This window comes from Crocodylus siamensis, chromosome 8, assembly GCF_052110815.1.
Source record: "Crocodylus siamensis isolate JL-2025a chromosome 8, ASM5211081v1, whole genome shotgun sequence".
Taxonomy (NCBI): Eukaryota; Metazoa; Chordata; order Crocodylia; family Crocodylidae; genus Crocodylus; species Crocodylus siamensis.
Genome location: NC_143402.1, coordinates 47,060,150 through 47,202,267, shown reverse-complemented (window position 1 = coordinate 47,202,267; position 142,118 = coordinate 47,060,150). Strand labels below are relative to the sequence as shown.

At 47.5% G+C, this 142,118-nt stretch overlaps 1 protein-coding gene and 2 long non-coding RNA genes across 3 annotated transcripts; 2 read left to right on the top strand and 1 right to left on the bottom strand.

Moving 5' to 3' along the window:
- Window positions 1–29,148: 29,148 nt before the first annotated feature.
- LOC149858423 (uncharacterized) lies at window positions 29,149–100,247 on the bottom strand. Its single transcript, XR_016443971.1, has 3 exons — window positions 99,883–100,247; window positions 98,604–98,726; window positions 29,149–29,489 (listed from the first exon to the last, which is right to left on the bottom strand). It is a non-coding gene; the product is annotated as an uncharacterized LOC149858423 (long non-coding RNA).
- On the top strand, window positions 45,305–57,997 carry LOC149858425 (uncharacterized). The gene is made up of 4 exons (XR_016443890.1): window positions 45,305–45,773; window positions 54,946–55,284; window positions 55,985–56,107; window positions 56,515–57,997. It is a non-coding gene; the product is annotated as an uncharacterized LOC149858425 (long non-coding RNA).
- LOC149858424 (fibrous sheath-interacting protein 2-like) lies at window positions 74,648–98,749 on the top strand. Its single transcript, XM_090061109.1, has 5 exons — window positions 74,648–75,538; window positions 78,168–78,475; window positions 80,205–80,254; window positions 81,691–81,749; window positions 98,639–98,749. The coding sequence occupies exons 1-5, from the start codon at window positions 74,648–74,650 to the stop codon at window positions 98,747–98,749; spliced, it is 1,419 nt and encodes a 472-aa protein (XP_089917235.1).
- Window positions 100,248–142,118: the final 41,871 nt, after the last annotated feature.

The following is a 142,118-nucleotide window of genomic DNA, read 5'->3' as shown; positions in this document are numbered from 1 at the left end:
AAAACTGCTATCAAACCCCCCTCTCAGTCTCATAGATATAGATATTTTATTGTTTCCCCATTATACCCTATGGCTGAATCTCCAAGGCGGCTCTGAAGTGGCTCTGAAGCACTTCGGAAGCTCCGAACCACTTTGGGAAGCCTAGGAAGGCCAACATTTCGATCTGGACATGCTGCTTCAGACCCCGAAGTGTCCGAAGCTTCTCTGGATCTGAAGCTCTGTCCAAAGCCCCTCACAGCCGTACTATTCAGTGACCCTCACAAAACGTTAGCAGGCACAGTGCCTGTAACATCAAAAGTACTTTATAATATTCACGGTTAAAACAGAGGTCACTACCAAGACAGGAGTTAGTTTGTTAAAATATGCTCAAGAGATCCAAAGAAGAGGGGTCATGCCTCCCACTACAAAGGAAGGCAGAAACCCCACAGTCCACGCCAGTCTTACTGCAGGGTGATTGGTTTGACTCCGAGTGAAAAAACAAGACCCTCTAATCAGGGACCTCTGGGTTTTTTAAGTCCCAGCACATCCCAGTCAAAGTCCTTAGCCTTAGCTGTGGCAAAGTCCCAATGTTTCTGATAGAGATGAAAAAGCTCCCCAACACTTAGCAGCAGGAGAGGTATGACAGGCTCAGGCAATCTGCCTGGTATCTGATGCTCCTAAATGGTCAGACCTGCCTGTCCAGGATTCCTGGCCTTCCCTTATCTCAGGGGCAGGCAATTATTTCAGGTGCAGGGCTGCTTACCAAGTTGTGGAGGGCTGCATGGGTAGCCCCACCCGACTGGTGCCCCATTCTCTGGTCCCCACCTTGTGACCAGTAGTCCTGACCCCTGACCTTTGCCACCTGATGTTCCTCCCCTTGCCCCTGGAAGTACTCCTTTCAGCAAGGGGCTTTGCCATCTTGGAACCAGAAAAATACCAAATTATATTCTAAAAAACAAACATCTACAGCATTCATTAATTTTATTTAAAAAATATTTTTGTCCTGATTTACATGTAGTGTACATAGAGGTGATTGCACAATAGCTTAAAATGAAATCTTACTCTTGTATATCATGGGGGGTGCATGTAGGTTTCATAGTTTGTAGGGTCGGAAGGGACCTGAGCAGATCATCTAGTCTGACCCCCTGCCATGGCAGGAAAGAGTACTGGGGTCAAATGACCTCAGCTAGATGTTCATCTAACCTCCTCTTAAACACCCCCAGGGTAGGAGCCTGTGCCACTTCTCTTGGAAGCTGGTTCCAGACCCTAGCCGCCCTGACTGTGAAGTAGCACCTTCTGATATCTAACCTAAACCTACCCTCTGCCAGCTTGTGACCGTTATTCCTGGTCACTCCTGGCGGTGCTCGGGGAAACAGTGACTTCCCCAATGCCTGCTGATCCTCCCTGACTAGTTTATAACAGGCCACAAGATCCCCCCTCAGTCTTCTCTTGTGGAGGCTGAACAGGTTCAGGTCCCGCAGCCTGTCCTCATAGGGCCTGCCCTGTTGTCCCCTGATCATACAAGTGGCCCTCCTCTGGACCCTCTCCATATTATCCACATCCCTCTTGAAGTGCGGCGCCCAGAACTGGACGCGGTACTCCAGCTGCGGCCTGACCAATGCCGCATAGAGGGGAAGGATCACCTCCTTGGATCTGCTCGAGATGCATCTGTGGATGCATGCCAAGGTGTGGTTGGCCTTCCTGACTGCATCCCCACACTGCCGGCCCATGTTCATCTTGGAGTCAATGATGACCCCCAGATCCCTTTCCGCCTCCGTGCTGACAAGAGGGGAGTTCCCCAACCTGTAGGTATGGTGCCGGTTGTTCCTCCCGAGGTGCATCACCTTGCACTTGTCTGTGTTGAAACCCATCCTATTCTCGTCCGCCCACCCTTGTAACCTGTCGAGGTCAGATTATAGCCTGTTGCATCCTTCCAATGTGCCCACGTCCCCCCACATCTTAGTGTCAATAGCAAATTTGAACAGGGTGCTTTCTACCCCCTCATCCAAGTCACTGATGAAGATGTTGAACAGTGCAGGCCCGAGGACCGAGCCCTGGGGGACCCCACTGCCCACGTCCTTCCAGGTTGAGAAGGACCCATCTACTACCACCCTCTGGGTGCGGCCCTCCAGCCAGTTGGCGACCCATTTGACTGTGTGGGTGTCTACACCACAGCCCCCCAGTTTTTTAATGAGAACATTAAGGTTTGTGGGGGGCTGTGGGTATGTGGGGTGTGGGTGGATGCTCTGCCCCTGCGTGCACACACAGACACACTGCTCCTGCTTGCACACTCGGACACTCTGCCCCTGCCTACACACAGACACATACCTACCAGCATGGCCCCATACTCCCCGGTCCAGCAGTGCAGCACATGGTGCAGGAGCAGGGCTAGGGCAGAAAGAGAGTTAAAGGCTGGGGGTGGGTGGGGCTGGGCTGCTCATGGCTCCCTCTGGGTACTACTGCCTCTGGTTCCTCTCAGCTTTGACAGGCAGCCAGGAACAAATAAATGTTAATTTAATTAATAAATATTAATATATATAAATCAATTTAATACTAATTCTTTAGCGGCCCTGTGGGCCAGATAGAATGTCCTGGTCGGCCACATCCAGCCCATGGGCCGTATTTTGCCCTCCCCTACCTTATCTCCTATCTCTTGTCTGCCATGACTTAATCTTAACGTCTTTTAACTGGGGAGACTGCCTCCAAAGGCTGGGGTAGCCTTTTTCTGGGTGCCTTTCCTTTGTGTACAGTCCTTGGGGCTTCTGTGCCCCAAACCTCAGGACTCCTTTGCCACAAAATGCTTCTACTGCCTGGGGCCTGCAGTGAGCTCCCAGGGGCTGGAAGGGAGCACCAGGCCAGGAGACAGCTGTCTTCTGGCTGGGACTGGAACATTGCAGCCTGCCCCTAGGGGGGCTGCCTGCTGCCAAATTGGGGCTCCTGGCCCTGGCTCCCTGATTGGGGGCAAGGGACTTGGAAAGAGCTGCAGAGGAGGGGCACATCCCAGCCCCTTGTCCTGATCTGGCAGTGGGCAGCTAGCAGCTAGCTAGCCCATGACCATGACAGTTCCTAGCCCTGGTTCTGTGATTACGGACTGGGAGCTGGAGAGCCTGTTTCCCATTCAGCTCCATGATTGTGGAGCTGGGCAGGGAACAGGCTCCCTAGCCCCCACTAGCAGGGATATTCCAGCACCAGCTCTGTGGACACGGTGCCAGTGTGGGGAGATCCTTATCTCCCAGCGCTAGCTCTGCCCATTGCAGGGCTCAGGCTGGGAGATAAAGATCTTCCAGCATTGGCCCTGCAACCACAGAGCTCAGGTTGGGAGATAAGGATCTCCCAACAAGAGGCCTATGATCGCAGAGCTTGGGCTTGGAGATAAGGCAGAGAACTGACAGGGGCCATGGTCCTGAACTCACTAACTATGAGGAAGCGGGGTGGGAACCAGGCAGACAGAGAGGCCCACTTGTTCCAAACCTGAGAATTCCTGTGGGTGGCTCCAATAAGGAATGGGGAACAGGGATAAATTAGAAGTGTCCCTGACTTAACAAGCGGCTCAAGATTCTCTCTCACCTTCCAAAAACCATCTTTCACACAGGGTGACTAACCAGCACAAAGGTCTGATCACAGATTCATATATTGTAAGGCTGGAAGGGACCTCAGAAGATCACCAGGTCCAGCTTCCCTGCACTAAGCAGGAAAGGCAACTGGGGGTCAGGTGACCCCAGCAAGGTGATCATACAGTCTCCACTTGATGATTTCCAGGGTAGGTGATTGCACCACCCCTGGAGGGAGCTTATTTCACAGTCTGGACACCCTAACTGTTAACAAGTTTTTCCTAATGTTGAGCCAGAAATGGTCTTTCAGGAGCTTGTGGCTATTACTCCTGGGTTTCCCCAAGGATGCTCTTGTGAACAGTTGTTTGCCGGGCCCCGATGTAGTGGTAAGCTGCTACCAAGTCCCCTCTCAGCCTTCTCCTTTTCAGGCTGAAGAGTCCCAGGTCCCTCAGCCTTTCCTTGTATGGCTTGCTGTGCAAGTCCCTGATCATATGGGTGGCTCTTCTCTGGACTCTCTCAAGCTTTTCCATGTCCTTGTTAAAGTAAGGTGCCCAGAACTGGATGCAGTACTCCAGCTGCAGTCTCACCAATGCTGAATAAATTGGAAGAATCACTTCCTTGGTTTTGCTGGAGATGCATCGATTGATGGACGCTGGAGTATTATTTGTCCTGCTGGCTATAGTGTCACACTGATGGCTCATATTCATACTGGGGTCTATCTTCAAGTGTGACCACGCTTCCCCACAGCTCGGTGTCATTCATAAACTTGGCCATAAGCTTTTCACCCCCACATCCAAATCATTGATGAAGATGTTAAAAAGCACTGGACCTAGCTGAGGGACATCACTGGCCACTTTTCTGCAGGATGACATAGATCTGTTCATTAGGACTCTCTGGGTCCTACCCTGCTGCCAGCTTCCTACCCACCAAAATGTCTCATGGTTAAGCCCACAATCCTCCAATTTTCTCATGAGAACATTATGGGATACCAGATCAAAGACTTTTTGGAAGTTGAGGTATTCAATGTCAACCTCCTCTCTCTTATACAGGTGGTGAGTTACCTGATCGTAAAAGGAGATGAGGTTGGTAAGACAAGACCTGCCCACGATAAAGCCATGTTGGATGTCATTCAGAATCCTACCTTCTGCAAGCCTATCTCACATAGACTCCTTAATTAATTTTTACAGGATTTTCGCCGGGATAGAAGTTAAACCAATTGGCCTATAGTTACCCGGGTCCTCCTTCGTCCCCTTCTTGAAGATGGGCAGAACACTGGCCCTCTCCCAGTCCTCAGGGACCTCTTTGGAGTACCACAAGATTTGGAAGAGTTTTGTCAAGGTTTCCACGATGACTTTGACCTGCTCGTTCAGCACTCGGATGAAGTTCAGCCAGGCCTGCTAACTTTATATGTCTTATTTTTTTAATGGATCATGACTGAGCCTTGGGGGACACCACTGCCCTCATCTTTCCAGGTTGAGACCGACTTGTCCACCACTACTCTCTGGGTGCATCCCAGGAGCCAATTCACCACCCACCTGACCGTGTAATCATCTAAGTCACAGCCACTTAGATTTTTTATGACAATGGGATGCGACAGTGTATCAAAGGCTTTTTAAAAATCTAAGTATATGACATCCACCTCAACTCCTGCATCTAGACATTTTGTGACCTGGTCATAAAAAGAAATAAGGTTTGTCAGGCAGGATCCACCTGCTATAAATCCCTGCTGGTTGCACTTCAGCATTATTTTTCCTGCTGGACTCCCACAAATGTATGGTAGAGGTGAGACTAACTGGTCTATAGTTACCCGGATCCTTCTTCCTCCTCTTTTTGAAAATAGGAACCACATTGGCCCTTTTCCACTCCTCTGGGACCTGTTCTGAGCACCATGAGTGCTCAAACAGTCTTGCCAGTGATTCTGCTATGACACTGGCTCATTCTCTCAGCACCCTTGGATAAAGAACATCTGGGCCTGCTAACTTGAACACATCAAGCCCCTCCAAGTATCCCTTCACTAGATCTCACCCACAGACTCAATTTACATCTTCACTGACTACCTATCTTGTATGCATACTAGCCCAGCCTGTGGCTTCTTGACTTTTCATTCCATCCAGAGAGAGCACACACCAACTGCAGAAACTTCCTCAGCCTGATGAAGCGTTTTTAAACCTGAAAGCTTGCTTAAAATTTTTTCCAACTATTTAAGTTGGTCTAATAAAAGATATCAGATTCACCCAAAGAATCTTGCCTGCCTACGTCCTTAGACCAACACAGCTACAACCTATACCCCTTCACTAGATCGGCTGTAACTGTTGGTGGGCCGGTGTCCTTCTTGTGCCTATCTATAGCCCAATTTGGAGATATGTCTTTGTCCGCATTCAAGAATAGTGATGCAAAAAAAATCACTGACGAGCTCAGCTTTGTCCCTCCTATCTGACACTAATTGCCCTAGCCTGTCCTGTAGGGGTCCTATGTTACCATGCACCTTCTTTTTGCTCCCTATATATCTGAAAAAGAACTTTTCATTGTCCTTAATTCTTGTTGCTAGCCTGAGTTCCATTGCTGTCTTAGCCCTTCTGATTCCCTGCAAGTGCAAGCAAAGTAGGTATATTCCTCCTTGGTGGCTACCCCCTGCTTCCACAGTCTGTATGCCTCTTTTTTCTTCCCTAGACTTTCCTGGAATTCCCTGTTCTTGGTGAGAGGACAGCAAGATGGGCCCTATGAGGCCAGACTGAGGGACCTGAACCTGTTCTCAGCAAGAGGAGGCTGAGGGGGGGACCTGGTGGCTGCCTACAAACTCATCAGGGGTGATCATCAGCAAATAGGTAGAGCCCTTTTCTCCCCAGCACCACTTGGGGTGACAAGAAACAATGGTAATAAACTGATGGAAAATAGGTTTAGGTTAGAGATCAGAAGCCAGTATTTTACAGTTACGGTTGCCAAAATCTGGAACCAATTTCCAAGGGAAGTGGTCCTCACCCCTACCTTGGGCAAACTCAAGAGGAAGTTGGATGATCACCTATCTGGGGGTCTTGTGAACCCAGCATTCATTCCTGCCTGTGCCAGGGGGTCAGGCTAGATGATCTGTTCAGGTCCCTCCTGATCCTAGCTACTATGAAACTATGAAAGGAAACCAGCATGGGTTCATCACAGGTAGATCCTGCCTGACAAACCTTATAGCCTTTTATGACCAGGTCACACACTGCCTTGACACAGGAGCTGAAGCTGATGTCATCTACCTGGACTTTAAGAAGGCCTTTGACACAGTTTCAAACCCTATTCTCATAAGGAAGCTAGCAGACTGTGGAGCGGATGCTTACAGTCAGGTGGGTGGCCAACTGGCTTAGGGAGTGCACCCAGAGAGGGGTGGTGGATGGGTTGTTCTCGGCCTGGAAGGAGGTGGGAAGTGGGGTCCCGCAGGTTTCGGTCCTTGGACCGGTGTTATTTAATATCTTCACCAGCAATTTGGACAAGGGTGTGGAGAGCACCATCTCCAAGTTCGCAGATGATACCAAGTTATGGGGCAAAGTTACCACACCAGAGGGCAGGCAGCAGATACAGGCCAACCTGGACACATTGGACCAATGGGCAGATTGAAATAGGATGCAGTTCAACAAAGATAAATGCAAGGTACTCCACCTAGGGAGGCGGAATCCCCAGCATACCTATAGGTTGGGGGATGACCTTCTCATCAGCTCAGTGGCTCAGAGGGATCTTGGAGTCATAGCTGACTCCAAGATGAACGTGAGCTGGCAATGTAATGAAGCCATCAACAAGGCCAATCACACCATGTCATGCATTAGCAGATGCATGACCAACAGATCAAGGGAGGTGCTGCTCTCTGTAGACGGACACTAAGGTGCCTGCTACTCTCAGGGCAGAGGTAGGAACCCAGATGCTGGTTGCTGGGACAACTGGTTAGGGAGGGAATTGGCCACACCTGAACCTGGTCAGCTGACCGGAAGGGGCAGGGCCTGGTTCCCACATAAATCCCAGGCCTGAGGCCAGGAGGGCAGTTCCCTGCTGGCAGCCAAGGGGGAAGGGAGCTCTACCAGAGCAAGCAAAGGGGAAAGGCCTGACTGCACGAGCAGCTCTTGATGCTGTTATGGGACGGAGTATTCCCTGGTAGGGATTGAATGATGTTTTAGCTGGGTGGCTTGGATTTATGTTATAGCCCAGTGGCTTGTGTTTTGCGTTTGCTGTTTTAACTGGCGATTTCAGTGAGGCTATTAGGGGATGGAGGAGGCCTCATAAGGGACCTGCAGCAGTGTGGGAACCCCAGCCCCAGAGAAAGGGGGCAGCAAGAACCCCAGAGAGAAGGGGCAGTGAGAAGCCCAGAGAGAGGGGGCAGCGGGAAGCCCAGAGAGAGGAGGCAGCGAGCACTAGTGAGGCAGTGTGAGACACGGCCATGGAGAGCCCGAGCGCCAGTGAAGGCGCAGTGCCAGATGGGGCTGCAGAGAGCCCGAGTGCAAGTAAAGGCACAGAATGAGATAGAGCGAGATAGGGCTGTGGAAAGCCCAAGGAGGACATTGGGAGGGCCAAATTCCAACAAGGCCCAGATCAAACCATGTCAGTATCATCTGCAAGGCTTGGGCTGCGGTGTAGGGGAGGAAAAGGAGCCTCAGATAGTGTCCCTGGCATCAGGGCAATAAATGGGCAGCTTCCTGCTAATTACCATCTACAAAAGAATATAAGAACAGTGTGGCAGGTGAGAAGGCAGGCAGTTGGCCCGTAACAGGAGGACGGGGACATAGAATCATATAATCATAGCAGTAGGGTTGAAGGGACCTTGTAGATCTTCAAGTCCAACCACCTGCCTCGGCAGGAGAAAAAACTGGGCTCAAATGATCCCAGCTAGGTAGGCATCAAGCCTCCTCTTAAAGACCCCCAGGGTAGAAGCCAGCACCACCTCCCTTGGAAGTTGGTTCCAGATCCTAGCCACCCTAACTGTGAAGTAGTTCTTATGGATGTCTAATCTAAACGTACTCTCCAACAACTTGTGGCCGTTATTCCTTGTTATGCCAGGGAGTGCTAGGGGAAACAAGGTTTCTCCCAAACTCTCCTGGTCCCCCCTAGTGAGTTTATAGACGGTCACCAGGTCCCCCCTCAGCCTTCTCTTGTGAAGGCTGAACAGGTTCAAGTCCTGCAGTCTGACATTGTAGGGTCTGCCCTGTTGTCCCCAGATCATGCGGGTAGCCCTCCTCTGGACCTTCTCAATGTTGTCCACATCCCTCCTGAAATGGGGCGCACAGAACTGGACACAGTACTCCAGCTGTGGCCTGACCAGTGTTGCATAGAGGGGAAGGATCACCTTCTTGGCCCTACTTGAGATGCACCTGTGGATGCACGACAAGGTCTGGTTAGCCCTGCCAACTGTGACCTCGCCTTGTCGGCCCATGTTCATCTTGGAGTCAATAATGACTCCAAGATCCCTTTCTGCCTCTGTGCTCTCAGGAAGGAAGTTTCCCATCTTATAAGTGTGCTGCTGGTTACTACTGCCCAAGTTCTGCACCCTGCACTTGTCAGTATTGAAACGCATCCTGTTTTTGTTAGCCTACCCCTGTAACCTATCCAGGTCTTGCTGCAATCTTTCCCTCCCTTACTAGCATGCTCATCTCACCCCAAATTTTAGTATCATCAGCAAATTTAAACAGGTTGCTTTTCACCCCATCGTCCAAATCGCTGATAAAGAAATTGAACAGCGCGGGCCCAAGGACCGAGCCCTGGGGACTCCACTGCCCACTTCCCCCCAGGTCGAATATGACCTGTCCACCACCACCCTCTGAGTATGACCCTTCAGCCAATCTGCAATCCATCTGACTGTGTGGGCATCAATGCCACAGTCGCCTAGTTTTTTAATGAGGATGGGGTAGGAGACAGTGTCAAAGGCCTTGCTGAAGTCCAGAAAGACTACGTCCATGGCAATACCTGTATCCAGTGCTTTTGTGACCTGATCATAAAAGACAATCAGGTTGGTCTGACATGACCTCCCCCTAATGAAACCATGCTGGTTGCCCTTAAGCATCATTCCTGAAGCCGGCCCATCGCAGATTTGCTCCTTGATGATCTTCTCAAAGAGTTTCCCTAGGATTGAGGTAAGACTGACAGGCCTATAGTTGCCCGGGTCCTCCCTCCTCCCTTTTTTAAAGATGGGGACCACGCTGGCTATCTTCCAATCATCTGGCACCTGACCCAACCACCATGAGCGCTCGTAAAGCTGTGCCAAGGGCCCTGCTAGCTCCCTCAACACCCTGGGTGGAGAGCATCTGGACCCGCTGATTTGAACATGTCCAGCCCCTCCAGAAGCTCTCTAACCCGGTCCTCCCCAACCTGAGGTCTGGAGGCATTCCCCTTGAGTCTGGACAAGAAGGGAGTTCCCCAACTGGTAGGTATGGTGCCGGTTGTTCCTTCTGAGGTGCATCACCTTGCACTTGTCAGTGTTGAATCCCATCCTATTCTCATCCGCCCACCCTTATAACCTGTCTAGGTCCGATTGTAACCTATTACTCCCTTCTAGCGTGCCCGCATCCCCCCACATCTTAGTGTCATCAGCAAATTTGAACAGGGTGCTTTTTACCCCCTCGTCCAAGTCACTGATGAAGATGTTGAACAGTGCGGGCCCGAGGACTGCCCACATCCCTCCAGGCTGAAAATGACCCATCCTCTACCACTCTCTGGGTGCGGCCCTCCAGCCAGTTGGCGACCCAATTGACTGTGTGGGTGTCTACACCACAGCCCCCTAGTTTCTTAATGAGAACAGGGTGAGAAGCAGTGTCGAAGGCCTTCCAAAAGTCCAGGAAGACTATGTCTACTGCTACCCCTGCATCTAAGGATTTGGTGATCTGATCGTAAAAGGCCACCAGGTTGGTCTGACAGAACCTGGCACTGATGAACCCGTGTTGGTTCCCCCTAAGCATGAAATCCCCTGCTGGCCCCTCATGGATGTGTGCCAGCATAATTTTCTCGAACAGCTTGCCTAGGATCGAAGTTAGACTAACTGGTCTATAGTTTCCCGGGTCCTCCTTCTTCCCCTTTTTGAAGATGGGAACCATGTTGGCCCTCTTCTAGTCCTGTGGCACCACACCAGAGCACCACGAGTGCTCATAAAGCCGTGCCAGGGGTCCTGCAATGACCTCAGCTAATTCCTTTAGTACTCTAGGGTGGAGATCGTCCGGACCGGCTGACTTGAATACCTCCAGTCCCTCCAGAAGCTCCCTAACTAGTTCCTCACTGACCCTTAGCCTAGGTGTGCCTCCCCTGGGGCCTGAGGGGGGGCTAGTGCAGGGGTGGCTGTTCTGGTCCCTGCTTAGGAATATAGAGGCAAAGAAATAGTTAAATATGTTGGATTTGTCATCTTGTGTGATGACCAAATTTCCTAGCATGTCCTGCAGGGGCCCCACATTACCTGGAACCTTCTTTTTACCCGCTATGTATTTAAAGAAGGACTTCTTATTGTCCTTAATCCGGGAAGCTAGTCCCAGTTCCATCTCCGCCTTGGCCTTCCTGACTGCCCCCCTGCATCCCCGAGCAACCGCAGTACAGGCATACCTCGGAGATATTGCGGGTTCGGTTCCAGACCACCGCAATGAAGCGAATATCGCAGTAAAGCGAGTCACAGGAATGTTTTGGTTTCCCAGGGCATATAAAAGTTATGTTTACACTATACTGTAGTCTATTAAGTGTGCAATAGCATTATGTCTAAAAAAACAATGTACATACCTTAATTAAAAAATACTTTATTGCTAAAAAATGCGAACTGAGCAAATGCTGTTGGAAAAATGGCACTGATAGGCTTGCTCGACGCAGGGTTGCCACAAACCTTCAATTTGTAAAAAACGCAATATCTGCGAAGCACAATAAAGTGAAGCACAATAAAACAAGGTATGCCTGTATAGTCATCCCTGGTGATGTCCCCTCCTTTCCATTGGGTGTACACCTCCCTTTTAGCTAGGAGACATTCCTGGATGCTTTTGGTGAGCCATGGGGGCTTGTGTGCCCTCCTGCTTCCTTTGATCCTCGTTGGGATTACCTCCCTTTGGGCTTGGAGGACCGTCTCCTTGAGGAGTGACCACTCTCCTTGGACACCTGACTCCCCTCCCCTCCGGGACCTCAGTGCTTCCACGACTATTCTTCTTAGCTCATTGAAGTTTGCCCTCCTGAAATCTAGGGCTGCTGCCTTGCTGCAGGCCTTTGCCACCTTGCGCTGGATGGTGAATTCCAGCAGGCGATGATCGCTGTCACCCAGGTAGTCGAGCACCCGCAGCCCCCTCACCAGGTCATCTCCTGTGGCCAGCACCAGGTCCAACAAGGCATCTCCTTTGGTGGGGCTCTGCACCTCCTGGGTTAGATGGAGGTCCTGCACTCTGGCTAGGAACCTACATGAGTGTTCAGACCTGGCTGACTGCTCTTCCCAGCAGATGTCCGGGAAGTTCAGGTCCCCTATGACTACCACATCCTTAGCCTTCACTACCGCCCTGAGCTGACCTAAGAATTCCTGGTCGAGCTCTTTCCCTTGGTTGGGAGGTCTGTAGTAGACCCCCACTGTTAAGTCTCTTTCCCCTCAACTGCCTTGTAATCTAACCCAAAGCCCTTCAGAGTGCCCCTCCTCTGATTCTTTGTTAATTGATGAGGATGGATATTCCTCTTTAATGTAGAGTGCCACGCCCCCACCTTTCCTCCCTGTCCTATCCCTCATGTACAGCCTATAGCCCTTGACATTCACTGCCCAGTCATGCGTTGAGTCCCACCACGTTTCAGTGATCCCCACTATGTCTGGGTTGGTGTCAGCCAGCAGGAGGGTGAGTTCCTCCTGCTTGTTTCCCATACTACGGGCATTTGTGTAGAGGCATTTGAGGCCTCCTGTGGATGTGTGTACTGGCCCCCTAATCACAGCATTGCCCTGGCCCTTGTCGCTTACCTGTGTATACGTTTCACTCGTTGGTCTAGGCTGGGCTGTACTTGTGGGCGTTGCTTGGTCTGGCAGTCTGATGATTCCTCCTCCCTCGTCTTCCCCTTCCCCAAACGAGCCTAGTTTAAAGCCCGCCGGAGGAGATCCGGCCAAAAATTGAACATGTGGAAATGAGACATGAGTGGGTCAGGTATCCTGAACAAGGGATACTAGCAAGAAATTAAAAAAAATAAAAACTCACAAGGTCGAAAACCCCTGGCCTAGACCCACAGTACTAGACCTGGCTTCTAGGCTCCCACCTCCCTAACTGCAGGTTCCAGACCCTATTGGTCTCTGGCAGAGGCCCCTCCTAGATCCTCAGCCCTCCCTGGGCCCTGGCCCTGCTCCTGGGTCAGTCATGGACCTAGCAGTCCCCAGGTGCAATCCCTCCTGGACCTTTAGCTCCTCCTGGGCTCTGGCCCTACCTGCAAGCCAGTTGAGATCTCTAGGCTCCTTTGCCAACTTACCCACCTTCAGCTCAGTCTTCTGCCTTGTCCCTCCTGGGCCCTGGTCCTGCTCCCAGGGCAGTTGGGCTCTGCAGGCTCCCCAGCTCTGGCAGTCTGTGGCTGTGGTCTCTCCTTGACCATGGCCCCTCCTGGGCCCTGGCCCCACCCTCAGGTCAGTTGAGACCTCTGGGCTCCCCAGCTCTACTTGCCTCCTTGGGATTACAAATTACAGACCTCACTTCTAGCCCCCTTCTGGGCTACTGGCTCTCTCTGTATGCCTTGAACCTGCCCTCAGCAGGTCTCACAGGCTGTGGAACAAGGTGGGCCACTCCAGCCATGGCCTGACCAACTTTTAGCACATTAAATTAGCCAGCAATGCAGTTAAAAAAATAGCTATATAATTTTAACTAGAATGACAATTGTGCATTTGTGGGTTATATAAATTAACGTGCTAAAAAGTTGGTTGGGCCATGGCCCAGTTAGCCCACCTTGTTCCATGGCCTATGAATGGCTAAACCACCACGACAACATAAACAGCATCTCAGCCCTCTGGCAGACACTCAAACCCTTTCTGGGTTTAACACAAAATAGAGGCCTGCATAAACAAGCCTCTCTCTTCCCCAGGGAACTGCCCCTGTTCCCAGGTCTGCACAATTGCTCCCCCAGTTCTGGTGTTAGTTCAGGAGCCCTGCTGCTCTGCTGCCAGGAGCACCAACCTTCATGGCTTCCAGGGCTGGACTGCATGACTGGCTCAAGCTCTGGGCTTATACAGCTTCAGCCACTCCTTTCTGGTCAGGTGAGTCCTTAATCAGCCCCCTCTACAAGCTGTCTTTCAGGCAGCTTCTCCTCTTAAAGGGACAGGCACATTAAGTACCCTGTCATAACCTTCTACACCATCATTTTTTATACACAAAAGTTTTGTTCATTTAAGCATTTCCTCACCCTACAGATTGTAGGGCACACACTTAGGACCAGAGTCGTGCCTTGGGTAGGGTGAATCAGGGTGACTGCCCTGGGCCCTGCACTTTGGGGGGGTCCATGGAGCCGGGCAGAGGGGCTGCGGCCCCTCCCGTGGGGCCCACGTGGAGCTAGCAGCTCAGCCCCACACTGCGGAAGAAGCATCCAGCAGCTCGCCATTCCTTTATCCCCCCACCATGCACTGCCAGCTTGGCATCTGCTGAAGAGTGAGTCGCCCCGGGCATTCAGGATCTGCTTGGCCCTGGCACCAAATTTCTTTGCTACAGTACTGCCATGCCCTGCCTTTGCAGGGGTCCCATGGCCCTGCATGGTGTTAAAGGGGCCCCGCACAGGCTGATTTGCCCCAGGCCCCACACCCCCTAGGGTGGGCTCTGCTTAGGACCACTTTGTGATTAACATTTACATTATATTATTTGCTCATTGCTATACAAAGTGTGCTTGGAATGGGGATGGAACTTTGCAAAGGTTAATGCTTTACTTTCCTCAAAATCTTCCCCCCCAAATAAAGTAAACACTTATTAGTCTATGTGGTTTATTATGCCACTTGTTAATCACTTTATAGTTCGTCTTATAAACACTGGTCACCCATACTGGGTGATGAGGCTCAGGCTGGCAGCTCACTCACTCCAGCTCACAACTTACGTAAGGAAATACTTGGACTTTTGGGCTCAAAGGGTCTCTCTATTTCTTAGGCTGAGACAAGAGACACTAGCTTCCTTTCTGTTTATGCACCTGTACTAGCAATTTAATCTGGGGTGGAATCTCTCTTTCTAGCAAACAAAGCAACAAACATCTCCCAGAGGGGGCAGGCCTTGTGCCTTGTTTTCATAGATGGCAACACACTTCTTCCCTGTCTTTCAATACCTCACATGTTCTGTTCAGTCAGATACATGTGTCTGCATGATGGTGCATGGGGTCTGCCCACACAGAACTCTTTGCAGTTGGAATGACATATGTCCTTTTTATCACAAGATGCTTAAAACTGCCTCTTATTACAGCAGGCTCTGATTTCTGACTGGGTCTCCTAGGCACTACAGCAGTATTGATAGCTAAGACAACATACTCATTTTACTGTTTAATTTGAAACCTTAAGTTCCAGAAATGCTTTCTGCCAAAAATTGAACGTGTTGAAATGAGACATGAGTGGGTCAGGCATCCTGAACAAGGGATACTAGCAAGAAACAAAAAAAAAAAACCTCACAAGGTTGCCTTATAACAATGTTCTTACTTCTTCTCTGGCAAAGAATCCAATTATTCTGCTTAATGTCCATCAGAAGGCACAGCATACGCAGTCTTGGAACTTCCCATGAACGCAGGCAACCATCAATCCTCTGGATCATGGTGTACAGTACACATAAGAGGTCTAGTCAGATGCCTGATGAACCTATCTACCTATCTGTTGGGCTGAAAAAGCCCAATTCAAGAGTGACACAGCTTGTTACAAGTTCCATAGATCCATATGTTGTCTGATATAGAATCCAAATTTATAACATGCTACTTTTCTTTCTTCTCGCTTTCCTTCCATCCTCTGGATCAAAGCCACTTCATTTTGAGCTGCACCTAGTGTCAGATTTTTCCTTCGAACCAGATGGGATTCTGTGTGCTCCTCCCAGCTTTCTATATTGATGTTGAACTATTTCATATATTTTTTGCCCACATTGTGGTACCACCATAAGGTTCATAGATTCATAGATTCATAGACATTAGGGCTGGAAGGGACCTCGGAAGATCATCGAGTCCAGCCCCCTGCCCCAGAAGCATTCATAGGATCCAAGCAAGATAGACATCCAATTTTTTCTTGAAGGTGTTCAGTGTAGGTGCTTGAACCACCTCCAATGGGAGGCTATTCCAGACCTTGGAGACCCGGACAGTAAAGAAATTCTTCCTTATGTCCAGCCTGAAACGGTTTTGCAGTAGCTTATGACCATTCGACCTCGTCATCCTTTGGGGCGCTCTGGTGAACAAATGTTCCCCCAGAACCTGGTGGTCACTCCTGATAAACTTATAGGCGACCATCAGATCATCCCCAAGCCTGCGCTTTTCCAGGCTGAAGAACCCCATAGCTCTCAGCTTGTCAACATAAGGTCTGTTTTTCTGATGTCTGATCATGCACTTGGCTCTTCTCTGGACTCTCTCAAGCTTCTCCACATCCTTTTTGAATTGTGTGGTCCAAAACTGGATACATACTCCAGCTGCAGCCTCACCAAGGCTGAGTACAAGGGGAGAATGGCATCTCGGGATTTGCTTGAGAAGCATCTATGGATGCAAACCAGTGTTTTGGTCGCTTTACTAGCTGCAGCATCGTATTGCAGGCTCATGCTCATCTTGTGGTCAATGATGACCCCCAAGTCTCTTTCTTCCATAGTGCTAGCAAGCGTAGCACTGCCGAGCCTAAAAGAATGCTGCAGGTTTTTCCTCCCAAGGTGGAAAACCTTGCATTTTTTGGTGTTAAGCACCATCAGGTTCTCGTCCACCCATTTGCTGATCCTGTCCAGGTCAGCCTGGATCACCCGCCTGCCCCCAGGTGTGGATGCTTTGCCCCAGAGTTTGGTATCATTAGCGAACTCAGCCAGTCCGCTTCTGACTCCAGTGTCCACATCATTAATGAAGATATTGAACAATATGTGTCCAGCGACAGGGCCTTGGGGGACGCCACTGGTCACAGGGCACCATGACGATTGACTTCCATCAATTACCACCCTCTGGGTCAGACAATGGAGCCAATTTCCCAGCCAGCAAATCATGGTGGACCCAAGGCCACAACTGGCCAGTTTAGCCAAGAGGTGATCATGGGATACAAGATCAAATGCTTTTCTGAAGTCAAGATATATGACATCAATCTCTTCTTCCTTGTCCAGGTGATAGGTCACCTGCACATACAAGGAAATGAGATTGGTCAAGCAAGGCCTACCGGCAACAAAACCGTGCTGGCTATCTCTCAGGATGTTGGCGTTGGCCAGTCCATTAAGGATGGCTGCTTTAATAAACTTTTCTAAGACCTTCCCCAGGATAGAGGTCAGGCTGATGAGCCTATAGTTTGCCAGATCCACTTTCCTCACTTTGTTGAAGATAGGTACCACATTAGGCTTCTTCCAGTCTTTGGGCACTTCACCAGAGCTCCAGAAGTTCTCAAAGATCCATGCCAGAGGCTGGGCTATGATGCTCGCCAGCTCCTTGAGTACCCTGGGGTGTAGATTGTCAGGGCCAGGAGACTTTAAGGTATCCAGCCTCTCAAGGTGTTCCTTCATGAGGTCAGCATTGATGGAGGGCAGGGGATCTCCCTCACCCAGACCTCCTTGGCCTGTAGTGGGCATGGGTGTCCCATGGGACTGATGGAAGACCGACGCGAAATACCCATTTAATAGGTTGGCTTTTTCCTGAACGTCTCTTGTCAGTTGTCCCATCTGGTTTAGCAGGGGTGCAATATTACCCTTGCTTTTCCTTCGTCTCCCCACGCATCTGAAAAGGGACTTTTTATTGTCCTTGATATTCAAAGCTAGTTGGAGTTCAGTTGCAGCCTTGGCTTTCCTGGTTTGCTCCCTGCAGGACCGGACCAGTGCAGAATATTTCTCCTTGGAGGTGAATCCCATCCTCCATCCTTTGTAGGCTTTCCTTTTTAGCCTCAGGAGGTCTGCTAGATCTCTGGAGAGCCAGGGGGGCTGCTGTGCCCTCTTGCTGCCTTTCCTCCGTGTTGGAATAGAATTAGCTTGTGCATTGAGGATCACTCCCTTGAGGAGCAACCACTCTTCCTGAACTCCCCTCCCCCTGGGGTCATGATCCCTTAGGGCCTCACTGACAAGCCTCCTGAGCTTGTCAAAGTCGGCTTTCCTGAAGTCAAGGACTTCAGTGTTGCTGACTGACTTGCCGGCTTTATGGCGGATGGTGAAGGTGATCAGCTTGTGGTCACTGTCACCCAGCTTCCCATCGATCACAAGGTCGCTGATTAGGTCATCCCCAGTAGCCAGTACCAGGTCAAGCAGTGCTTTACCACTCATTGGGGTGTAGAATTCTTGAGTCAGGCAGAGGTCATCCATGCACGATAGGAAGCTTTGCAACCACTTGGATTTTGCTGAGTGTCCTCCCACAAGATGTCTTGGTAGTTGAAGTTACCCATGACAACCATGGTCCTGGTGCATGCAGCCTCAGCGAGTTCGCAGGTGAACTCCTAGTCAAGCTCTTGCCTTTGGGTGGGAGGTCTGTAGTAGACTCTCACTGTTGTATCCCCTATGCCGTGTTCCCCATGGATTTTAACCTGAGGGCCTATAGTCATCCACTCTGGTCACTAACATCAGCTTGCAGGGATGCGTAGCTTTCCTTAACATAGAGAGCTACACCCCCGCCCCTTTTATCTACTCAGTCTCTCCTCTACAGGGTATAGCCATCTATACCCATGGTCCAGTCATGGGTGGAGTCCCACCAGGTCTCCGTTATCCCTATGACATCATAACTATTTGTGTTAAGCAGGAGGATGAGTTCCTCCTGCTTATTCCCCAAGCTCCTGACATTTGTGTACAGGCAGGCAAGTGTCCCCTTGGGGGCTCTTGCCTTGCCCACAGATTGTACCAGGACTGCGGCAGGGGTGGGCTCCCTTAAGTGCCTTGGCTTGCTGGCTTTGCAAGGGTTGCTCAGCAGGCCAACAGTGGTGGTAGTCCCCCTGTTCCCCAGTGGGTGTAATTTAAAGCCCGGCGGAGCAGATCAGCCAGTCTGGCTGAGAAGAGCCTCCTCCCCAGGGGAGAGAGGTGGAGGCCATCTCTTCCCAGCAGCTCACTGCCTCTCTCTCCAAAGAACGGGCTGTGGTTATGGAAGCCAAAGCCTTCCCGATGACACCAGCGCTGCAGTCTTTAGTTTACTACCTGGATCCTCCTCTCCCTCCTCAACCCATAGCCTGAGACTGGGAGGATCGAAGATCCACTTGTGCCTCCAGACCCTTTAACCCTGCTCCCAAATCCATGTAGTGCCTCATGACACAGCTGGGAGCACTCCGAGCTGTGTCATTGGTGCCCACATAAATAAGGAGCACAGGATAGTGGTCCACGAGTTGGAGGAGCTTAGGGATCTTCTCCTGGGAGCTTAGGGATCTGGCTCCTGGGGGAGAAAGGCCTGGCAGTAGGAGTCTATCTCCTGCTTACAGTCCCTGATGGCACACAGTCTCTGGACTGTGGCCTGGAGCTCCTCCAGCTGGCATGCCAGAGACCCCAAAGGGGAGCAGACCCCACAAGGGGAGGTAGCCATGCTCCCAGGCCCCAGAGTCTGAAAAAGGGACAGAGAGCCCCCACAGCCAAGAGCCAGGGGCTCCATCTGTCAGCGTGGAGCCCGGAACCATGGCTCCATCTGGATAGCTGTCTTTGAGGTGCTAGGGGGGGCCGCAGACCCCAAGGGGACCCTTGGGGTGCAGCAAGTGCCCATCCGTGGCATGGCGCTGGGAGGTAGGCTGGATCTGAGTCTACCTACCCTAGGGGGCTCACAGGCAGGGCCTCGGGTCCTCCTGCGCACCCTCCTGTGCAAACTCTGTGCTAACTCATGCGCCGGCAGACAAGCGCGCCTGTTTGCTCAGCCTGTTCACGTGGCTCCGGTTGTATGGCTCCCTGCAGGGCTGGTTCAAGTTGGGGCCTGGGCGGGGCGAGACCTGACCCGGCTCCCACTTAACTGCCTCCTCCCACTCTTTAGGGGTTAAACCACTCCAACCATGGGCCCCACTTACCTCCAGCTGTGCTGGGGGTTGGCAGGGGGCTCTGCAGCTGCTGGGGGGTGTCTGGGGGGCTTCAGAGGAGCGGAGGCACAGCAGGCTTTCACCTGTACATCTCTCACCACTCCCAGAGCCTAACTGGAACCCACTTTCTACAGCCACCTCAAATTTCACTATACAAAATATTCTTGATGATCCCATCTCCTCCCTTTCTACTGACATGGCCAACCCATCATGACCATCTTCATAGTGGTTTCTAAGGGTATCAGTCCTGCATGCTTCAGTATTTCTGTGTTTGGTATTCTGTCTTCCCACTTTATTTTCAGACTCTTACTCAAACATCTCATGTGAAAGCTGTTCAGTTTTCTGATGTGCCTAACATATGTAATCCATGTTTCTGAACTATAAAGCAGTGATGATAGCACACAAGTCTTGCAGCTTTGCATTTTCACCTTTGTTGATTGTTTGCGGTTATTCCATGCACATTTCTGTGATAGCCTGAAATTCTTAGCTGCTTTTCCAACTCTATTAAGGGGTTTTCAACCTTTTTTAACAAGTGTACCCCTTCTGTCTCAAAGTTTCAGCTCTGGTACTCCTTTATATTGTTTCCTTGTTTCTAATGTTGCCAATTATAAGGCAGGATACACTAATTAAGATTAAATGCATTATTAATATATGCATTAAATGTTATAGTCCAGCTGGTAAGTCTCTTTTGAGGGAAGGGGCATGGTGGAGGCAGATCAAGGCCCCCATGGTGGGGTGGCAGGGAGGTGAATGGGGCCCCAGGGTGGGTCATGGGATGCTTGGAGCCTGCGCAGCTGGTACAGGAGCGTGAGGGACTCCTGCAAATGCCCCCCTGATCTGTGTGAAGAGCAGAGGCAGCTGCCACTGCAGGCTGTGCTCCACACCCCACTCCTGGTGCCCCAAGAGCAGCGTGACATCATGTTCTTCACACCACTCCTGAGGCACCAGTAGTGGGGAGCAGAGTGCAGCCTGAAGCCACAGCCACCTCTCATACAGACTGGGGGGTATGTGCCTGCTGTGCCTGTCCTGGGGGTGCACACAGGGGCAGGAGCTCCCCACACCCCTGGACCAGTGATCTGAGTTCCAAGCATCCCACGACCCTGTACACAAATGCCAGGAGCATGGGGAACAAACAGAAAGAACTGGCCCTTCTGCTAAGCAAAAATGAATACTATCTCATAGGGATAACAGAGACCTGGTGGGACCCCACCTATGACTGGACCACAGGTATTGATGACTGTACCTTATACAGGAGAGATTGTGTTGCAAGGAAGGGTGTTGATGTAGCTTTCTATGTGAAGAAGCAGTACACTTCCCTACAAGCAGAGATTAGCACCCAAGTGGGACTAATTGAGACCCTCTAGGTTAGAATATGGGGAGTACATAGTGAAGGTGATATAACTGTAGGAGCCTATTACAGATCTCCTAACCAGGAGGAAGAGCTTAACCACAAATTCACTAGGGAACTGGCAGAGGCTGCACACTCTCAGTGCATGGTCATTATGGGCAACTTCAACCACCCTGACATCTCACAGGAAGAGCATTCAACCAGATCTGATTGGTCACCAAGCTTCATTGTTTGCACTGACAACCTCTACAGGCATACCTTGGAGATATTGCGGGTTCAGTTCCAGACCACCGCAATAAAGCGAATATCGCAATAAAGCGAGTCGCACGAATTTTTTGGTTTCCCAGTGCATATACAAGTTATGTTTACACTATACTGTAGTCTATTAAGTGTGCAATAGCATTATGTCTAAAATACAATGTACATACCTTAATTAAAAAATACTTTATTGCTAAAAAATGCGAAGTGAGCAAATGCTGTTGGAAAAATGGCGCCGATAGACTTGCTCGACGCAGGGTTGCCACAAACCTTCAATTTGTAAAAAATGCAATATCTGCAAAGCGCAATAAAGTGAAGCGCAATAAAATGAGGTATGCCTGTATTTAACTCAAGAAGTCTATGGACCAACAAGCGGTAAGGTACTGCTGGATCTGATACTAGTCAAACAGGATGATTTAGTGAGCAACCTGAGGATCAAAGGGAAGCTCGGTGACAGTGATAATGAGTTGATCACTTTCTCTATCCATTGCAAAGCTGGCAAATCAGTCAGCAATGCAGAAATTCTTGACTTTAGGAAAGCTGGCTTTCACAAGCTCAGGAGATTGGTTGTTGAGGCCCTGAGACCATGATCTAGCAGGGAGGGGAGTTCGCAATCAGTCACACTCCTTAAAGATGTGATCCTAAAAACACAAGAGAAGTCCATTCTGGCCTGTGGGAAATGTAGCAAAAGAGCTGGGACCCCCTCCCCCACTCCCCTTGGCTCAATAGGGAACTCATGGATCTCCTGAATCTGAAGAGATTGCTTATAAGGGATGGAAGTCAGGAAATACCACTAAGGAGGATGATGCAATACTGGCCTGCACCTGAAGGGAGTGGACCAGAAAAGCCAAGGATGAAACCAGACTCAGTCTGGCTACGGGAATCAAGAACAATAAAAATTCCTTCTTCAAATACGTGGGAAGCCAGAAAAAATAAGGGCAACATTGGACCCTTGCCAAACCAAATGGGACAGCTGACAACCAACACCCAGGAAAAAGCTAATCTCCCCAATGACTACTTTGTGTTGATTTTTCACCAGCCCAAGGGCTCACCCTACCTGACATAACACAGGACTTCCAGGGTAGGGTCTATCATATACCTAAAACTGGCAAAGATCTTGTGAGGGAACACCTTGAGAGGCTGGACATCCACAAGTCAGCTGGCCCGGATGGAATGCACCCAAGAGTGCTAAACGAGTTGGCTGACATCACAGCATGAGCAATGGCAAGGATATTTGAGAACTCATGGCACTAGGGAGAGGTTCCTGAAGATTGGAAGAGGAACAATGTGGTGCCTATCTTCAAGAAAGGAAGGAAGGAAGATCCAGGGAACTACAGGCCAACCAGTTTTACCTCAGTCCCTGGAAAGATCTTGGAAAAAATCATCAAATAAATCATCAACAACAGGCTAAGAGAAGGCAACATTCTGAGACAGAGCCAACATGGCTTCATAATGGGCAGGTCTTGCCTGACCAACCTCATTTCCTTCTATGACCTGGTGACCCATCACCTGGTCAATAGAAAAGAGGTTGATGTCATATATTTAGATTTCAAACAAGCCTTTGACTTGGTCTCCCATGATATCCTCATGGTAAAATTGGGGAATTGTGGCCTCAACAACCTTACAGTCCAATGGCTGTGGAACTGGCTCCATGGTCAAACCCAGAGAGTGATAATCATTGGAACTGAGTGGATAATCATTGGAACATTGCGCATGGTGACCAGTGTCATCCCCCATGGCTCAGTACTCAGACCAGTGCTCTTTAATATATTCATAAATGATCTGGATTTGGGTGTCAAAAGCAGATTGGCTAAGTTTGCAGACAACACCAAATTATGGGGAAGTGCAGTCATGCTAGAGGATAGGGTGGCAATTCAGGACAACCTGGACAAGGCTTGCAAGGTGGGTGGGTCATAACCTGCTGACATTCAACACAGAGAAACGCAAGGTGCTCCACCTTGGGAGAAAAAACCCACATCATACTTACAGGCTCGGCAGTGCTACACTCACTAGCACCATGACCGAAAGAGACTTGGGGGGTCATGACTGATCAGAAGATGAACATGAGCCACCAATGCAATGCCACAGCAAGCAAAGAAAATAAAACTTTGGCTTGCATCTACCAATATTTATCTTTGAACCAGAGTAGCTGGAGGCTTGTTCAACACCACAAGCTTTAGAGTGAAAACCAAGGTGAAAGAATTGGTTCTGAGAGATTTTGAAATCTAAATATATGACATCAACCTCTTCTCTTTTGTCCAGGTGATGGGTCACCTGATCATAGAAGGAAATGAGGTTGGTCAGGCAAGACCTACCCACAGTGAAGCTAGACATTGGCTTGAGGGCAAACTGCCCCATCTCAGTGTGAGACAGTAATAGCTGTGAGGCATAGGCATGACTGCAGGGGTGGTTCAGAAGCTCTGATTAGCCTATAGGGCAAAAGGTGTCCTGGGAGGGCCAACTAAATGCAAGGACTAAAGTGAGTCCAAAAGGGTCTGAGGGGATCCACTGCTAGGAAACCAGTGTGGAGCTCGCTCTAGGGTCTGCAGGTAACCTCTCTTCCAAACTTCATTAAGAACATTAAGGTACAGCAGCTGAGTGTGAAGGGAGGGTACCCAGAGCTGGAGCAGGACAGTAGCTGAGTGAAAACCAGGGGCAGTCATGGCCACCCCAGGAACAGAGGTTCTGTTCCAGTGACACTTAAAAAACAACCATGATACATAATGAACTCTTACAGAAAAATGATGAAGGACAGAAACACCCAGGCACCAGTGGGAAAACACTTCACAGAACAAACATGACCTCATCATCTTTGTCCTCAAGGAAAATCTACACAATAAACTTCAGAAGACTGAGCTGGGAAAAGTTAACAAATTTACTAGACACTAAGACATATCGACTTAACTCAGACCATGATTTTATGGTTCATTCAATTGACATGCTGCCTCTGATAACCTTTCTGTATTCTGCAAAGAATAACAACTCTCTTGTCTTTTGAATGGTCTAATTTTACATAATTAGGGTTACCTATTTCAGCAGCAATTTCTGTAGTCTGTAACTGTTTTTGACATCTTCTCTTTGCTCCATAAGTTTACTGTCCTCCCCCCACATACATTTTTAAGTAGTCACATTCAGTTACATAAAGGAAATAAACAAAAGTAGTTGTTCTACTTGTTATGTAGCTTAGGCTGTACCTGCTTTGTAAAATGTCTAAAAGCTGCACTAATAACTGGATCGCATCTCTTACTGGGTGATTCACTGCCTCTGGCTTCAAGGCCAACAGAGCGGAGGTACACTCTGTGGGCACTCATCCTCCCACAAGTGTCTGTATAGAGATAAACCAAAAGTTGAGCTCTGGGAAGATCAGAGGAAGGAGATTGATAGAGAGGAGGAGACTGATGATAAGCCTGGTGCTGAACTACCCCTGTATATCTCTGCCCAGTGGGAGGAACCTTCCCCACTCCAAGGGAGAAACTCAGCCAAGTTTTTCCTATGTTGATAACTCATTCAGGGCTGCAAGGAGAGAATCCCCAAACAGAGATGCATTTCTTTACCCATGCGGAGATTAAAAATATACAAAAGCAGCATTAGTTCAAGCCAGAAGAGCCAGTAATAGACTGGCTAGTTCAAATGTATAGTGAAGGGGCATTTGCAATTTCAGTAAATACAGCCTAAGCCACAAAAATCATTCTGCGCTCTGAGCTCCAGTTAAATCAGCTTGCAGGAGGTGATGAAAATGTTACTTTGTTTTCTGCTTTGCTCCAAGCCACTGCAGCCAGTTATAGTAATATAGAAAAAGGGGCTTAACCCTGCCCCTCGGGCATGGGCCAATTTAGAAGCTGTCTGCTGCTTGTATCAGTTAGCACTAACTGAAATCATTCATGCAGCAGTTTGGACTCACACGCCAGATGCAGAAGTCATGACAGCACCATTGTGAAGGAAGTCTAATGTCTGTCTCAACTATATATTTGTCCCAAGAAGAGATGGTACCAAATAAGTTCTGTTTATCACTGTATTAGTGAATCTTAACCAGGGTGCTGCAAGTTCCTTTTAAGGGTATTTTGAGATGGCACTCAATATTAACACTGTTGAGTGTATAAATACTTAATACACATGACTCGCAAGAAAAACCCTGACATTTCAAACAGGAATCCATACTGTCAAAAACACTCTGACTTGTTCTGGTCTTTCTGAGTTCTTGGTAAGAGAAGAATTCCTTTACTATTTTTCCAGACAAAAAAAAATGAGTGAACTCTGAGAGCTTTCATTTTCTGAGGGGTACTTTGAGTTGATGAGGTCGAAGACCACTGCACTATATACTCAAAATTTGGTATGCAGCTTTAGCCTTCCTAGGCATGGCCTGAAAGCCTCTTATGACCTCTGAGTACAAATCAGCACCATGGAGAGTACAAAGGTCTTGGACCACTGCCAGGACAACTGCCTTTTCCAATAAAGCAGGCTTCCCCACCCATCTGAAAGCAGAGCCCTCTTTCCCCTTCCATGCTGTTTAAGAAGAGGAAATGCTGGTACCTTCTTCAGCTGCTGCCACATGTTAAAGACTTCAAAAACTTAATTTATTCATCTGTATTCATCTTTATTTATTCATCTTCCCCCATCAGGGGAAAACATTGATGTACACATCTGATAACAGACTTCCTCTCCTTTCTTACAAGCATTTCTGAGAAACCAACTAGGCAACAATGTTGACATTTAAAATGAAGCTAGTTCCAATGAGATAAGCAGAGCAGTTTCACCCCTGACAGCTACTGTTTCAGATTGGTGTCTCTGAACTACTTGCACTCAGATCACATTTTGATATCCTATGTTTTGGCAATAACAAAGACTTTAAAAAACAACATCTGTAGTGAATACCGAAACTAGAAAACAATTGACAATAGTGCCTGCAGCTCCTCTGTTAGTCCACAATCACCCACTAAGGAACAAATTCTAATTTGGGGAAATGCCAAGATATAAATAGTATTTCATGCTTACATTCCAGCACCTTTTGGGTAACATGCCCTTTTGTTCTGGAAAAACCAGTCTGTTGTCACAGAGAAGAATATTCATCCTCACAGTTACACCTTCACCAATAATACAGATTTGGGTTTTATTAATAACAGTCTTTTAATGTTGTTGCAAGTCCCCCAAAATTCAGTGGCATTACACAGGATATGAGTCATCAAAATGTTTCATTGTATCAGAATTATTTAATATGTTATGTTAGGCAATTACTGGCAATGTTATAGGTGCATACAAATCCTGTACACCTAAAAAAACTGGAAAAATTCACACTACACAATGCAGAAATAAACAAATGAATTAAAATGTAGATTTAAGAGTGATATTACAAGTCTTAATTATCAATGAAATAGAAAATAGGAGTTCCTAGTAATATCATATTGCCCAGTAGAAGTGACTTCATGATTACACCTTTCAAAAAAAAACCTTCTTTACACTGATACCACCAAGCTAGTGCTGGTTATTACTCTGGTTGTGCACTTCATAATTTATTCCTTTTATGTGTCTAAATGTAACACAACAGCTTTTTCCAACTTAGATACCCAGTCAGACTCCCAGAGAAGAAGCTCTCTGAACCACTGGTGTGGTTATGAATACCTGTCAAAATGTCAGTGTCATGTAAGTTTGAAAATACTGGTCTCTGGCTTCAAGAAAAGATTGGATATAACATCACAAACAACAGAATGACACAGAGATCAAGCAATCAGTGGGTGTTTGGGTGCTATAAAGTATAGTATCATAAATACTACAATTGCTAAACCACTATCAATTGTATAGAAAATATGGATAAAATGTACATTGTGTTGCATTAACATCTTTTATTATAAGCCACACTGAGCCCTTCTAGTTAAGTTGGGATTTGAATCTAAATAAAGAAGTATGTAAATAAATAAATAGTCTGTGGTGGGAAACTGATCCATGTCTTTACTTAGCTATATGCTTAACCATGAGATTGTCTTCTACCCCAACAATGCTTTGTGCATCTGCTGAAGTGAGCTGCAGACCACAGTAGCTTGTGCTGTACGTAATAAATGCATGTGTGTGTGTGTGTGTATAATAATAGATAGATAGATAGATAGATAGATAGATAGACAGATAGATAGAATAGTTTATAAGGTGCAAAATCTACCCTGCCTTCTACTTGACTTCAGACTAACATGGTAACTATATTTCAGCCGTTCTTATTAGACCAATATATCCCCAAAATGCAAAATTCTTGCAAGTCCTGTTAGAAGAATATGTCAAAGAAATCTCCTTTATGGCCGTGACAAACTGTTCATTATTTATTGTCTCTAATGAGAGTTAATCACTAAGGAGGAATGCAGAGACTAAACTGATAGAGTGCAATTAGTGTACTTATCAGGACTACAAAGACAATAATCAATCAGCAAGTAATACACAAATTTGGTTTGTACATTTTTACCAAAGATCCACAGATATGTTATTTCCTGTCGTGTTCTTCCTAGTAGTCCTAGAGGAAGCCTGGCAGTTCTGTACTGAGAAGTTATATCTGCTTACAGGACATTGCATGAGAATGACACAATTGACATTGTATTTAATGCTCATTGGATAAACAGCATTGGAGAGGCAGAGCTGCTGCATCATTGGAGGAAAATGCTGGAATTTAGGGTCCTCTCCATTCCATGGTAGCATACCTCTCAATGAGCCACTGATACCTTCTGGCTTTTATTCTTCCTCCTATTCCCATGTGACCCTCTCTTAGCTACCCAGTGGTTAGCTTCAAAAGAAGTGCTGAAGAGGGGTGTCAGCATCCAGCTGTTAAACCATTTTGCTGGGAAACAGGGAGTGTATGTTCAAGGCCCTCTGGATGGGGTGAGGCTTAACATCTTGGTCTCCTACTCCCCAGGCAACTATCCTAACCACTAAGCTACTAAGTTAACAGGTAAGAGAGCCCTCTGCCTCCATTTTTGTCCAACTAAAATTTTGGAACTTATGTGCATACCTGAGTAATTCTATTTTGTTGTGCAACTGCCTGGTCAGAGAACAATCCTCTTGGGCATGCTCAATAGATTTAGGAAGGCAAGTCTGAATGGCAAACTGGGTGTAAGTACCAAAAACTGCAGTTCCACTGCTACATATGTGTCATTAAGGCATGTAAAATGAAACAGGATTTAATTTGTTGTGACCTGCAAACTGATTGGTTAAACTGATCTTACTGCTATGGTTAAATCACTTTGTCATTTTGGTTGTAAGCAGGGTTGCCAACCAAATAAATTATTTTTTGCTGACCATCTGTACAGTTCTGACTGCCAGATAAACTTTTATTGACATGTTTTACTCAGTCAAAAAATATACTTGGATTGCCCCCCCCAGGTGACTACAGCAGTGATTTTACACCCTGTTGCACCCACCACAGCAGTCCTCTACTCCCCAACACCCTGACACCCCTGAGTGCACCCTGCATAATGCTGCACCCACCCACCAGCTATACCCCTGCTAGACTTGCTCCCCTGTTCTTGGCTTTGACCCCACCCACTACCTCTCTGCTCTAAGTCCTGACCCCACCACCTCCCTACCTGTACCTTCAGCTGCTAGATGCAGAGGATGGGCAAAGGGAGCCAGAGCCAGCCCACAACAACAGAGGAGAGAGGGGTTTAGCAGGCTCCCAGAAGCCCCCAAATCTTCCCAGGAGCTCCATGTGTGCAGAGTTCTGTGCTCCCACTCAGACAGCAGGTGGTGCTCATGGGCTTCCTCTGTCTTTCCATGCTGCTCCAGCTATTGAGCAAAGCTTAAAGCTGTGGCAGCTCCATTTTTTCACAAAAGGGAAAATGTTTTTTACACATCTTTATGGACAGAGGCATTTAGGGTGCTTTTTTACACTCTCTGTAAATTTACAAACAATTGGTCACCCTGCTGTCAAGATAGATACGGAGCTGTCTCTGGGGCTGAATCTTTATTATGTGTCACTTTTATTCTGTCCTAGGGGCTTAAAGGGTTCTTAAAGTGGTACAAAAGACAATTAAGCTTGTGCGAAGTCTCCTTTATGCTGCTAAAAAGTTGTAAGGGAGCCTTTGTGTCAGAAGAGTCAAGCTCTTACACTGTGCAGCTCTCCAAACCTTGAAACTTCAGTGAAACAAGGAAGTAGTATCACTTGATTTTTGTGACTTTACATAGAAAATTTAAAACAAAAGCTTTTGCTACAAACTGCAATATATTATAACAGAAAGCCTCTTACCTGTTTCTCTATACATTGTTGTGGTGCTCTGCAGCAGATGAGCTCCTCCCAGGAGTGCTAAAATAAAAGTAATAAAAAAATAAACATGGAACTTGACATGAAAATAAGCTGTCACTCCAAATCAGGCAGGCCACTAGGCATATGCTTAACTTCAAATCCTACCAACTTTAATAAGTTTTCAGCCCATGTGGGAAACCAAGTCCAAGCCCTTCTTAAAGCTAAGTATTTTGTCTAGTGCTTTACTTGATTCTGGGCCTGGGAACTCAATGTCCCACCCACCTGCCAATTTTTGGAACATTAGCTGTACCTTATTAAGGGCGAAAAACGTTTACAAATGCCTTTTGTGATAGATTGTAAGGGAGTTTCTCTATATTATAGTAGCACCTAATATATGAGAAATCCAGACAGCTGTGCTGCTATACAAACAAGAAACAGTAGCAATATTTTATAATATTAGAAAAATGATGCTTTCCGATTCAAGATATTTGTTTCCTTCTGGGATTTGTTTATACAGCTTGTGTGCTGCTTCACTTCTGCTGGTCTGAAACTCAAAAAAATTGCACAGCCCCTTATGTTATGTATACACAGGAAACTGATGATGTGCTTGCGGCATAGATAGCCATTAGCCATGTTCATAGATTTCATAGATTTCATAGACATTAGGGCTGGAAGGGACCTCGGGAGATCATCGAGTCCAGCCCCCTGCCCAAAGGGCAGGAAGTCAGCTGGGGTCATAGGATCCCAGCAAGATAAGCATCCAATTTACTCTTGAAGGTGTTCAATGTAGGCGCTTGAACCACCTCCGCTGGCAGACTGTTCCAGACCTTGGGGGCTCGGACAGTAAAGAAATTCTTCCTTATGTCCAGCCTGAAACGGTCTTGCAGGAGTTTGTGACCGTTCGACCTCGTCATCCCATGGGGCGCTCTGGTGAACAGATGTTCCCCCAGATCCTGGTGGTCACCCCTGATAAACTTGTAGGTGGCCATCAGATCACCTCTGAGCCTGCGCTTTTCCAGGCTAAAGAGTCCCATGGCTCTCAGCCTGTCATCGTAAGATCTGTTTTCCTGACCTCTGATCATGCGCGTGGCTCTCCTCTGGACTCTCTCAAGCTTCTCCACATCCTTTTTGAATTGTGGAGCCCAAAACTGGATGCAGTACTCCAGCTGCAGCCTCACTAAGGCCGAGTACAAGGGGAGAATGACGTCCCGGGATTTGCTCGAGAAGCATCTATGGATGCACGCCAGCATTTTGGTCGCTTTACTAGCCGCAGCATCGCATTGCAGGCTCATGTTCATCTTGTGGTCAATGATGACCCCCAAGTCTTTTTCTTCTGTAGTGCTAACCAACGTAGCACTGCCAAGCCTATAAGGGTGCTGCAGGTTTTTCCTCCCAAGGTGGAGAACCTTGCATTTTTCGCTGTTAAACACCATGAGGTTCTCGTCTGCCCATTTGCTGAGCTTGTCCAGGTCAGCCTGGATCACCCGCCTATCTTCTGGCGTGGATGCTTTGCCCCAAAGTTTGGTGTCATCGACGAACTTGGCCAGTCCACTCCTGACTCCAATGTCCACATCGTTAATGAATATGTTGAACAGGATGGGTCCCAGGACAGAGGCTTGAGGGACCCCACTGGTCACAGGGCACCACGATGAGTGACTGCCATCAATCACAACCCTCTGGGTCTGACCACGAAGCCAATTTCCCAGCCAGCGGATCGTGGTGGAGCCAAAGCCACAACTGGGCAGTTTGGCCTAGAGGTGATCATGGGATACCAGATCAAAAGCTTTTTTGAAGTCAAGATATATGACATCAATCTCTTCTCCCTTGTCCAGGTGATAGGTCACCTGGTCATAGAAGGAAATGAGATTGGTCAAACAAGACCAACCCGCAACAAGCCCGTGCTGGCTGTCCCTTAGAATGTTAGCCTGGGCCAGTCCCTCAAGGATGGCCTCCTTAATAAACTTTTCTAAGATCTTCCTCAGGATAGAAGTCAGGCTAATGGGCCTGTAGTTAGCCGGATCCAGTCTCCTCCCTTTCTTGAAGATCGGCACCACATTGGCCTTCTTCCAGTCTTCGGGCACTACACCAGAGCGCCAGGAGTTTTCAAAGATCCGTGCCAGGGGCTGGGCTATGACGCTCGCCAGCTCCTTGAGTACCCTGGGGTGCAGGTTGTCAGGGCCAGCTGACTTGAAGGTATCCAGCTTCTCAAGGTGTTCCTTCACGAGGTCAGCATTGATGGAGGGTAGGGGATCCCCCTCACCCAGATTTCCCTGTCCCATAGCAGGCATGGGCATCCCGTGTGACTGATGAAAGACTGACGCAAAGTACCTATTTAATAGGTTGGCTTTTTCCTGGACGTCAGTTGTCAGTTGCCCCATCTGGTTTAGCAGGTGTCCAACATTGCCCTTGCTTTTCCTCCGGCTCCCCACGTATCTGAAAAAGGACTTTTTGTTGTCCTTGATGCCTGAAGCTAGTTGGAGTTCAGTTGCAGCCTTGGCTTTCCTGGTTTGCTCCCTGCAGGACCGGACCAGCGCGGAGTAATCCTCCTTGGAGGTGAATCCCGTCCTCCATCCTTTGTAGGCTTTCCTTTTTAGCCACAGTAGGTCCCCTAGGTCTCTGGAGAGCCAGGGGGGCTACTGTGCCTTCTTGCTGCCTTTCCTCCGTGTTGGAATAGATTTAGCTTGTGCACTGAGGATCGCTTCCTTGAGAAGCAACCACTCTTCTTGAACTCCCAATTCCCTGTGGTCGTGGTCCCTGAGGGCCTGACTGACAAGCCTCTTGAGCTTATCAAAGTTGGGTTTTCTGAAGTCAAGGACTTCTGTGTTGCTGACTGACTTGCCAGCTTTACGGTGGATGGTGAAGGTGATCAGCTCGTGATCGCTGTCACCCAACTTCCCATCAGTCACTAGGTCGCCAATTAGGTCGTCCCCCGTAGCCAGTACCAGGTCAAGCAGCGCTTTGCCTCTCATTGGCCCATAGACTTCTTGAGTCAGGTAGAGGTCATCCACGCACAAGAGAAAGCTTTGCGCCCGCTCAGATTTAGCTGAGTGATCTTCCCACGAGATGTCCGGGTAATTGAAGTCACCCATGACAACCAAGGTTCTGGAGCAAGCGGCCTCAGTCAGTTCCCGGGCGAACTCCTGGTCAAGCTCGGGACTTTGAGTGGGAGGTCTGTAGTAGACTCCCACCGTTGTGTCCCCTGTGCCGAATTCCCCACGAATTTTTACCCAGAGGGTCTCTAGCTGTCCATGCCGGTCGCCAACATCAGCTTGCAGGGACATGTAGCTTTCCTTCACATAGAGAGCTACACCCCCGCCCCTTTTGTCAACACGATCCCTCCTGTACAGAGTATAGCCCTCTATACCCGTGGTCCAGTCATGGGTGGAGTCCCACCAGGTCTCCGTTATCCCAATGACATCATATTTCTTTGCACTGAGCAGGAGGACGAGCTCGTCCTGCTTGTTGCCCAGGCTCCTGGCATTAGTGTACAGGCAGGCAAGTGTGCCCTTGGGGGCTCTTGCCTTGCCCACAGATTGTGCCAGGGCTGGGGCAGGGGTGGGCTCCCTTAAGTGCCCCTTTAAGTGCCTTGGTCCGCTGGCTTTGCAAGGGCCGTTCAGCGGGCCAGCAGGGGCAGTAGTGCCCCCATCCTCCAGCAGGCTTAGTTTAAAGCCCGGTGGAGCAGGTCAGCCAGCCTGGCTGAGAAGAGCCTCCTCCCCAGGGGAGAGAGGTGGAGGCCATCTCTTCCCAGCAGCTCGCTGCCTCTCTCTCCAAAGAGCAGGCTGTGGTCATGGAAGCCAAAGCCTTCCCGATAACACCAGCGCCGCAGTCTTTGGTTCACCGCATGGATCCTCCTCTCCCTCCTCAGCCCATAGCCCGAGACTGGGAGGATCGATGAAAACACCACCTGAGCTCCCAGACCCCTAAGCCCCGCTCCCAACTCCCTGTAGCGCCTCAAGACCTGGCTGGGGGTGCTCCGAGCCGTGTCATTGGTGCCCACATGAATCAGGAGCATGGGGTAGTGGTCTGTAGGCCGGAGGAGCTGCGGGATCCTCTCCGCAATGTCTCGGATGCGGGCCCCCAGGAAGCAGCAGACTTCCTGGGCTAAGGGTTCGGGGCGGCAGATTGCCCCCTCAGTGCCTCGCAGGATGGAGTCTCCCACAACAAACATCTTATGCTTTGTCTTGGGGAGAGCAGGGCCAGTAGCTGCGGTCGAGCCTGGGTTGCCTGCGGGAGCCAGCAACTGCGTGGGCTCTGCTGGGGCTGCAAGAGGTGCGAACCTGTTGCTAAGCTCCGGCGGGGCAGGGGCCTTGGTGTGGCGGGCCTTGGGGCCCTTGACCACCTTGGTCCATGTCCCTGACTGGGCAGAGAGGGAGGTCCCAGAGTCCTCCTTAGTCGTGGAGGGAGACGCAGCTCTCCCCTGCGGCTCCCGGGGGAGAAGGGCCTGGCAGTAGGAGTCTATCTCCTGCTCACAGTCCCTGATGGCACGCAGTCTCTGGACTGTGGCCTGGAGCTCCTCCAGCTGGCGCGCCAGAGACCCAAGCAGGGAGCAGACCCCGCAAGAGGAGGGGGCCGTGCTCCCGGGCCCCAGAGCCTGAAAAAGGGACAGGCAGCCCCCGCAGCCAAGAGCCAGGGGCTCCGTCTGTGTGGAGCCCGGAACCATGGGCTCCGTCTGGGTGGCCGTCTCCGAGGTGCCCAGTGGAGGGGCCGCAGAGCCCGAGGGGACCCGAGGGGTGTGCCGCATGCCCATCCATGTCATGCCTCTGGTAGGCTGGCTACAGCTGGGGCTGGCTATGACTGGGGGGTCGCAGGCAGGGTCTCGTGCCCTCCCACGCCCTCTCCTGCACGAACTCCGCGCTAACTCAAGCGCCTGTTTACGCAGCCTGTTCGCCCGGCTCCGGTCGAGGGGCTCCCTGGGGGGCTGGGCCAAGTAGGGGCCTGGGCAGGGGCTTGACCCGGCCCGGCACCAGGCAGCGGCCTCCTCCCAGCAAGCAAGGAGTTAACCCCTTCCCACCACGAGCCCACTTACCTCCGGCTGTGCTGGGGGTTGGCAGGGGGCTCGGCGGCTGCTGAGGGGGTGTCTGGGGGCTTCAGGGGAGTGGGGGCGCAGCGGGCTTCACCCGCGCGTCTCTCACCGCTCCAGAGCCTACCATGTTAGCTTTAATCTAGCTAGCACACATAGCAATAGCCATGAAGATTCACAGACTAGCCATATGGAATATAAGGTTGCCTGAAAAGCAGACAGCTGGGACTGAATTTCTGGAGCTTGTTCAGTTGCTGCAGATGTTAGTTACCAAGCTCAATTGCAGCTGTATAACCCAAAACTGAATGATAGGGTATGGGTATGTATACCTGCATCCCCAATCACCACCAGCTCATTTTCATAGACTCATAGATTCATAGACACTAGGGCTGGAAGGGACCCCAGAAGATCATTGAGGCCAGCCCCCTGTCCCAGGGGCAGGAAGTCAGCAGGGATCAAAGGATCCCAGCAAGATAAACATCCAAATGTCTCTTGAAAGTGTTCAAAGTAGGTGCTTGAACCACCTCCAGCGGCAGTCTATTCCAAACCCTGGGGGCTCAGACAGTAAAAAAGTTCTTCCTTATGTCCAGCCTGAAACAGTCATGGAGGACTTTGTGGTCAATCGACCTTGTCATCCCTTGGGGTGCTCTGGTGAACAGACAATCCCCCAGATCCTGGTGAACAACCCTGATAAATTTATAGGTGGCCACCAGATCACCCCTGAGCCTGCACTTTTCCAGGCTGAAGACTCCCATGGCTCTCAGCCTCTCATCATAAGGTCTGGTTTCCTGATCTTTGATCATGCGTGTGGCTCTCCTCTGGACTCTCTCAAGCTTTTCCACATCCTCACATCCTTTTTGAATTGTGGGGCCCAAAACTGGATGCAGTACTCCAGCTGCGACCTCACCAAGGCCAAGTACAATGGGAGATTGACATCCCAGGATTTGCTTGAGAAGCATCTATGGATGCAAGCCAGCATTTTGCTCGCTTTACTAGCCGCAGCATCACATTGAAGACTCATGTTCTATTGTGGTCAACCATGACCCCCAAGTCCCTTTTGTCCATAGTGCTAGCTAGTGTAGCACTGCTGAGCCTATAAGGATGCTGCAGGTTTTTCCTCCCAAGGTGGAGAACTTTGCATTCATCAGTGTTAAACACCATAAGGTTCTCATCCACCCATTTCATGAGCCTGTCAAGGTATGCCTGGATCACCCTCCTGTCCTCAGGTGTGGATGCTTTACCCCAGAATTTGTTGTCATTGGCAAACTTGGCCAGTCTGCTTCTAACTCCAATGTCCACATCATTAATGAAGATGTTAAATAGTATAGGCCCAACGACAGAGTCTTGAGAGATCCCACTGGTCACAGCGCACCACAACGATTGACTTCCATCAACCACCACCCTTTCGGTCCAACCACACAGCCAATTCCCCAGCCAGTGGATCGTGGTGAGGCCAAGGCCTCAGTTAGCCAATTTTGCTAAAAGGTGATCATGGGATACCATATCAAAGACTTTTTTAAAGTAAAGATATATGACATCAATCTCTTCTCCCCTGTCCAGGCGATACGTCACCTGGCCATAAAAGGAAATAAGATCGGTCAAACAAGACCTACCTGCAACAAACCCATGCTGGCTATCCCTCAGGATGTTGCCATCAGCCAGTCTGTTAGAAATGGCCTCTCTGATAATCTTTTCTAAGACTTTCCCCAGGATAGAAATCAGGCTGATGGGCTTGTAGCTTGCTGGATCCATTTTCCTCCCTTTCTTGAAGATAGGCACCACATTGGCCTTCTTCCAATTTTTGGGCACTTCACCAGAGCACCAGGAGTTCTCGAATATCCATGCCAGGGGCTGAGCTATGATGTTTGCTAACTCCTTGAGTACCCTGGGGTGTAAACTGTCAGGGCCGGCTGACTTAAAGGTATTCTGTCTCTCAAGATGTTCCTTCACGAGGTCAGCATTGATGGAGGGTAAGGAATCTCCCTCACACGGGCCTCCCTGTCCTGTAATCGGCATGGGCATCCCATGGGACTGGTGAAAAACCGATGCAAAGTACCCATTTAGCAAATTGGCTTTTTCCTGGGTGTCAGTTGTCAGTTGTCCCATCTGGTTAAGCAAGGATCCAATGTTGCCCTTGGTTTTCCTTCAGCTCCCCACGTATCTAAAAAAGGACTTTTTATTGTCCTTGATACTTGCGGCTAGTTGGAGTTCCATTGCAGCCTTGGCTTTCCTGGTTCACTCCTTGCAGGTCTCGACCAGTGCAGAGTATTCCTCCTTGGAGGTGGATCCAGTCTTCCATCCTTTGTGGGTCTTTCTTTTTAGATGCAGGAGGTCCACTAGTTTCCTGGAGAGCCAAGGGGACTGCTGTGACCTTTTGCTGCCTTTCCTTCTAGACGGAATAACCTTAGCTTGTGCATCCAGGATTACTCCTTTGAGAAGCAACCACTCATCCTGAACTCCCCTCCCCTTTGAGTTATGGTCCTTTAGGGCTTCACTGACAAGCCTCCTGAGCTTGTCAAAGTCAGCTTTCCTGAAGTGGAGAACTTCTGTATTGCTGACTGACTTGCCAGCTTTACAGTGGATGGTGAAGGTGGTCAGCTTGTGGTCACTGTCACCCAGCTTCCCTTCAATCATTAGGTCACTGATTAGCTCATCCCTCATTGCCAGTACCAGGTCAAGCAGCACTTTACCTCTCAGCGGCCCATCAACTTCTTGCATCAGATAGAGCTCATCCACACACAAGAGAAAGCTTTGCGACCACTCGGATTTGGCTAAGGGCTGTTCCCATGAGATGACTGGGTAGTTGAAGTCTCCCATGACAACCATGCACTGGGAGCATGCAGCCTCATCCAATTCCCTGGCAAACTCCTGGTCAAGCTCTTGATCCATGGTAGGAGCTCTGTAGTAGACTCCCACCATTGTCTCCCCTGTGCCATGTTCCCCATGGATTTTAACCCAGAGGGTCTCCAGTCATCCACCCTGGGCACCAATGGCAGCTTTCAGAGATGTATAGCTTTCCTTGACATAAAGAGCTCCACCCCCACCCCTTTTGTCCACTCAATCTCTCCTGTATAGGGTATAGCCATCTATACCTGTGGCCCAGTCATGGGTGGAGTCTCACCAGGTCTCCGTTATCCCTATGACATCATAATTATTTGTGTTAGGCAGGAAATCAAGTTCTTCCTGTTTCTTCCCCAAGCTCCTGGCATTTGTGTACAGGCAAGCAAGTGTCCCTTTCGGGGCCCTTGCTGTGCCTACAGATCATTCCAGGGCTGAGGGAGCAGTGGGCTCCCTGTAACTTGGCCTGCTGGCTTGGCAAGGGTTGCTCATGGGCCAGCAGTGGCAGTAGTCCCTCCATCCCCCAGCGGGCTTAGTTTAAAGCTTAAATTTTGCTGTGCATGTGATTGTATTGCTATAAACACACTTATCCCAACATAGCTCATTCTCCCCATATGAGCCACTCTGACACCATTATAAAAATGACCAAATTAGGGGCTTTAACTGATTTAACTATTTTGGTTAAAAAGGCATCTCTAACTGAAATATTTTTTTTAAAGTTCCTGTGTGCAGACCATGGATGCAGGCTTTTACCATGTTGGTCTACAGGCAAGAAATAAGAACTCTTGGCAGAGGTGGTATCTTTTATTAGACCAACTAAACAGTTGCAAAAAAAAATTCTTTATTTTCAAGCTTTTGGGCTCACGTGCCCTTCTTCAGGCAAAGGAGAATGCACAGATTGTAACATTTCTCCCAGGTGGAAATGAAACTTCCTACTGCACAAGAGAATAAATAGATGTTATATGTTCCCCTGGGTGGAAATGGTTATTTTATGCAAATTAGACTCAAAAAAAAGTTCAAGCATTCTGTTTACTTCCAAGTTGTCTGATGGCAAGCTAAGGGTTACATTTTTTCTTCCTTCTTGGTAAGATGTTTTCTATTGCACAGGAGAGAGGTTGATGGAATTAATCTCCTGGCTGATGCAGTTCTGTAGTAGGCAGCTTGTTTTCCAGGTATCCAAAGTCAGCTCATATTGCTCCATGCTACACAACTGCCTTTACTATGGTTTGTATCTGGGTGGCAATGATATCTTTCACAATATGCAAGAGGGTCCCCTGTTCCTTCAGACATTGACTTTATCAGTTATTATCACTTCCTCTGCAATCTGTGAGCGCATCAAGCAATTGTTTGTTTAACTTTGCAGAGCCTCTTGTTTCTCTTACATCGTTCTTCCCGTGACGTACTAAAGGCACTTCATGAAGCTGGACACACCCCTGTCATTTCCCCTCCACTAACATATAGTTTGTGAACTACCTACTTCAGCCAAATGACACAGAAGACAAGTGGACTTGAGCAGGAGGAGAAAGGAAGGTTGGTGTTTGTAAAGGTTTATTTCTTCTTCACTCAGACAATAGTCACAGAGCGAGGAAAAGCTTTGTAACTGCTGGCCACTGCTTTCAGCACTCTGCTGCTGGACAATGATTGTAGATCAGTGCCTTGGAACACACTTACTTTCTTTTATTACAGGACCAGACATTTGGGAGATTTGTAAGCCGTAGCAGGGCTGTATCAATCATATGTGGATCACTGATTGGTCTCAATGGAAGTTCTGCTTGCAGCGCAATAGACAGACTAGGGCTCTGCACTATGTTCCAGTTCAGTTTTATCTTTTATCATGTGCCTAGTTTCCTTTTAGTTCTTTCAATACTTACGGATGTTAACCTCTCTCTGGGCACACCTATGCATATATACAAATGCACAGCAATAAATTCCAGCACATATTGCGCCTGAGTATATTGCTCATGAGCACCAGATTTACACATTTACCTGGGTCTGCAGCATATTGAGATGAGTTGGAGCAGCCCCAGCTGGCAAGGGCTTAGGAGGTCAGCCTGCCAGTGCAGGGCCACTTCCACCTGGCTCAACATACTGCAGAAGGGCTGACTGGGGCATAAGAGTTTATCATCTTGAGAAATCGTTATTCTAATCACTTTCTTCTTAATTAAGATGTTCACAGGTACAAAAAAAGGCATACAACCATGCCAACAAAGTCTGCATCTCTACCAAGGCTATTAGTCATTCTCTACCGATCCTTTTTTTTTAACACACTTCTCCACATTAAACAACAAGTCTCCAAGTGGGAGACTTTATTTACTAATGATTATTTTATTAATATTATTATTATTTTATTATTATACAAATGAGAGGAGGCTCAGGTGAGGTTGTCCAACCCTGAAAAGCCTGAGCTCACTACACTTTGCTTTCCTTTCTAATCTGTAAATGCATTATAATGGCGGGATCCTGTCGAAGTGAGGGCTGAAGGACTGACCCTAAGAGAAAGTGCAGTGTGCTGCTTTATGTCTGCACTCAACATATCTGCCAGGGCACAGTGAACTTGGGGACTTAGGTTTCCTCAACCACATCTTGGGTCTTTTTGTTTCCTAATTAAAGAACTTAAAGAAAGAAGTGCATGATCAAAATAATCATAAATTATTTGCCATCTTATTGTGACCCAAATGTGATGTAATAATGTAAACTTTTAAAGCAGAATTATTCTTCTTCATTGTCTCTGCAAAGAACCATCAAGGAATGCCAAGTCACAGCTCTATTCTGAAGTTCACAGCAAAACTCCCACGATTTCATAAAAACATAAGAACTGCCATTTACCGGATCAAACTGTAGATCCATCTTCCCAGTCTCCTGTGTCACATAATGGCAGAGCTTGGATGCCCAAAGTGAAAGGGGACAGCATATGACCAGGTATTTTTCCACTGTTCCTCTGCCACTTGCAACCTGCAGGATTTAGGGTCTATGAAGCTCAAATTCAAAGGCTGTACCCCTAACTCCCATACTCAATAGTTACTGATGCCCCTTTCCTCCAAAAATCTTCTCCAATTCCTTTTTCAAACTTGGTTAAACTGTCAGCTTCCACTACATCTTGTTTCAATGAGTTCCACACTTCAATTATATGCAGTTAGGAAAATAACTTTCTTTTGTTAATTTTAAATTTTAAACTTACTGCAAGTTTCATATTGTGACCCCTAGTTCTTATATTGAGAGAGAGAGAGAGTGAATAATAAATCCCTTTTTACTTGCTCTTTGCCATTTAGTATGTAGTAAGCCCTTACTATAATCCCCAGCCAGTGTCTCTTTTCTAAACTGAATAGGCCTAGCCTCTGTAGCCTTTCCTCATATGGAAGCCTCTTCATGCCACTAATTATGCTTGTTGCTCTTCTCCATACCTTCTTGAGTTCTTTTATATCCTTTTGGAAGTGTGGGGATCAATATTCAAGGTATGGACACACCAGGAATTTTTAAAGGGGCATAATGATATGTTCAGTTTTATTAACAATTCCCTTCTCAGTAATTCCTAACATTTTGTTTGCCTTTCTGATGGTGGCTTAACACTGAGGTGATATTTTTAGAAAACTGTCCAGAATGACTCACAAATCTGTTTCCTGTGCAGTAACAGCTAAAGTAGAGTCTGTCATAGTAAAAGTATCTTTTGGGTTATTTTTACCCATGTGCACCACTTTACACTTACCTACATTTGAATTTTATCTTCTATTTAGTTGCCTATTCACTCAATAGAGGTCAGATCCTTCTGTAGTTCTTTACAGTCTACCTTGGTCTTTACCACTTTCAATAATTTTATGGGATCCTCCAGTTTGGATGCCTCTCTACTAACCCCCTTTTCCAAATCTTTTAAGACTGTGTCAAACATCCATAGTCCCAACACAGGTTTACTTTTTTCCATCCTGAAAAGTAACCATTTATACTCGCTCTTTGTTTTATATCTTTAAAGCAATTTCTAGTTCAAAACTGGACCTTCCCTGTAATCCTATGATAGGTCCTAGCTTCATTAACAGCCTCTAATACAGGACCTTTTCAAAGGCTTTTTGCAACTCCAGATATACTAGGAAAACTGGATCACACTGATCCACCTGCTTCTTGATACTCTCAAGAATTTTAGCAGGCTGATGAGCATGTTTTTTCCCTTTGAGAAACCTTGTTGATTCCTCCCCAGTAAGTCATGGTCATCCATATGCTGAAAAAAAATTTTTTTTGGTTATTATTGTTTGTACCAGTTTTCCACGAACAGAAGTCAGATTCACCAGCCCTCAATTTCCTGGGTCCCCTCTAGAACCTTTTTAAAATATGGCAGTCACATTGGCAATTGTCCATGCGTCTGGTACCAGCTGTTTTGAGTCATAGGTTGCAAACAACAGTTAGGAGTTTGGCAATATGCAGTCCAAGTGATGGATCATTTGGGAGTCAACATTGTGAGATGAAATTTGGGAGGGTTTCCTTAAGAAAAAAAAGCAACTTATAAAAATTATATTCCCAAGCTGTGATAAGATAATGTTGAGGTTATCAATCAATCAACAGTTAGGAAATTTCAAGATTTTGGACACCTGTAATCTTCACTGGCCCCAACTCCCTTGTGCATTCCAACATGGTCTTTCATTTCAAGACCCCATCCTATTTTTCTGTGGGACTTTGGGCCCCCTCTACATATGAAGACATGATGGGATCTCATTCACAATTCACACTACTATGCCTCCTGCCATGCCACACTCTGCATATATTCCACGTGGCTGCAATGATCCCTTGATATGGCTTGAGTGTAGGAAACCCCCAGGCCCCAGTAACCCAAGATACCTAGGGTTCAGGGTTTTTATGCTAGGCCTGGTGCATGCCTGCAGCTGTGAGGCCCACTAGTTGACAGGGCTCCCAACCACAGGGGAGACCCTGCTAGACATGCAATTTAAAGCTCAAGAGCAACAGCTATAAAGTTGGTACACATTTTAAGATCTAACTTTATAGCTGACTGGAACTTTTTGTTATGTGATAGCTCCTTTGTACATGTAGCTGGTTTTCAGGTAATTGCATAATTAACCAGCTACTTAATTTATTGACTAGTTACTAGCAAGGCATAGAGGGGACCTTAGTCTCCTCCTAACATAAAGGGGGACTTATTCTCATTCAAAGTACACGAGAAGGACAAATCAAGGTTGTTAAGGGAAGAGGCTGTTGTTTACAGAGCCCACTCCTTCATTTGTTGTAGAAGTTGGAAAGCATGCAACAAACAATGCAGGGAATTATAACGGCAGGAAGAATGGTCTCCTGGGAAGTGTAGATGAATGACACCTGGGAGCCTTGGCTCCCATTCATGCTTCTGCCACTAAGCACTTATCTGACACAGGGTGCATCACATAAACCAAAATTGTCACAAGCAATTCCTCTGCATTCCTCATGTTCTGCTCATCCACTCTAGAGCTACCACTGAGGACAATGGGAAGTGAACCTATGACATATTTCATTCCAAGAATGCTTTGGGGGGCTGCAGGGGAAGGGGAAATTAGTCTCCATACTTCTTAATTCAGACACTAAATTTTAAAAAAAGAATTGATGGTTTGACACCTCGCTATATAAAATATTCTCGGTGTGACACTCCTTAGACATAGAAAAGCGATAAGTACAAAGGAGGTGGGGGAGAGCATGTTTCTTTGCCAAAATAAGACATAACAAGGAAGTATCATAGAAAACAAGGGAAAAACTATTCAGTGCAAGGTGTGAATGGTAAGCAATAAATAATGCACAGGGATGAACACTGAATATGAAGGACACAAAAGAAATGTTCAAGAGTTGCCCCGCTCTTCATTTGCTCTGACTGAACCCCTTAAACAAAATCATCCTGCACTATAGAGCTTGGGTTTAAATCCTAATGTTCTTAGTTGGAGAATCCTTAGAGAAAATTTTAAAGCAATCTCAGAGCAGGATCAGCTATGTAAAGTGTCAGATATTATGGGACTTTGTATGAGAATTTACAATAAATCTATTTATGGCATAAGTAGGTCTACATGTAGACAGGTAGTACCACCCTAAGGAGATCCAACAGTGACTAGGTCACCTTGCATGGTGCACGGCAAATAAACAGAAGAAAAAGATCACCTTTGCCACAAAGAACCTACGATCTAAGTAGACAAGACAAATAGAATGTAAAATGTTAAAACCCAGAGGAAGTCAGCAACTTACACAAGGTCAAAAGGGGAATTTGTGCTAGAACTATCAGTTGCACACGGATGCTGTGGCAGATTTACTGTGAAACAAACCTTGCGCTGGCATGGGGCCCCCCAACAACAGGGGGCCACAAAATGCAGCAAAATTTGAAAAATGACAACTTAATAAGCGTTGCAAGTTGCAGTCCAGGCTTTCTGCATTCTGCAAACTTCGTCTGCAAACGATGCTCTAAACGTGGTTTTTGCAAGTAGTCTAGCAAAGAATTTGCTTTGCCATTTTTCCTCTGTCTGGGCAATAACATAACAGCAACTAAGGGAAATCATCATTTGCCAATCAAAGTCTGTCTGCTTGACCAATTATCCAACTGAACAAAAGCACCCTCCCCTGCACTTTGCAACAATGCCCATGATTTTTCACTAGTATGCAATAGTTCAAAATTCCGTTTTTACAGAGCCTGATAAAAACCTGGGATTAACTGCATTAAATGTAATTGGGTGGTGCACGGCCCACCCAGGCCTCTGCTCCTTCAGACATTTTTAATCTGCCTAAAATCAAGGTTAGTTTTTTTAGCAATAATGAAGCAACGCTATGAGTCTGGCAGTCAAAAACACAAAAAAAAGAAGGCGAGGCAAGAAGACACAGCTAAGCAAAAAGACAGTTTGTTATCCTATTTTAAAAAGCTTGAAATACTAAATAGTGGACATTCACCAAAAATATGGGGAGGTGTCGCAGAGCACTCAGGTGCCCTGCGCCTGAGAGGAGAAAACAGCTCAGAGAGACCCCTAGGGGCAAGAAGGTGGAGGCCCAGCTGCCACTTACCAGCGCAGCCAGAGTAACAGGCGCTGGTTGCCAGGACAACCGCTGGGGAGCCAGCTGACAGGAAGGGGCAGGGCCTGGCCCTTATAAGCCCAGTCAGGAGGCCAGGAGGGCAGTTCCCCTCTGGCGGCCAACGGAGGAGGAGCTCAGCCAGGGCAGACAGAGGGGAGAAACCAGACTGCGCGAGCAGCCCCTGGTGACAAAATAATAGTGCAATTGCAGAGTAGAGGTAAATCTCTAAAGAAAACTGGTCATTTAATTTTGTGGGTTTTTTGACAAACATATAGACAAAAATGCTAAAAGCCACTACAGTAAGAAATTAAGTGAATTCTACCGAGAGGACATAGACACAAATCTTTTTGAAGATGAAGTGAAACATTTCATTCATTTTATTGAAAATGATGAGGTCCTCTGCTTTGAGATCACCAGTTGATTTTTATAGACTTGTACATGACGGTTTGCAGGAACCTTTCCAAATGTAGAAACCGTTCTGAAAATATTTTTAACAATAGCAGTCACAAATGCTGCTGGTGAATGTTCTTTTTCTGTATTTAAACAAGTTAAAAATTATTTGCAAAATACAATGAGTCAGGAATATTTGACAAGTTCAGCAATATTGACAATTGAAAGTGCCTGTTTACAAAATATTACTTACAATGACTCAACTGACAATTTTGTAAAGGAAAAAGTGTAGAAAAAAGCTATCTGAATAAATATATATTTTTTCAAATCCAATAAGTTTCTTCAGAGGAAGTTAACTTTTATTTTTCCTCTTATGCATCATCTATACTTTTTATTTTTACACACTTTTCACGTTAGCGTAATGCAAATACAAGCTTTCGTCTAGACCAGAAGTTCTCAAACTGTGGTCCAAGAACTCCATTCAGGTGGACCAAGGAAAGGTTATTAAGTTTTTTTATAAAGCGCTGTTATCCAAAGCACTTTACAATAGTTATCTAATGGTACAAACAACATTTGGAAAGATCATTAAGTGGTCCCCCAAGACCCTCGACAATTTTCAAGTGGTCAGTGAAAAAAAAAGTTAGACTACAAAAACAATCAAGGTACCTCACTTTATTTTCATTTACTTCCTATTACTTATAATATAGGAGGAGGATAAAGAAAAAAAGAATGAAAAATGGGGGAGAGATAAGAGAAAATGTTCTTTTTCTTGGCTGGGTCCCGAGGAGGGTGGGGGGGTGCAAAAATGAAGCTGCCCCACTAACTCTAAATCCACTACTCTAAATCCACTACTGCATGGATGCCCTGAATCTTTTAACTACAAAGCTAACCTTCCTATTTGATATAAATTTGATATATGACTTGTTCCAAGAAAACAAATGTAAAATACTTATTGAAAATATTCCTCTCACTCCTTTCTGTTGTCTTCCCCAGATTTCTGTAACATTCACCCAACAATATTTCCTGGGGAATCATGCAGGGAAAACTGTTTGCTCTTCTGTTCTCTCTTGCTTGCCTTTGGCCTGGTAAGTTATGCAACAACCTTTGCTAATGTTAAAACAACTTTTCTGATGGTTATCATCCTCTACCAAAAATCTTTTTATCAAACTGGGCATATTTACAAGCTTAACCTACTGTGTGTATATGTGTTTATCAAGTTTCAGAGACCAAACTGCTCTGGGGTTTTATCATGGGGAATATACCTTTATGTTGTTAATGTGCAAGAAATTCTTGTTTTCCTATATCTCACAAGGCCTCGAAAATGTGGTGTTAGGACCTTCTTTGCAATGAAAAATAGGTGATGTAAATCTATGGACACAAGAGCATTCTGTTGGCTATATTACTAATTTCCCCTGATATGTGAAAGCCAAGCTATATTCATTCTGCATCATATATCCTTACTACCTAAAGAAATTCAGAAACAAATCTGGGTGAAGTTAGAACAAAGCAAAATAAGTATTTTCACTATAAATATTGCTGACCTATGTGGTTATTATTCAGCAACACTTTTAACGTCTTGGTACCTGGTCCTGACATCAGATCCACTGGATGGCTGCTCATGCATACATACAGCCCCGGTGACATCAATGCGTCTACAGATTGGGAAAAATCAAGTAGATGGGAATCTGCCTGCTGAATTGGGCCCTAGTTATGAAAATGTGAGTGAGCAAGCAGTTTTTGGATGTGAATGTTAACAGAAAGCCGAGGTAATCCAAACTTCAATTACTATTTGCTGGAGTAATCTGTACGTCTAATCTTATTTGTCACATACATCACTGCAGGGAGGTGGATCACATGCTTCTCACTCTGCTTTAGTGTATTATTGTCATTGCGATAGTTTCCATACATATTTCTAAGACTCCCGAGCCCAAGAGTATCTGAGCACAAAAATATCATCCATTTAAAATCACAACGTGCAGGGATCAACCAAAAGGGAGAGAATTTTTTTTTACCTGTCACCAAGGATGTAAATGCTTTATTCCAAACTCTAGTGAAGTCAATGAATTTCCCCTACTGGCTTCAATGGTCTTTGGATCCAATCCTAATTGTGCTGATCTAAAGTGCAGAGTGTGTCTGACGTGTGTGATTCCTTCATCACATGGTAGCTGAAATGAGGCCACTTCTCCTCTTCCCCTTCCCCAGCATTCCTCTCCCCAGCTCTATGGCTTTTCACAGAGAAGAAGAGCTAGGGAGGCTGGAAAAATGGAAACCACCCAAAAAGTGCTTGGAATGGGAGAAACAGAGAGAGTTTCACCCATTCTCTCTGAAACTAATGATTTTCTCACATCCTTCTGTGATACCTATCACATCAAAAAAATATAGACCCAGCCCTGAGCAAAGAGTGGTGTGAAGGCCACACCAAACCAGAAACTCAGTTTCTCAGGGACACCGTTCTAACCCACACTTCCTCTTTCAGTTCTTTGTGGGTTTCAGGGAAGAAGATGGAGTTCAGCAAGTCATAAGCTGCTGCCACACACTTAGCATAGGCCAATTTAGCTGCTCTAGCTAGTAAGAGGATGAAATCAGGTCTCGAGCTAAGGCTTCCCAGCTAGCCCAAGGTCCAGTTAGCAACTGTATTGCCATAACCAAGGTCTTCTACATGAACTCACCATTCAAGTCTGTCTTCCCTTTAACTCAAGGGACACTGCCCACATGCCCTTCCTCCCACCCTCAACCCCCCAAAAAAGCCTGAGAACTAAGGGTTTTTTAAAGAGTGATTGAAGTCAATTTAGTCCATAAAACCTACCGCAATAGTCTCAGGATGAAGCCCCTAGTGCAGTCACTGACACTTGAGTTTCACTGTAGTACTTTATCAATATAGTTGAACTGTCTATAAACAGCAAATTTACTAATCCCATGTTCATGAAAATCCTGGGCTAAATGCCCCAGAATGTGAGTGGTTCCTTTCTTTTTTAAAATGAGTATTTTTATTTCTTTCTTTTTACTTCTTTGTATTTTCTTTTATTTAGAGCATTTGAAGACATATTTTCCAGCTTTTTGCTGAATCCACAAGGGCTGAGATCATAGTTTTATGAAAAATGGAGGCTGAGATTCACATGCAAACACAGGACTCTAGAAGCAGAGACTTTAAGATCATCTTCTAATCTCATGATACACTATATTTCTCACCAGATCTGTCAGCTTTGTCTATGGACCTAATTGGAGTCTACCCCTGTAAACTATGGGCATGTCTGCACATGCATTCATCCACTTTTCCTAATGTGCATTAAATTTAGTATCTCCAATGTGAGGTACTACATAAAAGCATATTAGACTGTCCTAATGCAAAAGTGCACACTTTTTTAGTAATGCTTCATGTGCAGTAGTCTATTTTACTGCACATTAGTGCGTTTGCACAGTTTTTACATGACGCTTTAATGTGCAGTAAAATAGGGTACTGTGCACTAAAGCATGCGTGTAGATGTGTGCACTGAATGCCATGGGTACTCTGATCCTAGGATCTACAAGTGTATCTGTATCTTTTCTACATCTTATTTTACCATCTGGAACCATTGTTCTGAACATTTTTAAATTCAGTGCACCCCTTGGAAAATGCCAGCTCTTAGCTTTATTATTTATTCATTATTTATTCATTATTTTTTGAATATGGAAAAAAAATAGAACATATGATTCATCAGGTCTCTGTACATCTGATAATGTATGGTTCCCCATGGCAACCTTAGAAGAATCTCATGGCATCCTGGAGTGCCACAGTACCCTGGCTGAAAATCAGACTAATGATCTCTTAGGCCATGTCCAGATGCTGTGGACATGCAATGTGTTGCACTGCAGACCCATCTGCAGTACAACACACTGCACATGCAGGTGTTCCCCACCCTGTTACCTTGCAGTACACAGGGATCTCCCAGGGTTAAGAAACCCCATGCCAAAAAAAAAGTGGTGTGGCGTGGCGCACATGGCAGCTGCAAAAAATGGGACTCTGGCTGACCAGAACCATGCTCTGGCTGCCAGCCAGGCTTTCTGCCATAGCTGGAGCCCCAGAAAGCTCCCAGGACCCCAACGTAAGGCTGTTGCTGGTCCCAGCTTCCCCTACACCAGAGCACATATGGTGCAGGCATTCACCAGGGACAACCAGAAGCAGCACACCTTGTGCTGCTGCTACTTGTCACCTGGGAAACAAATGTCCATGCTCATCTGGATGCAGCCTTCAAATCCCTTCCAGCCCTATTTACCTAATATAATTGCATTAAAATTGTGTCAGTAAAGGTTCTGGAAAATAAAATGTGCTTTTTCTTGTTCTAAGCTTAATTCACCTATTTAAATCAGGGCTTCCCTCGAGCCAATCAGGGGTTTTCAGTGTGAAAACTGTGTTTCAGTTTAAATTCCCTACTGGGACAGTGGCCAACCACTGTTATCATGCAGCCTGGCACCTTCCAAACTCACTCGTTCCAAAAGGCAAGACATTTTGTAGGCCACAGCCTACTATTCACAGCAGAAGCAGTAGGCTGTAGCTTTTGAAAGCTTCTTCCTCTCTGAACAGGTTAATCTAGAAGGTGCTGCACTGCCCTTCCTTCTGCCTAACTTCAAACTAACATGACTAACTACCGCTCTCTATTGTTCTCCTGTGTCCGACCTTCTCAGAGACCATAGAAATCCCAAAGGCGCAGTGATAGTTCTCTCCCTTCTCATGGCTTTCCCCGCACTACGCAAATTCCATTCTACAGTGATACACCAAATGCCTGATTTCCAGTTCTCTGCTTTAAGAATATTCTTTCAGAATCTGGAAATGTCATTTATTCTGAAAAACAGGAAGAAGAATCACTTCTAAGAAAGCATGGGCTCTGGAGTGTGTATGGTTGTGGGCTAGCAAAAGTGGGTAAAGAGCAAAGAGCAAAGGCAAGAAACAGAAGGTGAAAGGCTGCAAAACCACCAACAGGAACTGCACAGATTCACAAAGGGCCAAGTCAAAGTGCTTACAGGCATGAAGATGAACTGAAAAGCCTCATTTATGAGTGACCCCTAAGCAGAGGCAGAGTAGGATGGAAATAACACACACTCAGGTTGATTGAGAAGTAGATTTTTTGTTAAATTAAGTATTCCAAAACCCTAGAGCTCTCTCAACCAAAGGACCCGAGTCCTGTCAGAGCTCAAACCCATTGACACAACTACTCTGCCCTCCCCGTGTCTCTCCCCTCCTCAGCAGTCCTTTTTTTCCTCAGAAGGACAGCATTTAGATAAATATCACCTTTGCCTTCCCTTATGAGTTCCATGAAACCTGACTTTATAGTTTCATAGTTTCTAGGGTTGGAAGGGACCTGGACAGATTATCAAGTCTAACCCCCAGCCCTGGGCAGGAATGAGTGCTGGGATCATAATACCCCAGTCAGATATGTATCCAACCTCGTCTTGAAGACCCCCAAGGTAAGGGAGAGCATCACCTCCCTTGGGAGCCCATTCCAGAGCCTGGCAGCCCTAACCATAAAGTAATGCCTCCTGATATCAAGCCTGAATCTGCTCTCACTCAATTTGTGGCTGTTATTCCTTGTTATCCCAGGTGGTGCCCAGGGGAACAGAGCACCACCTATTTTCCGCTTGTCTCCCCTGGTGAGTTTATAGATGGCCACCAGATCCCCCCTCAGTCTTGTCTTGTGGAGGCTGAATAGATTCAGGCCCTTTAGTCTATCTTCATAGGGCCTGGCCTGCTTCCCCCTGACCATGTGACTGGCCTTCCTCTGGACCCTCTCAAGGTTAGCCACATCCCTCTTGAAGTGCGGTGCCTAGAACTGGATGCAGTACTCCAACTGCAGCCTGACCAGTGCCACATAGAGGGGAAGGATCACCTCCCTGGACCTGCTTGTGATGCATCTGTAGATGCACAACAAGGTGCGGTTAGTTTTACCAACCACTTCCTCGCATTGACGGCTCATGTTCATCCTGGAATCAACAATGACTCCAAGATCCCTTTCAGCCACTGTGTTGTTGAGAAGGGTGTTCCCCACCCTATAGGTGTGTTTCTGGTTCCTTCTCCCTTGATGCAGCACCTTGCACTTGTCTCCATTGAATTCCATCCTATTCTCATCCGCCCACCCTTGTAACCTGTCTAGGTCTAGTTGGATTCTGTCCCTCCCCTCCAGTGTGCCCACCTTGCCACACATCTTTGTGTCATCAGCAAATTTGGACAGCATGATTTCCACGCCCACCTCCAAGTCATTGATAAAGATGTTGAATAGCACAGGCCCGAGGACTGAGCCCTGGGGAGCTCCACTGCCCACATCCCTCCAGGTCAAAAACAACCTGTCCACCACCACTCTCTGGGTGCGACCATTGAGCCAATTTACCACTCATCCAACTGCATAGGCATCAATGCTGCAGTCGCCTAGTTTTTTTATGAGAATGGGGTGAGAAACGGTGTCAAAGGCCTTCTTGAAGTCCAGGTAGACAACATCCACCTCAACGCCTGCATCCAAGGACTTTGTGACTTAGTCGTAAAAGGAGACAAGGTTAGTCAGGCAGGATCTGCCTGCAATGAACCCATGTTGGTTGCCCTGAGCATTACCTCCCATGCTGGGCCCCCGCGGATGTGCTTCTTGATAATTTTCTCAAAGGTCTTCCCAAGGTCTGAGGTGAGACTAACTGTCCTATACTTACCCAGGTCCTCCTTTCTCTCCTTCTTGTAAATGGGGACCATACTGGCCCTTTTCCAGTCCTCTGGTACCTGGCCAGAGCACCATAAGTGCTCATACAGCCATGCCAGGGGCCTTGCTATGACCTCCACCAAGTCCCACAGTACCCTCGGATGAAGAGCATCCAGACCTGCTGATTTATACACGTTCAGCCCCTCCAGTAGTTCCCTAACTTGGTTGTCCATGACCTTAGGTATGACATCGTGTCCCCTGAGCCTGTCCATAATCCTAGTGGGGGAGTTGTCCCGGTCCCTGCTCAGAAATATGAAGGCAAAGAACTCACTGAAGAGATCAGCTTTTTCCTTTGAGGCAAGCACCAGATTGCCAAGCCTGTTCTGTAGGGGCCCCACATTACTCAGTGCCTTCTTCTTACTCCCTATGTATTTGAAAAAGGACTTTTGGTTAGCCTTAATTCTGGTCACCCGCCCTAGTTCTGTCTCTGCCTTGGGCCTTCCTAACAGCCTCCCTACAATCACGAGCAGCAGAGGTGTAATCCTCCTTGGTGATAGCCCCTTGCCTCCACTGACATGTTTTGCCCTCAGGCCCTACTGGATGCCTTTACTGAGCCAAGGGGGCTTTTTAGCACTCTCACCCCCTTTGGTTTGTTTTGGGACTGACTCCCTCTAAGCTCAGAGGATCATCGCTGGCTTGCATCCATAGATGCTTCTCAAGCAAATCCCGGGACATCATTCTCCCCTTGTACTCAACCTTGGTGAAGCCGCAGCTGGAATACTGCATCCAGTTTTGGGCTCCACAATTCAAAAAGGATGTAGAGAAGCTTGAGAGAGTCCAGAGAAGAGCCGCGCACATGACCAGAGGTCAGGAAAACAGACCTTACGATGACAGGTGAGAGCCATGGGGCTCTTTAGCGTGGAAAACCGTAGGCTCAGGGGTGATCTGATGGCCACCTATAAGTTTATCAGGGGTGACCACCAGGATCTGGGGGAAAGTTTGTTCACCAGAGTGCCCCAAGGGATGACGAGGTCAAATGGTCATAAACTACAGCGAGACCATTTCAGGCTGGACATAAGGAAGAATTTCTTTACTGTCTGAGCCCCCAGGGTCTGAAACAGTCTGCCATCGGAGGTGGTTCAAGCACCTACTCTGAACACCTTCAAGAGCAAATTGGTGCTGGACTCAATGATCTTCCAAGGTCTTATTGGTGTTATTGTCTGCATCTCTACTGAAAACCACTTTGTGTCCTACCTCTTTTCACTAAGACACAACCAACAACTTTTTAACAACAGTGGAGCTGGGGAATTATTTTGTGTAGAATCCTATTCAAGGGTAGAATCCTAGCAGTGGCATAAACACAACCAGAGCTCAGTAAACACTAGGTCAGACAACAATCAGGAACAAGTGCTTGTGTTGTAGATCAGAAGTTGGTGGAGTGCCTACAGTATAATTACATTCAGGTTAGTTCAGTGGAGTTACTTGGTAGTCAGTACTCTTAAGTCCCAACACAAACAAAAGTTCTAGCTAGAGTGTCCTGGGTGTACCTACACGTGAATTTATGCATGCCTAAACTTAATGCACTTTAGCCTGTGGTGCATTAAGGCAATTTAGGCATGCATCTACACGTGCATGCCTTAAGGTGCCTTAACGCGGCTTGCTGGGCAAACATGTTTGCAGTCTGCCCTGAGCAGCATCTTGGACAGCCCAAGGAATCCAAGGCAGAATAGCTGGGAGGTGCAGCCAAGTGCCAGCAGAGGAGGTGTAACAGAGAAAGCCATGCTGGGCACTAGGAGCAGATGTAGTCCCCCTGGATGCAATTGGCCTGGCCCAGGCCCTGGCTTTAACCCCCTCCCCATGTTCCTACCTCACCAACGTGAGACAAGAGCGGGGAGGAGCTGAGCCTGTGGGACTCTGCACTACCACCAGATGACAAGAAGAAGAAGAGGCAGCAGGTGCTTTTCGGCAAAGCACAGACGCTAGAGCTGGAGACATGGTTCCAGCAGTAGTGTTACCTGTTGGTGTGCCACCAGTTTGGGATTAAGTTGACAGATGGGGCAGGAGGTGCAAGGGCTCCTATCAAAGCATAATGGAAAGCTGACCCCTCCCCGCCTCCCCCCCATGACTCCATGCAGGGGAAGGGGGCAGGTCAGTGTGAACAGAACTTTTACTAGCAGCTCTCCTTCACCTTTGCTCAGCTCGGCCTGGAAAGGCAAAGTGCATTGTGGGTGGAGGTTCGGCCTCGGATCAGATGGCCCAAGGAGAGGGCCGGGCCCACGCCCATGTTGCAGCCAGCCTGCCTGGGATGAACTAAGAGCCCCCAGGAATTCATGCCACCCCTCCCATGGGCAGTGTCTGGCAGGGAAGCTGGACACTTTCCAGGATGGAGGTGGGTAGAGCAGGAAAAGTCATGCCAGGCACTCAGAGCAGATGCAGTCCCAGCCCACCTGCTGTCCTGGGAGGGAGCCCCAGCACAGGCTTGGGTGAGGCAGCGAGGCATCCCACCCCTGCAGGGCTGCATTGCCTGGCCACCAAATTCACCCCAAGGGAGAGGCATAGGAGAGCCACTAGTAAAGGCCCTGCCCATGCTGTGATGCACCTTTTCCCTGCAGGGAATTGTGAAGGGGGCCTTTTCCTTGTGCTTTGACAAGAGCCCTCATGCCTCCTGTCCCATCTGCTGACTTAGTCCCAAGTCAGTTGGCGCACCAACAGGTAACTCTGTTGCCAGAAACACCATTCCAGCTCCAGCATCTGCACTTTGCAGAACAGCACCCTACGCATGTTCTTCTTGGTGGCACCCAGTGGCAGCACAGGGCCCTGCAGGCTCAGCTCTGGCCCACTCAGTTGACATAGGTGCTTTAAGGTGTCTACATGTACGTTAAGGCATTTTAATTAATGGTGCCTAAATTTGATACCTGCTTTATGCTCAATCACTTCTAAAGCACTGATGATTACAGTTTGGCTCTTAAGGCTAGTCACACATTCAGGCCTATGCTCAATGAAACAAAAAAGACCCCAGAAAACCCACAAAATTCCAGCCAGGACAAGATGATAATTAAACAGGGCTGTGTATCTGATGCCCAAATGCTGGACTCTGACTCCAGATAGGTGGAGTGACTTACAAAACTTGACTATGGTCAGCCTGTACTTAGAGCAGACATTAGAACTGTAATGCTAAGTAAACCACCTGATGAAGAAAAGTGTAATGGCAGGCTTTCAGAGGCCTCCTTTTAAAACCCCCAGAATTTTCTTGTGGACCAAACAGGTTACTATTGCTCTCCAAATCTGAGTCACTGCCTTACTTCCCATGTAGCTCAGAACACACACTTTGCTGTTTGCCTTTTTAAGGGTCCCAACCTTCCCACCTTAGCTATGTGAGAGTTGTACACACACTAATGATGAGGTGACTAGGCTGTGGAATATTGATATTGTTCCCCTGTTTATGAAGAAGGCCCATATCTCAGTAGACCCTTCCAACAAACCCCATAGTACCATTATCGTTTCTTCTTCGCACAGTTTCAGACCCCTTTGACCAAAAAGGAGTTAGCTTCTGGCCATGCTTCCAGCACTAATAATTCTATTTTAATTGACTTCTCCACAGGGGTAATGATGGATCAAGGGAGTAGGGAAACCTACCCAGACTTCAGTACCACAGTGCTGCTGACTGGAACTAATCTGAGCCTCTCTTTGGTCTTTAATGTGGAGTGGAGTTTCCTACTCAATGGGTCAGAAGAGAGTGGCATCACCATCTTAACATTCTCACCCTCATCCCACCGAAAAATTATAGCTGATGGGTACAAGGAAAGAGTTGTCTTTTCTGAAACAGACTTTTCTCTTCGGATCAATCACTTTACTTCTAGCGATGAAGGAGTCTACGTGCTGAACATCCAGGTGCATGAAGGAGATCCACAAATCTCCAGGACAAGAATCAAAGTGATCAGTAAGTGGCCATAGGCAAAATCCATAAAAGCTCACATTGTATTAGCCACCTCTTCTGATTGGACTGTGACAGCATTCCTCAGCACAGCCTTAATGTACTAAGCAAGAAAAGGCTGAAGTAGGCAAAGTAGATTACACATTGGCCTCTGCCAAAACATCTGTTTCAGGAGGAACAAAACTAGTTTAGAAATTCTGAGGCACAGTATCAAGTGCTTAGCTTAAATCAAGGTATCTTAAAATTATGCTGTATTTTATCCCCTTTTCCACTTGCCTCAGTGTGGGGAGGAGATGGGACTGAGGACAGAGGCTGCCTCAGAGCCCAGGATTTAATGAAAACATGACAAAGATGTAATAAGATCAAAAGATTTTCTTGAGGCTTGAACTCTTAATCAGAGAGAATCTGTCTGTGGAAACATGTCACAATAAAACAAAATTTGATAAAGATCCCAAATTTATCTCTTTAGGAAGAGTATCAATCATCTGGTGTTCTGCTGCTTTTTGAAGGCAGACCAAGCTTGAGTGAGTCTAAGAGGAATCTAAGTCCCAATTCCCCACTTCCTTGATAGGGAAACTTGTACAGTCATGTATGCCTGTTCACTGTGAGTACAAAAGTGATTCAAAGGTTTAAAGTTTAGAAACATTTTTATGGGGCTACAGATACATCAGCTGTTTTGTCTTGCTTCTCTCTCACATCTAATCAGGTGTTTCCCCCTGGACAAGTTATGGCTTTTTTGGCTACCCTGGTTACCTGGGCTATATTGTCATCAGCTTCTATATCTTCCTGCTAATAAAAAGGATCTGGAAATCACGCAAAACACAACCAGGTACGAGTATACCAAGTATCTAGCTAAATTTACTTTCCACTACATCCCACCAAGCTTTGCAGGGCTTATACAGAAACATCTATACAAAGACAAGTAACATGCCTGATTTCCTAACACCATCCCCCTCTGACCAGCTATAGATATAATAATATAAGGGTATTGCTTATTCTCCAAGTCCTGCCACAACCTTTGCTTGAGTAAACAAGGAGTTGATCATATGATTCCTCCTAGTATTAGATGAGCATCTTGGTACTTTCTTCAAGTTTTAACCACACCCTACCAAACACAATAACAGGACCACATTTTCACATTCTATTGCTGGAGATGAGCTACACATGAGTCACACATGAAGCTGCCAAGTCTATCAGGAATCATTTTATGTTACTTAAACCTTTTTTTTTAAACAGAATGCATTTATGAAAATACAGAAGTTGAAAACACCTCCAGAAACAGGAAGCAACTCAACCCCATCTACATCAGTCACAGTCATCATGCCCAGTAGTCTCCAACAGAAAGACAAAAATGGAACCTTATTAAAGGTGACCTTGTTTTTCTTATTTATTCAGAATACACAGATTCTGTAGCTAGGGTTTATATCCCGGTGTTCATGGAAGAAGTGACTGTAGGGCAAAATTAAGAGCTCTGCAACTGGAAAAAAACTGCCTTTTTGTATACCAGCTATACGCGCCTCTTTATTCACCTTAGGTCTCTGCTGATATGGTCTCCATTTCCACATATATGGTACTATACACTTATCTTTCCCAACACAAAACTTTTGGCCTCCTTTGTTTACTCTTTTTCCATTCCTGGTAGATTTTCCTTGACTAAATGGGGCCAAGTGCCTGGTGTGCCAAACTTTTTTATTGTCTGTTACTCTTCCTCCTTTTCTCTTAGCATATCAACACTCATATTTTGTTTAGATCCCAGCCTATTCCACCCAACAAAGTTCGCACTTTTATCTCTCTCTTACCCTTTGCTTTAAATGTCTTCATGTATTATAACATGATCTCTGCAACAATACCTTTATGCTGGACCCTTCAACTATAAATACCTTGGAGCTGGATTCTGCCCTGCCTCAGGACAGCTATCACTGCTTTGCTGGCACAAAGCAACCCCATGGCCCACATACCTGGTCACTAAGAGCACTGCTATCCAGATGTGCCGTAGTGATGATGTTTTGCTAAAAAAATTCTGAAGCATTTGGAGGGAAACTTGAAAGCCTCATTGTCCGCAGGCTGTGGCGAATCTGGGTAACAGATGTACAGATTTTGAGACTGCACCACAGATAATGAGAAATCAGGTCTGTGAGAAGATTAAAGGACAATGTGCCTGGATGCATGTACTGAAGTTGAGAAGTGGTTCTGTTCCTGAATCCTGCAGCTGAAACATATTATGAGGAACAAGATGAAAAATCTGTGTGAAGAAAATTGAAGAAGATTTACTGCCTACCTGTTCTGTCTAAGCTATTTTAAAGCATTCAAAATACTGTTTGCAAGCCTGTGTGCGCATGTGTATTAAATGTGTATTTGCTAAAAAATCTTGATTTTGTGTAACAGAGGCTGGCTGGCAGCTATTTGACACCCATGGATAGTTGGGGTTCACAAGTCTTGGCCAACAAGCCCAACATGGCATATTTAAAAGGGCAGCAGTGCCACCAGACCCACATGGAACTAGTACCATCTTGTCCACGACTGCTTACCGGACAGGGTTCCCTGCTCACATGCTGGCTGGCTTCCCTGAGCTCAATCCTAGACTCGTGGATGTGTTTAAAGCCAGATGACACTGCCCACTAGAAGATCACCCACAATAAGAGCATTTTAGTGCCATGATTTCTTTTTAGGGGTGAACAGGTTGTTTTCCAAGCTCTGGGTGGGATTTGTTAGGAGGCAATTAACTAAACAGAAACACAAAGGAAAGGGGAGAAGAGGGTGAGAGAGCAGGGGAGCCAAAAAAAGGGGGCAGAGGGTGGAAATAAGGGATGCACAGAGGACATGTATAGTGCACCGGATGTAGATTGAGGGAAGGACTGCAAGGTATTGGAGCAAAGCAGTCAGTACACAGGAGACAATGTTCAGACTGAGCAGTGATGAGCAGCCTTAGAGAGCTCCTACTGCTGGACAGAAACCCCTGGAAATGTAGGGGTTTTTTCTGATGCCTTGCGTTTCCTGGGCCCTTCGTTTCGCTCCTCCATGAAATTCCTTTCGTTTCAAAGTCCATATAACTCAGGGAGGAAAACATGGTGGGTTGAGCGGGAGTGGGGGGGAGGGGACAGGGCAGGGGGAAGCCAATGAGGTATGAGAGCTGTGGAGTGAGGGGCAGGCATCTGTTGTGGCTTGGGCTCCAGCCCCTACCTAGGGTCAGGGCCATACCTGCAGGTACTGCCTGCTCCTACAGCCCGCCACTGCCTTTGCACCCACACAGCTTCTGCTCCACCTGCCCCACTTCTTCCTGCCCACCCCTCCCCCTCCCCACCACCTTAACCTTGCCCCATGCTGGCAGGCTCCATGGATGTTGCAGCCCTGGGCGCTGAACACAGCCCAGTCTGGCCCTGTAGTGGTGGTGAGCAACCTACATGGCTGCTACAGGGGTTGAGCTGGGGCTGTGCTCCATGCCCCAAGCTAGGACAGAGCCTGCCAGTGCTGGGGGGAAGAGAGAGAGCGGGGGAAAAGGGGAGGGGGAAGGGGAGGCATCAGGGGGGCTGGCACAAGCAGGGGGCAAGCTGTTTGGCCTCCCCACACCACCTGCCTCTCCACTGGCTACCTCCCTGAAGCAATAAGAGGGATGGATTGATAATAATCCTCCAAATAATTAGATTGTATACCTGGAAAATTATAACAAATGTATACATTTTCCATGTCTAGAATCTAATTATTGAGGAGGTGGGGCAGTCATCTCAAATTCAGGATCATCCCAGATTTCACTATATGCAGTATTTCCCTACCCTAAATTTTTTTTTTTTGGGCACAGTGCCTTGAACTGCCTGACAAATTGCCCTCTCAGTCCCTCTAGTGAAGCACTGTGAATGTATCATGTTAATGTACAGAGAAGACTATGATTTCTTTTCTAAAGAACACTTTGGAAATACAAACTTCACAGATTTTTTTTAGACTCTCACTTCATATGCTCCTAAAAAGAATCTGTTTATCCTAGCATTAGCCAGGTCGTCTGCCTACATATCCTCATGCTGGTTAACTCAAAGACTTCCTCCAGATTAACTTCAATTTGACTTTTTCAACAGCAAACCTGCAGCTTTCTGTGAAGGGCCCAAATGAATCCACCTGTGATCTTGGCAGAAGAGGAAAAAGTCAGTCAGGGTCACAGACTGTGGCCATGTAGAGATGCCCTGATTTTTCAGAGCCTGGTTGTCTTGTGGTGAATGCTGAACTCACTCCAACATACTTATGCTATTAAGCAATCTGTAAGCAATCTGTAACACTATAGTAATTTCATAGATGTCATAGACATCAGGGCTGGAAGGGACCTCGGGAGATCATCGAGTCCAGCCCCCTGCCCAAAGGGCAGGAAGTCAGCTGGGGTCATAGGATCCCAAAATGGTAATAAGATGGTAGGATTAGAAAAATGACCCCGCTCTATAGTGCCTTCTAGCTAAGGGAAGTCAAAGCACTTACAAACACCAAGTGAGCTGCAAAATGAATCTGTGAGGTAAGTATGCCCGAACACCTCGGTACATTGGCATCCTGACACTTGATTAAGGTTCATTGCTAGGTTAGAAAGGAAGTTTATAAGTAGAACAAAACCAGTAATTAATATTCCCTAACTAGCAAATAATTGAAGCTACTACTGGAATCAATATGCACCAACTGAGCTGGTGTTAGTTAAAGCTCTGTTCTGGGGAGCATTTCTTTGGCAAGGTATAGGTGTGAGTCATAGACAAATAAAGTTGTTACCCCTTAGATCTGTTTAGACAGGAAGACCCTGCAGGACAAGGGCTTTTAAAGTGCAGCTGAATAGCTACACAGATCTCCCTCAGGCAGCCCTTCAAAGGTACCACAAATACCACAAAACCAGCATGCTAATAAAATACTTCTGCCTTCCATCAAAGTTAGCTCTGTGAGTAGGTGCTTCCTCTTGCAGTGTGTATATGGAGCACCTAGAACACCTTTGTCCCAAGCTTGACTTGGGTCATTAGGTGCCACAGTAATGCAAAACATTAGTAATAAGCAGACATGGGAATTAACTAGTTAATTAACCAGTTAAAAAGTTAAAGAAATGGCTAACTTTTAACTTTAACTAGTTACATTTTTCAGCTGTCAACTTTTAACTTTTCACTAATTAAAAAAGGGGTAAACTTTAACTTTATTTAAAAGATAAGTTAAAAGTTTTAAAAAATTGAAATCCAGATTTCCCAGTTTTTCCTGACACAGCCACTCTCTAGGACTTACATGAAATGATATTTCTTTATTGAAACTCTAAGACTTCTTGTTTGAGAGACAGAGAGTAGTGTGCCTTCCTATGAGATATGGTCTCTTAAGAACTACAAGTCCCAGCGGTCCTTAATTCATGCTGGCATTTTCTATACATTTGCAGAAGTTAACAGGGCAGCCAGCTGGCTGCAGGAGAGGGAACACACACAAGCGAGCAGAGACTTTGATCCCAGTAAGAGTGGGAGCAAGTAGTGAGGGTGAAGCAGACGATAACTTTTTTAATTTTAATGAAGATCTGAACCAGCAACCCAGGGCCCAAGAAGTTGAGAATTACTTCTCATCTGTGAGAAACTTATCTGAGATGTCACCTACTGTGAAAAACCTACTCATCCATTATAACACAAGCATTCCCTCATCTGCCCATGTAGAGTGATTGTTCAGTAGTGGGTGCTTAGTTTTGCAAGACGGAAGAGGAAAATTGTCAGATGTAAATTTTGAAATGCAGCTTTTGCTGAAGTTCAATAAGCATGTTTAAACAGTTTCTGCTCTGCAACTGAGCATTCTTTTTCTCATTTAAACTGATTTTCTCATTTCAGTCTAATTTTGATTTTCAGACACTTCCATTATTTCTAATTCAGATGTATTTCATACCCTTTTGTTACCTTTTGAGCAATAAATATTGTAGTAACAGAGGTTTTCTGTGGAAACAGCTTTCATTTGTCGCCTGGCTATGAATATATCCTTTCTGTGATTCTGGTATACCTATATGATTCATTGACTTTTACAAAGTACTTCACATGAAGAGAGTGAGAAGGATCTAACATTACATAGGTATTTGTAAATTGTTATCCTGAAAACTGTATGACAAGTATAACACTGTTTTCAGAGAAAGCAGGGTGAGTTCTTAGTAAATGAGTGTGCTTCTGTGGGCTTATGGAAAAGACACCCAACTCATTACATTTGAAAATGAAAAATGATGCTAAGAGGCAATTCACCCTGTGTCACGCATTTCTCATGAATCAACTTAACTTTTAACTAGTTACTCTCTTTTTAACTTACCTTTTAACTCATTGAAAGTGGAAATATTTAACATTAATTCAAGTTAATTTTAAAGGCTGCTAACTTTTAACTTTAACTACTTACATTTTTCATAAATTTTCCCCATAACTGATAATAAGAACAGTTAAATACAGTAAAATACAGCAAGCCAGCAATGAGACAGTTCTGTGGGATTCCTCTTAGACGTGTTATAACTGTAATGTGAATTAACACTTAAGTCAGATAGGAGAAAAAATTACAACAGCATGTTGTATTTGTTCTTATGGGTAAAAGACATCAGAGACAATCTCATTGCAGCCACAGTCAGAGACAGGCTGTGCTATCATCTATGTACCAGACAGACCTCCATATCATGTTATCCAAGGTGGAGGCCCTGCCAGAATGTCCCAGTGCCCCTATTCCCCTGCTGCTACACATCCTGAGCAAACTACTAGCATGTTGTTCATGGGTGCCTCATTGGAGCACAGCAGGTTCAGAGTTATTGCAAGATCCAACAAGTCCACAAACATAGTTCATAGAGGAGAGACTAACAGTCCTGGGGTCTCTTCCCAGACCTTGAAAAGATGCTGCCAATTTTATGCTGCTCCCCCAGTGCCACCTTGCAGTCTTCCTTATCTCTCTTATGAGCTCCCCCTCCTGGTCTCAGGGCTGCTGCTTGCTACAGCCTTGCAGTCCTGGGTCTTTTGCAGACCCTGGAAGAGTCCCTGGCTTGGAATTGTAGTCATAAGACAAGCACCCTCACCTCTCTCTCTCTCTCTCTCTATCTGACCCAAACTCCCTTCCCTAGGAGCCTCTAGCTTCCTGTGGCCAGCTACTAATCTGTGTGGACTGCTTAGTCCTCCAAGGCAGCTTGCAATCAGACATTACTGCCCATGGCTGGGCTGTAGTCCCTGCCAACCTGCAGGCTCCTATAACTAGGAGTGTACAGGCTGCTGCAAGCTTCTGCCAGCCATCCTGCTCCGTGGAGTAATGTATAATGGGTTGTTTGTAGGTGTGGTTCTGTGCACCAGTTGGTGGTAGAACAGAAGGAGTGTGGTGATATGAGGTCTTGGCTGTGACATGAGCATACAACATGCACGAGCATGTTTTATTTCTTCTTATGGGTACAATCTCACTGCAGTCACAGTCAGAGACAGGCTGTGCTATCATCATCTTATGTACCAGACAGGCCTCAATATCGTGTTATCCAAGGTGAAAGTCCTGCCAGAATGTCCCAACGCCCCTATTCCTCTGCAGGCCTCAGCCTCAAAAGTGAGGGGTTCAGGTGATTAAGGGGATTTTCACTAGCCCTTAACTTTTAACTGGGGGACAGGTAACTGTCCACTTACCTTCCAAGAAAAGGACAACCTTAAATTTCCATAATAGTCCTTGCTAATCACAAGATCTTGTGAGCTGGACTTGTGAGGACAATATAGAAGTGTTAACTGTGAAATGATGGCAGGATTTTTTGTTATTACTACATACTCCACCATGTGATACACTTATGGTCAGTGAGACATGCTGCTGTACACCCCAAGTACACTGTTAGCATGTTGTGCATGGGTGTCTCATTGGAGTGTAGCAGGTTCAGAGTTACAGTGATCTCAAACAAACCCATAAACACAGTTCATAGCAGGGCAACTCACAGTCCTGGGGTCTCTTCCCAGACCCTGAGAAGGTGCTGCCAGCTTCATGCTACTTCCCCAGTGCCAAAGTGCAGTCTGCCTTCTCTCTCTCATATGAATTCCCTCTCCTGGTCTCAGGGCTGTTGCCTGCTGCACCCTTGCAGACCCTGAGAAAGTCCTTAGCCTGGTGTTACAGCTACCAGCTAAGCACCCTCACCACTCTCTCTATCTATCCTTCTCTCGATATAGACATTGGATTTATGACACACTACAACCTGCCAGACACCTGACTCCCCAGGTACCTCTCCACTTTTACCTGTGCTGCTACATCCCCTCTCCCCCTCCCCCTCTGCCCCCAGCCTGTCCCTCACCCCCAATGCCTCCATATTCATTTTCACTGACTAGCATCCTTGCCTGCATTGCATGCCAGCCTCTGGCTTCTTTACTATTCCTTCCAGAAACAGCACACACTATATTTACTATTCCTTCCAGAAACAGCACACACAGATACCAACTGCAGGTACTTCCTCAGCCTGACGAAGGGTTTTTCAAGCCAAATGCTTACTAAGATATATTTCTGTAACTATTCACTTGGTCTGCTAAACCATACCAGATTAGACTGACCCAAAGGAAGGGACCTTGTCTGCCAGTGCCATGTCCTTAGACCAACACCCCTAGCACCTGACCGGAAGGATGCAAGGCCCTGGGCACATCTAAGCCCCAGGGCTGGGCTGGCAGGGAGAGTTCTCTGGCAGCTGCTGGAGAAGAAGCTCCTGCAGGAAAGGAAATAAAGGCTCTGTCACAGTTTGGCTGCCTGAGATGCTAGTGCTACCGTGCTGCTTACTAAATTTTTACCTATTATCACCTAAGTGGTGGACCAGACTGAGGCTGCACGGGAGGAGGAGACCTCATTGGGGCACACCACCATGCTGTCTAGAGGCCCCAACACCAGTGAGGGTGCACCTTAACACACACACAGTGTCACCTATATCATGAGTTTTGCTTGTCATCAGCCTGAGGTATAGTTTCCCAGACTCCCCTGCACCTATCTCCTTGAAAGCTAGCAGGCTCCATGGTCTTAGCAGGGTCCAGCATGCCTTCAGTTTTCACCTTGCTGTGCCTTAACACACACATGTGACACAAGTTTTGCTTGTCAGCAGCTTGAGGTGCAGTTTCCCTGCACCTATCTCCTTGAAACTTGGCAGGCTTTCTGGCCATCACAGGGGTTACTGTTCCTGCAGTTTTTACCCTGCTGCACCTTGACACACACGTGACATGAGTTTTGCTTTCAGAAATTTGAGATGCAGTTTCCCAGAAACCCCTGCACCTATCTCCTTAAACCTTGGCAGGATTTATGGCCTCAGAAGGGGCTACCATTCCTGCAAGTTTCATCCAAATCAAGCAAGAAATAACATAGTTATAGGCAGTTTCATGCTTCCCCATTACAGCCTATGGGCAAAACATTGAAACAGCGAAAGTTTCCATGAAAAGAAATGGAACAGTGGTTCTGAAACAAAACAAAACTCAAAACGAAACACTGTCCCATCGAAATGTCAAAATGGAAGTCAAAACTGAATGGTGCTGTTTCGCACAGCCCTAAAATTCCTACCAGAGTGATCCCTGTTGCAACAGAGTGGCTTAAGGCTTTACATCCTAGCTTAATTGCTTAAGGGTCTAGCCAGGGTGTGAATTAAAGGGAAATCACAAGGACCTCTGGCCTCAAGATAGAATCTGGGGTTTCTGCATGCAGTTTCTGTGGTTGCATGACCTGTAAAGCCAAACACCAGAGAGGAGGATAGTTTGGACAAATGGAGTCTCTGCTTTGTTGAGAATAGGAAAAGCACCCAGTCTGTGCACCCCTCCCTTTGTATATGACTTACAGGTGAGACTAGCACTGCAGCTCCCAGCAAAGTCTTTACAGGAGCAGTTAAAACTGTGAAGTGTTATAAGAAATGTCTTCTGAAGTCTGAAATTTTAGTTTCACTAACCAGGAGCTTGCTGTTCCTCTAGATGCATTTATTTAAGCAGTGACCTAACTGTATACCATTTGTGTGGATTCTTAATTTTTTAGTATGTTTGAAAAAGGTGAATGAGTTATTTCTAATTTACTGTGAGGTAATTGTGTTATTCTGGCTTTGTGTCAAGTTGCTTTTGGATGGAAACTGGAAATCAATTACAAATGAACAAACATGACATTTTAAAGTGATGACAAAGATAACAATGATGCCCCAGGCATTTGCTGATAAATGTACAGAACATGGTGGGCCATAGGACCAGGAGCAAGCTATAGCAGAGGAAATTTAGGCTGGAGATTAGGGGGTGGTCATTTTTGACTAGGAGGGTGATCAAGCACTGGAACAGGCTGCCTAGAGAAATGGTGGAATCTCCATCCTTGGAAGTTTTCAAGAGCAGGTTGGACAGACACTTGGCTGGCATGGATTAGTTAGAGATGACCCTGTCTTGACCCTGTCTAGATGACTTTGAGAGGTCCTTTCCAGCCCTACTTTCCTATGATTCCTATTTTCCTAAGGAGGAGATCGCACCAATGCAGCCTCTTCTGATAGATGATCTCCAGATGCACTTTCAAGTGTGACACCCCTTTAATGCCCTGCTATGTTTTCCTACTGAGATGGACCAGAAATGGAGAAAGAGCATAGGAAGAGATCAGCTGAGGCTTGAAAATTTTGCCCTACTCTCTTGGTTTTTCTTAGGGTTTGCTCTTAATATTATCAGTTTCCTATTCTTCTTTGTGGGAACCTTCTCCATGATGTCTTGTTCCGTTTCTGTTCTGTTCTATTCTGTTCTGTTCTCTGTATGTTCCTTCTCTGTATACTTTCATTAATATGCACTTTTGGAAGTTTGGGAGGTACTTGGCCTGTTTTACTGATTGTGGATAAAGTGTGTATGGGTCAAATCTTTGTGTTCACTGTCCCCATGGAGTTTAAAGGCACCCAAATGTTGTGAAAGAGACAGCTGTGTAACACTAAACAGGGGTCAGCCCTCACTGTGATAACAGGTCTGAAAGGGTCCTTGGAATTGGAGTGAAGAGTATGTTAGGAGAGTTTGGGCATGTCTACATGTGTTGCTATGGTGATGTTGTTACTGTGCCATGATTTACTACTTCCTTTTGAAATACTAAATCACGGTGCGGTAACATCCCATACAGTGCCAGACACACAGTGCACAGTTTTTTTTAGCAGCTACTTCGGCATAGTGGTACACTATAACAAGGGAGTGCATTGCTACAGCAAAGTAGCTGCTGATCATGTGTAGATGACCATGTATGCTACGTCACTGTAGCATGTTACTACAGCAATGTAGCATCATGTGTAGACATGCCCTAAGAGATTCCACATAGGAGTTATTCTGCATACGGTGGGGCAGAGCTGTATTTCTACCCAGAATATCCAAAGGTGGTGGATAGTAGGGGTGTGCGAAATGGGCCATATTCACTTCAGATTCAATTTGACCTTAATCAGGGACAGTGATTTGATTTGTTGATTCCGATCATTGTCCCCAATTGGATTTGGCCAAATCCGAATCTGAAGATTCAATGCTGATTCAGAGAATCAGCACTTCAGTCACAGACACAGCTTAAATTTTTTTTCTACATACCTCAAGGTACCAGGTGCGGCTCATGAATGCTGTGATGCTGGGGCAGATGAAGCTTCCCACAGGAACGGGGGGGGCAAGTGCTCAGCAGCGTACCCAGAAGTAGAACAGAAGTACTTCCGGTCCACTTCCAGGTCTGCTGGGGAGCATGCGGGGGGGAGAAGGGGGGTGTCCCAGTGCCCCCCCGCAGCTCAGTGATTGGCCATTTGGGGACCATGAGTACTCCCCCAGACCCAGGAGGCACCAGTTGCCAAGCCAAAGGGGTGCAGGGGGGGGCCCCAGCATGCTCCCCAGCAGACCCGAAAGTGGACCGGAAGTGCTTCTGGTCCACTTTTGCATCTGCTGCCGAGCATGCTAAGAAGCCCACCATGCTTCTGTGGGACGCTCCATCCACCCCAGCATCTCAGCATTCACAAACCGTCTGGTACCTTGTGGTATGTAGAAGAAACATTTAAAGCTGTGTCTGTGTCAGATTGCCAAATACTTCCAAATCTCTCCAAATCGATTCAGAGGATTTCAATTTTGATTTGGAGAAATTAAAGTGTCTTCTGATTCAATTCGGATTCAGAGATTCATCCACCGAATAGGGATGAATCTCCGCCAAATTGAATCAGGGACCAAAGCTTTGCACAGCCCTAGTGGATAGTGGAAGGACCTTTAGGGAAGGTTAGCTGTGAAATAAGCAGGGGTAACTCTGACAAATTAGTAATCTCAGACCAAGCAGCGGCAGCACCATCAGGATATGGTGAGGACAGCAAGTGGCAATGGTTTTCCTCCTGAAAAGCCCCATATATCATTTAATGGTGCTGTGACGTGTATCAGTTGCCACTAGAATAAGCCTGTCCAGCTCCCAGCCCCCAGCTATGGGGTCTACAAGTCCTCAGTGGCAGACCAGGCAAACATTAGAATGTCAGTGGGTGCAAAGGTAGATGAATGCTGCAGAAGAACAAGATCCCCAGTTGTCTTGATCTCCTTACCATTGGATCAAAGTCCCATTCTGTCAAGAGCCGTGTGTAAGCTGATGTGCAACAGCTTCTCTACAATAAAAGAAGTCATGCATAGGTGTATTCCATGCCAGAACATTCCTCACGCCTTTTGACAACAACCTAATGGTGACAGGAGCAGGACTGTGAGGTCTGGAAGCTCCTAGTCATAACCTGGCATGAAGGTGGCAGTTACAAGAAGGTCACCTAGCACTTGGATGAGACAGGAGTGCAATACATTAGCTGTAACTGTGACTGGGCAGAACTCTTCAGGATCTGCTTTGCTCACCCCACATGGGGAGGAGGCAAGAAAAAGTGCCCTAAATATACCCAGTCTAATACAGTATTCTGTAGGCCTGTGCAAAGCAGCTAGTATTCACTTTCGATTAGGCCGATTTGGGGGACAGTGATTCAATTCGGTGACTTGATTCGGCCGAATCTGATTTGGAGATTCGGCTGCTGCTGAATCTCTGAATCACCCGGGCCCATCCCTCACCCACTCTCCCAGCCCAGGAACAGCTGCCCCACTCACCTCAGCTCCTGGCAATTTCAGAAAAAAAACCCAGACTCACTCACTGGGTGCTGCCCCGTGCCATGTGGGGGGTTCTTCCATGAGCCCCCGCAAAGGCCCAAGGCTGCTGCAGGCACCAGTGAGTTGGGGGGGTTCATTTTTTTTTCTTAAAGAGCCAGAGCTGGGGCAGGCGGAGGAGCCATGGTGGGGCTGGGGGAGCAGGGGGAGGTTGGGGGCTAGTTGCAGAGCAGGCAAGGGATGCAGCCTAGTGGGGATCCCCACATGGCCCTCTCCCCCCTCTCCTGCCCCCTACTTACCAGCATGACTCCAGCTCCCTGCTGCAGCGGGTGGGGACTGACCAAATCATCAAAGCTCTCCAAATCTTTTCCAAAGATTCAAAGAGCTTCAAATCAATTCAGTCCTTTTTATTGGTCCCCTGATTCGATTTGGATTTGGAGATTCAGCCACCAAATCAGGCCGAATCTCCTCTGAATCGAAACAGCACCTGAAGCTTTGCACAGCCCTAGTATTCTGTATTTCCTCCTGACTGAATAACTGCGTCCAATGGGATCACCTTTACTATAGTCGAAAAGAGCAGCAAAGATACACCATTATTTTTAGGGCCTAAAACATCAGGACCCTTGTGGACAACCTGGATAGTGAATGGCCAGAACGTTGCACTGCAATTGTGGCCTGAGAACTCAGAGGACACAATATCGATGTAGCTGCATTGAGCAAGACTTGGTGAGCAGGAAATGGGCAGATCAGATAACAGAAAGGCAGCTATATTTTTTCTGAAACTGTAAACAGGAAGGAGAACACTGACTTCATAGAGTTGGTTTTGCCATTAAGAATGAATTCTTAAACCAAATTAATGAGTTCCCTATCAGAACAAATGAGCACCTCATGACTCCATCTTAAACTGGCAGGGAGCCAATATGCCAGTGCCATTGGTGTGTATGCCCTGACTCTTGATACCACCAATGAAACCAAGGAGAAATTCTAAGTCAACCTTGACCAAGTCCTTTCTGACATTCTAGAGGGAGACAGGCTTATTCTTCTCAGTGATTTCAATGCCAGAGTCAAAAGGGACTCTAACCTCTGGAATGGAACCATTGGCAAGGAAGAAGTACGAAAGGTCAACTCCAGTGTCTTCCTTCTCTTGACCAACTGCACAGAACATGGCATCACCAACACCCTGTTCCACCAGAAAAACAGGTACAAGACATCATGGCAACACCCATAATCTAAGTGTTGGCACCTACTTGACTATGGAAACTACACAGGGATTGCACATTATATAGGGCCACAAGCCCTGAAGGGCTGGGGCCTCCAAATCAGGTCCTATCTAGTGGGCCTAGGCTGGTAGGCCTAGCTAGAGAAAAAGGGGTGGAAGCCAAGGAGGCTGAAGCTCCAATGTAGAAATACCAAACAGACAACACCTGCAAGGCATGGGGCACATTAAGGGAGGGTCAGAGCATGCAATTAGTCCTTAAGGCAAAAGCTCATCACCTTTGGGGTAGGTGAGCATAGAGCATATCTGCGACATCCTGGGGCAGCTTCCTCTTCAAGAACCAAAGAACACCAAGTCATGGCAGGAGAGTGAAGGAGAGCTTGCTCCCAGAGGAAAATTGAAATATAAATGGTCTATGGGGTGCCCCTCCCAGGCTTTTCAAATGCCACTGAGGAGAGCAGCCTGTTATAGGACCTCTCGAGATCATCAGATCCAGCAGTCTTTCCTGCACTTGGGCAGGGAAGACTGCTGGGGTCAGATGACCCCACAAGGTGAATATCCAAACGTTTTTGCAGATATCCAGAGTAGGTAATTGTACTACTCTTGGGGGAGTCTATTCCAGACCCTGGAAACTTGAGTTGTAAAGAAGTCTTTCCTTATGTCTAATCTAAACAGGTCTTCTAGCAATTTATGACCATTAGTGCTAGTCTTCCTGTGGGGAGCCCTGGTGAACAGATGTTCTCCCAGTCCGTGATATGCACCCTTTATATGTTGATAGGCTGCCACCAAGTCCCCTTAGAGTTTTCTGTTCTCCAGGCTGAACAGAACCATGTCTCTCAGCCTCTCCTATGGCCTGCTCTCCATACCTCTTACCATACACATAGCCCTTCTTTGGACTTTCTCAAGCTTCCCCACATCCTTCCTGAAGTACAGTGCCCAAAACTAGACACAGTATTCCAGCTGTGGCCTCACCAAGGCTGAATAAAGTTGGAGGATAACATCTTTAGTCTTCTTTGAGATGCATTGGTAGATACATGCCAGTGTTTGTTTGCTTTGCCAAATACAGCATTGCATTTCATAGTTTGTAGGGTCGGAAGGGACCTGAGCAGATCATCAAGTCCAACTCCCTGCCTTGGCAGGAAAAGGTACTGGGGTCAAACGAACTAGCACAAACACCAATCAGCATTTGGAGTAGCTCAAAGTGCAATGTGTAACAAGGCTCTAACAAGGCCCCACTTTGTTCAGCACCTTGCTACAGAAAAGCCACTGGCTGGCTGCAGTTAGCTGAAGATCACTGTGGGGCAGGCTGGATGCAAGTGTCAGCTGGACAGCCAGGAAGCAGGATAGGGGGATAGAAGCAAACAAGCTCAACTATGGATAATGTGAATCAGGGGAGGTGCCAGGCTATGACGTTATCAGCTGTGGAAGAACTGGCAGCCACATCATGTGGCACAGCCCTACTGACTCCTCATCAGGACAAACTCGCGTAGATGTCCCCAACCCACACCTGTGGGACGATTATATTTATATTTACCAGCAAACACTCTATCCCAGCTGCATCTGCAGAAGGACGGGAATTTGGTATCTGTAACCAAAATGGAATTGAGATTGAAGCTGGAAACAGTAATACATTGATTGCTTGGAGCAACAGCAGGGGGATATTTTCCCTCTCTGCCCCTCCTCTAGGCAGTAATGAACCTTTCTGCCCCTTACTTTCTTTATCTGTAAAGGGAAGTGCCTATTAGAGACTGTGTGAATATGTTAAAGTCCAGCAAGGACCCAGCTGTTAAAGGCATTAGATAAATGCTAAAGGCAGACAAACAGACAGAGATTACTGTACATGAGGCTAGGTAGCTAGCCAGCCACTCCTTCCAGATGTTTCTTCCATACAAGACAACACATGCCTGGACTTAGGTAGATCTGCCCCCTGTCTGGTCAGGCTGGTCCCCCATGGTCCACGGAGGGATTCTCTCCAGACTCTGGCACTGGGCACTGTCAGAGATGGGATATGGAAAATGCTGGACTATATGGTGAAGGGGCTGACCTGGGGTCACTGGATTAGTAATGCTGGGTGGGGAGGGAGAAGCAGGCAGTGACCTCATAGAGATGCATTGGCAGGGCCCCAGGCAGTTGCTCAGAAGGCCTGGAGGGATGGTGACCTCACAGAAGGCTGACATCAGCCTGCAGGGCAAGTCTCAGGACCCTGGGCCAGGAGCCCTGACCTGGGCCAGGAGCCCTGACCTCTGTGCTAGTTAGTCACTTGGTGTGGAAGGTGCTCTTTGGAAGGTAAAAGCAAATTGTGAGCCACTTGGGGAGTCAGGGACACCTCTAATTTGTCCCTGCCCACCCCACCTTTGGAGCCACCCAAAGAAATTCTCAGGTTTGGAACAAGTGGGCCCCTCTGCCTGCCTGGTGCCCACCCCCTTCCTCCTGGTTAGTGAGTTCAGGAGTGTGGCCCTTGTTGGTTTTAGTGTGTAATTTAACCCAATGTCACAAGACCCTAGCATGCATACTAGTAACTTCTGTGTAAAAGCCATTTGTGATTCCTGAAAAATCTCATCCAGGGCCCAGGATGTGTGGGCTCAGGACAAAATTCCCCATTGATCCCTCTGTGGGGGACTCGGATCACCACATTCCCCCCCACCCCGAGTCTATCTATCCAGCTGCCTGCCAGTCTAACTTGGGAGCCACTGCATTGGAGACAGAGGCCTGCTCCAAGTCCCAGCCACTGGGGATCTACCCCAGACTGTTACAGACCCAACAAGAGCTCTCCTCACTGTTGCTCAGACCTCCAGAGAGGGACCTTTCCTCTGTCCTCAGGTTCTCACCTCCCTCCTAATTCTTGCCTCCCTCCTTCTCCTACCCCTTCCCATCCGCACACCTGGTTCTGCAGAGGAGCATAGCTGAACCTGAAGAGAAGTAGGAGGGAGGCAGCAAAGGGCTGGGATTCTTTCTGGGTTTGCTCCAGGGAGGTCTCTGGTGGCTGGCTGTGACTTTGGGTCAGGAAGGAGAACAATGTGGCAGTCTTTCAGGAAGACAGGAATGGGACCAGGGTCTCTGTGTCTTTGTACCTGACAGAGACGATGTATGCAAGAAGCAAGAGGATTTTAGAGATGCTAGCTCCAGTTATTGGACCAGATGTAAAATTTGAGAGAGGTGTTAGACAAGGGCACTAAGGAAGGGCACCAGGTTCCTGAAAGCTCCTTCCAATACTCTCTCTCCCAACTATACAACTGGTCCAAGAAACCAGGTCATTAAAACCACCTTGCTCCTCACATATTTCACAGACCATCCCAGCTACAACACAACTCCAACCCTACTGCAAGGGAGCCTCTATGAGACAGGTATTACCAGTCACAGGGCAGTGCATTGTAAACCAAAAGAGAATGCCCAGGAGAAGGCACTGGACACTGGTGGTTGCATAAGGGCCAGTGATGGTGACCCAGTTACATTCAACATTGCCTAACAGAGGCGATATTCAGCCCTGCAATTATATGGACAGGACAAGACATGATATAATCAGTGTTTCTAATAGGCTACTCTCCCCAAAACTGAGGATAATGATGGGTACAACTGATGGAAGGAAAACATTACAGAAAAAGTACAAATGGAAAGGGGGAATCCTTGGAGAATAGCTCATCAGCTAGCCAAATAGCTTTGACTCCACATTCAAGAAAAAGGAAATCTTTGTCTCAAAGCACCTTTTCGTTCAGCAATGAAGGGTGGGCAGCAAACACGTATCAGCAACAGTACATGACAAAGAGAAGAGGGGGCAGTAAACAGCATTAGGATGGTGAAGGACATAAAATGGGGGGTAAAGGAAAGATGCAACAGGAAGGAAAACACCATAGCTAGCAGGGCTAAGGGCAATCAGAAAAGCTATTGGGAACAAAATAGTCTTCTTTGACTTACCTATAACAGAGCTGATCTGTTCCTGAAATCCTGACTGCAGCTCCTCCACTGAACCCAGAGACGACACACAGAGTACTCACGAAAGCAAGTGAAGTCTAAGGTGCTCTGCTTTTAATGCTATGTACTACTGCATCCTCTGAAACATCACAGTTTAGGTGTCTCAAAACTGGGCACCCAAAATTAGTGGACACTGCTGCTCCTAATTTTTCTGTGCTTTGGTCCTTCATCTACAAAGGGAGGTGTATTCCATCTCAACAGCACTCTATAGAAAAGCCCACAAGGATGGGAATAATGTTATATTTGGAGCAGACTTTGAGTCCTACACAGTCAGTAAGGCCTAGGTCACACACTGGGGCATAAAACCAAGGTCTGCACTCTGGGCAGCAGAGGTTGGGCTGCCTGCAGGAGCAGGCTGGGCTGGCAGTGGCGGTGACTACCATTCTTGGACACCCTCAGGTGGCCGTCTGGGACTGGTGCTCCTGGTCACCCATCTCTTGTTATGCTAGGGCCACACACTGAGCAAGGAGGATTGTAATATCTGTGCACAAGTAACTTCCTAAGTTTTGAAAAAAACAAACTGAAATAACAAACTCCATCATGTGGCATCGAATTGGCACCCAGATGGTTTATCAGCAGGGTTTGATCTTTAAATACACTGGGCGGGTTTCTGCCACCTGAGCTGACTCAGAAACTGACAGCAATAGTGTCATCCTCTACCAAAAAGAAAAATCAGTTTGCAGAATTTGACTTTGTTCACAGGAAGCTGGTTAGTAAAGTTATGGCAGAAATTTCTAAGGATCAGGACTCTGTTAGCCAGTGTATTATTCAAACAATTGCTGAATTAATCTATAAGAAGCTTTTGACACTGAGTCTCCATTAAAAATGCAGAAGTCTTTAAAAAGTGGGTGTGTGAAGTTATATGCAACTTGGTATTAGGAGAGATCTATGAAAATCAATTACTGAGTATTTTTTCTGGAGGATTAACACTTTTCCAATGTGCTGAAAGCTACAAATGTGCTAAGAAACTTTACTGAGTCCTCTGATCACCCAAGCCCTTTATCATCAGCTATTAATAAGATATCATCTCTTATAATAGAAAAACTAGATGCTAATCTTTTCTTGACCTTTTTTTCCATACTTCAACATGCATTTCTGGATGCAGAAAATACTTCTTTAGTGAAAGTTGTGACTGGAAAAATATTACATCCATCTCAAGTACTCCTTTCAAAAAAGGATAACGATGAATGAAGGAAAAATAATGAAGATTCAGAAACAAATGTTAGAATCATCTATTCTCACGGTACCTGTGACATTTGTGGAAGAAATACTAATTGCATTCCTGTCAAAAGTCTTAAGCTTAAATAATGGCAGAAGCCCAAAACACAGAAGATGTTTATCAAGAGCTAAAATGAATGAAATTGCTGAGAATCTTAAACAGTCCATGGAACAAGGGTTGTCCAAACATAATATCTATCTTGTGGCAGTCACAGATGAACAACATCTAAATCCAGAGTATGAAGAAACTATTAATCAAGTTGTTCATTCTGTTTACAATAATATTTTACAAAAAGCTGGATCTGTGCAAGACATTTACGATGACATAACAGGTTGCAGGAAACATTTTCCTCAAGAAGTGGCTACTGTAATAATTGAGGAAATCTCCAGTTGCCCCCTTTTACAGGCTGCTAGTGACAGTCCATCAGTGTTGAGTAAAAGTGTTATGAAGCCAAGTAGAATTGCTGACAAGGTTTTTGCACAAGTGTCTATTAACACAGAACCTAAAACAGCAACTTCTGGAAAGCCGATCACAGATGAAACTGCAAATAAGAACCCAACAGAAACAGAGAACCTGCCTGTGAAAATAATCCCTTATCTTAGAAATAAGCCTTTACCCATAGATCCAAACTTGGTTTCCAATCATTTAGCAGTTATTTCTATAAAAACAGAACCTCTTGAGGAACTGAAAAAAATATGCTTTGCTGAAACTGGGCATAGCCTAAGAGACATAAGAAGAGCATCAATGGCTGGGAAATATTGTGAAGATGAAATTAGAAGACTTGAGGCAGGGAGAAAAAAAGGCAGATGTTTCTCTGTGGGTAACTCAGGACGACTAGATGCAAGACCAATGGAGGTAAGTGAAAAGTGTAAGACTAGTGCAGCCTTGTAGACAAGGCTGTGTCAATTGCTGAACTACATTTTATTTTGTGACTGCCACTGGGTTTCTAATTTGCAACTTGTGGTGTGGAAAGCCCATCTACTCTAAATAACACATACTCTGGCAAAGTGGTAGACCATCTCCTAAAGAGCCTGCAGTGGGCCATCAGTGTGGACAACCCTTGTTATCTGGGATTCTGGGCTAGTGGTTGGTAAAGCCACTAATCTTGAATCAACTCTCTTTACAAGAAATCTGTGTGGGCACAAGAACGGCTGAAATCCCTTGGTTTGAACATATAAATGAGACACCTCGAGTTCTCTGCTTCTCCTACTGATGACAGAGACTGGTTCGAAGATAGCTGCTTCCTTAAGTCAAAGGGACCATTTCGTCTTTAGAAAGAGACAACCAGATGTGGAAGCATGAGGTACTTTGCCTTCCATAAAAGAGTTGGGCCAAATGTAGAGACTAACAAATGGGGTGATATCAGACTGATGGGGACTTTTAGGACCTTGTTCTCCATAGATCTGTAACTCTTGTGCTCTTTCAAAGTTGAGCACAGAATGTGTGTAAGAAATTATTTTGCTAAGACATGGTGTCCTTACTTTACTGCCTTGCTGTCTCCAAGGAAGTGAGTTTAAAAAAAACAGAGTTGCCACAGCCAAGTGGTTAATGGTGGGACCATACGTATAAGTGATTTCAGAGTGTTGGGTGGATCAGACAGTGGTTCCAAGATCCTACTGCTGGGTCCTGCTGCTTAAGTAAGTTTTCAGACATGGCATCTGAACTGGGTAATGCACCCAAGAGACTCATATCTAGAAACAGCGACAGGTTATTCCTAGACCTGGGTTGGGTCTAATCACAACAGCCTAGTTCACATTCAGAAAGAGCAGGAATGGACCAGGTTGTGACACAAGCATTTTCATGTGGGGACTGATTAAAAAAAGATGTTAATTGTGACTTTGCTAGAGAGCCCTGATCCAGAAAAAGATTCAAGTACAGGAATCCCAGCGGCCTCAATGAAACTGCTCATAGGCATAAGTGATTTGCAGTGTTTGGACGTAGGACAAAGCACATAAGTATTTGCATAACTTTAAGCATAGGCTAATGACCAACTGAAATTAACAGTGTGTGCTTAAAAGTGTGCATTTAAGAGCCTTACTGAATTGAAGCCTAGAAGAAGCCTTTGGACTTAATAGCTGACAGTCATAGGGGCCACTTAGTGTTTGTTTATGATCTGCTTTTAAGCAGATAGTTTAAATACAACAGATGGGCAAAGCAGACTAAGAAAGAAATATCCATATCTAATTATGTGTGAGTATCTTTCACATTCTGGTTGCTAGACTTGGCCGCGCAGTAAGGAGAGATGGTATTTCTGGTGGTTACCATGAGGTTCCCATGTAACCTGGGACTCAACACTTAGGGCCGTATCCTGATGCCCTTCTCCAGGCTGAGTGCTTCCAAGCTTCTCAAGTCAGCCCATTGATTCACATGAAACCCACTGATTCACAAGGCGAGCAAGGCCTTATACAACAGAAGGGTAGCAACATCTGCCACTGTATTTTCCTCCAGCCCTTAAAGTGTTTTCCTGGCTGATAGTAGATATATGGGTGAAATCCTGGCTCCTTGAGATCAGTGGTGAAATTCCCACTGACCTCAACAAGGCCAAGACTTCTTCCTGTGACTGTCTGCTCTTTCCATTTTTCAATAGCCTTTACTGGTGACACCTCACCCAGCAGGTCAGGGACCTTCCTTGTCCTTTCTGGGGTTCTACATCCAGTTGCCATAGAACTTCACTCAGCTTCTTCACCTTCCAGTTCTCCCGACAGCCCTCAGTCTTCCAAAGGAAGATTCTTCTCTGAGCTTCTGCAGATCCTGCTCTTGAGATATCCATGCCTGAAAGCATCATGTGCTCCAAGCCACGTAGAGAGACACCCCATGCAGTATACATGCATACCACTGTGAGGACCCAGACACTGGGCATGAACTATAAAAGTCTTTTTCATGCCTCCCTCCCCCACCCCTCCCCCCATGAGTGAGGCTCATCTCCATCCTGACTCCCAGACGTAGTTGGCCCCATTACCAGCCTCTTAACGTCTTGGCCTCTGTGGCCATTCACGTTAAGCCTAGGGTTTGGCCAGTCTGTAGTGAGTGTCAGAACATGCTAGAAGTGTTCTCCAAGCTCTCCAGGTGAAACAAAGGTGCCTGCTCATCCTGTACCATTGCCAGGCTTCCAGCTATTGGTTCAGTCCCACCATTCCCCTGCTGGTTCTGCAAGCTTCCCCTGCAAGCTCCAACATGCTTGCAGTTTGCTTCATATCAGTTTGATCCATCCACCCTGTGAGCTGGCCCAAGTCAATCCTGCTCTTTCAGCAAACCAGCCCAAAATAACCAATGGCATGGTCATTTGGGGTTTCTGATTTTAAAAATACCCTCTCATTTTTCCTTAACAAAATGTTTTATTGCAAAGTCCTGATTTTTCTGAGTATTCATCTGAAGTTAAAAGAGTCTTGATTTATTTATCTCTAATTAGTGAACTGTAGGAAGAGCTCATATAAAAATGACTCTGAAGTGAAATTGTCTTCCAAAGCTTTCTCTTTTACTTCAGCCCTTCAGCAGGAACTCATTTCAGAATGTGCTGGAGCCTGACATCACTCGAGTAGAACTTCTGAAAGATGTTCAGACCAAGGAAGACCTTGTTGTACGACTGGTAGTCCATGATATTGAGAATAATGAGGAGGAAGAGCAGGTCGCTTTAAATCTGGAAGCAAAGGATTGGGAGTACGATGAAGAGGATGATGATGAGAAGCAACAGGAAAAGGAAGAAAAGGAGATCTCTGAAGACATTATAGAAGTTGAGTCCTCTCACCTGATGATGAGTCTATTGACTTCAGCCATGGACAATGAACAGTTAAGGTACTTTTTTCTGGTGTTATAGCAAGAAAGGCAAAGCGGAGGAATCTAGAGTCTCTGGACAGGGCTGCCCCCCACATTATAGATTATAAACACTACAAATAAGATAAATAGATACAGATATAGATATATACACACACACACGCACACACACATTTTATCAGTATGAAGTAGCACAGGGCTCTGTCCAACTCTCTCCTGACCTATGACCAGCCCTCTTGTGACCTTTGTAGCACTGTGGAATACCCATAGTGACTGAGGTTTCATACAAGGCTAACTTACTGTCATCATAATACATGCTTCCCTCCCACCCCCAGGTAAGCCTACACAGCCATACCTGATGAGGGTCTGGGGAAAATGTTCAGCATAGGGGCATTTTGAACCAGGGTATATCTCTTCCATGTTCTCTCCCTCTCCTGTATTTCTGAGAAGCAGAAAGCAGGACTTCACTTTAAAATAAAAGCTCCAAAATAGCTGTGATGTTGGGAAGCCTGGTCATGGCTGCTCCAACCTTTTCAACGACTTTCAGCTTTGTAATTGGAAACAGTGAATGTTTTCAGATGACAGAGAGGGCAGTTTCCTGGTCGTGTCTGTATCCACATCCAAAGGTGTCAACAGCACTGTCATTGGAACAGCTGGCCAACTGGGCAGCCAAAACAGGGAGATACGTGGGACATGACATGATCCTAGATTTCAGCCTGCTCCTAAATTGAAAGACACTTCCCCAATGTTATTTTGCCATTTTAGCCAATGAATGTTAAATACAAGGTGCAGTGATCAGATTCAAGAAGTGGGCTGGTATGGACATAGTATAATACTATTCTACCACAGAGAACTAGAATCCCAAACTGTGCATAAGGACCAAACAATACAGTTTGACATGTGGGCTGCATCCAGATGAGCACGGATGTTTAGCCCCTGGAGACAAGTAGCAGCGGCACACCTTGCACTGCAGCTGCTTGTCCCTGGGGATCATCTGTCCCATATGCACTCTGGCACGCAGCAAGTTACCCCGGGTGTGGTAGGGGAGGTTAGGGTCAGTACTGTGCTGGTCCCAGCAGCCTTACTTTGGGTCCTGGGGGCCTCCTGGGGATGCAAAGGCAATCCTGCCAGGCAAAGCCTACCCAGCAGCTGCAGCACAGCTCCAGGCAACCTAGCTCTGCATTTCAGCAGTACGCGCTGCCCATTGCTGCATCAAAAAAACCCGTGGGGAAAAAAGGCAGCACAGTGCACACACAGGCAGCACAGAGAACACCTGACTGTGAAATATGTGGCACTGCAGACACGTTTGCAATGTCACATACCACACAACCGCACTCATCTGGATGTGCCCATGAGGAGTAAGTAGGATTGGGCCTTCCACAGAGAGAACTGTGTTGTGAAATGGCTCACCCAAGGCTATATAGCAGGTATATGACAAAGTCACAGATTTCCAGATTTTTTATTTACAGCTACATGGCATTTTAGTGGGAGGATGCCATCACCTCAGAGCAGCCAAAGGGGGCCAAGAGTCTGTAAAGCACATTTAGTGACTTTTCATTGTATGTTAAATGCTGATCATGTGCTAGGCACAAAGTAGGGTACAGAGCATGAGTACACCCAACCCTTGGCAGCAAACACCAGAAACAAGATTTGAAGATAAAAAATGCACTAGAAATGATAATCTTATGAACCTTTACTCTTTTTTTGCATTCTAATTATGAATAATCCAAATAACTTTCCTTTGTTTTAGTGCTGAAGAATTTGAAGAAGCATCAGCAGCATTTCGAGCACAGCACAAAAGTGAATATTTGATATGTGTACTTTCTAGGGGTTTCATTTTTCCCCCTCAATTTCTTTATAATTGTTTGTAATGTCTTTTAATTTTTTCACTCCCTTATTCTTAACTACCATTTTGATACTGTAAAATACAGTATTCTGGAGAATAGCTGTGCTGAAAGGAAGGGGAATTTCTCTAGAACAGACTCTTCTTGGCAAAGGAAATAGTTGTTTTTAAAGGAGGCTCTTCAACCCTTCCACATAGTTTTCATTCTCTGTGGGCACATCTACATATGCATTAAACTACACCTGGACACAAATCCAAATGTGCACCAACAGGGAGAGCAATTCAGTCTAAGGCTGCTTCTGCCCTGCTCGGCCCTCTTGCAGCAGCCAGGCGGAGCTCCAGGCTCCTCTGGGTGCCAGTCACAGGCTGGCAGGGGGCACAGAGGTCAGGTCTTGGCTCTGGGAGGCAGGGAAGCTGTCCCAGCTCTAGGGCAGCACCCTCCCAGCTGAGCAGAGATAAGGAGTTAGCCAGGCACCAGTTGTGGCCCCCTGCTTCTGGCCAGGGTCTAGACATGAGCTTTGGCACATTAGTTAATACACCATTTTTCTAGTACCTGTTTGTATTGGTACTTGGAAATGGTGCATTAGATTAATTTAATGTGCAGTAATTGACATGCATGTGTAGACAGGGATGTTTTACTGTGCATTACATTAATGTAATGTTCAGTAAGCTATCTCATGTAGATGCACCTAGTAACTGGCAATTTCCTGCATAAAAGCTTCACAACAAGACACTCCATTAACATCTTGCAAAATGAATCAGAAGCTCTACCTAAGCTATATGTGAGTTCTTCCTATAGAAGAGCCATCTCTTCTTATAGGACGTCCACTAAGTGCAGATTGTTACTATGGTAGCACAGTGGGGCCCTTGCTTCCAGGTACTAGGCACAGGAAAAACATGCCCCCAAAGGTAGCACAACAATACATGAAAATGTAAGCAACCTCCTCCAGATAAAAAACAGCACTCATTGGCTTTATCTGCATGCTGGGCATGACTGTGTGCTTCAGTATTGTATCAAAGATCAGCACAGAGGACCACAGTATGTACTGTGCATGGGCTGCCCCCTGAAATGGAAGTCAGTTAGTCAACTGAGTGCTGTGGTGTGCATACACCAGTAGACTCACCCAAGAGCTAGAGCTGATGGGGTTGTACCCAGTAGCACACTGATGACAGTTACACATTTGATCAGATTGGGGAGGCAGCATGCACAGAAGCAGGCATGGTATACCTCACTGCAGCACTCCTGCTGGGGTACTAATACAGCCTAGACAGGCCCATTGGAACAAAAAGTCACAGGACACCACTCTGCAGTGATGCTAAAGCAACATCTAAGAACATCAGTATTGAAAGGGGAAAGCAGTCCCAGCTAAACTGCATGCGTTTTTGTTTACAGGTACTTGTGCTAGCCTGTGCCATACCCGGGATACAAAAGCTTCTGTACACAGCTCTAAGGTAAATATATCATAACACCTTTAATAACAGAACTGCAGATGGCTGGGCTACAAAAGGTCTCTTGGCTCCCCCAGCTGACCCCTCGCGTTTTGTAGGCTGACCCCTTGCCACTTCCCCTTGCCACCACCTCTGTACTCCTGCCACCTCTTCCCCCCTCTCCACCTGCACCTGTCCCCTGCCACTGCCTTTTCCCGCTCCCTGCTGCTGCTTACCCTCCAGCTCTGGCCCCACTGAAGCCCCAGACATGGAGCACATGGTTGTCCTCTGGCCCCTGAATGGCTACATATTCACTGTTTCATTCAGTTCTAATACGTTTTTACCTACTCAGTAATCTCTACACAGATGCCACCTCTAGCCTTGCAATACAGCCCGTTACCCAGCCTAGCTGCTCTGTTAACATTTTTGGCTCCAATATTGAGACCCCTGAAGTCAGGGAATACTTTTCCACTGGTTTCAATGGGAGTAAGACCAAGGCCTTTTTCCTAATCTCTAGCCCAAATATATTTTCTTACATTCCGTTCATTGGTCCCTTTCCTTTCCCCTTTCTTGCACTGACTAGCTCTCTGCCTTCAGATAGATTAAGGGTGCTCAACACCTGGCCTGTGAGCCAGAAACAACCTGCAGGTCTGTGTCATCCAGCCCATGGGGCTCCTCACAGGTCCAAAAACTTAGCATCAAGAGAGTGGTGGCAACAACTGCCACACTCCTGCTGCCATATTTTTGGATCTGAAGTGAGCCCCATCACCTGGCTAGCATAGCCCTATGAGCTATATCTGGCAAAGAGAAACTCATCCTGGTCTGCATGGCTGGGGGCAGCAGGGCCAGATTCCAGTGTTCTGTACCAGACAAAGGCATTGTGGGTCTGATCAAGGGGCATGGGACGCAATCCAAGTATGCAAGGGTAGCAGAGGCAGCACAGGAACAGGTGGAGATGGTGCAGGGCCGATATTGGTGAGGTAGCATGGGGTCTTGATCCTAGTGCCTAATCCAGCCCGCAGACCAGACCCAGGCCATTCATTTGCCCTGCGGAGCCAAAAGGTAGAGCATCACTGATATAGATTAAGCCCTTAAAACCTACATGTATTTACTCAAATCAAAGACAAGGTGTGTGTCCCTCATTTAACATGGAGCATGTCAGTGGGTGCAGCGTGTTCCATAGCTCTTCCTGAGAGCTGTTGCCTTCTTCCTTTGTGCTTACCTGCCACGCCTTGATGTAAAACAAATACAGGGGAAGCTGAGTGTCAAAAAAAAGGGAAACAGAGCTCTTGCAATGGGAAGTGCATTCTCTTCACGGGGTCCACTTCCCCTATACCCTGTCCTCACCACACCTGCCAAGCTAATAGTGAGGTCTTTCCAGTACATCTGAGTCTCTTAACCAGTAGCTCATCCAGTTGTCAACATTTATTATACTCTTCCAAGTAAGAAGCTCATCCAGGCTCAATTAATCCTTATTTACACCCCTTTTATTAATGCACATGCTCTGCAAGTCCAGCACCGATCACTGGGTCCTTACACACCCTTGATGGAGGGATTTTTTCCCATCAATTAATTACTTCTTTACTCATAGTTTCATAGTTTCTAGGGTCGGAAGGGACCTGAGCAGATCATCTAGTCCGACCCCCTGCCATGGCAGGAAAGAATACTGGGGTCAAACGACCCCAGCAAGACGTGCATCTAACCTCCTCTTAAACACCCCCAGGGTAGGAGCCTGCACCACTTCTCTTGGAAGTTGCTTCCAGACCCTAGTCGCCCTGACCGTGAAGTAGCGCCTCCTGATATCTAACCTAAACCTACCCTCTGCCAGCTTGTGACTGTTATTCCTGGTCACTCCTGGCGGTGCTGGGGGGAACAGTGACTCCCCCAATGCCTGCTGATCCCCCCTGACTAGTTTGTAACAGGCCACAAGATCCCCCCTCAGCCTTCTCTTTTGGAGGCTGAACAGGTTCAGGTCTCGTAGCCTCTCCTCGTAGGGCCTGCCCTGTTGTCCCCCTCTGGACCCTCTCCATGCTGTCAACATCCCTCTTGCACGACTCTGTTTCAATGGGGCTGTGTTCCTTCAGCCACCAAATCAGTCAAATACACACATGTGCGCACACGCGCGCGCGCACACACACACACACACACACAGAGATTAACGTGACACACCTGACCCGGATGGGTTGATCAGCATGGACAGACTGACACCCTCATATGCCAGGAATCAGTTCATTAACGTAACAACAAAATGCAGTCAGACACAAGCACACGGGTAAACAGAATACCTCTGAATCCAGCTGGGTGTCCAGTTGACATCCTTATAGGCCAGCATTCAGTTCATTAGGGCATATCTGAGCCAAACTGGGTCAATCAGCCTGTACAAGCAGACCCCACTGTGGTTTTTGGCATTACAGGGATCTTTGGCTTAGGTACAAGAAGTGTTGCTGCAGAGCAAATGCGGAGGTTGAGGGGAAAAAAGAGTAGGTGAGGTTCACAGAAAAAGTATAGCAACCAGCTTGACCATAAAAGTTATTTATTGCCAGGTATATGAACTTACGATGATGTCAGTAATAACATCCATACAAGACAGAGAGACAACTAAACAGTTACAATATTACATAGTTTCAATTAGGGTTTTGGGGAAGTCTAGCTTGAGTTTGATTAGCAAGAGTCAGATTTAGAAAGCTGTGCCTGAAGTAAGAGAATAAAAGTCAGGTTCCTGGAGTCAGAAAGAGAGAGAGAGAGTTGGGGTCTCACCACTCAGTGAAGCTTGAACTGGTCGAGGTTCCCAGGTATTGTTGGATCTGGCAGACAGGCAGAGTCTTCAGCACAATGAATGGAGAGAATCCAGGCAGAAAAGGAATGGAACTGGTGCAGCTTTAGACCCAAGCACCAGGACAGACATGAGCTTGGGTAGGGGTTTTTGTAGAGAACTAACAATGGCTCAAGGGAGAACACTAGGTTTGTTTAGGGGTAAACAATGGTTCGTGTGCTGGATAATAGGAATTGATCACTGCTGGCTATAGGTGGCATTACTCTGAGGGAGCTCACAATACAGACAGGAAGATTCAGTGTTTTGGATACCAATAGAGGAGTCATTACTAGAATTGGTCTGATAAATGCTGAACTGGGTGTGTGTAGATGTGGGTTGATTAGCATTTGGAGCAAGGATTCCCCACCATGCAGTTCTTCCCTGCTTTTCTGATCCCAGAATTCAGTGTAGTCCTTGCCTTGAAATCTCTGTTTTCCATCCTGAAAGCTAATGAAGATGCATGCCTGTCCCATCTCCCATTTAAATGAGCTGTCATCTGGTTCCATCTCAAATGCAGATGAGACCAGGGGAGTTACTTCACTCCTATCACCCTTTCCTGGAGGACTTTAGGTGTGTCTCCCACTGCATCTTCTTTGTCTTCTGTAAGTCCTTCCTCAGTTCAGTTCTTGTTCAGGTAGAGATGGGGGAGGAGAGAGTTCTTTGTGAGTCAGATGGGCTACATACTCTGCCAGGGTTCCCCAAGAACACAGAGCTGAGAGGTAACACCTCCATGATGATGTCACCTAAATCTATGTTTTCCCTGCCTCTTCCATCTGGGCCTCCACACCTCTTTTTCCCAGGGTCTGGTCCAGGACTTCTTACATGTAAGGCCAGTCTTGGCCTAGCAACATGGGGCAGGATAAATGCCCACAACTAACTCTTCTGTCCAACCCATTATGGTTAAGGGCAGGTAACATCTCTCATAAACATAGGTCATAAAATGCATGCAAAGCATGTTAATGGGTATATCCTTCTCACCTATGTGTGGTTGCAATAGCCCTTCTTTTATCATGGCCTGCACACACCCAGTGTCCACCACGATGGGTATTATCAAACTTCCTACCTTGACATCTATCCTTAGTATAGGAATGCAGAAAGATCCTTTGTGCTGCCCAAAACTGCAGTCCATTGTTTTGGTATAGGGGGTCTTCAGGGGTCACTCACCCTAGCTTCACCAGGCTTCCTCCCAGCCCTGACTTTCTCACAGGTTCTGTGTGCAATCACAGGCCATGTGTCCAAGAGACCCACAGTGGTAGCATACTACATCATAGAAGCATAGAAACTTAAAACCAGAAGGAACCTGTAAGATCATCAAGTCCAGTCTCCTGCCATGGGCAGGAAGTTAATGATGTGACAAAAGGAGCCAGCTCCCAGGCCCAGTCATGAGACCAGCCCACTCCATTGTCTTTGGGCAAGCTGCCTTGTTCACCTGCCATGCCTTGTTGTAAATTGTTCCAGTTGCTAAATAAGCAGAAAGCTACCCTTTGAACTACACTGATGTCAAAGGCCCAATATACATGCTCCAACCATCCCTACATGTCCCATGCCTCATAGATAACACACTTAGCTTGGTATTTACTCCTGCTTCAGGCAAGACCAAACTCAATGCACAATTAGGTCTCTTACATCCTGCTCCATTCTGGGACATGTGCATACCACCCGCCTCTCACCATGGCCTCTTTCACTTCCCCTACTCTCACCAGGGCTCCCACATACCACCCATCTTGGGTCTCTCTCATACTGCCCCCTTGGGCCACATGCACCCTGCCCTTGCTCCCTTTGAGGGCCATCAGGCTTATCTCTTCTCGCTTCAGCTAGCAGGTACACAGCCTTTTGGGCCTCTCCTGTGACCCTCATCTGAACAAATGCTGGGCAGTTCAAAGAACTGTGGGCTGACTTTGCCACCACACCCCTCACCGGGCTACTATTCTGCCCTTACCACTCTGGGGCCCCGCTCTTTGTCCTCCTTCCAGGCCTCTCAACTCCACCCTCTCATCTGGGCACAGGGTCAGACACCCCCATAGGCTCAGGTGTCACTCTCCTCTAATAAGCTTACCTGCCCCCCACACACAGTTCTCCTATTACCCACCTGAAGGTGGGGGCTGGAGTTTAGGTGCCCCAACCTACCTTACACCGGGGAAGTTCTCAGTCCTGGTATTTGAGTGGCCCTGCCCCACCATAGGCAGGACCACCAGGCCTCCATATCCCAGCAGGGTACAGTTTCAGCTAATGTCCAGGACCAATAAGGCCTGCTCCTTCCCCGTAGCCTAACCTTACTTCTGATGTTCCTGGAGCTCCACCAGGCAGTGTTACTCCCAGAGCTCCTTATCACAATCTGCTCTGCTCTGCTCTGCCCTTATAACAGAGCTCCCCAAAATGGCTGCCCTCATCAGCCATCTGGCAGCTTCCTGCTCCAGCCCTTAAAGTGATGGAGCACTAAAGCTGCTCCAGCACAATGGGCTCAGATAAGCTCGACAAGATGCCTGTCCAGCCTCATCTTGAACAACTCCAAGGAGGGTGATTGCACCATCTCTGCCGGGAGCATGTTCCAGTTTCTGGTGACCCTTACAGAGAAGAGGTTTTTCCTTATGTCCAACCTGAATTTATCCTCTGTTAGTTTATGCCCATTGTTCCTTGTCCTGCCTTGAGGTGCCCTCCTGAATCATTGCTCTCCTAGTTCTTGATGCTCCCCCCTGAAGTACTTATAGGCAGCTATCAAGTCTCTTCTCAGCCTTACTGATACTGAACAGGCCCAGGTCCTGAAGTCTCTCCTCATAAGGCCTACCCTCTATGCCCTTTACCATATAGGGGCTCTTCTTTGTACCCGCTTGAGTTTATCCATATCCTTCTTGAAGTGCAGTGCTCAGAACTGGGCACAGTACTCCAGCTGAGGCTGCACCAATGTCGAACAGAGGGAGGAGTACCTCCCTGGATCTATTGGCTACACATCGACTGATGCAAGCCAGAGTTTTATTTGGCCTTCTGGCAGCCTCATCACACTGTTGCTTCATATTCATCTTCCAGTTGATCGTGACTATCAGGGCTTGTTCAGAGGCTGTGCCAACCAGTGGAAAACCACTCATTGTATAGTTGTGGTGAGGGTTCTTCCTACCTAGGTGAAGGACCTTACACTTCTCCCTGTTAAACCTCATTTGATTTTGTTCCACCTATAAATCCAGTCTGTCAGGTCATCCTGGATTGTTGCTCTATCCTCTGGTATGTCTGAGTTTCCCCACAGCTTGGTATCTATCACCTGTGAACTTAATCATTGAGCTTTCAACCCCCTCATCCAAGTTGTTAATAAATACATTGAATAGCACAAGTCCAACCACTGATGCCTGGGGGATACCACTGAATACAGCCCTCCAAAATGAGGCCATCCCATTGATCACCACTCTCTGGGCATGGCCTCTAAGCCAGTTGTCCACCCACCTCACTGTAGACTGGCCCAGCCAAGTACTCTCCAGTTTGTTAGAGAGAATCCACTGGAAGACAGAGTCAAAGGCTTTACTGAATTCTAAATAGATGACATCAACCTCATGTCCATCATACAGAGGGTTAGTTACCTGGTCGTAGAAGGACACAAGGTTCATCAGGCATGATCTACCCTTGACAAAGCCATGCTGGTTGCTTTTTAGCACCCCATCCATTATCAGCTTGTAGATGATGGCCTCCTTAACCAACTTTGCAAAGATTGTATCCAGGACCAAGGTTAGACTGACCGGTCTGTAGTTTGCAGGGTCATCCTCTTCTCTTTCTTAAAGATGGGCACCACATTGGCCCTCTTCCAATCATCCAGAACCACTCCTGAGTTCCACAGCTCTTCAAACAGCTTCACCAGTGGTGCTTCTATAAGTTCAGCCAATTCTTTCAGGTGCAGGTTGTCTGGCCCAGCAGACTTGAAAATGTCCAAGCATTGTAGAGTATCCTTCACCTGTTCTGGACTGATTTCATGTAGGCTGCTGCCTTCCCCCTGCTCCCTGGGCCTCTGGTCAGGTGAGCAGCCCCCACTGGATTTCAGGAATACTGATGCAAAGTATGTATTTAGGAGTTCTGCCTTTTCACGGGCATTGACTGTGGGTGGCCCAGAGGTATTCCATAGGGGTCCCACAGTAGAGCTTGATTTTGTCTTGCTCCATATGTATCTATAAAAGGACTTTTTGTTGTCTTTTATACTGGTTGCCAGTTTGATCTCCATGCCTGCCTTAGCTTTCCGTGTCTCATATTTGCAGGCCCTGGTGATACAAGTGTATTCCTCCCTGGTTGCTAAGCCATCCCTCCATTATATATATTCTTCTTTTTTCTTTTTCAATAGCTCCCTAATATCCCTGGTGAGCCAACCAAGTCTCCTAGCTCCTCTCCCACTTTTTGCCTACATGGGGATGGCCTGTTTTTGAGCCATGAGAATTGCCTCCTTAAAAGGAAGTACTGTCATTCCTGCACTCCCAAATTATCTAGTTGCCAGTTGCAGAGGGCCTCTCCAAAAAGCCTCTTGAATTTGCCAAAATCTGCCTTCTTGAAATTTAGGACTTTCATTCTGTGACGAACTTTCCAGTTTTATAGTGGTGGTGAAACTTATCAGGTCATGATCACCATTACCCAGAGTATCGCCAATCCTCAAGTCATCCATGATGCCCTCTCCTTTGGTCAGCACTAAATCCCCTAGCAGGGCCTTCCACAACCTGTGCCAGAAACAGATTGTCTGTTGTTGCCAGGAAGTTGGCTGACCTGTTGGAGGCGGCTGAATGGTCTTCCCAACAGATGTCAGGGTAGTTGAAATCACCCATGACAATCCTATCTCTAGTGCTAGCTGCTTCTGTCAGTTCTCCTGAGAAAGCTTAATTGCTCTCCAACTCTTGAGAGGGAGGTCTGTAGTAGATTCCCACCATCAGTTCTCCCTTTCCTGGTCCCCCTTGTAGCCTGACCCAGAAGGTCTAAAGAGACCTTTCCCTGCTGTCAAACATGACCTGTGAAGGTGTAACAGGGGGTCTGCTTGGGGCCAATCTCCGTGTGGCCCACCCACCTGTTCCTGGGCTAACCGCCCGCCTTCTCTCCCACCACACCTTGATGTTAATTGATTAATTGATGTCAGTTAAGCAGGAGGCTGCCCATTTCCTGCCCCAATGCCAGGGGGTGCTATTTGCAGCTCCTTTCCTCCCCTACACCAGAGCCCAAGCCTCGCAGATGGCATCTTGATGTTCCTTTAATCACCAGCCTCCACAGAGAGCCCCAGAATCCTCCTATTGAACCCCACCTGGATTCCTCTTCCTCAGGCGGCCTCTTCTGCCGTCGTACTGGGCACCATAGCTCCCTGAACTAGTTCCCCTTTGGGTGTGGTCCCCCCACTGAGACCTTCAGCTCCTCCCTGGCCCACCTCCAGGCCAGTTGGGACCCCAGACCTTCAGCTCTTGGGAGTCCTTCGCAGTGGCCCCCTGGCCCTTCGACCCGTCCGGTCCTGGCCCCAGCATGGGCCAGTCAGGGGAAACTCAGACAGGCCTGAGTCTATGGCCCTTTTCTCATTCTCTGAGGGCCCACCCTCTGGGCCTTCCAAAACAAGGGGTAACCCACTCAATTGTGGGGGCTAGGGGTTAAGGCACCCCAACCTGCCTTCCACCAGGGCTGGCATTTCCTGGGGGCTCCCGCACCACTGGGAGCCACCCACTCCCAGTAGGGTACAGTTTTAGGTCGTACCCAGGACCAGGAGCCTCCTATCCTTCCCTACAGCTCCTCCCTTACTCTAGATGATATCAGCAGCCCTACAGCCAGGCGATGCTGTTGCCTCACCCCAGCAGCTGAACTGCCCTGTTTATATGGACAGCCCTGAATCTAAAATGGCTGCCCTCATTAGGCACCTGGTGGCTCCCAGCTCCAGGCCCTTAAAGTGGCAGACATGCACAGTGGCCTGCCACATCAGGTCACGGAATTAGATGATATCATGGGATCTCCATCCTCTAAACACCCAGGGTTGGGCCTGTGATGCCTCCCATAGGCCGCAGAATGGGGTGGGCCACCCAGGCCACAGCCCGACCATCTTTTACCACATTAATTTAGCTAGCTATGCAGTTAAAAAAATGTTACAATTTTAACCAGAATGACAATTGTGCATTTGTGGATTATATAAATTAATGTGCAAAAAGTTGGTCGGGACATGGCCCAGGTGTCCCACCCCATTCAGCAGCGTATGGTGCATCAATTTTCTTTGTTCCCATCCCTGGATCTTCCACTTGTCCCCCTGGGGTGTGTATTGTCTTCGTAACTCTCCCTTTTCCAAAATCTGCTTCAGCCACAGTAAAGGACTCAGCCAAGTGTAAAGCCTCTTCCATAGTTTGGGGCTGGTGTTGTCAGACACATTTTTTGAGTTTCCTCCCCAAAGTCAGTGAGGAACTGCTCTAAAGTAAATAAATCAATCTGAGACCTCAGCTACAGTCTTTCCTTAAGGTTGGACCCATCTTTACAGAAAGTTCCTCAGTGTCTGAGCCAGCATAGATTCATAGATGCTAGGGTCGGAAGGGACCTCAATGGATCATTGAGTCCAGCCCCCTGCCAGTGGCAGGAAAAAGTGCTGGGGTCACATGACCCCAGCCAGGTGCTTGTCCAGTCTCTTTTTGAAGACTCCCAAGGTAGGGGAGAGCACCACTTCCTTTGGAAGCTCGTTCCAGATTCTGGCAACCCTAACCATGAAGAAGTTCTTTCTGATGTCCAACCTAAATCTACTCTCTATCAGCTTGTGGCCATTATTTCTGGTTATGCCAAGGGGTGCTCTGGTAAATAGAGCATCTCCCATTCCTTGCTGCCCTAGTGAATTTGTATACTGCCACAAGATCCCTCCTCAGTCTTCTCTTGTGGAGGCTGAAAAGTTCCAGGTCCCTCAGCCTTTTCTCATAGGGCCTTCCCTGCAGGCCTGTAACTATACAAGTGGCCCTCCTCTGGACCCTCTCAAGGTTGCCCACATCATTCTTGAATTGCAGAGCCCAGAATTGGACATGGTAGTCCAGCTGCAGCCTGACCAGTGCCGCATAGAGGAGAAGCATCACCTCCCTGGACCTGTTCATGATGCACCTACTAATGCATGACAAAGTGCGGTTAGCTCTGCTAATTACTTCATGACATTGACAGATCATATTCATCTTGGAGTTGACAACAACTCCAAGATCTCTTTCTGCCACTGTGCTGCTGAGAAGGTCATCCCACAGCCTATAGATGTGCTAGTGATTCCTTTTCCCTAGGTGCAGCACCTTGCACTTGTCCTTGTTGAACTGCATCGTATTGTTCTCTGCCCATTTCTCTAACCTGTCCAGGTTCACCTGGATTCAGTTTCTTCCCAGCAGTGTGTTTGCTTCATCCCACAGTTTGGTGTCATCTGCGAATCTAGACAGAGTGCTTTCCATACTCTCATTCAGGTCGCTGATGAACATTTTGAACAGCACTGGCCCAAGGACTGAGCCTAGGGGCACCCCCCTGCCCACATCTTTCAAGGTTAATACTGACCTGTCCACTGCCACTCTCTGAGTACAATCCTTAAGCCAATTTGCCACCCACATGACTGTGTAATCGCCTATGGCATAGCCATTCAATTTGATTATAAGAATAGGATGGGATACCATGTTGAAGGCCTTCTTAAAGTCCAAGTAGATGACATATACCTCAACTCCTGCATCTAAACATTTAGTGACCTGGTCATAAAAAGAATCAAGGTTAGTCAGGCAGGATCTACCTGCTATGAACCTATGCTGGTTACCCTTCAGCATTATATTACCCGCTGGACTCCGACAAATGTGATCCTTGATAATTTTTTCAAGGGTTTTCCCAAGCATAGAGATGAGACTAACCAGTCTATAGTTACCCGAATGCTCCTTCCTCCCCTTCTTGAAAATAGGGACCATATTGGCCCTTTCCAATCCTCTGGGACCTCACCTGAGCACCACAAGTGCTCAAACAGTCATGCCAGTGGCTCTGCTATTACACTGGCTAATTCTTTCAGCACCCTTGGATGGAGCTCATCCAGTCCCGCTGATTTAAACACATTTAAGCACATCCAGATCCTCCAAGTGTCTTTTTACTAGGTAAGCGCTGGCAGTTGATAGGCTGGTGTTTCTCCTGCTTCTATCAGTAATGCATTTGGGATATCTGTCTAGATCTGAGTTCAAGAATACAGAGGCAAAAACCCCTTGAAGAGCTCTGCTTTTTCTCTCCTATCTGTCACCAACTGCCCTTGTTTATCCTGTAGGGGTCCTACGCTGCCCTGCACCTTCTTTTTGCTCCCTACATACCTAAGACTTTTTGTTGTCCTTAATTTTTGTCACCAGCCTAAGCTCTAATGGTGCTTTGGCCTTCCTAACTGATTCCCTGCAAGTGTGAGCCAAGGAGGTATACTCCTCCTTGGTAGCTACTCCCTGCTTCCGCCCCCTGTATGCCCCTTTTTTTGCCCTTAAGCTTTCCTGGATTTCCTTATTTAGCCAGGAGGGCTTCTTGGCTCCTTTGACCCCTTTTCTACACAGTGGGATTGCCTCCTTCTGTGCCCAAAGGAACACTTCCTTAAGTAATGACCGCCTTTCCTGGACCCCCGTTTTGTCAATGCTCTTGAGCTTTAATGCCTCACTAACTAATCTCCTAAACACACTGAAGTTAGCCTTTCTGAAATCTAGCACTTCTGTCCTGCTGGTTACTTTTCCCACCCTTTGCTGTGAATTCAATCAATTGATGGTCACTATCCCCTAGGTTGCCTTGTAATTGCAGATCCCCCACCAGGTCATCCCCCATAGCCAGCACCAAGTCCAGCAAGGCATTCCCCCTAGTGGGATCATATACCTCCTGCATTAGGTGGAGGTCCTGTATGCAGGTTAAGGACCTATGTGAGCAATTAGATCTGGCTGACTGATCTTCCCTACAGATGTCAGGGTAGTCTAGGTCATCCATGACAACTGTATCTCTTGACTGTACAGTCTCTGAGAGCTGCCCGGAGAATTCCAGATCTAGCTCATCCTCCTGGTGTGACAGTCTATAGCAGACCCCCACTACCAACTCCCTTTCCTCCTGACCTTCTTACGAGGTCTCTGTTCTTCTGTGTTCTTTTTGGCCCTAAATCACTACCGATAGTACTCCAGTGAGATTTCCTGCCAATACAGTATCACATCACTAGCTTTCATGTAGTCAGTAGCTTTGTCTCAGGATAAGACCCAATAGGCTGCCTGGACTGAGCCTGTCAATCAAGAGAGGGCCCAATTGGTTGGTTCACCAAGCCTGATCCCATCCAGCCACCAGGGCGCCTCCCTCAAAAGATTCCAGGTAAGCTTCCATATCATCTTCTAGTGTCATCTTTGGCATCTTTATACTCTCAGTGGTGTGAATAATCACCACTTGTTGAGCCCCTATTTTCTCACTCAGCTCTTGCTGTCAAATCAGCAGCATAATACGTGCTTCCACCTCCTTGGTTCTTACTCATATTAATTCCTCTATTTGTGTCTGCAGCCCCTGAAACAATTGCAACACCAGCCTACTGGCTTGTTGCCAGTCTTGTGGGACCCTCAGCTCTGGTGAAGTCTGGTGGATCTCTATCTCTCTGTCTCTCCATACTCCTCTTTGACATGACATTGGTCTGGTGTGTTGAAAAAAGGGGAAACAGAGCTCTCTCAATGGAGAGTGAATCCTCGTCACAGGTCTCCACCTCTCCTATGCCCTGTCCTCACCACACCTGCCAGACTACCGCTGTGGTGTTTCCATTGTATCTGAGTCTCTTGATTGATAGCTCATCCAGACATCAACAGTTATTATACTCTTCTAAGTCAGGATTTTGTCAGGGCTCAATTAATCCTTATTTACGCCCCCTTTATTAATACACGTGCTCTGCAAGTACAGCACCAATCACTGAGTCCTTACATACCCTGAATGGACAGATTTTTCCTATCAATCAATTACTTCTTTACTCAGGCCTCATTGATTTCATATTTGACCTTATTGACCTTATCAAAACTGCAAGTCTTCCTCAGTGGTGCCCTTCAGGTAGTGCATCAGGCCCAACAACTGGCTCCCCCAGAGAGGGTTCATAGCCACTGTGCACACCAAGCAACTTACCCATACCTCAGCCTCCACACTGGTGGGTTGAACAGCCAACTCTTCTTCACTGGTAATTCCAAACCAGCTCCTGCTCTGACTGCCTGAGGCCACCCCCAGGCCAGAATCCAAGTTTGTTGCACTCCCAGACTCTTCCTCTGTGCCTCCGCACAGAACTGCATTGCTCTCCTCCAGGAGACCATACATTTCCTTCTCTGGGGGTAAAGTTCCTCCGCCCTCTTTCTTTTGGGCCTTCTGGGCCTTTCAGGGGCCAATTTATCTTTGTCTTGGATTTGAGCGTCAGTGAGAATCAGGCTGGTGTAGCTCTGATTCTGGCTCTAACATGGCCTCAGAATTGGAGTTGGAGCTGCAGCCCTTCTGCCACCACTTCTATACCCCCACTGCCTCTGCCCCACTCCCCCACCCTGCTGCTGCTTACCCTCTAGCTCTGGCCCCACTGCAGCTCCAGAAATGGAGCATATGGTTGATGTGGCCCCTGACAGACCACACAGCAGCAGCAACAGTGGCAGCAGCTCCAGAACTGAGTCCAGAGCTGCTGCTACCACAGTCACTGCTGCCTGGCTGAAGTGACCATGTGCTCTGTGTCCTGGGCTGAAGCAGAGCCAGATCTGGAGGGTAAGCTGCAGCTGGGAAGGGAGAGCTGAGACAAGTGCGGGGGGGCAGGGCTAGAGAGTGCAGGTACTATAGGGAAAGGCAGACATAGCTAGGGTAAGCTACAGGAGTGGCAGGCACTGAGGTACCCAAGAACCAAGGGATCAGGCACCAGGGAGACAAGTGGTGGGGGCATTACATGCACCAGGGTGTAAGGTGAGGGGAGCAAGCAAGGGGAAGGCACCAGGATCTGCAGGCACTGGGGGGGCAAGGTTCAGGCCATTTGACTTCCCCATTGCGTGCCCTGCTACTACTTCTCCCACTGTGTATCCCCCACTGCCTGCCCCTCTATCACTTCCCTCAACCCCACTACCACTGCTTGCCCCACTGCAGAGATGGGGAGGGAGACACATTTAAGATGTCCCTCCATTAAGTAAATTCTAAACATGGAAAATTATAAATTTCGCATGTATAGAATCTAAGTATTAGGGGGCTGTCTTAAATTCAAAGTTGTCTTGGATTCAGGTAAATTCAGTATTTGTTATTTGTGATACATGTATTCCTCATAGGTCCATATACTGCGGACTTAAGCATCTGCAGACAATTAGAGACTTCACAGAAAGTACTCATTAATTAAGAATCATCACTTCATTAAGGCATTTCCAGTGGGGCCCTGGAGGCATCTGTCCTTGGATCAGCACTATTCCATCTCTTTATTAATGATCTGGAGGAAACCATAACATCATTGCTAGTAAGGTCTACAGGTATCACAAATATTGACGATAAGTAAGAACAGATCATTTCATAAAGTGATCTGGATTGCTGTAGTAAATTGAGCTCATTTAAACAACAAGCATTTAATACAAGGTCATCCTACCTATGAGCCAAGAATGTAGATTTCACAATACATGAGTAGAGAGAGGTAGTTAACCATGTTATTTTGAACTCAGGCACAAGGCGGTAGGGTAGCACCCTAAAGACAAGTTTAGAGAGGCACAAGTTTCAATGGGCAATGGCCTATTTTGCCAGATCTGATGAAGTTGTCTGTCACCTACAGAAACTCATGCTTCTCTGAACCAGTTTGCTCCAAGATGCCACCCTGCCTGACTTACCAGGCAAGGGAGTGTATTCTGGAAAGAAATAACTTAGGAAGGGACTGTGGCAGGTGCAGTAGGGGGCGCTGCTGCGTTGAGCTGCCCACCACCCTGCACCCAACCACCTTCCAGGCTCCGAATGCCTCCCTAGGGGCGCCTTATGCTTGGCCGACCCCTCTCCTGGAGCATACTTGCTAGTCTGGGAGCAACGTCGCCACCACCACCCCGAGAAGGGACTGTCTCAGCCCTGTGTCCTCGGGGAAACACAGGCCTAATAGTCTGATGGGTACTCGACCCGGTACAGGCACTTGGGGCACTTCCCCAAGTCAAGGGGGCAAAAAGTAAAGTCTTCCTTAGTCCGCAGACCTAAGGGGTCTCTTAGGCATAATTTAGACCCACCCCTCAATAAGTCTCCCACACCAGTCAAAAAGGAGAACTTTATTGATTACGAGGGGTAGGAGAAACTAGGGTACAGGGTTGAGCAATATCTTAGAAATCCTAAAGAGCAAACAGTGTGGCTGAGGTAGCCTTTTGATCACACATCTGTGTTATTGCCAGCTAGATAACTAATCAGGTTGAGTAGCTTACTCACAAGCATCTTCCAGAGGCTGGTTGAGTTTCCCCTCTAGAGTCTTGGGGTGAGAGAGAGAGCTAGGTTCAGATGGTAAGGCTTCTCTGTCTCCCCTGCTTTGCTGCTGCTTCACCTCATGGCCAAAGAGAGAGCGCCTCCTCCCCCTCACAACTTATACAGCCCCTGTGACCTCATTCACCTGGTCCAGTGGAGGCCGGCCCCGGTTCGCTCTCCGCCAACAAATTTGAAATACCTCACCAGTTGCCAGGCAGGTTCCAGCTCCCCAGGTAGATGCCCCTCACCCAGGTAACTGATGCCAGTCACCTAGGCAGAGGGAGCAGGTTTCCCCCCTCCCTCAGGAATGCAGCCAGCTCAGGTTACCTAAAGAGACAGGCTGAGGTGTGAATCCTCTATGCTGGCCCATCTAATCACATTGTCACAGGGCAGAGATTTTGGGGAGAAACAAGGTGGCTTTCTGCCACACTGACACAGAAGGGTCATGATGGAAAACAAGTGAACCTGAGTTCCCAAGGTGCACTGGTCACTGAAGAGAGAGCATAAAATCTTCAGATGCATTGGTAGGAGAATGTAGAGTAGAAGTAAGAAGCCATTATTAGTACTTCCTATGACATTCATGAGCCCATTCCTGGATGTTGTATTTCATAGATTTCAGAGACATTAGGGCTGGAAGGGACTTCACAAGATCATTTTTAATTCCCATGTTCACATTAAATGGAACCTTGATAAACTGAAAAAGAATGAACTGTGATCTAAAAACCTGCCTTATTACAAGAGACTAAAGCTCAATCTATTCAGTTTTAAAAAAAAGGTTTACCAGTGATTTGATCATGGATTAAAATATATGTAGGGAAAGTTTTGAATACTTAAATGTGGCAAATAAAAGCAGACCACGTTGCAGTGGCTGGAACTGTAACCAGACAGATTCAGACAAGGAATAAGGTGCACAATATTTTCTTTTACACAACAAAACTAGTATAGCAACTTCCATAAAACTCTTATCAGACTTGTCCATTTTTAACTATGATATCATAATCAGCAGTAGATGGACTTTATGCCAATATCAAAAGTAGGTGGAGCTAAAGTCAGAATCAAATGTAAGCAAAACTAAAGAGTTGATAAGCAGATAATTTGATAATGTAAACAGAAGAATACACAGATCTAATTTTTGTGGGTTTTTAATACTTTGGGTGCAATAATAAATTAATAAACCCTTTTTTGGATTTCATATCCACTGGGAGCTGTCCAATCAGGACTGAGAATGACATTAGGGTCTGGCTAGGGTACAGTGTTGCCCCCCAATCAGGTTTGAGAAGCTGATTGCATCCACACCCAAAACTCTTTTCCCACCCCGCTCAGAACTGTCCAGTCAGAACTGAGGATGGTTTTCAGACATGGCTAGGCCAGGGTGTAACCCCCGCCCACATCCAGTCAGATTAAAATACCTGCCAAATGCCCCAGGCAGACAGGCTGAGCTTGTGGCTACGTGCCCTATGGTGTTGGCTGATCATCAGTGCCACCCACCAGCCCCTAATACAAAAGGGCCCTCCAGCTGAAAGGGCCATTTTCTAAAAATGAGTGAAACAAGGGAAGAAGCCATGGAAAACTACCATGCTCAGGGAATTGGGGCAAAATCCCAAGCAGAGGCCTCAGAACCTTATTGGAAAGAAAGGGGTCACACTGAGATGACAAAGCTGGTATTGTGTGGATTTTTTTCCTACCTCTGGTAGATGTGTTAATGACAACCTCTCCACAGGTGGATAGTGCAAGTCCAAGCTCTCACATCGCTAGTTCCATGATCAGGTGCTGCTTTAACTGTTTTCGTTCAAACCAGCAAAAGACACCTTTAAGGAAAAATGCAAAATAAGAGGTCGTTGAAGATTACATAGCTTTGACATGTTTAATAAAGTCACATAAGTTAAATATATTTCTTGTTGCTTTTCGTGTATGTACCTGATGGGCCTCTTATGTGACAGGAAAAGGATCCCACTTCACAGTCCCAGCATCTGTCTTGGCCTTTATACTCATACAGCTGCCTCTCCTGACAGCTACCAGAATCACCAAGTGGTTAAGACAGGGGTGTCAAATGTACAGCCTGCAGGCTGCCATATCACCCAGCCCCCAATGCTGCCCATGGGTCTTGGAGTGACTCACAAGCAGCATGTGGGGTGCACTGGATGCCCCCACATACAGACAGCACAGGGTGTCCATTCTAGTTTGCATCCCAGAGAGACAGAGCAGTTGCCATGAGCAGCGTGGCCATGTGCCAGCCAGGACAGCCCTGGAGCAGCTGGAACAGGACTGTGCTGCACATAGCCCCTAATCTGCATCCAGAGTGTGGGGCTGATCTGTGGGGCTGGTCCAGTCCATGGGGCCAGATGAGTTTGACACCCCTAGGCATTGGACTTAAGACTCAAAAAACCTAAGTCCACTTGGGTTCAACCCCCCACCTCAGGCAATACATTCTTCTTTCTATTGCGGGAAACTGTTTTGTGATCTGATAATACTTTGTGTATTAATTTAAATTTCTCCATATGTGTAATGCTGCACATACTTATGCCAGCTTCTCATGTATGAAAAGCCAAAATATCTAAAGATGAGGCTCCTGTAATAGGAGGGTTTATTACAATATAGACTTTTGAAAGCTTTGGGGGTTTGAACTCTTTATCACAAGGCCAACAAATACATAAATATATAGTAAAAAACCTTGAATAGAAAATGCGTGACTGTGGCTTTTAGACCAGGATTCTTACAGTGTACACATATTATACATTTACAATATAACTCAATATAAGCAAGTACTTTGGTGAGGTACACAAATCAGGAACCACTGCTGAATTTAAGAATTGGCTTACAGTCTTTAAATGATTTTCATCAGTTAACAGACAAAAGATCCAAGCTAAAGTTCAAATATTTTTTTCAGAAATGTCAGCGTTCTAAACTTTCATCGTGAAAGCACTTCCTGCACAATATTTTCTGTTTACACAACAGGCTACTTACCTAGGACTGTGACAAGCTTTCCATCACCTGAAGTCCTGTCTCTTTCTAAAAGGCAGGCTGGAGCATCACCAGAAGTTACTTGAGTTGATGCAGATACTACGTGCTGAAGTAATTCTGCCCAACAGTTGTGGCACTGATCATACAAGCACTCAGTACAATTAAATGAGTTTCTGCACTCGGCTGAACATAATGCAACTTAATTCATATTTATAAAGCCCAAATCTTCATGGTCACTCCATTGATTATATCAGGTAGAATACAATAAGCTTGCTCCTGGCAATGTAGCACCCAACCTGCCAGTCATCTGCTCTCAGTAAAGGTAAAATTAAGGATGATAACTTTAACTCTTACGCTTCTGTCTTTTTCACAAATTCTATCATCCATATATTAGCAATGACAAAAAAAAAAAAGAAAATATTGCAGTGGCTTTCCAGGCAACCAAAACTGCTTTGCAAGTATCATCATTTTTAATACCCTGTTGTCCTTTAATACCTTTAGTTCCTCTTTCATCTAAGCATCACTGAGGACCCAGACTGTAAGTATCACTTGGTCTCTCCACTTGTTCCGTCACTGATTTTAACACCAGTGAAAGGAGGGTCACTGTAAACACTTCCTATAGCCGTTGCAGGGTTTCTGTTGGAAATGTGAGACACTGAGTGCTTTAGTCTATGAGGTCTATGAGCTGTTTTTAAGGATTATGTAAATACTAATAGCTTGGATACTTTTCAACTAAAAATTGCTCCTTGGATGGCATGGTAGTTGGCCATCAAATCCCAAAGGGAAAGTGCATGTGGCTGTAAGCCCCTGTAGCAGGTTCAGGGGAAACAGACTGAAAGAACTGAAATTTCTGAGCCTGCTGTTGGGCTGATCAGGGTCTAAAAGAGCTGGGGTTGCATAAGCAACCTGAAGAGAAGCAGCAACAATCCCCAACACCGGAGTGATGGTGAGGAGCTACAAAATTGACAACCTACTTTGTGGATCCAGTGTCTGCCATTTTGGATGGCATAGGCTAGGGTGCCTAGACAGCAGCCCTGAGCGAGCATCCTGAGTGGGTTAGGTAATAGAGCTGGGTTGGCTTGGCAGCAACTAAGATAGACTTTTAACTCTTTGAGATAATAGTACATAAGGTTTTTCTTGTGTTTGCTTTTTCCCACTTTAATAAACCCTGTTCTAGTGGCTAATGCTTAGTCACTGGTTCTCAACCTATTGGCCATAGTGAGCCACACTTCCAGCTCTCAATGCATTACGTGGGCCGCACCCCACAGCAGAGGCAGTCTCAAGTTGCCAGGGCTACAGGACTAGGGCCGGGGTCCTGTGACAGCCAGAACCAGAGGGATTAATAAGAAAACAGACAGACAGTCTTCAGCATCTGCCTGGAAAACAATAGCATCTCTACTGAAAAAACACCTGAAATTATCTTGCATGCCACTGAGGGGCACTGTAACTCCACATGGCTAAATCCCACTGTGGGTATTTAAGTGGCAAACATGGATGCTTACACGCAGCTTAGATTCTTTCCCCTCCTTTGGCAGAACATTATTGTTCTCCATACATACAAAACAAAGGAGAAGAGGGGCCCTCCCACCTTCTAGCCCAGCATCTAAGGCATTCAGATTTTAGTTCAGGCAGAGCTTAGGATCCCCTCCCTTCCAGAAGGGTTACCATATTTCCAGATCCAAAAAAGAGGACACGTGTCATGTGGAGGGAGGGGCGGGGGGGAGAATATGATGGCGGGGAGGGCAGTGACATGCTGGTGCCCTGTCCCTCCCCATTCTGTTGCCCCTCACTTCCAAGCCCCCCCAGCCCTGCTGCTGCCCCTCATTCCCGACCCACTGACCCCAGCCCTGCCAGTGCCCCTCACTCCCGAACTGCAGTATCCTTCCCCCTGGCCATGACGGTGCCCCTCACTCCTGACACGCAGCCGCCTGGCTCTGCCGCCTGGCTCTGCCAGTGCCCTGCATTCCCAACCCACAGTCCCCTGCCCCACCCCATGCCTCTCACTCTCAAACCACAGCCCCTCATCCCCAGCCCTGTCAGTGCCCCTCGCTCCTGACCCACAGCCCTCCATGCCCCCAGCCCTGCCGGAGAGGCTTAGCTGTCTCCGTCCTGCCCAGGCTGGAGCGCTGTGGCTCTGATTCATCCAGGTGGCAGCAGAGCATATCCGGCCCCAGTGCAGGCTGGAGGGAAGAAGAGGGGGGATTGCGGCACCCCCTGCCCTGGGATGGGGCTGCAGTACCCTGCCAGAGAGCCTGGCCAGAGCCTCTCCCCGCCACCCCCTCCGCACCCCTTCAGGCAACGGCTCCTGGCTGGCCACAGAGCCCCAACCTCCTGCTGGCAGGGCCAGCCTGTCCTATCCTGCAAAACCTATCGCCTCAGGGGGCCCTGCAGCCAAGGGGCGCTCTGTGTCCAGCTGCTCACCACCCCCCCACTGCTGCTGCCACCTTCAGCCACTCATCACCCCCCCCCCCACCTCTGCCACCAATGCTGGCTTCTTCGCATCAGGGGGCCCCAAAACTGTACCTTGCAGGGGGCCCCAAAAAATTGTGGGCCAGCCCTGCCTGCTGGCCAGCCACAGAGTTCCCCACTGCCCCCCTGCCTATTTCCCCCACTGGAGGAGCAGGCAGCCCCTCCTATCCCCTTGCCCTGTCACAGCCCCAGCCCCTGCCCCCTCCTGCCCTAACCAAATGTCTGGGATTTTGCTTTGCTCCAGGAGTGGGAGTAGGGGGAGGGTGATCGGAGGCAGCAGGGAGTATCACATGTGTCTGCATGTGCCTCCGCAGCTTCAGGCAGGTTCGTCTGTGCTCCCTGCTGCCTCCAATTGCCCTCTCCCTGCTCCCACCAGCAGAGCAAAACAAAATCCCAGACATTTGGTCAGATTTAGAAAAACTGCCCAGATGGAGATCAGAGGGCTCAAGAAAGGACATCTCTGGGAAAGCCCAGACATATGTTAACCCTGCAAAACACTATGTCACCTCACTAAGCCATCCTGCCTGTGGGTTGTTCTCTTCCTCTTGGCTGCATATATCTGACCTTCCTGGCTGTTCAGTGGGCCAGCTTCAAAATGATGGCTGTGGAGTGTTACAGTCAATGCCTAACCTGTGACCTGGTATTTAAACTTTAAAATGCAGGTTCAAACCACCTTTTGGGGCAAGGGGGGAGAAGAATTACCTGCTGTTCCCTGGGTAAGTGCCCTAACCATTAAATGACTGGTCTGAAATAAGGTGTCAAACTCATAGGAACACAGAAAATTAGAGTTGGAAGGGACCTAAGGGACCTCAGGAGGTCATCTAATCCAACCCTCTGCTCAAAATAGGATAATCCTCAACTAGATCATTTGTCAGGGCTTTGTCAAACTAGGCCTTAAAAACCTCCAACGATGGAGTTTTCACCACTTCCCTAGGTAACCTGTTCCAGTGCTTCACCATCACCCTTCTAGTGGGAAAGGTTTTTCTAATATCTAACCTAAACCTCCCTTGCTGCAACTTGAGACCATTGCTCCTTGTTCTGTCACCCGTGTAGCAGGCTCACCTTTCAGAGCTTAGGTTCAGTCCCAGGCTTGAGATCCTGCTCTTTTGATTGGTAGAGCCTGCCCACCAATCAGGAGGCAGCAAGAGAAATAAAGCTATGCCCCTTTCCTGAGGGGAGGGGAAGAAGAGCTCTCCTGGACCTAATTGAAGACTGCAAACTGGAGCATATAAAAGGAGCTGCGTGCCCAGAAGAGGGATGATGCATCCAGAACAGAGAAGAGCGGGACTTAGAAGAACTAAGGATAGCTGCTCAGCAGGGCAAAGCAGTAGTCCAGGAAGAGCCCCTGATGACTTCTATCAGCGGGAAGTGGGGGACAGCTCCAACAGTTAGGCTCTTGGTGTGCAGCACAGTGCACAGCATCCAGACCCTAGGAGCTGTGTGTTGCATGCACGGGCCAGTGCACAGGCCGCTGTACAGGCTGGTGCATGGAGCAGGATCTTTGGAGCCCCTGGTGCAGCTCAGGTCCACAACCCCCATCACGAGGCTGTGAGCTCGGTGCAAGGGGTGCTGCATGGAGGGTGAGACACCCTGGGAACCACTTGAGGTGGCTTGGGACAGCAGCTCAGTGCGGACAATGCTGCCCAGAGGGTCCAGGAGCAGACCAAGCCCCTGTACTGCACAAGGCTGTCCAGGCTTCCAACCCCTAGCACAAGGCGAAGCACCCACTACATGCAGTGGTGCATGTGGCCCGAAGCCAGGCCAGCGGCAGCAGAGTCAGGCAACAGAAAGGCAACCTGATTAGCTACAGGGTAACTTACTACTCCACAGTCCCAGAGGGTTGCCTCCCGGTTTCCAGCCCTGTTCTCTGCTGGGCCTTTCTGTTGCTTCCTTTCTGTTGTCTTAAAAGGCTTGCGAGCCCCCGCCCAGGGGGGAGACCAGACCCAACCTGAGAGCGGAGGCTGCCTTGGCAGGGACTGCTCCACAGGAGAGCCTTTAGGCCCACTGGTCTCCTCACCACTGCAGTTTCGTAGCTTGTTCCTCGTCGTCTTCGTATTGATTTTTCCATTACCGAACCTATTTCTGGCATCGACACCGACTACGATTTGACCGACCCGACTTACAACGTCCACCGGCCACGGCATCATTACCTCATTTTGGCATCAACTTTGGCATCGTTCTCAACCTGTTTTCGCCCACATTGGACTTCCGTTACGTTACAGTTCATTGTTTGTCTTTCCCATTTATGAGCTGTTGACCAGTCCTGGGACTATTGAGTTGGGCAGCCGCACCTAGCCTCCGGGCTAGAAAGCAAGGGCTCAGTTCAAGAACCCCGTGGACCAACAGACCCCTCTCGTTGTTCGTTAACTTGACTGTAACTGAACAAGCAAGCTCTCCTGCCTACGCTACACCACCATCAGTGGCGTAAGTAAATAAAATCCATTTGTTTTGAAACCGCACGTGTCCTGAACCGCTCAGACTCCTCGCCGCTGATCCCGCCTGATCTGATCTGAACCTTCGGCCCACCGTGACCTTGGGGCTCGATTCCCCGACAACCTTTTAATAGTTTTGTTGTAATAATACATTCGTATATAGTTAAGTAATTGATTGGCTGGGTCTGACTTTATAGGAGACGGAGGTGGCTGCTGGGCTGTTGTGTCCCTCCACAGCACACTGCCCTGCCAATAATTCCCTCAATTGGAGAGGGAAGTACAAACCCATGTATACCCGGGCTATACCTGTCACCACTGAGAACAGTCTAGCACCATCCTCTTTGGAACCACACTTCAGGTAGTTAAAGGCTACTATCAAATTCCCCTTCATTCTTCTCTTCTCCAGACTAAATCAGCCCACTTCCCTCAGCGTCTCCTCAGAAGTCACGTCCCCCAGTTCCCTAACCATTTTTATTTCCCTCTGAGGGACTCTCTCTAACTTGTTTACATCCTTTTTGTAGTGGGGGGCCCAAAACTGGACACAGTACTCCAGATGTGGCCTCACCAGTGCAGAATAGAGCAGAACAACTATATCCCTCTATCTGCTGGCAATGCTCCTTCTAATGCAGCCCAGTATACTGTTAGCAACAAGGGCGCACTACTGACTCATATCTATCTTATTGTCCACTATAACCCCCAGGTCCTTTTCTGCAGAGCTAGTGCTTAACCAGTCAATCCCCAGGCTGTACTGGTGCATGGGATTCTTCTATCTTAAGTGCAGAACTTTGCACTTGAGCTTGTTGAATCTCATGAGATTTCTTTTGGCTCAATCCTCCAATTTGTCTAGGTCACTCTGAACCCTAGCCCCACCCTCCAGTATATCTACTGCACCCCCCGGCTTGATGTCACATGCAAATTTGCTGAGGGTGCAATCCAGTCCATCTTCCAGATCATTAATGAAAATATTGAAGAAAACTAGGCCCAGGACTGACCCGTGGGGAACTCCACTTGATACTGGCTGCCAGCTGAGCCATTGATTGCTACCAGCTGAGCCCAACACTCCAGCTAGCTTTCTATCCACCTTACAGACCATTAATCCAACCCACACTTCCTCAGCTTGCTTGCAAGAATGCTGTTCAAGAAGGTATCAAAAGCCTTGCTGGTCAAGGTATATCACGTCCACTGCTTTCCCTCCATCCACAAAGCCAGTTATCTCATCATAGAAGGCAATCAGGTTGGTCAGACATGACTTGGCCCTGGTGAATCCATGCTGACTGTTCCTAAACACTAGGGCTGCGCAAAGCTTCAGGTGGTGATTCAATTCAGAGGAAATTTGGCACAATTCTGTGGCTGAATCTCCAAATTAAAATCAAATCAGGGGACCAATTAAAAGGTCCAAATCAATTCCAAGCTCTCCGAATCTTCGTAAAAGATTCGGAGAGCTTCGATGATTCAGACAGTCCCCAGTCAGCTAGTACATAGGGGGCAGGGGAGGGGGGAGGGGACCATGGGGAGAGCCCTGCCAGGCCCCATCCCCTGCCTGCTCTCCCAGCCCCCCCATGGCTGCCCCGCCTGCCCCAGTTCCTGGTGCTTTCAAAATAAGTCCCCACTCAATGGGTGCTGCCAGGGAGGGGGTGATCCCCACTGCCCCCCACTTCCCCACACTGCATGGGGGGCTCTGCTTGAGCCCCCTGACCCCTCCCTCACTCCCCCAGTCCCCCTACAGGTGCCCCGCCCAGCCCAGGTCCAGCCTTTTAACCAAAAGTCCCGGTGTTCACTAGGTGCTGCCAGGTGGAGGAGTGATGCCCATTGCCCCCCACTGCCCCATGCTGCATGGGGGGCTCTGCATGCTGCATGGGGGGCTCTCCCTGCTGCCCCCACAGCCCCAGCTCCCGGCCCTTTAAGAAAAAAAAACAAAAAACCCAAAAAAAAAGCCCCTGCAGCAGCCCTGGGGCTTCATGCTGAGCACTCCATGCAGTACAGGGCTGTGGGGAGCAGCATGGATTGCCCCTCAGCTGGCAGGAGTTTTCTTTGGGGAGGGGTTTCTTAAAGGGCCGGAGCCACAGCAGGCAGGGCAGCCATGGAGGGGGCTAAGATGGGTGGGGGGTGGTTGGGGGGCTTGGCAGAGCCACCCACAGTGTGGGGTAGTGGGGAGCAGTGGGAATTGCCCCCCCACCCCACCCGGCAGGACCCACTGAGTCAGGAATTATTTTTTTTCAAAGTATGGGGAGCTGGGGTGGGCAGGGAAGCCATTGCTGGGCTGGGAGAGCGGCCAGGGGATGGGCCTGGCTGATTCAGAGATTCGGCCAAATCAATTCAGGGCAGTGATTTGAATCACTGTCTCCCAAATCAGCCGAATCCCAATCTGAAGCAAATAGCGCTTTGCACAGGCCTACTAATAATCACCTTCACCTCCAAATGCTTAGAAATGGAGTCCTTGAGGACCTGCTGCATGATTTTCCCAGGGACTGAGGTGAAACTGACTAGTCGTCGTTCCCTGGATCCTCCTTCTTCCCTTTCTTAAAGCTAGGCACTATATTTGCCCTTTTCCTTCCTCAGTCACCACAAGTTTTCAAACATTATGGCCAGCAGCTCTGCAATCACATCAGCCAACTCCCTCAGTAAACTTGGATGCATTGCATCTGGCCTCATGGACTTGTACACATCCAGCTTTTCTAAATAGTCCATGTGGCAGGCCAGTAGGGGGCACCCCTGCACTGAGCCCCCCCACCTGGCCAAAAACCAAGCCTTGGATGCCTCCCCAGGGGCATCAACCTCTAGCCAACCCCTATCCTGGAGCACACCCACAAGCCTGGGGTAGTGCCGCCACCACCCGGACTCAGGTCCTTGTTTGGTCGCTGTGTTGCCCAGGATACACAGGCCCTGGAGACTTTGGGTTCTTGGGCTGCTTCTATTAGCCCAAAGCATAGAAAGTAGCCTCCCTTGGTCAGCCGAGCCAAGGGAGTAAAAAAGGTGTGCCCAGCCCCCCTCAGGCATGTACCACAAAGCTTGGTATAGTGGAAAGCTTTATTGGGTAGAGAGAGCAGGCTTGGGGAAGGGTACAAGTCAGAGAAGTAACAAAAGAAAATCCCAGAGCAAAGAGAAATGACTTGGCGCCTTTTGATACATTTCTAGATCACTTCATCTGACATTACTAACTAAAATTCATGTAAATTGTTCACAAGTATCATCCAGAGGCTGGCTGAGCTTCCTCTGGAGGCAGGCACCTGTGTGTGTGTGCATCAGTTCCAAGATGTCTCTCCTCCCTCCCCCAAAATAGAGGGACCCTTACATAACCTTTCTGACCTCGTCCCTTGGGCCCAACCATAACCCAGTAGTCTCGGACCACAGCTGATGCTGGTTGGTCAGTTTAAAAAACATCAGCACCCTCATGAGAGAGTTTAGGGTTACACGGGACAGAGGACGAGCAAGTCCCCCCTCCCCCACAGTAATTTACAACCTTGTTACCATGGAGACCAAGGTGCATGCAGCAGCCAGAGTTCATAAGGGGGGGCGGGGAATGGGCTGTAGCCCTACATCAGTGAGGCAGGCAGGCAGAGAGGTTTATTTCTCCGCAGTCCTTTACCTGTTCTTTCACCACTGAGGACTGCTCATCTTCCCCCAGACTGTGCTTACCTTGTGAAGACCAAGGTAAAAAAGGCACTGAGTACTTCAGACTTTTCTACATCCTCTGTCACTAGGTTTCCTCCCGCACTCAGTCAGGGACCCACACTTTCCCTGACCTTCCTCTTGCTGCTAACATACTTGTAGAAGCCCTTCTTGTTGCGCTTCATGTTCCTTGCTAGCTGCAACTCCAACTGCGCTTCAGCTTTCCTGACTTCATCCTGCATGCCCGAGCAATATTTTTATACTCCTCCCTAGTTGTTTGTCCACGTTTCCACTCCTTTTTGTGTTTAAGCTCACTGAAAAGTTTTCTGCCAAACCAAGTGGGTCCCCATGGGCCAGATGAGTGGCATGGCACCAGTCCACCAGTTGGCTCAGGCTCATGGATCCCTTCCCCTTCCTCAGTGCACCTGATCTGGCAGCCATTCCAGCTGATCTGGGACCCGTGGCACATGCAGCATGTGGCAGAAAGCCACCTTGCTTCTCCCCAAAATCTCTGCTCTGTGATACTGTGACTAAAATCTCTGAGCTGCAATCATTTGATTAGGATGGGCCCAGCACACAGGGGACCGCACCCTCGGCCTGTCTATTTAGGTAACCTGAGCTGGCTGCATTCCTGAGGGAGGGGGGAAACCTGCTCCCTCTGCCTAGGTGACTGGCATCAATTACCTGGGTGAGGGGCATCTACCTGGGGAGCTGGAATCTGCCTGGCAACTGGTGATGTATTTCAAATTGGTTGGCTGACAGCCAACTGGGGCTGACCTCCACTGGACCAGGTGAATGAGGTCACAGGGGCTATATAGGTTGGGAGGGGGAAGAGGCTCTCTCTTTGGCCATGAGGTGAAGCAGCAGCAAAGCAGGGGAGACAGAGGAGCCTTACCATCTGAACCTAGCTCTCTCTCTCACCCCAAGACTCCAGAGGGGAAACTGGAGAACTCTGGAAGATGCTTGTGAATAAGCTACTCAATCGGATTAGATATTTAGCTGGCAGTTACACAGATGCGTAATCAAAAGGCTACCTCAGCCACACTGTTTGCTCTCTAGGATTTCTAAGATATTGCTCAGTCCTGTACCCTAGTTTCCCCTACCCTTTGTAATCAATAAAGTTCTCCTTTTTGACTGGTGTGGGAGACTTATTGAGGGGTGGGTCTAAATTATGCCTAAGAGACCCCTTAGGTCTGCGGACTAAGGGAGACTTTACTTTTTGCCCCCTTGACTTGGGGAAGTGCCCCAAGTGCCTGTACCGGGTCAAGTACCCATCGGACTATTAGGCCTGTGTTTCCCCGAGGACACAGGGCCGAGACAGTCCCTTCTCGGGGTAGTGGTGGCAACGTTACCCCCAGACTAGCGAGTGTGCTCCGGGAGAGGGGTCGGCCAAGCATAAGGCGCCCCTAGGGAGGCATTTGGAGTCTGGAAGGTGGTGGGGCGCAGGGAGGTGGGCGGCTCAACCCAGGAGTGCCCCCTACTGGCCCGCCACACGTGGTGGTAGAAGTGGGATACGAATACCCAGCTGTTTTACTACGGTGGGATCCCTGCACCCGCCACACAGCACAAATCCTGGAGTGGCCGGCATGGGTTCTGTGTGCAGCCCCATGTGGCCAGGGGCAGCTAAGCTGCATGTGGTTGCCACCCCAGCTGAACCAGCCTCACACAGAACCCAGCCTGGCAGATCCAGAACTGAGCCATGCACAGTGACTGCTCCAGCCCATCTGGAGCCTGCACTGCATGTAGTGCCACATGTAGTGCAGTACCCAGACCAGCTTGAGCGGGTGCTGAGTACATTGCGGCTGCTGCTCCAGCCAAACTGTGCTGCACTCAGCTCAGGTCCCAGACTGGCTGGAGCAGCTGCTGGATCAGGTATGCTGGGGAAGGGTGAGATGGGGACTCCATGAGCCCAATCTTGTTTGCAGACCAGTCCCATACCACGAACGTGCATTGTGTCCCATGTGACAGCACTGGAGGCTGGAAGGCGGGACTCCACAGGCTGCATGTTTGACACCCCTGGTCTAAACAATTGTAGGGCCCTTTCTCATACCTGCTAACTGTATTTATGGCACTGAGATGATCTTCTGCAAGTGTCTGGGGAATGCTGTTTCACCCAGATGCTATTTATTCAGAGTGAGGCCTACTGAGCTTTCACAGGAGGAAAGTGTGGGGTGAGCATAACCATGGTAAATCCCAAATGCCTAAGTACTGACACTCATGGATGAAAGAGCCACTTAGGCTCACAAAAGTAATAGGATCTGGGTCCTAGACATGGCTGGATAGAATCACAATGCCTTGCATATTCCCTTTCAGTTTGCTCTCTGGTCTTATCTCTTTGTTAAGAAAACACTTTGCTTACCTGTTACAAAGTCATTTCCTGAAACAGTAGGAATTAATCCTACATTAAGAGCTTGTCACTGTTATACAGATGAAGGTTCCCATTACCCATGGACTCATTAACCAAGTTCCATCCAGGTCAGTCAGGCAGCTGTCAAATGCCGGGTGCCTACTGGCTGACCAAGGCAAACTGGTAAAGGCTGTGACCCTTTTCCTTTTCGGACATCCATTCCCATGGATGTCCGAAATCCACCACCATTGCGCCAATACTTAATCAGAAATGCAAAAGAACACCGCTGCCAGCTCCCCAGCACCAGTTTGAGGGAAGGACAAGAACCTCTCTCCAGCTTGTTTCCAACTTGTGGTGACTAGTTTTTTTTCCTTCTGACTGAAGATACCAGGCAGTGTCCCTGTCTCAGCCACACTCAGACTCTCACTGCATCTGGAGTCTCCTCACCCTCTACATTAAAACTTTAATCCTGAATAAGAGTATCCAGACCAATTTAAATGCCATGAATTCGATTTCCTGTAGTGACCTTTGTGAATGTTTCTCATCTCCTCTACAGCAGAGAATACTGTAGGGAAGATACAGGAAAGACCCAACACTAATAGCCACTTCAATAACAGCTGCTTTTTTTTTTTTTTTTGCCAAATGACAGAAATTACTTGTGTGGGGAGGGGACAGTTTCTAAGGGAGCAAAATTACTTGTACATTTTGCATATAGCTTTAACAACAAAAAAAGGGCCAGGAGTGGAGAAAAAATTGGGGGGAGAGAAAAACCTTTCATTTGTTCATTTCAACACTGATCTAAAATGTAAAACAGATTTTAAGAAAGGTGTTAAGAAAACAAAAACAAAAAAATAAAAAAAGTGGTTTATGGAGGGTCAACCCCAAGGGATTTTCTTTTTTTGTAATCCGTCCCTCAAAGAAAAGCAACCACAGCCTTTGTCAGCCTCTCCCAGATGAAGCCAACATGAAGGACAGGATAGGAGAATTGGCCATGGGAGCACCCACCCTCCCCAAGCCTGCCAGGACTGAAAATTGAGCCCAGGATTCCTGAACCTCACTATCCTTTTGCTGTCTAGTAAATAGCTGTAAGAAAGAAAAAAAAAAGTGCAGTGCATGTTGGCTAGGCATCTCTCACCCCAGTCTAGAGATCAGTGATCCACACTGGGGGAACTACTCATCAGTTACTCCATTAGTTGGAGCAATAGAGATCTGTGTTGCAGCTCTTGATGCACATCTATACCTGGAGAAGTAGCACAGCCACGCAGCATCAGCTACTGCTGTGTTGAATTGCAGTGGCACAAATCAGTTGCCACTGTGGCGACTGAGGCTTTTCTGTTTCCCATACAGATTGAGTCTGGTGCTGCTGTCTTGGTCACCCCCCTAGCCTCCCTCCCCCCAATACTCTACTGGCTGTAACACTTCCACAGTGCTTCTGAGAGCTATTGACAAGTATGTCCCCTCCACTCATGCCCCATTTGCCAATCTGGAAATGAGACAGTAATGCCGCACTGGTGTGCTTAAGAACAGCAAAGGGTGATTATAGTACAGACTCATTTTTGAGTTTGGCATGTGAAAAGCAGGAGTGGGTGAATGGGGCATGCTCCTTGGTGGCATTTTGGCAGCATTGTGAAAGCTGCAGAGACATGCCCTTAGTCTCAACTCTGCTGATGATCACAGAGAGGTAGATTCACTTACAAGGTAGGAGATCCCAAAATGAAGGGTGCTTGTTCAACCTCAGTCCTTGCTTATGTGCACTGAGATACAAGTCTTTAATTCTGTGACTATGTGCCATTATTTTTCTAATATGTACCCTCCTTCAACATCCCAAACCTAAAGATAAGGTTTTTCCTATCATCTGAGTACTTGAGTTTGCAATCTCACCATGGAAGCTAAAGGTGTTCTGGAGCTCACAGTAAGTGCTTAGACCCCCAGTGCTTAGACCCCTTTACACATGTAGGATTGGGAACATCTGCTGGGTTTGTCACCAACTTTAGCTGAGTTCAGCACCAACCAGAGGATCCAAGACAGAATTTGCTTATTCTTCAGGAAAGCATTCCCCCCCAACCCTGTCCCACACACACACAATATGCATGCCCTGAAATGATCTGCAAAGACTGCACTTATCTTTCAAGTGACCTTGAACAAGCAAACAAACCAAAGACAATGAGAATGCTAGAAATCATTACTACCCAACATAATAGCAGTTCTGTTATGTCTCCAGGCAAAACGGTTGGAGTGTTGATATATCCATGATGACCCATGCAGTTTCCAGGCAAAAGGAAAGAAAAGAAGCCTTTTCACCTAAAGGAAAATGTTAACAAGGCCCATTTATTTACTGTAAACATTAGCCACCAAGGAAAATGGATAAGTTAGCGAGACAAAGGGCTAAAGCTGGAGGTATCTTGGGGAGTTCCAGGTCATAAGAGGGGTGGTGAGAAGGAACTGAGAGACTCCTAGGATGGTCCTGTACCTAGGATGGTCCATACCCTTAGGTCGGCACTTGGTAACACATTGGACCACATGCTGCCGCAGTGTGTGCTTCCTCTAGAAAATCTGCACACCAAAAATCTATCAAAGACAAGAATACCCAATTACCTAACACAGGAGGTAAACATTCCCACTAAGGGGAATGCCTTACTAGACTTGGTGCTGGCCACAGAGGATGACTTGGTGGGGGATCTGCAGGTAACCTAGGGGACAGTGACCACCTATTAATAGAGTTCACTATCTGGTGAAAGGTAGGAAAGATAACTAGCATGGCTGAAGTGCTAGACTTCAGGAAAGCCAACTTCAACAAGCTCAGGAGATTGGTTAGGGAGGGACTGACGGGAAAAAGTATCATAGAGATGAGAGTCCGGAAGGGTGGGCATTTCTCAAGGGACTGATCCTGCAGGCACAGAAAGGGACCATCCCAGTACACATAAAGTGGGGGCAAAAGAGCAAAGAAACCCTCTTGGTTGAGCAGGGAAATCCAGGAGAGCCTGAAGGAGAAAAGAGAGGCTTACAGGCAGTGGAAGAAAGGGGCAGCCACCAAGGAGGAGTATACCTGCTTGGCTCGAGCTTGCAGGGAAACAGTGAGGACGGCCAAAGTGGAAATGGAGCTTAGGCTGGCAGCAAAAGTTAAGGATAACAAAAAGTCATTCTTTAAATACATAGGAAACAAAAAGAAAGCACAGGATAATATACAGCCCCTTCAAGATGGAATAAGGCAACTGGTAACAGATAGGATGGCCAAAGCGGAGCTCCTAAATGATTTCCTTGCATCTGTGTTCCTGGACACAGATACAAGCATGCATCCCAATTGGACTTCAGTTCAGCATGAGATAGATACCAGCCAACCAACTGTTAGTTGACCTAGTAAAGGGGCACTTGGAGGAGTTGGATGTATTTAAGTCAACAGGCCCTGATGATCTTCATCCCAGAGTACTTAGGGAATTAGCTAGAGTCATAGTAGAACCACTGGCGTGACTGTTTAAGCGCTCGTGGTGCTCAGGACAGGTCCTAGAGGACTAGAAAAGAGAAATGTGGTCTCTATTTTCAACAGGGGGAGGAAGGAGGAACCAGGTAACTATAGGCCAGTTAGTCTCACCTCTATCCTTGGCAAGACCTTTGACAAAATTGTTAAGGATCACATTTGTGGGGGGCCAGCGAGTAAAATAATACTAAGAGGCAACCAGCATGGATTCATAGCAGGCAGATCCTGCCTGACTAACCTGGTTTCTTTTTACAACCAGGTCACAAAATGCTTGGATGAAGGAATAGAGGTAGATATTATTTACTTAGATTTTAAAAAGGCTTTCAACACAATGTTGCACCCAATTCTTATAAATAAACTAAACAGTTGCAATATAGATTATTACACAGTCCAGTGTGTGGAAAATTGGCTTATGGGATGCACCCAGAGAGTGGTGGCAGATGGGTCGGTTTCTACCTGGAGAAATGTGGGCAGCAGAGTCCTCCAAGGCTCTGTCCTGGGACCAGTACTGTTCAATATCTTCATTAGTGACTTGGATGAGGAGTAGAAAGCACCCTGTCCAAGTTTGCAGATGACACCAAACTATGTGGTGAGGTAAACAAACTAGAGGGCAGGGAGCAAATTCAGGCAGATTCAGACAGGCTGGGGAAGTGGGTGGAATAGAATAGGATGCAGTTTAACAAAGACAAATGCCATGCGTTGCACCCAGGGAGGAAGAAAACACACCTATAGCCTGGGAGTTGCCATTCTAAGTAGCACAACTCCGCAGTTGTAGGAAAGGGATCTCAGAGTCATAGTCGACTTGAAAATGAACATGAGCCGCCAGTGTGATGAAGTAATAAATAAAGCTAACCACACTCTTTCATAAGTAGGTGTATCACAAACAGTTCAAAGGAGGTGATACTTCCCCTCTATGTGGCATTGGTCACACCGCAGCTGGAGTACTGCATCCAGCTGTGGCTGTCACGTTTCAAAAGGGATGGAGAGAACCTGGAAATGGTTCAGAGGAGGGCCACCTGTCTGGTTAAAGGCCTATAGGAAAAACCCTACGAGGACCGATGGAGGGACCTGAATCTCTTCAGCCTCCACAAGAGAAGGTTGAGAGGTGATCTTGTGGCCCTCTACAAACTCATCGGAGGGGGGCAGCAGGAAATAGGAGATATGATGTTTACGAGGGTGCCCATCGGGGTAACTAGAAACAATGGCCACAAACTGAAGGAGAGCAAATTTAGGTTGGATATCAGGAAAAAATTCTGTACATGGAGGGTTGCCAAAATATGGACTATGCTTCCAAGGGAGGTGGTATTTAAGAGGAGATTGGACAGATACCTGACTGGGGTCATCTGACCCCAGCACTCTTCCCTGTCCAGGGCAGGGGGTTGGACTCGATGATCTGATAGGTCCCATCTAACCCTAAAATCTATGAAAACTATGAAACCTGTAGGAGTACACTTCTCATAAGACAATCACACCCTCTCCAATCTCTCAGTTCTAATTCTCAAAGGAATTTACAAAACACCTTTCATAGACGAGCCTACAAACTTTACTTCATAAATCTACAGGACACAAAAAATCATGGACGCAATATAAATGTAGCCCGGGTACACCTGGGGGGTGTGCCCTGTCTTCTGATGACAGTGGTAGTGGTCAGGGAGAGTGCCGTGGAAGGGGTCAGCTACTAGAGCAGCTTCCTCCACTCTCTATAGAGCTAGGCCACAACCAAGTACTTAACTAGGTACAATTTATTACAAGAATAAATACAGACACTTAATATAAGACATAGAATATTTACAAGGCTTAATATATAATACTATATATATTCCACAATTCACATATAATACCAAATATGAACCAAATAACTTACAACCTATACAACACAACATAGGGATATTAACTTATATAACCCAAAAAAATTAACAATGATATTTCTTTAAACCTTCACAAATAACAATACCAATATACACACTGAGCCATTCAAACACATAAACCATATAAAACCCCTTAAAAAATACCCCTAGCTATATAGCCCTTAACACAATGACAACCTCAAAATAGGAAGTGCACTCAGCACCTCCCTGAGGGGTTTCCCTGGAGCCCCTCCCCTTTAGGGCCCTGGGAACTGGACACACTCCTCCTGCAATGGTGGGTGGAGGCAACAGACCCTCCTTACCCATGTCAGCCTCTCTGCGGGGCCTGCTTCCCCAGTAACTCACACTTCCCCTCTGGAGAAGTCAAGTCTTGTCCCCTGGTGGCCAATCCCGCAAGAGCCTCTCCCCATTGACACCTTCGTCTCTCCTTGATAGCCCGGCCCTGCACTGGGCACCCAGGACTCTCTCTCTCTCCTTGCAGGCTCTGACCCCCCAGCCTCCCACCGGGGGTTATCCTCTTTCCCAGGCCCTGCTCTGGGCACTGGGGCTCTTTTAGTTAAAGTTGGAGCCACACTGCAGGGCTCCGGTCAAGGGCCAGAGCTAACGTGAGCAGACCCGTGCACCGGGTGAGGTCCGAGCAGCCTCAAGCTGTTCCCAGGGCCAGCTGCCCATGTGCTGATCCACACACTGCTGAAGCACACCTCAGGTGAAGTCCCAAGGACAGCCGTCTCTGGAGCTCCTCTCTCCTTGCTGTCCTTCATCATCTCTCCCCAGCCTGCCAAGCATGCTCCCCTTTTATACTCTTCAGGGGCTCCACCCCCAAAATAATCTGGACCTGACTGGTGCAGTTCTGATTCAGGTCCAGCTGCTCCTTGCCCCCTCCCTTGGAAAAGGGCATGGTATTGCTTCCCTTTGCTGTCTCTGGATTGGTAGACGAGCTCCATCAATGAAACAGCAGACCCTCAAGCCTGGGACTCTACCCAAGCCCCGAAAAAGGTAAGCCTCCTACATAAACATTGGATTTATGACACATTACAACCTGCCTGACATCTGATTCGACAGGTACCTGCCAGAGCTGATTGGTTACACTTTTCTTTCCCACCCACTTCCTCCCTCCCCTCCTTTTCTACCTTTTGTCCTTCTAATTTCCATGTGGCTTTCTTGCATAGGTACTGGCCTTTGGCTGCTTTACCACTCCATCCAGGACCATCTGCAGACAATTCCTCAGCCTGACAAAGGGTGTTTGTGCCCAAAAGCTAGCTAAGAAGAATTTTTCCAACTGTTTGAGTTGGTCTAATAAAAGATATCAGATTTACCCAAAGAACCTTGTCTGCCTAATTTCCAACTATTTACTTTTTCACAGACAGCCTCTTTTCTACCTTAGAAAACTACTACAGTAGAGTCTCGCTTACTTACCTTTGGCTCCCCTTGACCCATTTCCCCTACTCCCTTCCCTTCTCTACCTGTTGTTGTCCTAATTTCCACCTTTTTACATTCTCATTGATGTCCTGTCACACTTTTAGCTTCTCTCATTCCTGGAGCCTCAGAACAGCAGAGACTCCCTATGCCTGAAGAAGGATGATTGTACCTGAAAGATTGCTAAGAACTTTTTTCCAACTACTCAGTTGGTCTAATAAAAGAGATCACATCTACTCAAAGAACCTTGCCTGCTGCCTCTAGAGGCACATTAGCAGAGGCCAAATGCTTCTACAATTGTTCCAGAGGTGCTGTTTTGAAACTCACTCCAGACTCATGTCAAAGACCCTTCTCCCACTCCTGACAGCTGCAAATGGGTATGTGGTATGTAGGCTGAAGCCTGTGGTGTCCAAATGAGTTCACTAATTGAACTGTGCCAGTTTAGTCTCCCAATGTCTTCTTAAAGATTAATTCTCATTAAAGACAACAAATAATCAGTTTGTCATAGCCATAAAGGAGCTTTCTCTAACATATTCTTCCTAGGGGACATGCAACAAATATGGATTTTGGGCAGCTATGGCTGTAAAAATGGCTGAGACATAGTGAGCCACATTAGTCTGAAGTCGAAGTAGAAGACACAGTAGATTTGGACCTTATGGACCAACCCAGTGGTTCCCAATTTGTAGTACCACTGGGCAGTAGCCTTTGACTTCAAGAGGGCCAACTTCAATGAGTTTGGTGGGAGAGTCACTAGGGTCCTGGAGAGTAGGGGATCTGGGTGCCCAAGATGAGTGGTCATTCCTTAAGAAGACAATACTCAGACCCCAAGGGATGACAATCCCAACGAGAATCAAAGGGGGAAAGAGTGCTCAAAAGGCCCCCTGGCTCACCAAGGTCATTCGGGAATGCCTGATTGTCAAAAAGGAGGCATACACCCAGTGGAAGGGAGGGGCTGTCACCAAAGAGATGTATACCTCCATTGCTCAGGTTTGTAGGGGAGCTGTTAGGAAAGCTAAGGCAGATACGGAACGAGAACTAGCATCAAGGACAACAAAAAGTCCTTTTTTAAATACATAGGGAGTATGAAGAAGGCACCAGGTAATGTGGGGCCCCTGCAGGATACACTAGGCAATCTGGTGGTTGCACCAGAGGAAAAAGCAGACCTTTTTAACAATTTCTTTGCCTCCATTTTTTGTGCAGGGACTGGGACTCCCCCACCAAGATTCGGGACGGACTCAGGAGAGGCTCCGCCAGGCCTAGAGTCAGGGAGGACTGAGTTAGAGAACTTCTGGAGGGGCTGGACGTGTTCAAATCAGCAGGTCCAGATGTTGAGGCCCAAGGTGTTGAGGGAATTGGCAGAAGTTATTGTGGGGCCCCTGGCATGGCTTTATGAGCAGTCATGGTGCTCTGGCCAGGTGCCCCACAATAATTGGAAGAAGGCCAATGTGGTCCCCATCTTCAAAAAAGGGAGGAGGGAGGACCCAGGCAAGTATAGGCCCATTAGTCTTACTTCAATCCTGGGGAAGCTCTTTGAGAAGATTATCAAGGAGCACATCTGTGAAGGGCCAGAAGCAGGGATGATGCTCAGGGGCAACCAACATGGGTTCATTAGGGGCAGGTCCTGTCAGACCAACTTGACTGCCTTCTACAGTCAAGTCACAAAATCACTGGACTCAAGCGTCGCAGTGGATGTAGTCTTTCTGGACTTCAAGAAGGCCTTTGACACTGTCTCCCACCCCATTCTCATTAACAAGCTATGTGACTGTTGCATTGATGCCTACACAGTCAGATGGATAGCAAATTGGCTGAGGGGTCATACTCAGAGAGTGATGGTGGACAGATCATATTCATCCTGGAGGGATGTGAGCAGTGGAGTCCCCCAGGGCTTGGTCCTTGGGCCCGCACTGTTCAATTTCTTTATTAGCAACTTGGACAAGGGGATGAAAAGCACCCTGTTTAAATTCGCGGACAACACCAAGATTTGGGGTGAGGTGGGCACGCTAGAAGGGAGGGATGGGATACAGCTGAACCTGGACAGGTTACAGGGGTGAGCAAATGAAAATAGGATGAGATTCAATACTGACAAATGCAAGGTGCTGCACTTGGGCAGTAAGAACCAGCAGCATACCTACAGGCTGGGGAACTCCCTTCTTGAAAGCACAGTGACAGATAGAGATCTTGGAGTCATTATTGATTTCAAGATGAACATGGGCCGCCAATGCAAGGACACAGTCAGTAGTGCTAACCGCACCATGTTGTGCATCCACAGATGCATCACAAGCAGGGCCAAGGAGGTGATCCTTCCCCCTTATGCAACACTGTTCAGGCTGCAGTTGGAGTATTGCATCCAGTTCCGGGCACCACACTTCAGGAGGGATGCGGACAGCATTGAGAGGGTCCAAAGGAGGGCCACTCGCATGATCAGGGGACAGCAGGGCAGACCCTACAAGGGGGCGCTATGGGACCTGAACTGTTCAGCCTTGATAAGAGAAGGCTGAGAGGGGACCTGGTGGCCATCTGTAAACTTACTAGGGGGGACCAGCGGGGAATGAGAGAGACCTTGTTCCCCCAAGCGCCTCCCGGAGTAACAAGGAATAACGGCCATAAGTTGTTAGAGAGTAGGTTCAGACTAGACATTAGAAGGCACCACTTCACTGTCAGGGCATCTAGGATCTGGAACCAATTTCCAAGGGAAGTGGTGCTGGCTCCTACCTTGGGGGTCTTTAAGAGGAGGTTTGATGATTACCTAGCTGGGGTCATATGAGCCCAGTTTTCTCTCCTGCCCAGGGCAGGGGGTCGGACTAGAAGATCTGCAAGGTCCCTTCCGACCCTACATCTATGAAATCTATGTACACATACCACCAGTGGTACACAGACAGCCTGTCATTGGTATGCATTAACAGAATTATAGTTACTTTATATGACAAAAATTTGCTGGTGGTACTTAAGGAACTGAAAAATTTGCTGGTGGTACTTAGGTTATATTGTTTTAAATTGGTGGTGTGCAATCTGTCAGAGTTTGGGAATCACTAGACTAACCAAAAGATTGAAAGAGAGGGAGAGAAAGTGGCACAAGTATTCATGACCCCAAGCTCACTTCATCACATGCCATGAAAGATAGCTAGAAGTGATGCTAAACACACACTTCCTTTGTGTGTGACTGGCTACTGAAAATGGCAGGTCTTACCATGCAAGTGTGACAGGCTACTAGGCTTGAATGGACCTCATGTGTAGCCATGCATCTGACTGCATACACAAACATTTCACCACAGGTGTGCACAAAGCCAATGCACTATTCACTTGACATAAGAAAAAGGGTTTTTTTCCCTTTAAGTTCCTAGCCCTTGTGTTTGCTTGGGTGCAGAGTGGGCAGGAGAAGGCCCTCTTGGGTTATACTTGGGTCACAGGTAAGTTAAAAGAATAGTTTCATTTTTAACCTCACTGTGGTCTGACTGTTGTCTGAATCCTCAGCTTTGGCAGTACTGCTTGGGGTCTGGCATCAGCACTGGGAACTCTATGACTTGCACTAATGCCATTTTAGCAAGGGGGTGGGCAAGTATTGGTTGGCTCTTCCCCCTTTGCAACTGACTCTATAGCTGCTGGAACAAGCCCAAATGTGGTATAGTTAAAGTAGAGAAAGGTTGTGGGTAGCACGTGGGCCTGCAGTCAAGCAAACTGGGCCATACCCTGCTTCTGACTCTCTCTATGGTCTGGGCAGAGGCCACAGAGAGACATTCAGCATCTCCCTGTGCCATGACTACAAATGAAAACTTTCCCATGGAGCATTTAGATCACAAGCAATACTTTGAGGGTTGAAAACAGCAAGTTTTTGAGTACTTGAGAACAATTTTTCCACTGTGCACAGGCCCTTTTCATGGAAGTGCTGTGTTGGCAAAACATCCTATTTTTATCCCAATAGTTTTCAACCAGCTCTGGTCTCTTGTTGCTATGACATGCAGGCATTTTGGAGAGACACGCTGGCTGTCCTTAAACTCCAGTCATAAATTTGTTCAGATCCAAGCTGCTGTTTTACTGTGAGCCGACTCCCACTAGTGGTTCTTCTAATCCATTGTGTCCAGTTATTTCAGAATGACTCTGTTCTACTGAAGGCTCCTCTAGTGCAGAACAAGAGCCCCACTGATTCTGACCTTCCCCTCACTGATCTCAGTGCTAGCACATCTGGGACTGTCACTCCTGAAAACCCCTCTAGCAGACCAAAGAGTATTACCAGGTAAGGATTCCTGAAAGCACAGGCAAGTTCCCCTTCCATAGACTGAAAGGAGTTACTCATGGGCTCTTTTCTACAATCCTCACTAGGAAGAAGAGGAAGTAAAAATCAGAAGTTATTACAACTACCCAAAAATCCAGCCTGTTCCTTAGCTTTTCCTTTGTTGAAAGGTGCTTTTGCAACACAAGGATATAAATCTGCATCATTCCAGTGCTTGCAGAACCCACGCACCTCCCCATTCAGCCCCTCTGCTCCATAGCTCTTGGGGACAACCTTACCTCACAGCATCTTGTGGCACTGCCCCTTAGTTTTGCATTCCCACTTCTCACTTTGCAGTCACTGAGCACTGGAAGGTGCTGTGGCCTGCTCAGGATACAGCCAGTGTTGGCAGCAGAGTGGGATCACATAACATTCCTGTGTGCAAGCCTCACAACTTAACCCACTTCAAAAGGTGACTGAACCAGTTCTTGCAGGTATAGGTTTCCCTCAATTTATGCGTGGATTCCTGGAAAACTGAGCATAAATTGAATTTGCATAAAGGGAACCTAGTTTATAATGTAACAAATAGAGATATGCTCCCATAGTGGTAGGGGAGGGAGGGAGGGACGCCGGGAGAGAGGGGTGCCGTGCAGCCCAGCGGCTACAAGAAAGCAGCATCTGCCACTCCCGGGGCTGCAATGGGGATGGCACAGGGGTCTTCCCAGGGCTTGGGGCAGGCAGCAGCCTGTTCTCATCCTGCTGCAGGCTGGGGCTGGAGGCAGCACCGGGCTCTTCCCAGTGCTCAGGGCAAGCTGCAACAATGGGAGACAGACTGCTGCCACCCCAAAATTCCCTACAGCTCCCCCCAACCTGCCTTCCCAGAGCTGCCGCCAAGCACCAGGAAGAGCCCAGTGCCACTGCCAGCCCTCGCCTGCAGCAGGACAAGAGGAGGCCACTGCAACCCCTGAGCACCAGGAAGAGCCCGGCATGGTGCAGCCTAGCAGCTACACGCAGTTGGTGTCAGCATTCCCAGGGCCACTGCATCAGGGACTGGGGTGAGTGGGGCCCCAGCCCTCAGCCCTTTCCCCTCCCCTCCCAGACTTACCTGCTTGGGGGAGAGGGGAGCATGCCTACGCCGATTGCGTAAGAGTGAATTTACCTCGTATATAATGAATTTGGGGTATAAAAAGAATCATTGCATAAGAGCGAATTCACATATACAGAACTGGCATAAGTCAAGGGAAAACTGTATAACCTTTCATAGGTATTGGACATGATAGATCGGGGTGCAGAACTCCGTATACCTCTGAGTGCTGGAAGCTGCCATGGGAGGTGAGCACTGCAGAACAAGGACAATTCTGGACATACCCTGCTCACCCTCTGCTACCATGTGAGAGGATACTGAGCTAGGGAAGACGACCTGTGGTCTGACCCTGTAAATTGAAGTTCTCATGTTAACCAGCCTTTCTCTACTTCCACCTTGAACAGTGTTGTCCTGTTCTAGCAACAGAACAGCCAGCTGCAGAGTTTGGCTGCGGAACAGATTCTTGGAGGAGACATCTGGGAGGTAGCAGCCAGGGAGCACAGCTGGCCCACGTGGGTGGCCAATGCACATCTGAGACCTGTACTGAATGATATTGTATCTGGCTGGCAGCTCTTCTCCCCCCACCCCCGCACTTTTTTTTTTTAGCATTTGATTTCAACACAAGGTTGCAAAAGCAAGGACCAGAGTTAGAACAAAAACCAAGTTTCCTCTTTTTCCTTCTCCCCGAGGAATGACCGAGGTGCAGCCTGACAGCCAGACAACCATGAAGGCTGTCACAGAGTCAGTGGTGGCCACCAACCCCCTTGAATGGGAACCATGAGTGCTACAGGCCGGAGGCTCAAGTGCTCAGTAGGACCCAGGCTCAGTAGTCCCCAGGCTCAGACTGCACCAGTTGTGGATCTAACCCTGTATCCTTGGGCTGTGTTTTGTTTGGACAGCCTCTGCCCCATTTAGGAGTTCTTCTCACTGAAACCAATCAACTCCACACAAGTGCAGAGATTCAGGGATCAAACTGTAGGCTTCCCCCTCCAGCACTACACTCAGGCCATGTGGGTCTGGTCTGCAAGGCTTGTTTCATTGTTGTAACCAAGAGGACCACAAACTTCTTTCACATAAAAGCTCAAGTTCTGTAGTCAGAGAGTCACAAAAACAAGATGAGAGAAAGCACCAATGTATCATGTCGAGGACTGGCTCAGCTGGTCAGGTGACTAGCAATTCCACCAGCTTTCATATCCGTTGCTCTGTCAGAGCCAAAGCCAAAGACCACTGCCCCTGCTTCACTAGTGCCCTGAAACAGCACAGCAAGGGGGAAGCAGATAGAGGTACAGGTGCATGAGCCAAATCTTCTCTTCACACCAGCCAGGGAGTAGCACTGATTGCCAACCACAGAAGCAGCTACTGGATGCACAGGCTATAGGACAAGCAAAGCTAAGTAGTCCTGGCCAGTTTTGAGACAAAGGATCACGTCTGACCTACTTCATTAGGTGGTAGGAACTTCCCAAGACCCTTTGACTCCAGATAAGCACAGCCTGGGGGAGTCTCCAGCAGACAGACCTGTCTCCTGTTTGTCTTCTCCATGGCCTCTCCAAATGAGCAAGGGGTAGGGAAATGTTGCTTTGTGCCAAAACTAAGAGCTGCACAAAGGATGGACCTAGGCTGGGCAGAGAGCAAAGGTGGCTGAAGCCAACTACCTAGTAGTCTTGTCCCCTAGCTGCATACAGCTCGAGCTGGGCCCAGAACCCAGCCCAAAAGATGTTTGCCTCTGTGCAGAAGGAGCTTATATCATGGGATGAGCGCTAAGCTGACATTCCCAGGGTTTGAGATCCAGCCTGGGCTAAGGCAGTGCTGACTGCTCCCGTCTAACTTGGGCAGTGAATGGAGGCGACTCCACTGACTGGGGGAGGAGACAAAGAGGGGATGTGGAAAGAGCGATGGAGGAAAAGCCAGGCAGAAAAACCCCTTGGCCAGCACGAAGTGTGGTGAAGATTTCTGAGTCAGCTCTTTGCCCACAGCTGCTGCTCCGCTGTGGTCTGAGTCCTTCAGTCATGTGGCTTCTCCAGGCTGCCGGGGCTTGCTGGAACAAAACAGGGGTTCTCTTTTCTCCTTCAGAGAATGAGGGGCAGGGGAAATGGCTCTTTCAGTCCGTCCTTGCTTCCAGATTGCATAATGCCTTGTGCTGGGACCTGGCTGGGTCACAAATACAAGAAACTGCATATCTGCCTGCAGGGCTCCTAAAAAATTTCGAAAATTAATATTAATCTGCCCTGAGCTGCCTGTCATGCAGCCCTTGCTGGCTTGCTGAAACTCAGTAAGCGGCCCCCTGCCCAAAATAATTGCCCACCCCTGAGGTAGCAGAAGGCAAATTAAAGGAAGCAGAAGGCAGTCATCATTGCTGGTATTAGAACAGGGCCTTGGAATAAGCTGCTTACAGATGTGCTTTACCAAAAAAAGCAGTGTGGTAGTTTCATATGGCTCCATGGTGTCTGTATAGATTAGGTCCTTTAGTGGGGCTTATTCAATCAGCTATTAGATAAAAGAGCCCAAAAAAAGTCCTACTAAAGCACCTCATCTATATAGATGCTGGGCAAGCCAGATCCAATTGACGTAGTGCCTCGTCTGGGCATGGGCTGGGCTCAGTGTGGAAATGTGCTGAGTTTTAAAGTGCTCTTTTGGGTGGTGGGGGGGGAAGTTAATGTCTGTAAGCAGCCAACGGCTGATTCTTAGGGAAGTGCCATGGGCTCCCTGATGAGCATGAGTAATCAGAACTTCAGTCTAATGTGGGAAAGGTACTAGGCTCACTTCAGCCAGCCTGGTTTCTGTCCTTAAGGTTTCCCTTGTGGAGCAGGGTTGGTGGGAGATAGCAAGAGCTTTCAGGATTGGTGTTGAGTTGTACTGCTGGGGATGCACTGTTTGGTGTCTATAGTTACTGAGAGTTTCTCAGGGTTGGGATCGTATGGCACTTCCACAAGGGTTATTGATCTGCATTGCACAGTCAGACCTAAAGAATGGACTTGAAGTCCTGCCCCGACTTGCGTTGGTCCTGTGTAGTCCGCTTTTGGGACCAAACCCTGGTGAAGAATCTGGAAATGCTGTCCCCCGGTCATACTCCAGCCCTTGCAATGATCTTAACCAGAGTTGATTTTAACAGAAATGCTCAGTACACTACCCCTCAGATGGGGATCTTCTGTAACAGAACAGTCCTATGTAATTGCTACTTTATGTTAGTGTCCTTTCTCACCTTGTCCTTACTCAGTCAGTTGTTTTCCAGATAATTAGGCTTTGTTTCAAATGAAACACCTGGAACATGAATAAAAAGGGCAGGGTCTCCAGCCTTCTCTCAGAGTTACTCAGCTCCAGTATAAGGACTTCAAACTGCTACAGCATTGTATAAATGAATAGGTCTTGACCTTAGGGCTATGGCAGTTGGCAGGAGACTTTCCATTGGCTTTCATTGCACTTGGATCAGGCCTTTTGAACATCTACTTTAAAGGAGCCCAAGGTACAACAGACAAAGGTCAGGCCAGAAGTGAAAGGCAGACCTGTTTCCTGTGTGGATCCTATGCCAAGGCAATCTGGGACAGAGGCCAGACCTGCACTCTGGAAGAGACAGAGAATCAATCCTTAGAGTCAACATGGGGCTCCGTCCATCATGGGCCAGAGCTCAGGCGTGTAGGTAGTGCTGACTGTGTGCCATACAGTGCCCAAGCAATTAGGTTACTGCATTAACCTCACTGTGGAGTCTCTGTGATTTGAGTCAGGAAGTCTCTGGTCATCTAGAAGAGACTGGCTGCTGTAGGACTCACTCTGGTGCACAGCCAGGGCAGTGCTGTAAGGAGAGGCTCAGGAACAGAGGAAGAACAGGGCTACATGCCAGTGTCTGATACCAAGGACCATAAGCCTCCAAATTGCCTGGGCAGCCTGGGCTGTGCTATTTGCCTCCCCTTGTTGGAGAAAGCCCCTGTATCCTAAAGATACCCCTCTGTTAAAAATACCCCACAGAGCTCACTCTATCTAATCCCCCACATATGGCCACACTCGGGCTTTGAGAATTTCTAATCTGGATCCAGAAAGACTATGAACTCAGGCCCAAGCTGCACTTGCAGCTGCACTTCCTGGCTGGTAGGCTGCCTTTTGGGTGCTGAGTCATGGCTAGACAGGTCTCCACTACCACTTCCCAGAAAGGTTTCACCTCACTCACTGCATCCTTTCCCACCAGCAGTTCTCTTTGAAAGCCTGAGAGGCCAAGGCTGTGGGAAGCATGTGTGTAACCTCCAGCCCACCACAGTATCCTGGCCAGCTCAGTTCAGAATCACATCAGCTACCATACACTTCCCTCAGGCCCAGGCAGGAGCTCGCCGACTCCCTGAAGATCTCACACTATGCAGGCCACCTACTTGGGAAGCTTCCACATCCTCTGCCTAATCTACTTGGAGCAGGGTTGTACTCCAAGCTTTACCTGCTGGGGAACCAGTGTGAGCCTCTCATTTCCCTGGCTTCTTCCTTGCAACATCACACTCCACAGCCAGGAATCACACACAAACTAAACTCTTCCCCCAGCACAGAAAACCCAGCAATGCTCCTGCCCCGCTGGATAACCCTCAAATTCACAGCCAACCTACCAGTGACTTCCATGAGGAGCAGGCCTTCTCCAAGCTATCACTTGATCCCTCAACTGGAGGAGGCAACTGATTACTCACAGATGGATCACCCCCCTACCCCCACGCCCCAAACATTCATATAGGAGTCAGTCTGCACATGAACTAGGCCCCTTTATTGCAACCGGTGAAGATATACAGGGATGAGTAATTCAGACACTGACTGTGCCCATGAGTGTATATGGGATGTGAGTAGGGAGCAAAGCAGATGGGAAGCTCTATGGACAGGAATCATCAGCCAGTCCAGCCTCCAGGCAGAAGAGGTCAGAGGATGGGCAGGAGAAGAGAAGCCCTAGAGCAGTGGGAAGCTGCTAGTCTCATTTACGCTCACTGGTGTATCAGCTGTCCACCCGTGGTTGTACTGCAGCTTTGTAGCATTCTGGAAAAGAAGTCTAAAAGAGTTATCTTCCATACCACCTTACATGGTAGGTGACTGGCTTACCACAGTTCCTCAGCATGAGAGTTGTGGCCCAGAAAGATCACAAACAGGTGTCAGGGCATCATGATCATCCCTTTGTATAGAGCCAGTTAGAAGGGGAGACCCTGAAATGTTTCTCTTCTGTAACATCAGACCGTAGTGCAGGAGGCAGAGAACTCTGCTTCAGCTGGGAAAGCAAGGCCTCTGTGGATCCTCTTCTTCCATCTGTGTACATGGGTGGGCTGGGTTTTCTGAGGGACTTAGTCATCATATACCTGCCTGTATACTTAGCCTGTATACCTGCCCCCTCACACACTCCTAGGCCATGTGCGTGAGCTGTGCATTACAGTGGGAGAAAACTGCAAGGAAAAACACAGCTCTCCCCTCTATCTTGGATCCTCTCGGGATACAACTGAAGACATCTGGTTTCCTGCTGCATATTTATCCATGTCTCTAAGCAAAGCCTGAACTTGGACATGAATTATACAATATATGAATTTCTGGTTCTCCCAGCTGGGGAGAAAGATAAGAGTGCCTGGTTTTGATTATACCCTCAGCATGTATTTCTGGGAGTGACACTATAATTTAGTTGTAGGAAGGTTTCTGCCTTGTGCTGGATCTTACCCCTCATCCCCTAAGCTGTTTTCTGCTTGGCACTTTGTGTCCAGACGACATTAGGTCGCAAACAAATTTGACACCTTGTTGCCAGAGTGGAGGATCCTGCGCTAGTGCTGGGGGGGGTTTTCTTTGAAAGTGGTTCTGTTGTTTGTACTTTTGGGTGTTCTCCAGTTGCCTCTTACCCAGCCCCACAGTAAATGTTGATGGATTTTAAAGCCAAAAGGGACAGTTATGGTCTACTGTGATCTCCTGCTTGCCACAGAGCTGGAGAACTTCCCCCAGGAATTTCTGCTTCGGGTCCATGACTGCTGGCTGAGCTATCACATACCTTTTAAAAATATATTATGGGGACTTCATGCACTTGAGAATCCATTATGTCCTGAGGAAAACTGCCCCCTGGTTAATTACCTTCAGAGCCCAAGCACTGTGCCTTATTTCTAACCTGAATTTGCTAACTTCATCTTCCAGCCATTGGATTTTCTTATGCTTTTTTTCTACTGGATTAAAGGACCATGTATCACAACGGTATCAAACACACGGCCTGCAGGGCTTCAGAGAGACCAGAAACTTGGTTTCTGCCACTGAAATTTCAAGTAGGGAGCCCAGATGGACTAAATGACAACTGCATTATCCCGTGTCATTGCCACTCGCCTTGCTACGACCACTAGGTCTGGATGCAGCCCAGGGGCAAAGGTGATTTTGACAGCCCTGGCCTACCAGAAGCATTCTCTCCCTATAAGTATTTGTAAACCAGGATCAGGGAACCTCTTACTTTCAATTTCCTATAAACACACAGCCTTAATATGGGGCAAGTTCAATTTTGCTCTTTTAGAAGATTTTTAACAGCATATTATGGTGAGTTCCAACATAGACAACTCCATCCTGAGAGGTACAGAGGGCCTCATCTGTCGCCAGGACCCCTCGACACGTGAGGTCGACTGCCTGCCCAGAGCAAAGACTCATGACGTGACGGGGATGATCCAGGCCATGATCCAGCCCACCGATTCCTACCCTATGGTCCTAATCCATGTGGGTACTAATGATGTGGCCAGGAGAAGCCCTGATCACCCGATGGCGGACTACCACGTTCTGGAGGCGTGCTGAAGGAGGTAGGTGCACAAGCGGTATTCTCTTCTGTCCTACCAGCAAGCGGACGTGGTAGACGGCATGAGATGTGCATTGCAGAAACCAACTAGCGGCTTCGGGAAGGGTGTCTTGAGGCGGGCTTTGGCTTCCTTGACAACGACCCACACATCACGACAAGGGACATGCTCGGATGGGATGGGCTCCACCTTTCCCCTAAAGTTAAGCGTGTGTTCTCTTCTAGGTTGGTGGATCTCCTCCAGTGGGCTTTAAACTAGGCTCATTGGGGGAAGGGGAAGACGAGGGAGGAGGAAGCCTTGGACCACTAAACCTAGCAGCACTCACAAGTACAGCCCAGCCTAGACCAACGAGCGGAACATATACCCAGGTAAGCAACAGGGGCCAGAGCAATGCTGAGATTAGGGGGTCAGTGCACACATCCACAGGAGGCCTCAAATGCCTCTACACGAATGCTCATAGTATGAGAAACAAGCAGGAGGAACTTATCCTCCTGCTAGCTGACACCAACCCAGACATAGTGGGGCTCACTGAAACATCATGGGACCCAACGCACAACTGGGCGGTGAATATCAAGAGCTATAGGCTGTACAGGAGGGACAGGACAGGGAGGAAAGGCGGGGGTGTGGCGCTCTACATTAAGGAGGAATACATATTCTCACCAGGTAGCACAGTGTCAAAGGAGGGGCACACTGAAGTGCTCTGGGTTAGAATACAAGGCAGTCGAGGGGAAAGAGACTTAACGGTGGGGGTCTACTACAGACCTCCCAACCAAGGGGAGGAGCTAGACCAGGAATTCTTAAGTCAGCTCACAGAGGTAGTTAGGTCAAAGGACGTGGTCATCATGGGTGACATGAACTTTCTGGACATCTGCCGGGAAGAGCAGTCAGCCAGGTCTGACCGCTCACGTAGGTTCCTAGCCAGAATGCAGGACCTCCATCTAACCCAGGAGGTGCACAGCCCCACCAGGGGAGACACCTTGTTGGGCCTGGTGCTAGCCAGCAGCAATGACCTGGTGAGGGGGCTGCAGGTGCTCAACCACCTGGGTGATAGCAATCATCGCCTGCTGGAATTCACCATCCAGCGCAAGGTGGCAAAGGCCTACAGCAAGGCCTAGCTAGAAGGGAGGCATACACCCAATGGAAGGGAGGAGCCATCACCAGGGAGGATTATACTGCGGTTGCTCGGGGATGCAGGGGGGCAGTCAGGAAGGCCAAGGTGGAGATGGAACTGGGACTAGCTACCCGGATTGAGGACAATAAGAAGTCCTTTTTTAAATACACAGGGGCAAAAAGAAGGTACTGGGTAACATGGGGCCCCTGCAAGACACGCTAGGAAATTTGGTCATCACACCAGATGACAAAGCTGACCTATTTAATGATTTCTTTGCCTCCATTTTCCTGAGCAGGGACCAGATCAGCCCCCCCCACTGGGCCCCCCTCAGGCCCCAGGGGAAGCGCACCCAGGCCAAGGGTCAATGAGGAACTAGCCAGGGAACTTCTGGAGGGACTGGATGTATTTAAATCAGCTGGTCTGGACAATCTCCACCCCCGAGTACTGAGGGAATTAGCTGAGGTCATTGCAGGACCCCTGGCACGGCTTTACAAGCACTCGTGGTGCTCTGGTGTGGTGCCAGAGGACTGGAAGAGGACCAACGTGGTTCCCATCTTCAAAAAAGGGAAGAAGGAGGACCCGGGGAACTATAGGCCAGTTACTCTTACCTTGATGCCAGGTAAGCTTTTTGAGAGAATTATTCTGGCACATGTCCACAAGGGGCCAGCCGGGGAGGTTATGCTTAGGGGCAACTAGCATGGGTTCATTAGAGGCAGGTCCTGTCAGACCAACCTGGTGGCCTTCTATGACCAGGTCTCCAAATACGTAGATGTAGGGGTTGCAGTGGACATAGTCATTCTGGACTTTCAGAAGGCCTTCGACACTGTCTCTCACCCCGTTCTATTAAGAAACTGGAGGACTGTGGTGTCGATACCTACACAGTCAAATGGGTTGCCAACTGGCTGGAGGGCCGCACCTAGAGAGTGGTGGTGGATGGGTCATTTTTGACCTAGAGGGATGTGGGCAGTGGGGTCCCCCAGGGCTCAGCCCTCGGGCCTGCACTGTTCAACATCTTCATCAGTGACTTGGACGGACAAAGGGGTAAAAAGCACCCTGTTCAAATCTGCTGATGACACTAAGATGTGGGCACGCTAGATGTGGGGGGATGTGGGCACGCTAGAAGGGAGGAATAGGCTACAGTCGGACCTAGACAGGTTACAGGGGTGGGTGGACGAGAATAGGATGGGATTCAACACTGACAAGCGCACGGTGCTGCACCTGGGGGGGAAAAACCAGCACCATACCTACAGGTTGGGGAACTCCCTTCTCATCAGTGCAGAGGCAGAAAAGGATCTTGGAGTCATCATTGATGCCAAGATGAACATGGGCCGGCAGTGTGGGGATGCAGTCAGGAAGGCCAGCCGCACCTCAAGCAGGTGCAAGGAGGTGATCCTCCCCCTCAATATGACACTGGTCAGGCCGCAGCTGGAGTACTGCGGCCAGTTCTGGGCGCCGCACTTCAGGAGGGATGTGGACAGCATGGAGAGGGTCCAGAGGAGGCCACTCACATGATCGGGGGGCAGCAGGGCAGGCCCTATGAGGAGAGGCTACGGGACCTGAACCTGTTCAGCCGCCACAAGAGAAGGCTGAGGGGGGATCTAGTGGCCTGTTACGAATTAGTCAGAGGGGATCAGCAGGCACTGGGGGAGTCCCTGTTTCCCCGAGCGCTACCAGGAGTGACTAGGAATAACGGTCACAAGCTGGCAGAGGGTAAATTCAAATTAGACATCAGGAGGCGCTACTTCACTGTCAGGGTGGCTAGCATCTGGAACCAATTTCCAAGCAAAGTGGTGCTGGCTCCTACCCTGGGGGTCTTTAAGACAAGGCTAGACAATCACTTTGCTGGGGTCATTTGACCCCAGTACTCTTTCCTGCCATGGCAGGGGTTCGGACTTGATGATCTGCTCAGATCCCTTCCGACCCTACAAACTATGAAACTATCCATTTGCAGTGTGACATAACTAGATGCTTCATTAGGGGAAGGGAGAGGAGGACTATGGAATTTTGCATCCAGTTGAAATTGTGTGAGGACTGCCCGTGAGCAGAAAATAGACACCTTCAAAAGAACTTAGTCAGGCTACTCTGACTGCCATCCCTATTTGTGCAGAATAGGCTGCAATCACCAGCAATTGCAGCGGTGCTACACACCCAAAGTTTGCATGTTATCTAGGAAACAGGACTAGCCAAATCCTCCCCTGGTAGGAATTAGATCCACTGAAATCACCAGTTGAGGATTTGGGATAGCAAGTTCCATTTAGGATTACTTACCCCTGAAAAGATATAGGCTGCCTGCCAACTGGCATTGTGTGGGAAGACCACAATGTAGAAGAGATGTGTGCCTCCCACACAGCAAGAACCCCTTGCCCGTTCTTGCTCTTTCTATTCCTATCACTTCTCTTTCTTCTTTGCTGATCATTCTCCTTTCCCTCTATTTGGCTCCCTCCAGATTCATTCAATGATGTCACAAGCTGGTGTTTATGGCTTTATGCCCCTCCAGGGAGATGAGCTAATAACAGTATTCTGTCCAAATCTAGCACCTCCCAACCAGGGATCTCACAGCCCTTTACTGATGCTCGTGAATTGAGCCTCCTGGAGGTGGCTGAAAGCATAATCTTTCTTCCATGCATAGGAAAACTGAGGCACAAAGGAGGCATGTGATCTAATTAGAGTACATCACTAGCCAAGTTTCTGGTTCCCCAGGCTCCAACTGGAATTATTAGGTTTTAGTTTTTCATCTAATAAAGTCTCTGCCAGCAGGTTCCAGTTTTGTGTTTCAATGAATTGTAGACATGAATCAATTAACCCTTTCCCTAAAGCAGGAATGTGCCATTTACAGCAAATGGATTCCTGCAGGTCAGATGCTCCCCAGGGCCTTGCCACTGGATATGAGGGATCTGCTTTACCTTTTGGTGCTTCAGTCATTTTCACACAGTGATTTGCTAAAGTGATCAACCATTTTTCATTTTCTGGGACTTTCATCCTAAATTTGAGAAACTGGTCCTGGACCAGCAACACCTGGAGTCTTGTTTAGTGTTAAGGCAATGCAAACTTTGCAATTGAGGATTTCCTGCCCTGAAAAGCCCCTGGCATTAGCTGCTGTGAAGTGAACTAGCAGCTGTCGATATCCTGGCTGCTGTGATAGTGTCTAGTAAAGAACAGGGGCACATAACTGGCCCTTTGGATTGAGTTCCCAAAAAGTAAACCCTGCAATTAGTCCTGCTGCATCTGTTCAGATGCTGCCTGGGGCCATGGCTACATCCCAGGCCAAAAGCTGGATAGCCACATGCAGTGCTGCACCGAGGCCTGCTTATTAGTTCTGCCTTTCAGCAGAGCTACATATCAGTGACCATGGTAACCCAAACCAGAAGTGGTATAAACTATTCCTGGCCAGTAATCTGTGGAGTGTCTAAGACCGCGTTCCAGATTTTACTTCTTGGAAGCTGGTTGCTTTTTGATTCATATGTGCTTCTCTAACCTGGCAAACACTGATATTCATTAAAAGTCCTGTTAAAAAATCTGGCATGGAGGCAGGTTCTTCACTTTCAAAACAAAACTTGACGCACAAAGGAATGATTTAAAACAATCCATAGTCAAGGTTATTATTTTAAGAAACAGGCCAGTAAGGTGAGTCGCACATCGCCTGAGCTGAACTGTATCAGAAGGAATGAGTTCAGATCCCCATGGAGCATATGTTTCCTGTCTAGGGATCAAAGAGGCAACACATGTTAGAAATCATTCAGCAGTTACAGGGCATGAGGTCAGGCCACCAACTGTCTTAAAGAGACAGCATTGCAAAGCAGAGGCCTGGCATGTAAGCTATGCTAACAGTGCTGCAGTATAGAGAGCAATGTCCTCCCTAGTCTAAATACGTAGTCATGATTTCTTTCCATATGGAGGAATCATAAATAAAAATATTCAGAAAGATGAAGTGCACCACTATGTATGCAACATGCACATCTAATTTGCATGTATAATAATCACAAATGGAAATAAAACTGGGTAACTGGCATTTAATGGGTTACTTGGCTCAGATTATATTGCAGTTCAACCAGTCTGTTTCTAGTATTCCCATGTCACGTGCTTCCCTCAGTATTTTTGTGAGTTCCCAGCAACACCCCATGTTTTGTCTTCTTTCACTTGCTGTCCCCATTGATTAATGAAAAAGCAGGTCTTCCTGAACCCTGCAGACATCTCCATGCTGCCAGGGTATAAACCAAGGAATTAAATGAATGAAAATCTATGTTCCTCTCATCTGCTGTCAGGAGGTTGCTGCCATCAGAGGGGTCTTCTTGAACAATTCTGATCTTGGCAGGCTGGGCATTATACTCCTCTCAGGACCTGCAGGTCACTATAAACAGCCCTGCTAACACCGTCAACTGTGGTAAAAGAAAATACTCCTGCTTTGCAAATCCAACACTATACTATGGCCTCATGTGAGATCTGTGCAGCCCATCAGACCTCCAAATAAACCATAAGTGGGACTGAAGGGCTGCCAAGGCTTGGGAAAGGGCAAATTCCCTGTATATGGGTGAAATTTCCCCCTCACTGAGGTACTGTATTCTTTATCACATATACCTTCACCTCTCACTTTTTTAGTGTTGTGGTACAAAAGTTTACAAGGTTTTATAATGAAGGAAACAACAAAAATTATCTGTTTTATATTGATTATAAAATAGCCAATAATACAACTCACATCTCCTCCCAAAATGCCAATGCAATTCAGAGCTCCTTGGATACAGCCAAGAACAATGGTAGCTGAGTACTGGTTGCAACCTGTTGGTGTGCATGGAATTATAATATTTGAGGGTGTGTACACACATACTATATGGCATCCGTTCATCAGTGAGTGATTGTGGAATATGGCCATTATTCTACTGACTGATGGTACATTTTCTCTAGTTGCTGTAAAGACCCATGTTAGACTTGCAGCTCCTGCCACAGCGGTCATGGGTGTACATGGTGTTATGGGCTATTGTACTGACAGCTGTTTCCTTCAGACGATCACATTTCTGTTATAGTTTGAATGACCATTTCTCATGACTCCGTGATTGAGAAGGAAGTGCCACTTTGTCCCATCTCCTGCTAAGGCCCCCCAAAGGTTTGAGTTAATTCCAGAAGCCTTCATATCCTGCTTGCAAATGTCTTTGAAGTGCAGTTTTGGACACCCTACCCTTCTCTCTCCATTTGCAATTTGCCCTTCAGGATGTCCTCCAGGCTGCGTTCATCTTCCATCCTGTGAAGGTGGCCAAGATGGTGTAGGCACCAATGTTTGAGTAATGCACTATGGTTGGCAGGCTGGCTTTGGCAACGACTTCTGTGTTAGTGATTCTGTTTTGCTACTTGATGTCAAGTATGTGCGGTAAGCAACACAGGTTGAGCTATTCAGTTTCCTTTCATAATATGCGTATGTTGACTGTATCTCACTGCTATACATAAAGACACTGAGGATGCAGGCTTTGTACACAAGCTGCTTAGTTTTGATTGTGAGTTTTGTATCATTCCAGACTCATCTGGAGAGCTAATTGAAAGTGGTAGCTGCCTTTCCAATGCTCACATTTAGCTCTTCATTTAGTGATAGGTTGTTGTTCACTGTGGATCCGAAGTAGCAGAACTTGTTCACTGCCTTGAGAGGTGTGTTGTCAAGGCAACTTAAATAGTGCAGCTTAATTAACTAAGTTAACTTGAGTTAAGCCACATTGGAGCATACACACATACAGCTCCTTGACGTGGTGGTAGCCATCTTGTGAGCTAAGTCAATTTAACTAATGCAACTCAAGATAATACACCTTGGAGGTGTATTATCTTATGCAACACTTAAGTCAACTCTGCTCCACATATGTGTGTATGATCTGACAGTTAAGTCAACATCAGAAAAGTTAAGTTGGCTTAATGGTCAGAAAGTTAGTACATGTGTACTCACTGTGAGTTACCAGAGGGTGCTGTCATAACACCCTTGTGCCAAGCACAGACCAGGAAAGTGAGCCTTGGGTTTGAACCCCCAAAGCTGTAATCCAGATGTATTTCTCAATGTGGTTTCAACACTGACACACATAGGCCTGATGGGATCACTGCTTTTTTACTTCAGAGGTGGTATCTGCATGGTTGTTGGCTGTAGAAGAGATCTCTGCCTGCCTATGAAAGGGAATAAGTGTAACAGAGAATGGCTTGGGAACTGGAGAAAGGATCATGCCAGGGTCAGCTGCAGGATGGGAAGACAGTGTCAAGAGAGGAGAAAGAGTGAATGGAGTTGGTCCAACAGATAAGAGCATAGCACGGTGGTTAGGAGACCTGGAGCCTATTCCTGGCTCTATACCAAGTGATAGAAAAGCAAGTCACACCCCTCCCTTCCACTGTTCTGATTTGCTCATGTAGATGGTAAGTTTGCCAGGGCAGGGACTGTTTTACCTTATGTGTTTGCACAGCAGTGAGCACAATGAGGCCCTGCCATCGCTGGAAACTGGTAGAAAGAGCAATACATGAAAGAGGAGATATAGAGATGGAACATCCTCATAATTGCTGCAAGCAGGCTCCCTAGAGGCTGGGGCAGACTCCTGCTTACACAAATGATTTCAGTTTACCAGGATGAGAAGAAAATCAGACCCATCCCCACGCAACGGGGCTGCTGCCCACACAAGCTTCCCCAAGATTACCCAGTGGATTCCACTTCTAGAGGCACCAGGATTCAGGATCCACTTCTCCTTCCCCCTTGCTCCCAACAGAAGAAGACAAAGCTGAGGGCAGAAAAAGGGTGTGAGTAATGAAAGAAGTCACAAAGCTCTACTAGCAGCACAAACCAGGAAGACTTCAACTGGGGCCACTATTATTAAGCAGTCTGCTGATAAATGCAGCAGTCACCCATCCCATCTTTGACTCTTCTACTCCACTGCCAAGTCCTCAGAGCTTGGCTGTGAATGAATGGTGTGTATGCGTGTGTGTGTGGGGCGGGGGGAGACACAGCAGTGGGAGTCATTGCCCCAGCTACCACAATGAGGAACAACGCTGTCTTTCTGCTGATTACTGTATGGGAGCAAGAGGTTAGTTTATGCGGGCTTAAATACGACAAATCAGACAAAGCTGTGGAGATACCAAAATTAGATAAAGAGGACAGAGGCCCAGACACCTGGCCCAGAAGCCAGATCAGAACCATGGTCTAGGGCAGCTCTTCCCAGAAAGGTGCTGACCCCCAGTACAGGCAGGACTGGAGTGTTTTATAAACTCAGACCTGTGTTACCATTTTCACAAGTGATTAGGTATCTCCATCCTTGGAGGTTTTTAAGACCCAGCTAGACTAAACCTTGGCTGGGATGATATAGTTGAGAATGGTCCTGCTTTGAGCAGGGGATTGGACTAGGTCCCTTCCAACCCTCATTTTCTATGATTTGGGAGCCTCCATTTTTGTAGATCCATTTTTGTAGATCCAGCCAGATACCCCACAGAAGATTTTCAGACAGCCCTGACCCCCTCCCCTCTGGAAATCAGATATCTCTGAGGTATCTGAATTTTGGTGTGCCTAAAGAACTGGTCACTTCAGGAAAAATCCTGGCCCTTGGCTATAAAATGGTTTGCAAGGTCATTTTATACTGGGTTCATTATACTGGGCAGTTTTACACTGGGATCTGAAACATTTCCAGAAGAAACAATTTGAGCATGCCTAGCTCACCTCAAACTGTAGTCTAGACAAGGGTAGGGAAGGACAGTTTCATCTACAGGCAGTCCTCAGACTTACGACACAATTAGTTCCTGAAAACAGTGTCTTAAGTAAAAACATTGTAACTCGGAACCAATTTTCTCATAAAAAACAATGTTATAAATGGGGGACTGATTCCTGAACCAAGGTCCAATACCCTATTTTCACCAAAAATACCCCAGAATTTTCTACTCAATTATAGATTAGTAATATAGCTACATTAATGGATTTATATTGTAAATAGCAATCATATTGATTTCGAAGGACTTCTTTGAGGTGACTGCTGGACTTTTTGAAAGGCTTTTGGTTGGACTTTTTGAAGGGTTCTTGGCTGGAGTCTTCTCAGGAGTCTTGTCTGCATTTTTTCTGGAGTCTTGTCTGCTTTCTTAAAGAAAATGTCCAAGGAATTTTGGACAGATGTTCTCCAGGAAGGTGAGTGATGCAGCGAACTTGTTCGCTGGTGTGCGTTGCATCAGATCAAGCCTTGTAAAGTCGAAACTGATGTCATAAATTTGAAACAGGGTGTCAATTTATAAACATCGTAAGTGCAAAACGTTGTAACTCGAAATGTTGTAAGTGGAGGACTGCCTGTATGCTCTAATTTGTATCATGTTAGCAACTAAGTTACAACATGGCAGTCCCCCTACACAAGTAAATATGCTTTGGTCTTGATTACACAGAACAGCTGAACTGAGTTTTAAGCATGTTCCCAAGTTGAACGATGGAAGCTTGCAGGGTTGTAGCACCATCTGGGAATACAATTTAGTGCCATCTTTACCAAGCTATGTTTCAACCCTGTCATGGAAACTAGTAACATGTAACACCAGGAGTAAAGAAGAGAAAGAGAATGAGCACAGAACAGGAAGAGGAACTGGGCTTATGAAAGGTAAAACCCTTCAGTAAGGATTCTGCTTTGGGTTTTTTCCTGCTTGGTATTACCTTATAAGTATCAGGAACATCTGGCCTGGCCTCCTCCATTTTGCTAAAGGTCTCTTTGAAGAATTCAGAAAAATGGATCTGGAGATCCCCATATCTTTATCTACTGGATCTACAGGGCTACTGACATAGGCAATGTGTAGGGAGGGAAGAGGGGGGCATGTGCCCCCCCTGAGATTGGCTGTCGCCATAGCCGCCGCCAGCTTCTGCAGGCAGTCACCACTCATCACCTGCCCCCTCATTGCCCATGTGGCCAGTGGTGTCTGTGGGCAATCCCTGCTCATCACACACCCCTTTGCCCCCAGCCACCAAGACTACCTCGCCCCCCTGCCCCCCAAGTCTCAGGAGGCACCAGTTGTTCATGGCTACTGGTAAGCCACAGCCATGGAGCCTATTTTGTTTCCTTTCTAATCTCATGTGTCAGGTGCATTTCCTCTGGGTAAAATCTGTCAAATCCTTGAATTCCTAGATGACCTCTAGAGAGAGGTAATTAGCCATGTTAGCCAGCAGTCAAGCAGAAGGGTGCCTGTAGACCTTAGGGTGCCTGTAGACACGTGGGATGCCTGCTCTGACATGCTGTAATTGCAGTATATTGAAGAAGACTCAATTAATGGAATCTGCTCAAGTGTGCTAATTAGAAAGCTTCAGCAGCCTTGGCATTTTATGTATTTAGCATCCCTGCACTTCAAAATTTCATAGATTTCATAGACATTTGGGTTGGAAGGGACCTCGGAAGATCATTGAGTCCAGCCCCCCCCGCCCAAAGGGCAGGAAGTCAGTCATAGTCAAAGGAACCCAGCAAGATAAGCATCCAAATGTTTCTTAAAAGAGTCCAGAGTAGGTGCTTACACCACCTCTAGGGCAAGTCTATTCCAGGCCTTGAGGACTCAGACAGTAAAGAAGCTTTTCCTTATGTCCAGCCTAAAGCGGCCTTGCAGGAGTTTGAGACAGTTGGACCTTGTCATCCCTTCGGGTGTTCTGGTGAACAGGCATTCCCCCAGATCCTGATGCACACCCCTTATATACTTACAGGCTGCCACCAAATCACCCCTGAGCCTGCGCTTCTCCAGGCTGAAGAGTCACAGAGCGCACAGCCTCTCTTCATAAGGCCTCTGTTCTCTTGACCTCTGATCATGTCTGTGGCTCTCCTTTGGACTCTTTCAAACTTTTCCACATCCTTCCAGAATTATGGAGCCCAGAATTGGATGCAGTACTCCAGCTGTGACCTCACCAAGGCTGAGTACAGTGGGAAGATGACATCCTGGGTCTTGCCTGAGATAAACGCAAGCCAGAGTTTTGTTTGCTTTGCCGGCTGAGGTATCGCATTGGTGGCTTATATTCATCTTGTGGTCAATCATGACCCCCAAGTCACTTTCTGTTGTGGTTTTAGCAAGTGTAGTACTGCCAAGCCTATAAGTGTGATGTGGGGGGGGGGAGGTTCCCTGAGGTGAAGCACCTTGCATTTCTCCATATTGAATGTTATCAGGTTTTCATCCACCCACCTTGCAAGCCTATTGAGGTTGGCCTGGATCACCAGCCTATCCTTAAGCATAGATATTGTTCCCCAAAGTTCAATGTCATCAGTGAACTTGGCCCGTCCGTTTCTGACACCAGATTCCAGATCATTTATGAAGACATTAAAGAGTACAGGCCCAAGAACAAAGCCTTGGGGGGCACCACTGGTCACTGAGTGCCATGTTTATTCAGTTCAATTACTACCGCTCTTTCGGTCTGACCTCAGAGCTGATTCCACAGCTGTCAAATTGTAGTGTAGTCAAGGCTGCAGTTGCCCGGTTTTTCCATGAGGACATTGTGCGACACCAGGTCAAAGGCTTTTTTAAAGTCCAGATATATGGTATCAACCTCTTCCCTTTTGTCCAGGTGATACATCACCTGGTCATAGAAGGAAATGAGATTGGTCAGGCAAGACCTACCCACAACAAACCTGTGCTGGCTGTCCCTCAGAATGTTGCTTTCTGTTAGCCTGTCAAGAATGGTTTCTTTAATAATTTTTTCCAAGATCTTCCTAGGGAGTGAGGTTAAACTGACTGGCCTGTAGTTCCCCAGATATTCTTTCCTCCCTTTCTTGAAGATATGTACCACAGTGGCCCTCTTCCAATCTTCAAATACTTCACCTGAGCGCCACAAGTTCTCAAATATCCTTGCCAGTGGCCTATGATGTCAGCCAATTCCTTTAGCACTCTTGGGTGCAATTTATCTGAACCAGCTGATTTGTGGGTGTCCACTCCAGCCTCTCAATGTGCTCCCTTAAAAGATCTATGCCAATGGTGGACACATATTCTCCTTCACCCTGGTCATCCCGTGTCATGTTAGGCAGGGTGGTCCCCTTGGGCTGGTGAAAAACCAATGCAAAGTAATCATTAAGGAGATTGGCTTTTTTCTGGGGGTTGGTTATCAGCTGCCCCAATTGGTTTAGCGGGGGTCCAATGTTACTGTGGCAGGGCACTGTTGGTGCCAGCCACTTTACAACCTGGGGCCAAGCAGCCAGCAGGTGCTTAATTGCTGTCGTCATTTTAGAGCTCTGGCCACCCATATAAACAGGGCAGTTCGCTGCTGGCAGCCCAGGCAGCAACATCGCCTGGCTGTGAGGCTTCTTGGAAGATCCTGGAGGTAAGGGAGGAGTTGTAGGGGATGGTCTGGAGGCTCCTGGTCCTGGGCATGACCTAAAACTGCACCCTGCCGGGAGTGGGTGGCCTGGTGGGGCTTTTAGTGGTATGGGAGCCCCCAGGAAATGCCAGGCCAGTTACCACCCCAGTGAAAGGCAGGTCAGGGCACCTTAACCCCAGCTCCCACAACCAGGTGGGTTAACCCCAAGTAGGGGC

Excerpts from the sequence above, each read along its gene's own strand:
- LOC149858424 (XM_090061109.1), top strand. The coding sequence starts at position 74,648 with ATGAATGAAGGAAAAATAATGAAGATTCAGAAACAAATGTTAGAATCA. Across the intron at positions 78,476-80,204 it reads ATGGACAATGAACAGTTAAG|TGCTGAAGAATTTGAAGAAG; the intron begins GTACTTTTTTCT and ends CCTTTGTTTTAG. Across the intron at positions 81,750-98,638 it reads CTTCTGTACACAGCTCTAAG|GTGGATAGTGCAAGTCCAAG; the intron begins GTAAATATATCA and ends ACCTCTCCACAG.